This window comes from Labeo rohita, chromosome 14 (genome assembly GCF_022985175.1).
Source record: "Labeo rohita strain BAU-BD-2019 chromosome 14, IGBB_LRoh.1.0, whole genome shotgun sequence".
NCBI classification, from domain to species: Eukaryota; Metazoa; Chordata; class Actinopteri; order Cypriniformes; family Cyprinidae; genus Labeo; species Labeo rohita.
In genome coordinates, this window is record NC_066882.1 from 27293356 (window position 1) to 27437534 (window position 144179).

Consider the following 144179-nt stretch of genomic DNA (forward strand, 5'->3'; position numbering starts at 1 on the left):
TATATTATAGCCTATATTATTACTGTTATATATATATATATATTTATTTATTTATTTTTTGGCTAAAATAACACCCAGTCAACATCTGGTTGTATTTGTACACCAAAAAAACTATTATGTGCTATCAATGTACAAAAACACTTTTGAGCTGACAATATATTTATTAAAGTGTTAAAGTGTTTACTTGATTTTAGCTCTACAAAACATTGCATATTTGTGTAAACACAACAATTCACACAAATAGCTTTAAAGTCCCCATGAAACCAAATTTGAAGTTTATTGGCTTTTATTATGAATATGTTAGCCTTACAGTTGTCTATAAGCTAGTGCGCTCCAAAACAATGACAAAATTCGCATTTACAAGATATAAGCATTCAAAACTTACAGTCTCTAACTTTCGCCAATATGGATCAATGATTTTGATGACATCATCCTGCACCTCAGCTTCTCATCAAATTTTCTGTCCAATCAAATGCCCTATAGAATCCGAAGCATCCTGCCCCCTACACTATAAATAGACGCTGAAGCTGCGGCTAAAACTGGTCACTTGTTAACAGAATTAGTATTTTCTGTACAATGAATTGCACATATTGCACTATAGGGGATATGATTTAGACATTGTAAATATGCGTTTTGTTGGAGCGAATGAAGTCTGGATTCATGCTGTGGTCCACGCTGTGAAATAAAATTCTATTGGCTATTTCAAAAAGGGGGCGGGGCTGCTTGATATGTCCCACCCTGCCTTCCTGTTTAAATTGAAATTACATCAACACATGGAATAACGCTGCGTTTCAAAGCACTTCAGTGGACCTTTAAAGGTCAGCAGGCCTTACATAGTAAAATATAAAAGGGCCTTAAGACAAATACTTCTGAACTTACAAAATTTTGAGCTGCAAATGAAAACATTTGAAACTGATATGCCTACATGTGGTGCAAACTTTACATTAGTAACAATAAGTATGTGCAACAGTACTATTATGGACACCATGTCAAATATTTCTCAGGGCAGCAATGAAACAGAAATGAATGTTTGTTTTTAATAACAGGTGTAAAGATGTCACTGTCCCTTTAAGAGACGCGGGCTGACTGAGCGCATATGCAGCGGCTCCCCGTCATCCTCACTGCTACACTGAGACACAGACGCACAAGATCCGCTGGGATTCCTCCTGATATTCAGCATCACTCGTGCGGTCGGAATGGAGATGTTGAATACTCGACTTAAATAAGGAAAAGTCCTCGCAGAGATCAAGATGGTGTCGTGGATCATTTCGCGGATGGTGGTGTGAGTGTCTATGCGGCGGGCGCGTGTGTGTTTGTGTTGTGTTGCTGCGGATACATGACGCTTTTCAATGGAAATAGAAAATATATTTGCTTATTTTTAATTAAAATCCTTTAATATTATAATTTAAATGGATTTAAATTAATTCGACTACTCGTATAAATTACATAAAGGATCAAAGTAATAATACAAAGCGATGACTTCATCCAGACGAGGGTTCACCATTTGTGTTGCTTGTTGTGTGCATGATTTTTCACCTAGAGCAAAACGCCATATGTATGATATTGTGACTTAATGTACCAAACGTCTCAATAGAGGATAAAAAATGTAGAATAGCTGCTTGAAAGCATACAGGCATGCCAGCTGTTGTGTATATTACACTCATCACATCATCTCCTCCATATGCTGATGTCATCACACTTTCAAATGACCATTTTTAAATCATAAACTCTGGTCATAGACTTATAAGATGGGTTGATGAGGGTGTTTCTGTAAAAAGGCCTACCTGCCTAGCTGATTTGTCCCTGCTGGTAATGTTACGTAATGTAAAGGAGGCCAATCTGGTCCATATGACTCACACATTTCTTGTGTTTGGGTCTCAAATGGGTTCCTAGTGGGATTTACAGTCAGGTGACTTTGATTGGTATTGGATCATACCGGGTCTGCTGACTCGGATTGCTAACTTCCTGATTCATTGATTACGTCAAATACTCAGGCCTTTCTACACAATTCATGTGCAAGTCATATTCCAAAGACTGGGAGAGATTGAATTTGTTGCTGACTTTGGACCTAGGCCATTAGAAACAAACATCAGATATCATTATCATGGTTTTGCAGAATGTCATGGAATGCTCTTTGCTGTGGCTTTAACTTTGGCGAGCAGATGCATTATGGGAATCGGGCTAACAAATGGGACGGAGGGCATGTGGTCTGCCACGCGCCAGAGTGCCTCGCTGTCCTCATGCTTCATTATGCATTAAAAATGGTGCACAGTTTATATGAGCATATGCATTTACAGAATATAATGTACCATATGCATCATCTGTGCAATTATGTTTTAAAAGTGAGAAATGCCAGGTAATTAAAAAAAAAGAATTAAATGAGAAAAAAACTAATTTTGAGAAACTGGGCTTGCAATTGAAATCTACAGGTATAGATAGATAGATAGATAGATAGATAGATAGGTAGTGCAATAAATTTAGGAAAAATTTCGAAAAAAAAAAATTGAAGCATTTTGGATGTTTTTTCCTTCCACTGGTCTCAAACAATATTGTATGGAAAGCCAAATGGCCCTAAATCTCAAAATTTAGCATTGCATGAAAAAACTCTGGCTTTGCCTGTGGTGTCTTGCCTGAAGCCACAGATCACAGAGTGATCGGGACGCACTCATGCCCACTGTCTGCAGCGCATGCAGTGGGTAGGTGTGGTCACGTCCTGTGTCCTGACACATACTGGATCTGCCATTGCAGGACGTTCAGCTTTTGTCACATCAGCACAAAACGCCATGTTTGTGTGTGTGGGAGCATGAGTGAACGAGAGCACGTGTCTGAATGCATGCTGCACATGCGGGGCATCTGCATCTAATCTGGTCCCTTTGTGTGTACATCCGTCTCTGTGCGCTTTGACTCCTTTTCATAAATGATTCACATTTAATGGCTCTCTGATTTGGAGTGTTTGCTTTCAGTAACGTCATCAAGCATGATTGTGTTGGGCTAATGTTGACTGGGATAAGTTTTATGGGTTTGCTTTTCACTAAAGTACAGGTCTGGCTATTTTGACCAGCCACCATCAGTATATTGGATATGTGATTCATAAACTGGATTAAAATGAACCTGAGATATCTGTCCTACCTTTAACACTGTAAATAGGCAGCCGCTTAAGTGTCGTAATTGTGTGCTTTAACTTGAGGTGGTGGGGAAAGTGAAATTGTAGATGCTGAAGTGAGTTGGTGTAATGGTGTGATGAGCTTGTCTGTGTTTGCTGGTTTTGTGTTTAATAAAAGTCTTTCTCTCTGCAGCCTGGCCTTTGGGACCCTCTACCCAGCCTATTCCTCTTATAAGGCTGTGAAGACGAAAAACGTCAAGGAATATGTGAGTATTTCAGTATAGCTTCAGTTAGCTAGATTGAATATACTGTGCTTAATTAATATGTCTAGTTGATGGCAGTTAATAAACACAATGTTGAGGTCAAAAGAACATTCTTACAATGTTATTTTAAAAACATATTTATTAATATAGTGCATTTACTTTCCATGAAGAGAGTACAAAACAGTGCTAAAATGTTATTTTTTTATTTTTATTATTTAACTTATTTAACATATGTATGTAGTGTATACGGTGTGTGTGTGTGTGTGTGTGTGTATATATATATATATATATATATATATATATATATATATGTATATGTTAGAATTAGTGCTGTCAGTTGATTAAAAACATGAAGTAGATAATTGCACATTTTTTAAATTCTGAAATTAATCACGATTAATCGTGCAGTATTGACACATATGGTAAGACACACCAATTCGCAACTTCAAGCAGCAAAACATGCTGTTTTGTACAGCTAAAAATTAGAGATCGACCGATATATCGATTTACTGATACTTTTGCTGATATTTACGCATTTTACTATAATCGGTTATCGGTTTTGTAATATCGGATAACCGATTAACGTTTTGAGAATTACAGGCAGGATCGCCATTTCAGCGCGTCTGAGGGGAGACGAGACAAAAACAAGGGCATACATAGGTAAAGCACTTGCTTAGCTGTAATTAGTAAACTTTATTTAACATAACAGCCATTAATGCACATATTAGATGTGTTACGTAAATGCCTGATATGTAGCTAGTTTATGCAGCTTTGGATCTAAGAAATAGACAAACTCATGTAAGTCATGTAAGATAATCCGTCCTAATAAATACATAAAATTTGTCTGAATTAAATTATATACAGCCATGAATGAGCACATGTTGGAAATGAAAGTGCTTAATTTAATTATCTCTGTTGTGTATATCATTAATCTCATGAAAGTCGCTTTCATTTTGCTGTTCACTCACCGGGTTGATGCTCAGGAAATGTTCCAGCACAGTCACCGCATGTAACTTTTAACAAGATTCACTTGTTTAAAACACCCTAAATTATATTAACATTTACTATATAACCATTATTTCACTAATGCACATCTAAAAAATATTCAACTCTATGGAAATTAATTATTTATTATCTCCGGAAGCGATCTCAGTTTGAGTATAGTTCTGTGTAAACAGCGCTTTGTCAGAATCTAGAACGACAAAATATTAGTGATTCTGACATACCAGTTTAGAAATGCAATAAAATATGTTTTGTTTGTTATATTCCAATATTTTAGAGAATATTATTCAGTGAATTAACATTATCCAGTGAGCTATTCCTCACTCTTTATATTAAACGGCTCATAAACCTACTAAAACCGTAGTTTAAAATGAAGTTGATATGACTCCTGTCCTTTATTTATTTTTTCCATTTGAAAACATTAGACATTCTACATTTGTTTTGCTTAGTGTTGCAGCTGATGCATTTTATAAATAAAAAAATTATAAATAATTTTTTTTTTTTTATAGTTGTGTGTTACAACCACCTGGCTCTGGGTGAAGTAACATTACAAATAAGGGGAGGCCACACATGAAACTAAATTCAACAACTGAACATTTAATCAAAAATAGATCAAATTAATACAAAAATTAAGTATGAATAAACAACAAAAGAAAACAATCCGGGGCTGGAGAGGGAAGACGAATGGCACCAAAGTCCACAGCCACCACTGCTTGCTGAATCTCCTCTTTTTAGCCTAAACGCCAATCACAGGTGACAGTCCACACCTGTCCCCAACTCTCGCTCTATAAAAGACGAAACCACGGCACAACACCACCTAGTGGACAAATGCAAAATAAACACTCTGGCCGTAACATTGTGATATGAAGATTAAGGAGGAAAAATCAAAGTGATGTATGGACTTACTTCACTCAGTCATTTATTTACTTTATAACAGTAAATAAATATCGGTTCTGCATATCGGTTGTCGTCCGTTTGATGTGGTCGGAAAGATGTTCTGCGACTAAATAAATGCACTTGTCAAGAAAAAAAGCGACGGAAGCAGATCCGTACAACAATGTATATTACATACAGCTGACTGATGACAAATATGATGCAAGACAACAACTCCAGAAATGCAGTTATGCCTTAAAATTCAAGATATTTGTGCAAAAAAATGCCCCTGTCTGTGGTGTGTGTGCAACATGGCGGTGTTTACTTTCTGAATTAATCTACATTTTGAACGAATCGTGTGAATCAATGATTCAAAGGCCCGTTCATGAAGAGAGCCGTTTACTTCATTCCTCAATGAATCAGCCATTTGAATTAATCAAATCAAATTAGTGAATGACTCATAAAAACATTTACTTACCTGCTGGCAGATTTAGATTTCTGTTTAGAATATAATTTCATTCAAACAAACAAACAAACAAACAAATAAATAAAACATTAAAGGGATAGTTCACCCCAAAATTTTTTAATTCTGTCATCATTTACTCACCCTCATGTCGTTTCAAATCTTTCTTTTTTTATTTTGCAGTTAATTAGATTAATCAACATTTAATTAATTAATGCAATTGCAATTAATTAAATTCAAAACTTTAATGGACTGACAGCCCTAAATAAAATTAGACCTAACTTTGTTCTCTGTGTGTGTGTGTGTGTTTCTTCCCATTATTATATATTTTTTTTGCCCTCTGGCAATAAAAATGGATACTATATAAACATATTAAAGGGGTCATCGGATGCAAACGTCACTTTTACATGTTGTTTGAACATTAATGTGTGTTGGCAGTGTATGTACACATCTACCCTATAATGATAAAAATCCATGCAGTGGTTTTTAATTAATCTGTAAAAATAATATCCCCTTTTTCAAATCCCCGTTCTCAGATGCCTGTCGTTGTGGCGTCACACCCACAGAGGCCGCTCCCACGATAGTTGATTGACATGAGCGTCTTACCTCAGATCAGCTGTAACAGTCCAGTAACTTTTCATGTTTTGATGCCAAAGCTGGGATGTAAATTAGACAAGAATATCTCAGATTGAGCGATTGAGGTGTTGTGTTGCTGGATGTAATAATGAACATAGTGGTCGTCATTTACTCCCGACATCTGAGCCCCTGAAGATGCAGTGGATTAAGTTTGTTTGTGAAGGGAATGCGCCTCCCGATCTACATATATCCGTCTATGTTCGCACAAATCATTCATGATCCAGCTTCACTTATAGCAGAAGTTTTTTTATGAATCTCGTTTTTTTATGAATCTTTGCGATCGCCTTCCTTATAACGTGGTAGTTAGGAAGTTTAGTGGCTAAACGCGGCTAAAGTAAACAAGATCGTCACTCCACAGAGAGAAGAGAGGGGCGGGGTGAGCAGAGCTCATTTGCATTTAAAGGAACAACCCCTTAGAATGAGATGATTTTTGCAGAGCTGATTTTGACAAGGTAAAAAGGGTGTTGTTTTACAAAACCATTGAGAATTTTTAACCAAAGTATATTAGAGACTTTTCATTAAGATCCTAAAGAATCATATCAACTTGTGGAAAATGGGCATCCGATGACCCCTTTAATGAAAATCTAGGTTTAAGGTTCTAAAAAATATAATGTGCAGGTGGGTTGTAGATTCAGTGTTAACTAAACTAGTTTGGCACCTGATGATGGTTGTTGGTTATTTTTTTTTCTACATTTTATTTTTTTTCTTTTACAGTATCTTTGGTTACAAAGTTGACTGGATTCAAAATACATTTATCAAATGCATAAGTAAACTATTAACATAAGTCTTGAAAGAAATTTGTTGTGCCTTTTATCATTCATTGCTTCAAAGAACAAAACACCATTTTGCACCCTATACTATTGGGAATGGGAGATAATATTTTCTATAATAATATGTAATAAATAAATAAATAAATAGTTGATAGTGTGTGTATATAGTATAAAATAATTACATATATATATATTTTTTTATATAATTGGTTTTTTTTTTAGAAACAATATTTCTTTTGGAGTCTCAGGTTACTGGTTGCTATGGAAACCACCAAAGCAGTGGTTTGCCCCCTCAGACACCATTTTTAGCATCTTTCTCATCTGTATTACAAACAGCACTACCTTCCATTCACTTATAAATATTCAGTAAAACAGTTTGGATAGTTTATAACCTTTTATTCTTCTGTTGACTTGTGGTGCTGAATCAATAAATGCACAAGCAGTTTTGGATGACCATAGTGATGTCATATCCTAATTACCCAAATGGATATTAATCTTATTGGCAGTACAGATGAACACATAACTGTCTGTGTAGTGCAGTGGCAACTGTTATTTTTTCATAAGGCAGTCATGCATAACACACAAGGCTATATTCGGCAAGAACATGTGACCTGATGCCATGATGTCATGTACACACGTGCTTGAATCTAACATCTGTGTGTGTTTCTATCCTCAGGTGAAATGGATGATGTACTGGATAGTATTTGCGTTATTTACGACAGCAGAGACGATCACAGATATGCTTCTCTCTTGGTCAGTCAACTGTTAATACTATTTTTTTTTTTTTTTTTATAAACTATTTCGGATTTCATATCATGCTATATACTGTACATTTGATTTTTCACAAATTTAGAGATATTACTTTTTTATAGAAAATAAGCAACATATTTTTTTTTAAGTAATGTTGTCTTCATTATTATTATTAATGATCATTAAATTAATGAAACTTTTATTGGATTTATTTGTTAAATGTTGACCTCCCATTTTCCAGGTTTCCGTTTTATTTTGAGCTGAAGATTGCCTTTGTTATCTGGCTGTTGTCCCCATACACCAAGGGCTCCAGCGTGCTGTACCGCAAGTTTGTGCACCCCACGCTCTCCAATAAAGAGAAGGTACAAATGAACATGCTTCATTGAATATAATCGAACTCTTGTTAAAGGTTTTATTTTTGAAACAAAAAATGCATTTGCAAAAATTGTTTTTCATAAAAACTTTCCTGAACACTCCAGCAGAGTAATGGATTTGTGTTGCATGACGTATATATTTGTTACAGGAAATTGATGAGTACATAACCCAGGCTAAAGACCGCAGTTATGAGACCATGATGCGGTTTGGGAAGAGAGGACTCAACATTGCTGCCACTGCAGCAGTCACAGCCGCCACAAAGGTGAAATCACTTAGATGTTGTTTTAGATAAAGTATGTCTTTGTGGGTCCTGGGGCCAGTGAGAAAGTATTTTTATTTTTTTTATTTTTCTCAAAAAATAATTAATTTCTGTAATAATTATTTTACTGTATTTGTAAAAATACAGTAAAACTAGTGAGATGTAGTGTGAAAAATAATAAAATTTAAAAAAAAAAAAAATTGTAAAATTTTGTAAAAAATGTGTAACTTTTCTATTTAAATAAATTTTAAGATGTAATTTATTCCTGAGATGTAAAGCTGAATTTTCAGCATCATTACTCCAGTCTTCAGTGATTCTTCAGAAATCATTCTGAAATCCTAATTGGCTGCTTATTGTCAATTAAAACAAACAAGCAAACAAACAAACATGATACATTTTTTTTTCTTCAGGATTATTTGATGAATAGAAAGTTCAAAAGAACAATTTATTTAAAACTGTTTTTTTTTTTGTAATATTATAAATGTTTGTACTGACACTTTTGGTCATTTTAATGTGTCCTTAATTATTAAAAGTATTAATTTCTTTAAAAAAGTAAGTAAAAATTTCTAAGAATTTCTAAAAAATAAAATAAACCTTTTTTTTTGTGGTGGGGGCCAATGAAAATATATTGAGGGTAAGTAAAATTGTGACATGCTGGTCCAGCATAAAAATAAAAAAAATCTTATTATTGAGATGCTATTTTGAAGAGTAGATTCTTTCTTTCTTTCTTTCTTTCTTTCTTTCTTTCTATTATGTAAAGTTGAGAAAGAAACATATCTTCATGTATTTCCCATAGTGTAGGGCAGGGTCACTGTTCAATACACCTTTATCTTTTATTCAAGCTGTGCAAAGAACTTTATTGTCATATGTGCAAGTACACTATAATTGTTATGTGTATTGAATAAGATTATGCATTTGTAATATATGAGTCTTTTGTGTTATTGAACTGCAGGGTCAGGGTGTGTTATCAGAGAAGCTGCGTAGTTTCAGCATGCAGGATCTGACTCTGATTCAGAACGAGGACGAGCTGCAGCTGGACGGCACAGATGATACACACACTGCTGCCACGCTACCTCGGGCTAAAACAGCCACACGTACAGGTAACATACACACAGAATCTAACTTTATTGGCTAAACACACAGTTAGTGTTTGGTCGTAGCAACTGTATTTACTAACAGGTGTGACTCCTTAAATCGAATCCTGAACATACAGTTGCAGACAAGTGCGGATTGAAAAATAACCAAAGTAAAGTAACCGAAGTTAACTCTGCTTCTTTAATACCTGTAACTATAGTGACGGATAACTCTAGTTAATATCAGCCCATATTTATAACAGTCAGTCCTGTTCAAACACACACACATGCAGGTCAGTGAGGTGTGTGTGTGTTTGCTGACTCATTGAAAGCCGCTCTGCAGGCGGCCATTGTCTCGGCCTGTTTTTAATGCTGATGCTGATGTGACCAGCATGTGATTCAGCTGCCTACTGGCTGAGAGAGAGGAGGGGCCAATCTGCCAGAGTTTGTTCATATGCAACTGCACACTGTTTTCAGTTTGTTGGATGAGTTTCAGAGCGGTTCAGGACTGTGCAGAGCTTGGCCTCTTTAAATACCGAGACGTCATGAGACTTGCAGGTCGCCGAAGGTCGTGAACCCTGTGTGAGGCTTTACAGCAAACACAAAGAAAGTCTGTGGTAGAATCATTCAGAGTTCCTCCGAGGTGATCATTTCAATAATGAGACGTGTAGTGATTTTATTAGCCCTCGGAGCTCCTTCACTGAATTATAGAGCGTCAAAGCTACATTGTGAATGGACAAGCAAAAGGCTCTTCTAAAGAAGCCTTTGTGCTTCAGGCTTTGAATGAGGTTTGGCAAGCTTTAAATGTCAGGGAGAGTCCGTTCACACCGCTGTGTCAAAGAGCCAGTGATCACATTGCAAGACAGATTTTATGGTTGTGTTTGATTTGGTTGATTCATTTTAGTTCATGACCTCTTAAAGGGGTAGTTCACCCGCAAAAAAAAAAAAAAAAAAAGTCATTAATTACTCATCCTCGTGTCATTCCAAACCTGTAAGGCTTTTGTTAATCTTCAGAGCACAAACTATGTTCGTTTTGATGAAATCCAAGAGCTTTCTGACCCTGCGTAGACAAAAATGCGACTGGTTTGGAACGACATAAGGGTGAGTAATTAATTACAGAATTTTCCATTTTTGGGTGGACTATCCCTTTAAGGTGGCTCATATCAGACTCTGGTCTAAGCAGGAAAGTTCTAAACTGGACTTTTTATTGTATTGTAACAATTTCCTAATATCAATGAATGAATTTTTTGTAATGTAGTCAGTCGATTACAGTATTAACTAATAAATCACGCATTTTTCTGTAATTATATTGAGTTTAGCATTCAAATTTGTAATCAAAAAATGTATTTTCACATTGAACCTCCAAATTAATGCAGAAACATCATAAAGAAATCTTTTTTCTACACTCTAAAAATGCTGGGTTAAAAACAACCCAACTTGGGTTATTTGGCAACCCAGCGCTGTGGGTAAATATTGGACAGAACGCATGTTGGGTTATTTTGACCCAGCTGGTTGGGTTAAATGTTTTTACCAAACATGCTGGAAAATTTTAAGTCAACATGGACTGGAACTTGTAAAAAAAAGTATATATATACAATTTACAGCACAGTAAAGATATTATAAATGAAATAAAATGTGTACAAACCTTCATTTTACTGAAGAAGTACACCAAATCGGCGGCGCTGAGAACCGCTTTAAAAAAATAACCCAGCATTAAAAATGACCCAGCAATTCAGAAAAACTACCCAGCACCTGGGTAAAAATATTAAACCCAATCAAAAATGACCCAACAAGTTGAACCCAGCAATTGGGTTAAAAAATAACCCAGCACCTGGGTAAAAATGTTAAAAACAATCCCATACAATGACCCAACAGGCTGAACCCAGCATTTGGTTTACAAAAAATAACCCAACATTTTTTTCAGAGTGTAAGTACTGTAAAAAAAAAATAAAAAATTTTAATCAATTTCTGAGGATAAAATGAGTCAAGTTAACATTGCAGTAAAATTTGTGCCGTAATTTTAACAATTTCTTATTGTATTCTAATGTTCTCTAAACTGTTACAGAACACAAAAATATTCTAAAATCTAAATTTAGCTTTGCTTTTAATATGGTGTGCTGTATATTGTATATATATAGTAGTATAGTGATGCTTCTGTCTCTGTCAATATCAGCTTTATATGTTTGAAGATTTCCCCCCCAAGTTTATTTTGCTTAATTTTGGCAATAAATAAGAATTACTTCACAGAGGTTAGGGGCAGTGCACAGATAGCATGATCATGCTGTGATCATACATGCCAAGCAAAAGATGTGAACAAAAAAAATTAAAAATCTGACATTCATCTGTGGTGAGAATGTAGCTTTAAAGACCTACTCCAAATCTGGCTCTTCAAGTAATTTACCTCAGAATGATGAGAAGGAAAAAGAAAAAAAAAATGTGGTAAAGCACATGCTGCAGAGTTGAAAGTGATATAATGTCTAAACGGTGTCCATCTTTGTTATTTTCTTTAGTTCGTGCCACACCCATACCGGCTGACACTGAATCGCAGCTCAGCTCTCGCTCTGATGACCAGTCAGATAGCAGGACGGAGCATTCAGATGAAGATGCTGCAGATAAGGCCCCCAAACGCACCACAAGCGTCAGAGCAGCCAAGAAACCAGCCGCTGCCAAGACAGAGGTACACAATTCATTTGCTGTTTCTTTCATCACCCTTATTTTCTTGGACTCATGGATACACACTAATTATGCAAGAATGATGTATTCAGACTTTCAAGTGTACAGTTACAGTGTGGAAGTGTGAGGAAAAACAGACACATAATCTTGATGGTGTCCCGTAGTTTGTTTTCACTTAAAACAAACTGTATTATTTAAAGCACTTGGTTTTTTGTGACACTTGGGACTGTTTAGCATTTGTCGATTTTGTCTGGAAGATGCAGTATTCAGGAAAGCAGAAGTGTTTAAAACAACTAGAACGTCATCCATTATTTGCTTGTACTTTTCCCTATATCCCTTTTGTTTTTCTGAGGCGTTAACCTCAGAAAAATGAATTGGCAAGTTTTTTTCTTCCACTGAATGCAAAAGACATGCTTAGCAGATAAATATATCCACTATAAGCTGATGTGGAGAATTCTGAAACTGCTGAAATGAGATGGAGTAAAATATTGCGTTGATGTTTTATTTTATTAAAGTGTTAGTTCACTCAACAATGAAAATACTGTTGTTAATTACTCACCCTCTTGTTGTTCCAAACCCGTAAAACCTTTGTTTATCTGTGGAGCACAAATTAAGATATTTTTGATGAAATCCAAGAACTTTTTGACCCTGCAAAGACAGCAACACAACTGACACGTTCGAGGCCCAGAAAGGTAGTAAGGACATCAATAAAATAGTCCATGTGACATCAGTGGTTCAACTGTAATTTTACAAAGCTATGAAAATAATTTTTGTGCACAAAGAAAACAAAAATAACGACTTTATTCAACAATTCTTCGCCTCAGTGTCACCCTAGCACCATTATGGAGGTTATCATGAGACATCCGCATGGTGCTGCTGACATTGTTCTGTGCACACAAAATGTAATCTTGTAGCTTCGTAAAATTGCAGTTGAACCACTGATCTCACATGAACTATTTTATCGATGTCCTTACGACCTTTCTGGGCCTTGAACGTGTCAGTTGCGTTGCTGTCTATGCAGGGTCAAAACGTTCTTAAAGGAGAAGTCCACTTCCAGAACAACAATTTACAAATAATTTACTCACCCTCTTGTTATCCAAGATGTTCATGTCTTTCTGTCTTCAGTCGTAAAGAAATTATGGTTTTTAAGGAAAACATTTCAAAACATTTTCTCCATATAATAGACTTCACTGGTGCCCAGAATTTGAACTTCCAAAATGTAGTTTAAATGCAGCTTCAAATGGCTCTAAATGATCCCAGTCGAGGAAGAAGGGTCTTATCTAGTGGAACGATCGGTCATTGTTTTCAAAAAATAAAGATTTGTATACTTTTTAAGCACAAAAGCTTGCATAGCACAGGCTCTGGGATGCGTGTTCTTGAATGATCCGTTCATTTTGAACGAATCTTTAATGTGACTCGGGAAGAACGAGTCGTCTTGGGGATTGATTCGTTCAGTCGCGCATGCGCAACGTCCTTTTAGGTTCTGTATTGGAATTAGTTCACCTGTTTCGAGTTTTCGGGTTTTTCGAGTCGTTCAAATCGTTCATCTTATGGAGCTGTCACGTGATGCTGATTTTGCTAAAATGAATGAAATTACTTGAAAAAAGATTCCTTCATTTTACTAAAAAATGAGTCGGTAAAATGATCCGAACTTCCCATGACTAATATGAGTCACGTCTTCGAATCACCACAAGTTCAAAGTCTGTGTACTCTGGCTCAAACAGTTAGAGTATGTCGAAAAACTCCATGTTATTTCTCCTACAACTTCAGAATCGTCTAACATCGTTGTACCTTTTTGTTTGTAAACAGCGTTTGACTTACTTGCACTTTCTTAGTCTTTGCGTGTTCACCTTGTAAACACTGGGTCTGTAGTTCCGCCTACGTCCACTTGACCTTCCAACGTGATTCAATAGTATGTGAGCGCACATCCCAGAACCTGTGCTACACAAGCTTTTGTGCTTAAATTGGTGCTATCAGGGCACCAATGAAGTCCATTATATTGAGAAAAATCCTGAAATGTTTTCCTCAAAAAACATAATTTCTTCACGACTGAAGACAGAAAGACATGAACATCTTGGATGACAAGGGTGCGAGTACATTATTTGTAAATTGTTGTTCTGGAAGTGGACTTCTCCTTTAATGCGTTTTTGTACCTTGACCTTGGTAAGACCCTTGCTGTCAGAAAGCTCTCATATTTCATCAAAAATATCTTCATTTGGGCTCTGTAGATGAACAAAGGTCTTATGGGTTTGGAACAGCATGAGGGTGAGTAATTAATGACAGAATTTTAAACTATACCTTTAACTTATTTTGTCTCTAGTAGTTTGTGGTTTGTGTTTACCAATGTTAATGCAAGCAAATCAAGCAAACTCTTCATTTTATTTATTTATTTATTTATTTATTATTTTTCAGATTTTATGTTGCAGCCTTGTGGTAAATGATTTTTTTTTACTTTAGTCTACATGCCACATGCCATAATGACAAAGCAAAAATCAGATATGTGATAAGCATCCCATTTCTCCAGATCTTTGAGATGTTTCTACATTTTGATTGGAATAAAATAATAAAACAAGGCATTTATTTGGAATGATTTGGAAAGGCACAAACCTGTCTAGGTTTGCTGAGGCACAGATCTAGGTAAGGCTACAACAAATTCTGCTGCATTAAATGTTCCCAAGAGCCCAGTGGGTCCTTAATTCTTAAAGGTCAGAGGATTAGAACAACCAAACCGAGCCAATGGCTCATGAGGGTAAAAGAGGTCACCAAGAACCTGATGATCACTCTTGAGCTTCAGAGATCATGTGTGGAGATGGGAGGACAGCCTCGCTGTGACACGCCACCAATCTGAGCTTTATAGGAGAGTGGTCAAATGAAAGCCTTTCCTCAGTGCATGACACCAAGGCACCTAAAACGCCTAAAGGACTTCCATATTTAGAAAAACAAGATTAAATGCTCTGATAGACCTCTATCCCAAGCTTCATGTCTGGAGAAAACCAGCACAGTACTGTCTTAACAGAGGTGATAGCATCATATTGTGGAGGTAGGGAATGGAGGACTTGTCAAGTTGGAAGGAAAAATGAACACAGCAGAGATATCCTAATTGAAAACCTGGTCCTGAGCACTCAGAAACTCAGACAGGCCTGAAGTTTCACCTTCCAACATGACATCTTAAGCACACGTTGAAATGCAGGAGTGCCTTAAAGGGATAGTTCACTCAAAAATGAAAATTACCCAATGATTGAATCACCCTAAAGCCATCCTAGGTGAATATGACTTTCTTCTTTCAGACGAATATAATCAGGATTATATAAAAAAAAAAATGCCTTGGCTCTTCCAGACTTTATAATGGCAGTGAATAGGGTTTAAGATTTTTCATAAATCGATCATAAAAAGAACTCCACATGGCTCCAGGGGGGTTAATAAAGGCCTACTGAAGCGAATCAATGTGTTTGTGTAAGAAAAATATCCATATTTAAAATTTTATAGACTGTAAATCTCTAGCTTATGCTAACTGTTGAACGCACATTCACAAGAGAATGGCGTTCCAGTGGATGATGTCCCAGATAGCACATCTGCAAGATGTCTGTTAAAGATGGCTTGATCTGGAAAGCATCTGCTGTGTACGGACATCTGACAGACATCTGTAAGATGTCAGTTTTACATACATTCTAAATCACAAACATTTTAGAGACATCTAATAGACTTCTATTTGACATCTAATAGGAAGCGTCCCATAGACGTATTGCAGATGAGCAAACACTCTAAAAAATATGTCTTCCAGATGTAAATGCAGATGTCAAATAGACGTCTCCCAGATGTGTGTGCGCTATCAGGGGTAGGACGTTGTTAGCTCTGGTGAGAATATGCTAGTCGTGAGAACCAAGTTTTGTTTACAGCAAAGGAAAACCACGTGAGGAAGTAAATTGTTTTGGCTATACTCTACATTTTATTATTCTTAAAATGGTGCATTCGTGTGCATATCCGGGATGCTTTAACATAGCTAAAGTCATGTTCGTCACTTCTTGCCTTTATTAACCCTCAGAGATGGATAGACAGAATTTCTTGGGCTTCAAAATCTCAACCCCTATTCACTGCCATTTATAAAGAAGAAGAGCCAGGACAATTTTAGTTATAACTCTGATTGAATTCATTTGAATGAAGAAAGTCATATACACTTAGGATGACTTAAGGGTGAGTAAATCATGGGATATTTTTCATTTTTGGGTGAGCTATCCCTTTAAGGAGAATTCTGTCCCAGTCACAGGGCATTCAACCAAACATCCAATCAATCCAACCAAACATCTCTGGAGAAAATGGCTGTCCACAGATGGTCTCCAACCAACCTGACAGAGCTTGAGATGTGCATATCTTGTTGCATCATACCCAACAAAACTTGAGGGTATCATTAATAAATCAGGTTATTTCCCTGTAGTGATGTCAAAATATAATTATTTGCGTATCTGACTCCGAGTATTCCATACATTGTCAGTTCTGATTGTTAAATGAGAAGTTTGCTTCCAGAACAAAAATGTACAGATAATTTACTAACCCCCTTGTCATTCCAGGATGTTGTCTTTCTTGTTTTCAGTCGATTAAAAAATTGTTTCCTGAGAGAAAAAAAAATCAGGAATTTTCTCCATATAATGGACTTCAATGGTGCCCCCAAGTTTGAACTTACAAAATGCAGTTTAAATGCAGCTTCAAATGGTTGCAAACGATCCCAGCCGAGGAAGAAGGGTCTTATTTAGCAAAACGATGTCATTTTCGAAACAAATTGACAATTTATGTACTTTTTAACCTCAAACGCTCGACTTGTGTAAGTCTGCATGAACTCTTTTTTTTTCTGGTTCAATACGTTCAAGACAGTTAGGGTATGTTGTTAAACTCCCATCTTGTTTTCTTCCTCAACTTCAAAATCGTCCTACATCACTGCAGAAGTACCAACCCAGTGTTTACAAAGTGAACATGCAAAGATCGAACACCCTTAACAAAAAAATGGTAAAACAGTGATGTAGGATGAATTTGACATTGAAGAAGAAAACGAGACAAGAGTTTTTTGACATACCCTAACTGTATTGACCAAGATTACACAGACTAGGTGTGCACATCGTAGAGACGAGACAAGATGAGCATTTGAGGTTTAAAAAGTATATAAATTGTCAATTTGTTTCGAAAACGACCGATCGTTTTGCTAGATAAGACCCTTTTTCCTCGGCTGGGATAGTTTATAGCCCTTTGAAGCTGCATTTTGGAAGATCAAACTTCGAGGCACCATTGAAGTCCACCATATCAAGAAAATATCTGAAATGTTTTCCTGAAGTAACATAATTTCTTATTGACTGAAGAAAGAAAGACATGAACATTGTGGATGTCAAGAGGGTGAGTAAATTATCTGTAAATTTTTTCTGGAAGTGTTCTTCTCCTTTAAATCAAGCTTGCAACATGTCAGCGGGAAAGGGGTCATATATTATTCTCTCATGCAGTTATAATACAGCATTTTGACTAAACTCTACTTCTGCTGCATGAGATGAGAATATTTATTTATTGTGTTTACATGCCATGCAAAATCAGAGTAAGAGGCAAAAAATGACCTGTGTCGACCAGTTTATGCTTACGCCGTTTATGACCTTTCTCCGTTAAAAGAAAACGGGTTGCCACGTTTACATTACATTTTCGGCTTATTAAGCATAATCTGCTTAAAGTAGAAGTCCCATCTAGAACAAAAATTTACAGATAATGTACTCACCCCCTTGACATCAAAGATGTTCATGTCTGTCTGTCTTCAGTCAATAAGAAATGTTTCTTCAGGAAAACAATTCAGGCATTTTCTCGATATAGTGGACTTCAATGGTCTTTCTTCAGTCGTAAAGAAATTGTTTTTTGAGGAAAACATTTCAGCATTTTTTTCTCCATATAATGGACTGATATGGTGCCTCGAGTTTGCACTTCCAAAATACAGTTTAAATTAAACGATCCCAAATGCGGGTGTAAATGATCCCAGCCGAGGAAGAAGGGTCTTATCTAGCGAAACGATCATTATTATTTTTTTTTTAAATAATACAATTGATATACTTTTTAATGTCAAACGCTCGTCTTGTCTTACTCTGCCTGAGCTCTGTTTTTTTTCCGGTTCATGACAGTTAGGGTATGTCTCAAAACTCTCATCTCATGTTCTCCCTCAACTTCAAAATCGTCCTATATCGTTGTTTTTCCTTTTTTATTAAGGGTGTTTGATGATATTTGCATGTTCACTTGAATGATTTTTGAAGTTGAGGGAGAAAATACGATTAGAGTTTTACATACCCTAACTGTCTTGAGTCAGAATACACAGAGTTCAGGCAGAGCAAGACAAGACAAGCATTTGAGATTTAAAAAGTATTTAAATTGTTTTTTTTTTAAATAAAAATAACAGATCGTTTCACTAGATAAGACCCTTCTTCCTCAGCTGGGATCATTTGAAGCCGCATTTAAACTGCATTTTGGAAGTTCAAACTTGGGGCACCATAGAAGTCCATTATATGGAGAAAAATCCTGAATTGTTTTCCTCAAAAACATAATTTCTTTATGACTGAAGAAAGAAAGACATTAACATCTTGGATGACAAGGGGGTAAGTACATTATCTGTAAATATTTGTTCTGTAAGTGGACTTTTCCCTTTAAGAACATTCAAGTAAATGCACTCAATGTGATTTTGCTATACTAGTAAAATACTAATTTAGCATAAAGGTTCTGGTCACATTTATCATTTGATCTTGAAATTTTCCAGGTGAAATCCAGTCGTTTGTTATGTGTTTTGGAATGTAGCGTGAGGATGAAAGAATTCCACATGCATATTTTAGCATCAGGTTCAAGTTGGTCATTTGCTACGTCAACCAAAAGAAAGCTACATGGTTTGAAAGTGACTTATGTGTAAGCAGACACTATCGCTACACTGACAATAAACATCAGATGGTGAAATTTCGCTGTCGTTTCACTAGTGTGATACACCTTAAGTCTGCGACATAAAGCGAAGGGTCTGAATACTTTCTGAATGCACTTCGGTCTGTTACATCATCCCACACGAATGTAAACCAGAATGAGATATTTCTGTTTATTTTCTGTATACACATTTTTCCATGCCTTCGAGTGTGTGCTGTCAAGCACATGCCTTCACTGAATTGCGTTCATCCAGTTGCTCAGGAAGGCCTTGTTATAACCATAAAAGGTATTAATACTCTTATTTTTCTTTTTTTTCCTTTACCAACATATCCTGCTGTCATCCCCAGCAGACCACCAAGGCAGTGAAGAAACAGCCAAAGAAGAAAACCACCACCACCACGGCCAACAACAATGCTGAATCACCATGAGTCACATTACGTTTATCTATCTCTGGACAACACACACATTCACCTGCTTTCCCAGACTAACATTAGTGCTCTTCGCTTCTACAAATACATTCTTACAACTGCAGATACACACGTAAGATGCATCGCCTGAGGCTGTTTTTATCTAGTAGGTTTAATGCGGTGAAAAAGTTGCATTCATTTTGTGTTATCACTTCCGTAAGCCTGGATCTTGTCTTATTCTCTGTAGGCCTTAATAATAGAGGGCGTCTCTGTAAAGCATGAGATCGGAAAGCAGTGCCTGCACATCAACACTACTAAACCAACTCTCCCTTATAACCACAAAATCCATCCCAGAGCTTCATGTTTTCCATAATACAGGCCAATTCCTCTTTTTTTAGCATGTAGGACACACACTATGGGACGAACAAGAATCAGGAACAGAGAAATCGGCCTATTAAACGAACAGACTTGATTTCCACACAAGTACAGCGTCCATAGAGAGTTCTGGAGTTGCCCAGAGCACTTCTGTTCTCATTCCGGGTCACAAAACATCCCGAGATCTGTTGTGAATATTCATGATCAAAGAGGTCAGATGTCTACTGGAAGCTGCAGGCACTCAAACGCTCTTGCCGTTAATAGCGCTTTTGTCAGCTGGGGCTGGAGGCGTCCAGCACACATAAGCTACCCCTTGTGCTAATTTTACATTCGTGTAGTGTGATGTTACACACTCTGAATATTATAAAACCTTTGGCCAAGTGGTAGATAAGACAGCAGGTGTCATCTGGTGTTTTGCTAGTGTGCAAGATGAAAACAGAATCACATGTTGGCGAGTTAAAAGACAAGATTTCTCTGTCTTGAGTAATCGGTTTCTAAAGACTGTTGATTTTAAGTCAGCCAGGCTTTGTGTTGTTGTGGCTTGCTTAGCGAACTCAAATATTCCATATCAGTAAGTACTGAACAGACTAGGTTGGCACGGTGCGACGTTGAAAATCATCTTAAAAGGTGCTTTTAGAAAATATGCTGGCTTGAAACCTTCCGGTCCTTTTTTAAAAGGCATCTTTCTTTTTTAAATTGGATCCTGTGAACCAAGTTTATTCGAAACTGCATGTAGCCCTAAATCCAGATGTGGGCAGTTGTGTTTCCCAGCACAGCTGTTCAGAATTTAAAGATCTTAACTTCAACTGCAGTTTGAAGGACGGTGTTTTGCATTGCAACATGTAATATCACTGAGAGCTGGTAGGGGGCGCTACTGTATAGGAAAAGAGCACACTGCTCTCTCTCTGTGTGTTAGATTGAATGATTACACATGGGAAGCAGTTATGAATTATAATGCATTTAGATCTTGTGTTAATTAGCTGAAATTGACCTGAAACATGTTAATTTGTATAATAATATTGACTGTACAAAATGTCTGCCTTACTCTGATAGGCTTTTAAGTTAAACATTTTTCTTTTTTGAAGTTTACATTTAGTTTGTCACCTTACTAGGGTACGATGTACAGAAACATTTTTTTTGTAAAAAAGTGCTGTTTGTTTTGTGCATATTCGTGTGGTGTTTTAATTCACAAGTCTTCTCTCTGCCTTTTTTTTTTTTTTTGTTTGTTTGTTTTTTTGTATTAACATGATATGCTATTTGGTCTTAGGAAGAATAGGGGACGATTGCGTGTGAAGGACTGATGGTCATTTTACAGTTCATTTTAACATATGCCAGTCTTGCATTTAGTAGTTATTAGCAGATAGATGTTTCTGTAGAAACATGCGGTTTAGAAATAACATGCGGTGATGCTGTCATCGTGACGCATTGTTGTCTTAACTATCATCATGATCTTTAATTCAGTGTTGCTGATTGGCAACTTGACATTTTCTGTGTCTCAGTCTCCTGAGTAATTCGGTTTTTAAAAAGAATCTTTATTTGAGAGTTTTTTCCTTTTAATTAAATGCTAGTGTGGTTGATGTTCACCAACCCACACAAAAATGACAAGCCAGTCTCACTTCTCATTCTTTCTTTGTTCCATACTGTTTTTCCGCTTCTTTTCCCCCTTTGTTCTGTATTTCTTATTTGCATAAATAAAAATGACAATAACATTTTTTTTTTTTTAATTCACCAAGGCCCGCACTGAGAGAGACATGACAAATTGAACATATTTTTCTTTTATATTTTCTGTCATGTGTTGGAAATTGGTATTATTGCATATACAGATTTGAACTGTGAGAGAATAGTCAACATTAATATATTGTTTGTGCCAATTCTCAATGCTCTTAATATATTAAAAGAATGAAAAAGAACGAGATTGCTGCTAAGTGTGTACTAACTGACCTTGAATTATTATTCAATAAAATGCAATTACATCCCTAATGGATTATTCATTTAATTGCCATTTAGTTCCTAGGTTTAACTACTTCTGTTTTTCTTCCTTGTTTTTTTTTTTTTTTTTTTTTTTTTTGAAGGTGAAATGTACTAGGCAATTGTATCTGGCAAACCTCCAGCAGAGCTTCATTCTTTATTTATTTACTCCAGTGGGTTTGAGGGACATCATAAAGATGTTTCATTTTGCTGCTTATGTCTGCTTATAAAGTTATAGAATACCCATATCCCCTCTGTACAAGAGTAATAACTGTGCCACCTTTAGTTGCATTAACAGCAACCAAATTCAATTTCTGCCTTTAGTTTTTCACTGGAGGACAAAGATTTCCTCTTTCTCTTTTGTTTTAGTATGGGAGTTATAAATTCTCAATTTTAAACAGCTTTGGAATTTAAATATTTATATGTAGATATGAATTTGAAATGAAAGATGTGTTTGCTTCCAAAATGCTATAAATCCATTTTGATTAATTTGAGTAAAATTGTGTTTTCTTTACCAAGAAAGTGGCTATGAAAACCACTATTTTCTGTCACATAGCATCTTTTGGTAATATAATAATGTTAAAAATTCAAATACAGATTTTGATTTTCAAAGATTTTAGTCAAAATTTTAGGAGCATCTTCTAATCAATAATTAAAATATGATCAAAAATTAGGTGGTATTTGAGTAAATTATAGGGAAATTTGGTTTTTACCTTTGTAATGGCATTTTTTAAAACTTTATTAAAAAGAATGTCATCTTTTATGTCAAAAAAAAAAGTATTTTATAAGCTCTTTAAGAATAAGTTACCAATCAAATGAAATCAGTATTAACAAAATTAATTTGTACTACAGAGGTGGCACAGAAGAACACAAAAGTGGCTTGTAGGTGTATTTTCATTTGTTTAATGAGGCTCAGAGGTGGCATGCGTGCAATCAAATTCATAAATTCATGTTGAGATTAATTTTTTTAAATATAAAATTTTGAATATAGAAAATATTAAATGGTTTAAATAACTGAAAAGAAGATATTATAAAAATGAAACTAAAACTGCCAGTAGGTGCCGGCAAGACTGATTTAATTACTGAATTATATCATTCAATTCGTTCGAACGGCTGATTCATTCAGGAATAAAGCAAGTGATTGTCTTTATGATTGGGTAATTGAATCATTGACTCACTAGATCCGTTTAAAAACGCAGGTTCTTTCTGTTTACAACGTGTTTTTATTGTTTACAATGTGTGAAATGGTGCGCTGTGATTGGCTGAGTGGATGTATCACATTCTGCAGAGAGGGTTGGAAAAATAGGGAGAAAACGTGACAGATACACAGCGGATATTAACTAAAAATTAAAAATTGCCATTTCAGTTCCGACCAGGTACAATACTGTTTTTGGCAGGAAATCTTTTTTTTTTTTTTTTTTTTAATGGTGTTTATCGCGTTTTAGAACCAAACTCTTAATATATTTATGTAATATATGACCTGTTTATGATGCATCAATATTATTAAGGGAAATAAATAAAAAATCATTTGCTAATTTAGCTGTAAAATATGAAAAATACACAAATACAATCTTACCTCACTACCTAGGACAATAAGACTTTTAAAGGAGGAGTCCACTTCCAGAACAATAATTCACAAATAATTTACTCACCACCTTGTCATCCAAGATGTTCATGTCTTTCTTTCTTCAGTTGTTTTTGAGGAAAGCATTTCAGGATTTTTTCTCTATATAATGGACTTCAATTGTGCCCCTGATTTTGAACTTTCAAAATGTAGTTTAAATGCAGCTTCAAAGGGCTCTAAATGATCCCAGCCGAGGAAGAAGGGTCTTATCTAGCGAAACAATCGGTTAATTTTTTAGAAAATAAAAATTTGTTTACTTTTTAAGCACAAAAGCTTGTGTAGCACAGGCTCTGGGATGCGCATTCTTGAACGATTCTTTCATTTTGAACTAATCTTTAATGTGACTCGGGAAGAATGAGTCGTCTCGGGGAGTGATTCGTTCAGTCGCACATGCAACATCCTATTAGGTTCTGTACTAGAATTAGTTCACCTGTTTTGAGTCTTCGGGTTTTCTGAGTCGTTTGTTCAGCTTATGGGGCTGTCACGTGATGAACGAACGACTCAAACCCGAAAACTAGTCAGATAAGAGGTGAGGTGAACTAATCATAGACTAAAGACCCAGGTAAACAATGAATGAATCTTTTCTGTTTCTTATAGCATTATAGTTTTGTCTTGTTTGTAGTGTGATCAACGTTTGTGTAAGCAGTAGATGTGTTAGGGAAGTAACACGTAACAATTTAATTATATTTTGCTAAAATTATTGAAATGACTCTAAAAAAGATTCATTCATTTTGCTGAACGAGACTCAAAGGTCCGAGTTGGTAAAATGATCCGAACTTCCCATCACTACTACGAATCACGTGTAAGTTCATTGTTTCGCTAGATAAGACCCTTCTTCCTCGGCTGGGATCGTTTAGAGCCTTTTGAAGCTGCATTTAAACTACATTTCAATCCTGAAATGTTTTCCTCAAAAACCATAATTTCTTTACGACTGAAGACAGAAAGACATGAACATCTTGGATGACAAGGGGTTAGTCAATTATTTGTAAATTGTTGTTCTGGAAGTGGAGTTCTCCTTTCAAGAATGTATAAATGATTTGATATCATGCTTATTAATATATATGTTATAAAGCATCATTAATATAAAATGCTATACCTAGGTATGTTTTGATGCTGGTTTAAGCTGGCCCTTAGCTGGTTTATGCTGGTCCTTCGCTGGTTTAAGCTGGTCCTTGACCAGCAACATGACCAGCATCAACCAGCAAAGGACCAGCATCAAAAATATACCAGCATATGCTGTTTTTTTTTCCCCCAGGGAAACGTGTTATCTTTGAGGTGATCTGTATGCTAGTGTAAAAGTTGACAAAACTATATTTTGGCAGTCTAGCAGACAAACACTTTACAATTTTAGATTTCCAGAAGATAATCAGTTGACCTTGGTTTCGTGCAGTGGAAGTTTTAAGGCGCCTCTGCAATTTTGGCGAAATGCCAAGTTCTTAAAGACATTTTAAACAAAACGCTAAAGGTTTTTGTGAAATATTGGTAATGTGTAAATCTGTAATTATCTGATGACAGTTGGCTATTTATGAGTTGACAATTACCTTCAAATACTCGACGTGCTCCAGCGGCGTAATGTTGCTATGGCTACAGTACCTCCTCAGGCAAATGTGACTTTAATGTCTTTAGCTCACTTTAACTTGAAATCCTGTTGGAAAACCTTTTTAAAATGTACATTTTTGTTCTGACTTTTGGGGGGTGTAAGTTGCTTGATTTGTACACTGGACGTGTCCCTTGTCGATGTGCTGCGGTGTTACTACTCTAGAGAGTACTTGTTACTTTTGAGCATCCATGACTGTAACTGTAACTTTTATGAATTATATATATTAGTCATGGCTTTAGACGTTGTCTAATCAGACCCCTGAAAGAGTATATGTTAAAGGAAGTCATGTTTTTGTCACAGATTGAGGCTGTAGTGGTTATGTGAGAGTTTTAATAGTAATATTATCACATGCCAATACTAAGCAGTGTCACTAGGTGGAGCAAGTAATCCAATAATATCATTTTGTAAACAGAGGGAGTTAATAGATAGATAATGACATGCAGCAAGAGCTTTAGTGAGCAGTAATGAATGTTATTGATGGTGTGCATCTCAAATCTCTGTAATGAGAAAGCTAATTATCTTTACCAATTAAAACCAGTTTAACTGTGCAAATAAACAATGAAGCAGAATGAAAGTGAAATAATGAATAATGCTTTCAGTCAGCCACATTTCAAGTCGTGTTTTCTCCAGTCTGTCTCACAAGTGCACACATTAGCTTCACATGACACGTTACATGTTACGTTAATTATAGCACTTTTCTGTATGAAGGAACTGTATGCAGTTTATTTTACAGCTATAAACTTATAGTAATACCATCAAATGCCTTTGTGTTTTTACACTTAAAGGAGAAGTCCACTTCCAAAACAAAGATTTACATATAATGTACTCACCCCCTTGCCATCCAAGATGTTCATGTCTTTCTTTCTTCAGTCATTAAGAAATTATGTTTTTTGAGGAAAACATTTAATCATTTTTCTCCATATAATGGACTGATATGGTGCCCCGAGTTTAAACTTCCAAAATGCAGTTTAAATGTGGCTTCAAACGATCCCAAATGCGGTTGTAAACAATCCCAGCCGAGGAAGAAGGGTCTTATCTAGCGAAACAAATGGTTATTTTCGTTTAAAAATACAATTTAAGTACTTTTTAATCTCAAACGCTCGTCTTGTCTTGCTCTCTCTGAACCCTGCTTTCACCTGTGTATTCTGACTGAAGACCGTTAGGGTATGTCGAAAAACTCCAGTCGTATTTTTTGTCCCTTAACTTCAAAAATCATTTCAAAATCATCCTACATCGCTGCAGAAGTACCGACCCAGTCTTTAGAAAGTGAACATGAAAAGAAGCTCAAACACCCTTAACAAAAAATGTAAAACAGCGATATAGGATGATTTTGAGATTGAGGGAGAACATGAGATGGGAGTTTTTTGACATACCCTAACTGTAAAAAAACAACACTCCAGGCAGAGCAAGACAAGATGAGCATTTGACATTAAAAAGTATATAAATTGTATTATTTTTATGAAAATAACTGATCGTTTACAACCGCATTTGGGATCATTTGAAGCTGCATTTAAACTGCGTTTTGGAAGTTCAAAATTGGGGCACCATATCAGTCCATTATATGGAGAAAAATGCTGAAATGTTTTCCTCAAAAAACATAATTTCTTTTTGACTGAAGAAAGAAAGACATGAACATCTTGGATGACAATGGGGTGAGTACATTATATGTGAATCTTTGTTTTGGAAGTGGACTTCTCCTTTAAGATTATATCCATTAATTCTACTTTGAGCAAAAGTGCTTGTGTTTCACTGCGTTCGTCATGTGTTTACGTGACAGAATGTGTGTATCTCATGTAGGCACACTGGTTAAAGCATGTCCCTAGCTGGTTACATAAGGCTCCGCAGTAATTGAATCTCATTACTGCTGCAGTCCCACGGTATGTGGGGTGATTCCTGGGACGTGGGCTGGTGTGAACCCCAGATGAGGGGAATCCCTGAGTTTGCCCAGTGCTTGCATCATCTCCTCTCTCCTATAGGTTTGCCTCCTCTGCTCTCTGCTTACCTCTCCATGGCAGCAGGACGAGGGGTTGCTAGGTGGCCTGCTCTCGCTCTAGCCTCTCGCTATTTTTTGCTCTCTCTGTTTCCTTCCCTAGAGACTGCGGAGTTTACAGGGACTGTTCTGACGTCAGCAGGAGAAACCCTGTTACTCTGCCTCAGCTGGGCTCCGAAGAGGCCCACATAACGCCTCTCACCCACTGAAATGAAAAAGCACATTTCTCACTGTATTTTGAACAGCTCATAGTTACAATCTCTCTTTTCTATCTACCCTATACATTTGTTGAAATGAATTTCTTTTTTAGGAGGTGGGCGTACAGTTGAAGTCAAAAGTTTACATACACCTTGGCAGAACCTGGAAAATATTAATTATTTAACCAAAATAAGAGAGATCATTTAAAATGCATGTTATTTTTTATTAAGTACTGACCTGAATAAGATATTTCACATAAAAGACATTTATAGTCCACAAGAGAAAGTAATAGTTGAATTTATGAAAATGACTCGTTCAAAAGTTTACATACTGTGTTGTTACCTGAATGATCCACAGATGTGTTTGTTTGTTTAGTGATAGTTGTTCATGAGTCCCTTGTTTGTCCTGAACAGTTAAACTGCCCACTGTTCTTTTGAAAAATCCTTCAGGTCCCACAAAGTCTTCATTTTTTCAGCATTTTTGTATATTTGAACCCTTTCCAGCAATGACTGTATGATTTTAAGATCCATCTTTTCACACTGAGGACAACTGAGGGACTCATATGCAACTATTACAGAAGGTTCAAACACTCACTGATGCTCCAGAAGGAAACACAATGCATTAAGAGCCGGGGGTGAAAACTTTTGAACAGAATGAAGATGTGTAAATTTTTCTTATTTTGCCTAAATATCATTTTTTTCCCCTATTTAGTACTGCCTTTCAGAAGCTACAGAACATACTTACATGTTTCCCGGAGGGCAAAATAAGCTAAATTTAGCCTGATCTTCAAATTCATAAGTTTTAATGCATTGTGCTTCCTTTTCTGGTGAAAAAAACAGCATATGCTGGTAGGCATGTTTTGATGCTGGTTTAAGCTGGTCCTTAGCTGGTTTATGCTGGTCTGTGCTGGTCCTTTGCTGGTTTTTGCTGGTCCTTTGCTGGTTTATGCTGGTCATGTTGCTGGTAACGGGGTCATCTTTATAAATTCAACTATATTTAAATGTATTTCATGTGAAATATCGTATTCAGGTCAGTACTAAATAAAAAAATAACATGCATTTTATATGGTCCCTCTTTTTTTGGTAAAATAATTAACATTTTGCAAATTCTGCAAGGCGTATGCTAACTTTTGACTTTAGCCGTATACTGTTTAAAATAAAGACATTTGGAAACGTTTGGAAAAAGTTAGTATTAATATATTAATAGTTACATTCACTAATAGGACTTTTAATGACTTACGTTAGTTAGTTCCGTATGTTTTTGCAGTTGCCACTTGGTTTCCCAGGTGATAAAACCAGCATATGCTGGTAGGTATGTTTTGACTTCTGTATGTCCAGCAGAGGGCCTTGTTTGATCAGGAAAGACACTGAAGTCAGTCTCCGTACAGATAGCGAAACACTGTTCCTGCTTGAGAAGTTCTCCGCTTATTTATTTAGCAGCTTCTGTCATTTTTATCCTACAAAATCTTTAAGGATGAGGGTCAGGTACGAGAACAACCTGCATTATACATTCAAATATTTCCCTCCCACTGCTTTTTATATTTTGGTCTTCATATTTGTTTAGCATAATAAATGATATTTTACTGGTAATACTATTGATGCACTGAAAGTACATGACCGCTATAGTTTCTGTACAGTTTCACACACCAGTGTTTTTGTGTACTTATCAATTTTAGTAACGGGTTGATATAGTATAACGCAAAATGTTTATGTTTTACAGTGCTTGTAACGTCCACCAGTGTTTGCACACTTGATTTCCACAACATACTGAGTGACATAACAGCAATGCTGACTGCAAACAATATTTTGTTTTCACAGAACCAAAACCTAAAACCTAAATTTACCATAAACTATTCTGCTTCTGCTTTGCAAACAGTCATACTTCCTTCAGGAATCTTCTTTTGAGTTCTTACTAAGAAATTAAGCTCTATTCGAAGACGTGTCACCATAAGATGTGTCATTGTGTCATTTTTGAATAAGAAAATTATGTCAGAAGCATTTTAAAGCACCAGACACATCAAGCATCACTAAAGCGTTGAATTTACGGTGAGTTTATTTCATTGACTGGGTTTACTAGCCATTCATGCATGAGTGATTTTTATGTAATTTATCTTTAGTATCACGGTGGACTTTCTCACGAGAAAACAAATCTTCATCCGTGTGCCCACCGCATGCTGTTTTGTTTGGATCATGTCTAATGTTGGTGTTTCTCTCTCTCTTCCTCTCCTCTAGCTTTCTTTCCTCCGCCCCTCCATTCTTGTCCTCCGGTAGCCATAGCAACGTGTGCTGCGATGGTGCAGGGCCTCTGGCAGGTGACACAATGCGGCTAATTACTGGCACTTAGCTCAGCGCTAATTAAAGCGAGCTCAGCTAATCGGGGGGTCAAGTGGACCTGCTGATCCATCCATCCATCCATTGCTCCATCCATCCATCCTTACCTTTACCTTTAGCTTAAACTTCCCCAGCCCCTCCGAGCGAAGCTGTCTCTCTCTCTGTGTCTGTCTGTCTGTCTCGCTCTATCAGACAGCTGGCATCCACACAGGGGTTGAGGGTTTGACCTTCCTGCTCTCCAGGCTCTCTCAGCATCCGAGTAAACAGACAAATGAATCTCTACAAAGGTGAGGGTCAATTTATCTAATTTGGTCGAGGTTGGTCAGCCAAGATTACCTGGGAGGAACACTTCTCTCTCTCTCTCGTTCTCGCTTGTTTCGTTTCTCGGCCGTGACATTTCTCACATGTTTTTGGTCTCATGTTCTGCGTTTTCAGCATCACACCTTTATTCTGCTCTGCAGCACCACTGCTTACATTGCTTTCTCTACTATTCCCTTATAAGAAAGTCTTCTATATGTGCCATGGGACAGTGATGGTATACCATGCTGTCATGTCCCAAATATATATTGGATGATAAAAAAGCAGGTAAAGCCTCCTCTGAGCCTATTGAGTTTTAAGAGACCCTCTAAAGTGTGCCATGAGTTTGGTGGGGGGTAATTGAGAATGAATGGGGGAAAGTCACGTGAGAGGAGGCAATGCCGCCATCGCGATATGATTGGATATGACTGGTAATGATCGGCTGTGATTGGTTCATGTGATAAATGTGTTCATGTGTGTTCTGTGTCAAAAAAGTAAAAAAGTAAAAAGTTATTTATCACCACTTTGTTACATCAAAATAGGACTTAAAATGGCATGAAAAAATTATTTGTGGGAATTTTTAGTAAGTAATCTGCTTGGTGAAATTCAAAGTAAATCTCTGTTTGTGACCAGTGTTTACCGAGCTTTGATGACTGATGACGGAAAATTCAAAACCAGTTAAAAGTTAACAATTAAAAAGAACAGCTGAACAAAAGTATAAACTGTTACTGCTTTGAGTTATTTTGTAATAAATGTAAAATGCTTAAAAACACCAACTTGCTGAGGTTTAATAATTAAAATATTTGATTTAACCAAGAAAAAAATATATATATATATATATATATATATATATATGTATATATATATGTGTGTATATGTATATATATATATATATATATATATATATATATATATATATATATATATATATATATATATTTTTTTTTCTTGGTATATATATATATAATATATTCTTCTAATATATTCTATATATAATATATTCTTGGTATATATATATATATATATATATATTTCTTTTTTTTTTTCTTTATATATATATATATATATATATATATTTCTTTCTTTCTTTCTTTTATTCCTATATTTTTTCTTTATATATATATATATATATATATATATATATATATAATTAATGAAAAAATACAATTGAAATAGTGTAAGTAATGTTTAAGCAAGAAAATGTTTTTTTCTATATATATAAAGAGACATAGAAAGAAAAACAAATTATATTTTTTCTTTTTATATATATATATATTTTTTCTTTAAACATTTTTTTTTCTTTTTCCAATAGTGTAAGTAATGTTTATTTAAGTAAGAAAAAAAAATATGTCATTTTTTTCTATATATACAGAGAGAGGGAAAGAAAAACTAATTATTTTTGTTTTTTTGTTAATGAAAAATACAATTAAACATTTTTTTTACTTATAGTGTGAATAATAAATAATGTTTAACCAAGACAAAAGTCCAAATAATTATATAATATAAACCACAACATAATATAATATCTCTCTCTCTCTATATATATAAAGAAGAAAAAAATAGAGAGAGAGAGAGAGAGAGAGAGAGAGAGAAAGAAACTATTTATTTATTTATTTTTTGTTGAAAAATACAATTAAAGATTGTTTCTTTTACTTATAGTGGAAATAATGTTTATTTAACCAAGAAAAAGAAAAAAAGAAAAAGTCTAAATAATTATATAATGTAAACCATAACAAGAAAAAAAGAAAAAGTCTAAATAATTATATAATGTAAACCATAACATAATAATATCTCATATACTATATATATATATATATAGTAGGTTAAATTAAGTTTACTATAAAATATAATGTAGATGTATGTATTATGTGCTGATTTTTGTGCTGATTGCATTTGTTATAAATAATTTCTAGTATTTTTAAAACAGATTTCAGTTAAAAGATTATTAAAATAGACAATACATCATGAGTATGCTATATTTAAAACATTCTTTATTTCTTTCTTTCTTTCTGCTCACTCCATTTCATTTTACCTTTCATTCATTCATTTTGCTTCATCGTTTGTGTTTCTCATTCTGCCGTACACACACACACGTTTCCTCTGTTCTGCATAAAGGGTTCATCCTACCTTTGACAAATGAGGGCAGATGAATATTAGAGTTGCCCTGCTGAGGAGAGACAGCTGCGGAGCATACATGCATACAGGGAGACGGAGAGATGGAGAGATGGAGGGATGGAGTTTAGAGGAGTGGATAAGGTCAGAACTCGTCAGCAGGTTCGCTGTTTACTGATGTTTACCGTGGAGCCCCTGCTGAGGGGACACCTGGTGTGCTGTCATCGTCCACCACACACTCTCATACATGCATACACGCCGAGATACAAGCGCAAACTATAGGATGTACACTCTGTTATGCAGTGACACACATACAAAAGCAGGTGATAAAAGGCATGGCTGGAGACGTCCTCTCATAATCAGATGCCTCTCTCAGTGGATTGTGGCTGCTGGAGCTCTCCATGGTGCTGAAAGCTCTCTGCGTAATCCACGAGCACTTTTAAAAAGAGAGACAGACAGGAACGAAGTGCTATATTTAAAACAGGCTTCATTCTTTATTAATGAGTACTTGTTTAGACAGATCTGGAGTGGTATTCGATGTATGTTGACAAGTTGGGCATTTCAACATTTTTCTTCTAAATATATACAATTAAATGCATTTTCGGTGCTGTTCTCTGCTTTAATCTTCGAGTGATGCATATGCATTAGTAAGTAACTTGGACACACCTGTGGAATTTGCATGTGAATATTCAAAATACACACATTGTAAAAAAAAAAAAAAAAAGTTTCAACGTAAAATAATTGGTTGCCCCACTATTGTAAAAAATGTAGTTGTCAACTAAAATATCCAAGTTGTCACTTAAATTAACATTAAGTAACTTGACTAAACTTAAAATTTGAAGTCAGTGGGGTAACAGATTATTTTAAGTTGAAACATTTTTTTTATTATTTGTTATCTCACAGTATTAATTTGAACTATGCTAACAGGCCGTAAATGTGTGCAATGTAAATTGGGAGTATTAAAAATAACCGCAAAACCATTCTTAAGAAAAAAATAAACAATAAAATATAAGAATAAGAAAATAAAAATGGCAGATATTGACTGCAAGAACTTATGCACAAGCTATTGCTTATTTTGTTCATTTTTTGAAGAATGATTATGGAAATGATTTACAAATTCTGCTGTGTTTCATAACTGGGTTTGGTTAACTTTTGAAGTTTCATCAAATCTGTGTAATGTGTATTCATCTGAACTGTAAAAATGAGTTATTAATGCAGTGACACAATTAGAAGTTATACTATATACTGTATTTTTTGCTAACCCTACATGTTATTTCAGAGAATGCATGCTAACACTTACCAAATAACAATTTTTGGCATGTTTAGGTTTTATTTCCCTTTTTACAACTGTGATAAAAAATAAAAAGAATTATAAAAAATGTATAAAAAATACAAGAATTATAATTAAAATAGAAAAGCCAAATGAAACTAAATAAATATAGTCATGGCCAAAAATATCGGCAGCCTTGCAATTCTCTCAGAAAATTGTTCCAATTGCAAATGTTTTGGTATTCACATGCTCATCGTTTTTGTTTGCATTGCAACAACACACACACACACAAAACAAAGAAGAAAAGTCAAACTTGATCAAATTTCACACAGAACTCAAAAATGGACTGGACAAAATTATTGGCACCTTGTCAAAATTGTAAGAAATAATTGCTTTTCAAAGATGTGATGCTCCTGTAATTTGAATTTAGACACACCTGTGGCAAGTAACAGATGTGGGCAATATAGTAATTACACTTGCAACCAGTTAAAATGGAGAAAAGTTGACTCAACCTTTGTGTTGTGTGTCTCACTGAGCATGGAGAAAAGAAAGAAGTGTAAAGAGTTGTCTGTGGATTTGAGAGAAAAATTGTGGAAAAACATGGACAATCTCAAGGCTACAAGTCCATCTCCAGAGATCTTAATGTTCCTGTGTCCACTGTACGCAATATCATCAAGAAGTTTACAGCCCATGGCACTGTAGCTAACCTCCCTGAACGTGGATGGAAGAGCAAAATTAATGAAAAATTACAACGAAGGATTGTTTAAATGGTGGATAACGAACCCTGATTAACTTCCAAACAAATTCAAGCTGATCTGCAGACACAGGGTACAACAGTGTCAGCTCACACTATCCCTCGAAAAGGGACAGTATGGTAGGAGACCCAGGAGGACACCACTGCTGACACAAAGGCATAAAAAAGCAAGACTGAAGTTTGCCAAAACTTATATGACAAAACCACAATCCTTATTGGAGAACATACTGTAGACAGAAGAGACAAAAGTAGAGCTTTTTGGTAAAGGACATCATGGCACTGTTTACAGAAAAAATGAGGTCTTCAAAGAAAAGAAGACAGTCCCTACAGTCAAACATGGTGGAGGTTCAAAGATGTTTTGGGGTTGCTTTGTTGCTTCTGGCACTGGATGCCTTGATTGTGTGAACGGTATCATGAAATCTGATGATTACCAAAGAATTTTAGGCCAGTGTCAGAAAGCTGCGTCTCCACCAGAGGTCATAGATCTTCCAGCAGGACAATGACCCAAAACACACTTCAAAAAGCACTTAGAAATGGTTACAAACAAAGCACTGGAGGGTTCTAAAATGGCCAGCAATGAGTCCAGATCTGAATTCCACAGAACACCTGTGGAGAGATCTCAAAACAGCAGCTGGGAGAAGGCATCCTTCAAATCTGAATGACCTGGAACAGTTTGCAAAAGAAGAGTGGTCCAAAATTCCAGTGGAGAGGTGTAAGAAACTCATTCATGGCTACAGGAAGCGATTGATTTCAGTTATTTTTTCCAAAAGGGGTGCTACCAAATATTAAGTTAAGGGTGCCAATAATTTTGTCCCGTGCATTTTTTGGGTTCTGTGTGGAATTGTATCAGATTTGACTTTTCTTCTCTGTTTTTTGTGTTGTTCCAATGCAAACAAAAAATAAATGCGTGAGTACCAAAACATTTGCAACTGCAACAATTTTCTGAGAGAAGGGTTGCATTTTCTGACAGAATTGCAAGGGTGCCGATATATTTGGCCATGACTGTACATAATGTACTATAATTTAAATAAATAACAGGAATTATTTATCTATTTATTTATTTTTTATTTATATAATAAATAATAAAAAACGTTTTGAATTTATTTAAAAACAATTTTCACTCAGAAAATGCTAGTGAATTTCACAAATAATTAAAAAGAAATGGCAAATAACAGAATTAAACATGAAATTTTGATGTAGAACGATTAAAAAGTATTTTATTGTAAAAGGAGTTTTTTGCTTTATTTACAGCCTTGAGAAAAAAAGAATTCACCAAAGTATCCTGAAAAAGTATCACAGGTTTGAAAAAAAAAATTAACTTGATGATAAATCAGCATATTAGAATGATTTCTGAAAGACCATTTGACACTGAAGACTGGAGTAATGATGCTGAAAAATTATAAAAAAAAAAATAAAATTAATTTGCAATAATACTTATAATACTTCACAATATTACTGTTTTTTTATGTATTTTAAATCAAACGCAGACTTGATGAGCAGAAAAGACTTCTTTAAAAAACATTACAAAATCTTACTGATCCCAAACTTTTGAATTTTTTTGTTTAAATTAGTCTATTATTTCAAAAGACTTAATAGCTTGCTTATTTTACTTTTAGTCTAATATTCCTTACTGTAATTATGTACTATAATTATGTTCATTATGTTTGTTAAAAGGTTGAAGCATTGTTTAAAATCTCAGCAGTTACTTCAGTAAATAATTTAGGTCATATGGGTTCAGAAAAGGTTCAGCAGATGCTGGGAACTCCTGAATTCACTCCTGAAAAAACAAGCTTGTGTGTAAACGGCCCTAGATGACGTGATACTAGAGCGAGAGCGAGAAATGAATGAATAGGTGATGAGCGAGAAAGTTATTTCAAATGTTGTTTCTGAGAAGAAAATGAATGTCAGAGCAGTTTGGGTTCTGTGGTTGTACAGCGATGCAACATTTGTCTGTAACTCCCTGTGCAGCGCTGCTCGTTACGCCTCTAATTTCACTTACCAAACGCACATTCATCCATACAGAGACATGACAAAATTCATTGTCTCTCCCCGATGAACAATTCACACATGAGAACATGCACTTGGAAACATGTCAACACACACACACACACACACACACACACACACATGCGGCCGTGTGTTTGCTTAAGGGGGCATGAATGACACAGGAGTGTTCTGACAGTCGCCTGGAAGATCTCACAGGGCAGGAGGGAGATCAGTGAAAAAAAAAAAACTATTTGTTTCTCCATTCTAGATTGATGAGCGCACACATACACACACACACACACACACAGTGAGTCACCATGGCTCATTGAGGCCACGCTTTACCAAACTGACAGCAGCAGGTCTGTGGGCAAGCACAGGAAAGAAGGAGGAGAGGGGTATGCTAGAAAAACTAAAGAGAGAAAGAAGGCAGGGATGGAGGGAAAACAGGAAACAATGAGGAGGAGAGGAGAGAAGTAAACGTAGGAAAACACAGACAGCAGAAAAGAGAGAGAGAAGTCCCTGTGGCACATTGTTGTATGGCGTGTTGTGGTGTCACTACAATACAGCGGCAGTTCTCGTCTCCCCTCCAGCGATGTCATGATGGAACTAGAGCTGGATGGATGGACTTTATAAATATACAAATCCGCATCTGTATAAGCAGGCTTGATAGCAATGCCGAGGTCCTCGCCGGAAAGGGATCTGGAGAGGTTAGGAAGCTGTTGTGCAGGTGTCGTTCGTGTTCCTTTCGAATCTCATTATTTCAGGGGTCAGTTTCATGTGATTGAAACAAACAAAGAACATTCTGCATGGCAACAAAAGCATCTTAAAATCTATTGTTAAAAAAAGACTAAATAAAACTTGCATTTAGGATTATTATTATTTGTGTCTGTCTGACCCAAAGCACCTGCCAAGGGCAATTTAAAGGGATAGTTCACCCAAAAATGTTATTTACTGACCCTCATGTTGTTCCAAACCTGTAAGACCTTCGTCCATTGGAGCACAAATTAAAGGCGTCATCGGATGCCCATTTTCCACAATTTGATATGATTCTTTAATTTCTTAATGAGAAGTCTATAATATACTTTGGTTAAAAATTCTTAATGGTAGTGTAAAACAACACCCTTTTTACCTTGTCAAAATCAGCTCTGCAAAAATCATCTCATTCTGGTCGAGGCTGCTTTAAATGCAAATGAGCTCTGCTTGCCCCGCCTCTCTCTTATCTCTGTGGAGTGACGAGCCTGTTTACTTTAGCCGCATTTAGACGCTAAACTTGCTAACTAGCACATTATTAGGAAAAGCGATCGCAAAGATTCATAAAAAAACCCTTATACTCACTTCTGCTGTAAGTGAAGCTGGATCATGAATGATTCCACGAACATAGACGGATATATGTAGATCGGGAGGCACATTCCCTTCACAAACAAACGTAATCCACTGCATCTTCAGCAGCTCAGGTGTCGGTAGTAAATGACGACCACTATGATCAATATTACATCCAACAACACAACACCTCAATCGCTCAATCGGAGATATTCTTGACTAACTTACATCCCTGCTCCGGCATCGAAACAAAGAGGATGGACTGTGACAGCTGAGCTGAGGTAAAATGCTCATGTCAATCAACTATCGTGGGAGCATCTGAGAATGACTTGATTTGAAAAAGGGGATATTATTTTTACAGATTAATTAAAAACCACTACATGGATTTTTATCATTATAGGGTAGATTTGTACATACACTGCCAACACACATTAATGATCAAACAACATGTAAAAGTGAACTTTGCATCCGATGACCCCTTTAAGATATTTTTATTAAATCTGAGAGCTTTCTGACCCTGCATAGACAGCAACGCAACTGACACGTTGAAGACCCAGAAAGGTAGTAAGAACATTATGAAGCTACAAGAACACTTTTGTGTGCAAAGAAAACAAAAATAATGACTTTATTCAACAGTTTCTTCTCTTCCGTGTCACTGCACGTTCACGAGAGTATCACAACGCATGCTGTATGTGTAGTGCTGCTGACGCAGGAGCCAGCATTCTGATGTAGAACGTCCATCTCTCATATATATTTCGGTTCAAATAAGTAAGGCTGGGTAAAAGATTGCAAGTCATCCTCTCTGTCGAAATCTTCAGATATGTTTATGAAGACTGTTTTATGTACAGTGTATATCTTCCTCTGCTTGTAAACAAGGTGCAGGGCAGCCTACACCAGCATGCAGACTGATATGGAAGAGAAGCCATTGTTCTATGAGGTCGTTACTTTTTGTGTTCTCGTAGTTTTAGAACATTACGGTTGATGCACTGTCACATGGACTATTTTAACAATGTCCTTAGTACCTTTCTGGGCCTTGAATCGTAAGTTGTGTTGCTGTCTATGCAAGGTCAGAAAGCTATAAAATTATATCTTTCAACATTTCCTAAAACTTGTTTATGGCATGTTGAAATTAGACTAAACAGAATGTGACAGTCCCGTCGGTGTGTTGACGCTAATATACTAATCATTATAGTTATCGTTATTAACCCTTAAATACATGAATGTTTTGCCAATCACTATTACATATTTGGATCTTTTCGTGGCAGTTAATTAAAATGTGCATATGGTTCATGACTAGCATAGTTTATGTCACACATTATTTACTGAACTGTGCCATTTTGCACTTATTTTTACCTGACAAACCAACTTGTGCCCTCACAAGTTCTTATGTTCTGTATGAAAGCGTGGCTTGTGGGATTGACAGTGTATCAGCTTTGTCCCAAATGAAATCATAAGCCCTTGCCGTCTCCCTCAGACTCTACACTTTTGTGACCTAATGGCACTTTGACTGCTTGGGTAGTAGTCTACTGCGGAGCAAAGGTGGTGCTTGCAAACCTAAAATGACAAAAGAAATACCCTACACTATAGTAAGTCTGCAAATGCACATGAAGCGTGCCATTTGGGAAATGGCCTTCATCTAATTTTGAAGGCTGCACCTTTGTCAGCCACACACGTCATTGAAGCTGCAACATTTCAAAAATGTAACTGTTATATTACAAAGTATGAAAGAAATTAAAGTAATTTTGCCTCATGGGGAATATAGTCAGTTTTATAATGGTTTTCTGAAATGAGCCATCCTCAGTGACTCAGTGAGTTTACAAAAGTTTATACTTTTGGCATTCAGAAATGAAGTGTTCATCTTTTCAAGTCATGTGTATCCATATTGTTTTGCAATGTAAATGTGATCTTTTACTTTGAATGTGCAAGACTTCTGATTCATTAGCTGTTATAGGCAAATAACTAGAAGCAATAGCAAAGTACAGCTAAAAATAACTGGAACGAATGGTACCGTAAGTTCTTGCTTGTCTAAGTTACTGTACAGATAGTTGTTCACGAGTCCCTTGTTGGTCCTGAACAGTTAAAGTGCCAGCTGTTCTTCAGAAAAATCATTTACGTAGGTCCCACAAATTATTTGTGTGTTTTTTTTTTTCAGCATTTTTATGTATTTAAACCCTTTCCAACAATGACTGTATGATTTTGAGATCCCATCCAACTGAGGGACTCATATGCAACTAGCAACTATTACACAAGGTTTGAATGCTCACTGATGCTCCAGAAGGAAAAACAATACATTAAAAGGTGGGGGGGTGAAAACTTTTGATGAGAATGAAAATTAGTACATTTTTTGTATTAGGCGTAAATATCATACTTTTTTCATGTAGTACTGCCCTTCAGAAGCTACAGAAGATACTTACATGTTTCCCAGAAGACAAAATAAGTTAAATGTACCCTGATCTTCAAATTCAAAAGGTAACACTTTATTATGATAGTCCTCTTTAGACATTCTGCTAACAATAAGTAACTTGCAACTGCATGCAAGCTCGTCATTAGAGTATTAGAGACTGTCTGCTTAATATCTTCTAAACTTTGCAAGTATATGTCAACTTATTCTACTAACCCTAAACCTGACCTAACAGTCTGCTCTGAGAGCACGTAGACATGTAGTTGCAAATGAATGAGAACTGGTTGACATGTAGTTGCAAAGTTACTTATAGTTAGTAAAATGTCTAAAGTGGACTATCAAAATAAAGTATAACCCTTTTGACTTCAACTGTATGTTTATTATACTGGATCTGTCCTGAAAAAAACCTACATGTAACATTTGCTACAGACACACCCCAAAGTGGAGGCGTTGTAGTGTTTTGAGTGGCAAAAAAGCTGAGCACACACAAATGACAAGATTTTTGGTTTTCTCTGCTTGCATACTGCCAAAACGTGCCGCTTTCTGCATGAAAATGATTGCCACTGTATCAAAATCTGACTTCCTGTAAGATTATGGCTCTTCTGCTTTTTTCTACATCCCGTGTCAAATTGCCTTTAGGCATCTGGCTTTGACAGTACTAGAATGAACAGTAAAAAATTGAATATGAAGTAAAAGAGTGTGGATTGCTAGCATACAGAAAATATTTCCATGCCACACCCACATCCTCTAAACATCTCTGAGGCTACATCCACCCTCTCAAATCTCATGTTTGAATGTGTTAGGTTTATTAGAAAGAGGGCTTTTGTTGTAGTTTAAACTGTTTTGTAACTCAGCGTGTGTGTACGTGATGGCTTGGTCACATTGTAAATGTGAGAACGTGTGTGTGTGTTTATGTAAGCTGTGCGTCAGTAATACCGGGGAAGCCCTTTTCCACCCACCTGCAGCTTGCGCATGAGTCTTTTAACACCAGCCGTTTGTTTCCTCCTCCACTCCAAGCTCCCTCCATCGCTCTGAATAATGGAACAACAGCCTCCTGATATTACTTCATAAATATTACATCAATAATCTGACGCTAATGTTTTTCCCAAGTTATAGTTTCCTAAACGGCATGTGCATTCTCTCTCCAGTCGCCAAACACAATGTACCCTCTGAAACAAGTTTTAAACTAATGTTCTGTGCATGTGTGTTTACATATGCATGCAACCTCGCACTGATGTTCAAGCAATTAATCAAGATCTGTGATGAAAAGTGCAAAGTCATTGCAGTTGCATGGAATTTAATGTAATGTTTATGCGTTAAATAATTTATTAGATGCTTATTAATATATAAATAACTAAGAATTTCATTGTTATGCAATGTAACTATTATTGTAGATGAATGCATTTAAGCATTGAATAGACAAAAATATGTTTAGAAGTCAATGCATTGTTTTATTTACGCAAATTATTTTTTTTATATAGAATTACACACACTCAATTAATTTGTCCCCATCTGTATTAATACTAATACATCTAAATGGCCCATTTTCCATTGCAAATGCATAACTGTTTCTTTAAAAGGAACCTAACTTTCATGTGAAGGAGTGTGAAAGTCAGATTCATACACGTCTCCTGTAACTTTAAGGACTACCTTCATGTATTATGTTGTATTTTAGCATAAATAATAGATGTTCCTCCTCTGGTGTGTGTGTCCTCCATTGTGCATTTTGTTTTGAGAAGAATAGCATGCACAGTTGACTAGCGGGTGGAGGTGAGATGGAGGGTGGGTGTTTCATTTTGTGTTTGTTTGCTTTTTTTAATTGTGCCACCGGTTGCCGTGGAGAGCCTGAAGGCTATAACTCGTCCCACTCAGCGTTGTCATGGACGACGGCGCTACAGCACTCATGGAATTGTTTATACGCCTGTAGACTTCCATTACTTACAACGGGCCTGCAGTAGCTCAGTGGAACATGATTTAAACTCCAACTTTTCCAGATTCAAAGCATAACTGTTGCATCTAATACATACAAACCGCATTAAGGCTGAGGCAGTAAAACCCAGCCTGCGTTCTCCAAACATTTCTCTCATTGGAGTTTTTCAGATCAATGCCTGTGTCATATTTCCGTCTCCTTTCGACTCTTTGAAATCTCATAGCTCACAGCGGAGAAGGCCAGTGCAAATATGAGCTATATGTTCCTCTTAACACCATCGGAAAAATGAATCTCCATTACGTCTGAAAGCTTTTCTCCGGCAGTCAATATCTCTGATATGCACGGAGAGATTACAGAATGAATCATCCACGGGCTGAGCGCTTGCACAGCGATCCGGAGACTTTTAAACACGGGAGATTCAGAGTTGCAATGGCGCCCGAGAGTTATTCTCGGACGCGGGCTCTGTCACTATTGTGGCAGATTCAATATGTGGAGATGTTGTCCGAGTGCAGCGCGACGTCCTTGAGAAGCCGCTTGCGGAGTGTGTCATCAACACCTGGCTTTGAAATGACTTGTGAAATGTCTTCTAAGTAAAAGAGGCAGCAGAGATTGTAGCGGGCAGGTGGAAAAAAGACCATAATTCGCGCTGCGAGGGAGAAATGTGCCATAAACTGTGTTAATCTAGAAGCAAAGAAAGTTTGAGTCAAAGCTGACCTAACTTGATAATAATAACCATTGCTTTGTATCCAAGTTATATCCTCCTGAGTGGAACAATTCTATTGGAAACACTTTTAATGGAGTTCTTTTGCTACGTATGCCTACACAGAGGAAGAAAAGGGCACGCACTGTTTTTAAAATAAATGAAAAGAAGGTTAGAAAGTATCGATCTTCAAAGCTGAGCCAAAAGCATTCACTTTGAAAGGAGTAGCGCTGGTTAGTGTGTGCTTGTGTGTGTGTCAGTGGCGTAGGAGGCTGCTGGCTCTCCCGTTACAGCTCCGGAGCGCTGCTGAGGGGGCGATTTGGGATGGCCGCCGCTGGTGATGGAGTTTTCCGTCTCCCCAGCCTGTTGTCAGGAGAAAGTCCCCTCCACCTCCACCTCCGCCCCCGATCCCAGTCCAGGGACAACCTCTCCACCTGCCAATAAAGCCTCTGCTCTACAGGTCGAAACCTTGTGGAATAAATGCATGAAAGTGCTGCATGTTCCTCTGTGTTCCCAGTACCATTCATGTCATATGTGATGTGATCTTTCGTGACTAGGACAAATGTCTTAAAATGCTTCAGTTATTTCAGAGACATACATGTGCACATGGTTCCTGTTGCTGTCGTATAAAAAAGACTAAAATATGCTGAAATAATACTTTGGGTCATAAAGGTAAAGGTTCCAAATGGGGGTTTTCACAGCAGTGCCATAGAACTATTTTGGTTCTCCAAAGAACCTTTTGGTGAACAGTTCTTAAAATATGTGAAGAACATTTGAATGATTTGAAGAACCTTTTTCCACTCTAAAGAACTTTTTGTGGAATGGAAAAGTTCCATGAATGAAGGTGCTGTATGTAATTTCTGGACCTATAATTTGTTACAGATAGTTAGGAAACATGCTAAGTTCCCATATTTGTTTCTCTGAAAATCAAGAGATGGTCTTCACTGCAGAACACAAGATCCTGGGAGCAAGGTTGGATCCAGATCCAACTCCTTCCACCTTACATACTGTATACCTAAACTTACCTGTCTCCACCCCTTGATCCCTAAACCCACACATCTCCAGCCCTAAACCTACCATCTCCACACCCTAGATGTGGATCCAACCCCGCCCCATGGATCTTGTGTTCTGCAGTAAGGGGCTACTGGAAATCAATGCTATGGACAGTCATTCTACTTTGAAATATGCTTTTTGTGTCAGAATGTCTGTTTTTGTTTTGGTCTTTGTGATTCTGCCCACTGCCAGTTTAACCAATAGTATTTTAGTCTCAGCCTTAGATGTCATGCCCACTGACCACTGGCTGAACATCTGATGCATATGGCACACAAAAGTGGAAACACTTCATGAGTTTGAAGTCGTCATCAGTTTGAATTACACAAATTTCTGGGAGATGTGTGTGAGCGTTCTTTAATGTTCTGCCTGGAAACAAAGATGCTGTGATTAGGCACTTTTTTACTGTCACTTTTTTTTTGTTTTGCGATACATTGCCCTAGAAATAATTGTGCTAAGTGATATTATTGTCATTTTAATCATATTATAACAACATAATACTGCAAGAAGGCCTGCACACTTTCAAATGACAACCTTTTAATTTTTAAGAATATTTAGAGCAGGGGTCACCTGACCCAGTCCTGGAGGGCCCTGCAGAGTTTAGCTCCAACCCTAATCAAACACACCTGAAAAAGCTAATCGCATTCTTACTAGGTATACTTAAAACTTCCAGGCAGGAGTGTTGAGGAAAGTTGGAGGTAAACTCTGCAGGACCCTGGCCCTCCAGGAACAAGTTTGGTGACCCCTGATTTAGATCATGGAAATTAAGTATCAAAACCACCCCCTAATATAATGGCAGGGGAAACACTGTTGTGTGATAAGTTGATATAAAGATTATTTTTACAGCTGTGACAATAAGTGCTAATCAAGATCAACTAATTAACGGATTTTCAAAAGTAGCACAAAATCTTTAAAATACGTTCAAGAGTTTTGCACAAGTCTGTTTAGAGTATGTTATTGTGGGGAATTGTTTTACCTGTCAGTTACTGATTTGATTTACCTGTCAGTTATATGGCCTCTTGGGCTGGCCTTGGCCATTCAAAGCAGCCAAGGTCCCCAGACCTTCTGCCATTATTCTGAAGGTCTGGCTATGCAAGACTAATAGCATTTGAACTTCCTGCCCCTGGGTTGTCAATTGCAGCTGTGGAAGCAGGCAATTGAAAGAGGTCGCAGATTCTACCTGTCTCGAAAAAGCCTCGACATCCATCTTAAAAGCTCTATGACCTGAGGCATTTTCAAATTTGGATAAACCAACTCATCAACTTACAGTGTAAGGCCATTCGCCTTTCATTGTCAAATGCGGTCATTCCTGTTGTTTGTTTTCAATCTGGCAACTCAAGTGGCATAGTAATGTACATGACAGTGATAATGTATTTGGTCTTGGCAGAATAGTTCTGCTACGCTAACACATATAACATACATGAAATAACCCCCATATAGCATACATGAATCACCTCATAGCAGAATTATATGATAATGATGTCATTAGGTCAGATCGAGTTAGACCTATTGGACTGCGCCATCTAGAGTTTCATGCCAGATCTCTATATTTCACTAGTCTGGGACTAGTCTTATAGCAGTCATCGGATGCCCATTTTCCACAAGTTGATATGATTCTTTAGGGTCTTAATGAAAAGTTTATAATATACTTTGGCTAAAAAAAACACAATGGTAGTGTAAAACCACCCTTTTTACCTTGCCAAAATCAGCTCTGCTAAAATCATCCCATTCTGGTCAAGGCTGCTTTAATTGCAAATGAGCTCTGCTCGCCCCATAACCCCTGTCTTTATAACAGAAAAGCTGCAGCCACTGTAATTTCTTAAATATGTGGACATCAAAATGTGTAAACTCAGAGTGAATGTTTAAACTTTTATTTTGAAAATCATGATGAACAATTAGCATATTGAAAAAATAATGATGTATTCTCCTGTGTTTGCATAGGTTTATAAATAATACCTTACAAATCTGATGAAATAGTGCATGTTGCGTTCCCAGATGAATGTTACAATAAACCCAAACTCACAACAACATTCAGAGATGGAGTTTGAGACGCTCCACACATGCAAATGATAACTAGTTTGTGTAGCAGCATTTACTGTGAAGGGAGCCGCTCTGAGATGTACACGCATGTAAATAATTAAAGTGCATATATTAAACCTGCATTGCATATATTTATTTAATTGAATCATAGCATTTGTGAATTCTTAATAGGATCATGTTTTATTATGATTTTTAAATGGGTTTAATATGTGGAATGCACCATTTCTGGTATTTCGCCAATTACGACACAGGCAAAATGCAATCGAGGATTTTTTAAAATCAAATACTCAAATAGAATCAAGGAATCGTTGAACTCTAGTGCATTCTGTGTCAGAATGTCTGTTTTTGTTTTAGTCTTTGTGATTCCGCCCACTGACAGTTTATCCGATAGTATTTCTACTTCCCGGGTTGCCAGTTGCAGCCATGAAAGCAAGCAAACGAACTTGGTTAGAGGTCGCAGATTCTACCCAACCTAAAAGCCTCGGCATCCATCTAAAAAGCTCAATGACTTGAGGCATTTTAAACCTCAGATATATCAACTCATCATCTTAGAGTGTAAGGCTCGTCGCCTTTCATGCTCAGTTGCGATTATTCCTGTCGTGTGTTCTCTGGCAACCCATGTGAGCATCCAGTCTGAGGAGGAGGGGGAAGGAGAAACATCTCTCTCCAATATTTGGAATTTGGACTGCAGTAATTACTTCATCCGGTAGCTGTCAATATTACATAACCTTTAAAGGTTCCACATGGAACCACTGATGCCAATAATTTTAAGATGGTAAAGAAATTCTCAGTGAATGGTTATTTAAAGAAGCATGTTTTTCTTAGTGTGAAGCACAATCTAATAATCTGAAGAACCTTTTTTCCACCATAAAGAACATTTTGTTCAATGGAAAGGTTACATGGATGTTGAAAGTTCCTCATGAAACTATTTTTAAGGTTATATTGCTGTTGCATTTTTCTTTTCCTCTTTCAGCTTCATACGCAACTTGTATTTCTCTATGTTGCCCTTGATGACCTGACATAGAATAGCGTTACAGGCTGTAGATTCACAGAAAAAACTACACTAGCTGCAATGAATTTTTTTCTCTTTTTGCTGGAAAAGGTGTAAAAACCTCAAAGTTAAGTGAGTATGTGCTTTTTTATATATAAACGCGCTCTTTAACCTCTGTGCTTTGTGCCTGCCGCTCTGTGGTGAAAATCATATTAGCTGTAAATGGCATGAGAGTTGGACTCTCTCTCTCTTCCACCAGCTATATTAATATGAGTCTAGTTGGGCACTCAGAACAAGGCTGCAAACCTTTCCTTAGCAAGATATGGAACACACAGTTCAGGGAAGGCAAAAGTACAAAGAGCTAAATTTATTGGGCATTCGGTTTCCGTGTGATCTATGTCTGTTTGGAGTCATAAGGTCTGTTGCATAAAGCTTCAGTATAGAACTAGTAAACAGAAAAAACGTTTCTATATTTGAAAGAGATGTGAGTGGTGTTTGTGCATGTGAAAGTCACTGCTGTAATGATAGGCTGTTATGGCTGTTTGTTGCTGAGTGGTTTTTAGCATATTGCCAAGTTGTTTGCTATGGCGTTGCTCGAAGATGGCTAGGCTGCTTTGAACAGGTCTTAACACACGTCCATGTGGTTGCTAGGGTGTTCAGATTGCTAAGGTGTCTTGAGTGATTTACATTGCATTTCTTTGTGGATGCCAAGATGTTCAGAGTGGTTTCTAGGTAATTTTTAAAGTCTATGCAAAGGGAGAATTGTTTCTAAACACATTCTAAATGTTAGAAATGCATTGCTGAAACATGTTACAATGACTGTGAACTATGCAGTACTGAATTGTGGAGTTAGAGTTACTGAATAGTTTTATCCCATTTTTGAGTTCAGGATTTTTTGGGCAGGGTTAAAATCATGACTCAGTGACACAATGGAGCCACTGAGCATGGGCTCTCCCTTAACACTATAAGTGGTGTGTTCGACTTGAAGCAGCGCTGCGCAGACCAATCGTTGTATGACATCAAACTACAGTGAGAATTCAATTTGCGAGGTACTGTCATTGCTGTTAGCTGCTACAGCGTTTGCTAGCTAGCTATGCCTTTGTCATGTAAATGCATATTAATTTGTACCCCCCTTAAAAAATAAGGGTGCTTCATGATGTCATTGAAGAACCTTTCTGTCTAAATGATTCCATAAAGAACCTTTTACATCTGAAGAACCTTTCTGTTTCACAAAACTGTTCTTTGTGGTGAAAGAAGGTTCTTCAGATTATAAAAAGGTAAGAAAGAGATGGTTCTTTAAAGAAGCTTTGACTGAACGGATCTTTATGGAACCAAAAATGGTTCTTGAAAGAAGGACTGCAGCTTTTCTGTGAGTGGGTGTGGTTTCAGCACAAACAGTGGACACGCCCCTAACGTTTGAAAACAGAAAATACTGCTTATTTTTTCAAGATTTTGATTTTTTTTTTTTTTGCATTGCTATATGAATCTGTCTGGTTAGTGGCAAAGGTGTTTTGGTGGTTTCTCAGGTGCTCTGGGTAAATTTTGTGCATTATTACATTACCAAAACATTTGAATGTTGGGGAAAGTTAAACCACTGCTTGCATATTTGCTTAATTTACTTATTTTAGCCCTAGACAAAGAATGAAAAAGAACTTCACCATGGGTATATTGAGGCACACATGACAGTATTTTTTGTTTGTAGTTTTGGTAAATCTTTTCCATACTCTACTGGTTTGCCTTCAATGGCCCTTCCCCAAATGGCACGCTTCATGTGCACTTGCGCGCTTGTGGACTTACAATGGCCGCCGCATGCACATGTCCATTAAGTCCACGAGACCTAAGGGTCATTCATCATTTTAGCTTTCAGAAAGGTGCTTGCATAAGCCCCCTTTGCGGCCACTATGCACCATCAGTGCGCACTTCTGCTGAGCCCGCACTGAGGCGAGCTCCGTGAGAGACTTCTACCTGACAGTCAAAGCGGCATTACATCATAAAAGTGTGGACTTAGAAGGCCGCGAGGGTTTAGGGTGTGATTAAGGGGCAGGCTTTGAGACTTGCTTCCTGCCTCCATTAGCTCTTCTCATAAGCGTTAGTGATGGCCATTTTCGAAGTACTGCTACATGAAGCACGAAACTTTTGTGATTCAATAGTTTTGAAACAGTGGTTTGGAGTGCGTATCAAACTGCCAAAGTCATGTGATTTCAGTAAACGAGGTTTCATTACGAGGCTTCATTACTTCATAACTGTTTCGAAATGTTTCAAAATTTCAACAGTTTGCAATTAGGGGGCGATGATCTCTGTAAACCCGTGAATCATGCGAGTTCATTGAGATTGAGAACCACTGAACCAATGTCTATGGTTCTTACCTGATCTCGGATTAGTTTTATCCATTTGTAGACATTTTTAATGAGAATTAAATTAAAATGAAAAGAATAAGAAGTAGATAATAGTCTCTTACTGGACTTTATATAGAAGCTGTCTGTAAAACAAACAAAGCAGTCCCTGCTAATTAATATAAAATATAAAAAATAACACAAATTATTGAATATTGCATCACGTCTCAAAAGCGTGTGTCGAGACTCTTGCGTTCTACGCTGCGCTTTTTAAAAAAACATTCCTGAGTGCTGCGTCTTGCGTTTTTAGACGCAAAGATGCGTTCTGTGCGAATGTCCCCTGTAGTTTTAAGTAGCATAATTAGGGCCCTATGAAATCTGTTTTATTTTTTCCCAAATTCCATTTTATTTTTTTCCAAATTCCGTTTTTTCCCATTTTAATTTTTATCGGCTCTTTTTTAATGGTTAATTTCATTTAACTTTTAATAATTGAAAATTAAGCAAACTTTTTTTTTTTTGACAAAGGGGAATTTACTATTAAAATTAAAACATGGAAAAAATGTTGTTTGATTATACCCTAAAAAATAATGTTTGTTTCATTTTAGTAGTAGTAGTAGTAACAGTAGTAATATATATTTCTCTCACAATGTCTTGTTGTCAAGTTAAACTGGACTTTTTTTTGACAGGCTGCCGTGTCTACCTTTACATTTCTGTGTGTATATGATATAACGCTAGTTTTCCTAACATGGAACGGTCAGATGCTCATGAAGTGACTCTCATCAGATATTGTTCATGTATTTATGTCCTCATTTAGTAAGACGACAGATGCTGTAATCACTGCGAGCGTCCCGCGCTTCAGTGTGTGTAATAAACAAAACCGGTTGTCTGCTCCATTCATTAAAACAAAGACACACAGAACATGCAGGATTCACAGTTAAATGGTATTTTTGCGGCGTAATATTTACAGATACTAGTCCATATTGCGGTTTGATTTAAGTGTAATGACCTACTTTTGATTAATTAATTCAAACTTTGACAAATTCCGTGACATTCTGTGTTATTCTGTAAATTCCGTCTTTATGACTGGATTTCGCAATTCTGCGGAATTCATAGGGCCCTACATAATTTCACAAAGCTAAAGTCAGATTATTGTTTTTGCTTCAAATTTTGATATTATACAATCTAATTTAAATGAAAAACTGCTTTGTCTTTGTTTGAATTTTGATTAAAAAATGCAGTGGTTGCCTCTAATTTTTAATTGCTACTCAACAAATTGTGAGAAAATTGTATTATATCGTGAGTTAAATGAATTGTTACATGCCTAATGTCAACTAATCATTTCAGTCCTGCTCCTCAGTGTAAATCTATGAGATTTTTAGGCCATGTGTTTTTGCTCAAATTATCCTACTGGATTTTTCTTTTGGCTCAGAAATGTAAAAGCGCATCTCAACAAGCCACATGATTTGAGGTATCGTTCATGTCCATAGCACAAATGTGAGTTACAGACTAAAGTTTAACATTTATAAATAACATGCAGGTGTTTTGTTCAACACAAGTATAAAAACATTCAGGAATAAACAAACTCAAAATGGCCCAAGTGCTTTTCAGCAGCGGAGCGCGGCCCCGGAAACATAAGTGCAGAATATGAAAATGGTGAGAAATATTGAATGGTGGTAATCTACTGGCTCTTTAGGAGATTTTAAGCTTGCCTCTTAACACATTGGAGTGCTGCCCTGTGGTAACAATAGTGTTGGTACACAGGGATGATAATGATAATGTAAGCCCGGGTAAGGCGGGATAATACAGGCTTAACCACTGCTCTGGGATGAAGGAGCAGTGGAAGAAAATAAAGAGAGAGAGAGCAAAACCCTCAGGCGTCCGCCTACTTCTTACCATTCAGACATGATCAAATATCTACACAAACACCCACAAACACACTCGCACCAGTGAAGCACACACAGCTCAAAGGTGGAAGCTATAAATAAGTGATCCAAAATCGCTCTCTCTTTTGTAAGTTTAGGTTTTGTCCATGTAAATGAGGCTTGAGGATTAATCCAAGACTCCGACACGGCTCTTCCTGGATAACGTGTCATCTTCAAACCTTTGCCTGGCATTGTAAACTGATATTGTGCTCTATTTAAGAGTGCAGTTTAGGTCAGCAACGGTTTGGATTAAAACAGGCTAAACGTCATCGCTCCAGTGAATAAGTTTTGCCCACACAATACCTGTACAACAGAGATGTCTTGAGTGGCTCATAAGAGCTGTTGACTGCAGCGCTCTCTCCTGAGAGCTGTTTTTATTGTGCCCCTGACTGCATCGCTCAATATTATACATCTCCCGCATGTCCATCTCTCTCGCTCTCTCCTTTCTCTTTACCTTAATTTCATCCCTCTCTTTTCAGCTTTGCTGTTTATGATGAAAAGTTTGATTTGCCATAGCAACCACTTGTGTTCTCATTTTTCTCTCCCACTACAAAAAGCACTGCGGTGGTACCATGGTGCAGGAATGGTAATACCAAGGTTTGATCTTGATATACCATGCTATGCAGAAGGTACTGCAGGATGTCTATCTATCTATCTATCTATCTATCTATCTATCTATCTATCTATCTATCTATCTATCTATCTATCTGTCTATCTGTCTATCTATACATACAGACACACACACACACACTATCATTATTATTATTAATTTAGCTGAATCTTGTGGCACCCTTGCCTGTACATAATATATGTAAATAATTAATATATTACAGTATACATTTCTGTATTAATTTCTTTCAGAAAAAAAAAATGTTAGCCAGCCCAAACTTTTGAATAATAGTGTGTGTGTGTGTATATATATATATATATATATATATATATATATTATTTTTTTCCTTCATTTTCAAAACTGCTGATATCTGATTATGGAAAAGTTACCCACAGTTTTCAAAAATAATTAACTGGCAGTTTAAAATTAGCAGTTAAAGGGATAGCTTACCCAAAAATATCATAATTTTCTCACTTACAGTGTTGGTGACCATTAACATCAATTGTACACTACAAAAAGATTTACAATTTATTTTACAATTTTACAAATTTTACAATTTCAAAGTACAATTTACAACAAATACTGTTTTTCTTCTTTAGAGTTTCACATTTAATTTAAGGAAGCGGCTATTTTCAATTAGATGCTATTTACACTAAGTGAGAATAACATATTTTCTTAGCCATACCTAGACTTATTGAAAATACGTGCATCTATATACATATCTACAAAACTGAAAAAACATACCTATATGTACAAATCACCACAGTTTCCAGTTGAAATGAACACTACAGGCAGTAAAACTCTGACAAATTTTATTCCTTTTCACACAAAGTATGATTTACAGGTACAGAGTTTCGATGAGTTGAGAATAAAGCATAATTTTTACACAGTTACTTGCAGAATATTATGTAATAACTTTTTACATCCTGCGTGATTTGAACTAAACTGATACTTTTGAATGTTGTCGTCACATATACAGCTTCATATGCATGAGTTATCTAATTTATATATTTGCTTCATAGCTCGAGATACGGCCTCGCACTTGAGAGATGAAGTGCTCTGGTACGAACCCCGCGAAACTATGGTTCGACAAAACAGCTCAAATCTGCATAAGGAAGTTAAAATAGCATGGCTACATCAACAAATGCGTTTGTATATATCTTTAGCATTCGTTAACACTATTGGGTAGGTTTAGGTCTGGGTTTGGTGTAGGGGATATTTCTAACACGGTAGAGCATTAACCTTTAGCGACACTCACTGGATATTTCAATTCTGAACAGCTGGAATATGTACCTCAAGCAGCGTAATAAAAACACAGCTATACGTGCCTGTAGCAACGTAATAAAAATGTGCCACGGTCACTTATTGAACGTGTGTTTTAGCACCACTCTCTGGACTTTTCACTTAGAAACTGCTGCGAAAAGTGCAATAAGGTAAGTAATTACGGTGTTGCAGAAATGTATATAGAGGCGTGTATCTTCATGAGCATGGGTCGGATAAATACATTCCAATGCATTCTATTTGCACTAAGTGAAAATAGTGTATATTAGGGATGCAACAATACAGTTAGTCCATAGTTCAATACGTACCTCAGTTTTTAACCACAGTTTTCGGTGCGGTTCGGTTCTGTTATTGTGCTATTTCAGTGTGTTTTTTTTTTTTTTTTGGCAACAAATTAACTAAATACTCCCGTAAACCTCTGTACACTGGAAAAAGTGTGGTTTAGTATATGTCTGCATATTTTTTCTTTTGAGAGAGGAATTATTTTTTTGATTTTTAAGCAAAATAGAATAGGTTTCATTCATACTGGACGCCAGAGGGCACCCTCGTGCAAAAAATCCACAAAGAAGTATCACTGATGACGTTTCATTTCAGCTTCTCTAATATGGATAAAGGAATCGCTATTGCTGTAATTGAATAAAAACAAGATATAACGTTAAACGTTTTGAATGATGAAATGTAAGGACAATAAACACTCGTCTGCAATAGTGTATGGTTTATCTGTGTTCTTCAAGCCATCTTGTGTATTTTTATAAGCTGTTGCTAATCAACGTACATAGAATATGAGTATAGATTTTATTGTCTGCCTCATTCTGTGATAAGAATTCACATCAGATCACATAAGGAAGTTATTTCAAACACTCGACTGATGTTGTGAATTAAAAACAAGTTATAATGTTTTTTTTATAACTTTTGTTTTAATAACTTTTTTTGGACAACAGGTTTAGAAAGGCTTATCATTGCATTTCATTAGAATTGAAGATGCTCTGCGTGTGATGCTTTTTCAAATACAAACTGGGAAGCGTTTCCTCATTTCAGCACGTGAAATTGCAGGCACACATACAGCAAATTCTGAGAGAAATAAAACAAGGAAGTTATTTAAATGCAAAACTGAAAAACTGCACAATTCACAAGCACGTATTGAACTGTGGATGTCAGACCAAACGGTTTGTGTCATCCCTAGTATATATACTACTTATTGCAAGTAGCAGACATTTGCACCTCAGTATTGTAGTGCATTATAAAACAATATGCAATAATACCGTATTGAGTGTAAATGATCATTATTTAAATAGATGCCTTGGACAATACAGCCCTTTCTACACCTACCCCTAACCCTGACCAATAAACACCCTTGAGGCACTTTATGTTTTCACTTTTTGATTATTTCCTTTATTTTATTGAAAATAAATGCTTTTCTGATTTGATATGTGATGTGAAAAGGGAGAAAAACAAATTCGGCAAAAGGCTGATTGTCACTGCTAGACACTTTACCACCTAAGCCATTGGAGCTGTTGTTTAGCAGACGTCTTTTGTAATGTTGCGTCTTACCAAAGATCAGTTGTAACAGTCCAGTTAGTTAGACAAGAATTGAGCGATTGAGGTGTTGTGTTGCTGGATGTAATAATGAACATAGTGGTCGTCATTTACTCCCGACATCTGAGTTGCTGAAGATGCAGTGGATTATGTTTGTTTGTGAAAGGAATGTGCCTCTCAATCTACATATATCCCTCTATGTTCGCGCGAATCATTCGTGATCCAGCTTCACTTACAGCAGAAGTGAGTATAAGGGTTTTTAATGAATTTGCAGTCGCCTTTCCTAATAATGTGCTAGTTATCAAGTTTAGCGTCTAAACGCGGCTAAAGCAAACAGGCTCGTCACTCCACAGAGAGAAGAGAGGGGCGGGGTGAGCAGAGCTCATTTGCATTTAAAGGAACAACCCCTTAGAATGGGATGATTTTTGCAGAGCTGATTTTGGCAAGGTAAAAAGGGTGTTGTTTTACACAACCATTGAGAATTTTTAACCAAAGTATATTATAGACTTTTCATTAAGATCCTAAAGAATCATATCAACTTGTGGAAAATGGGAAATCTGATGACCGCTTTAATGAAAATCTAGGTTTAAGGTTCAGGTTTAGAACGACATTAGGGATTTTTTTGGGCTAACTAACCCTTTGATGAGTTAAAGTAAAACAATAGTTTGCAATAGTTTGTAACCAGCTCATTGCAACAAAGTTCGTAGGCCTGAACTTCAGCAAACTTTAATTTTATCCCATTTTGTGATTCTATACCTATCCCTGTCATTACAAAATAAGACACTGGCTTTTCAGCTCTTGCCTCAGTCACTAGTTATGAGCAAGATGTCAACATTATTGCGACAGCTCGCCGCTGATTACCTGTGGCCATTTCTTATTTTAGTTCCTTTGCTTCGCTTTCGCTCCTCATCTGTCTCTATGGCAACCACTGCAGCCCGAGCTTGAGCCGCCCGCGCTCCTCTCTCTCTCTCTCTCTCTCTCTCTCTCACACGCACGTGCTTCCCGCCTCCGGCCGTGTTGGGAGTCTTCCCGCTTCCAGGGTTAAAACGTCATATCCGGAGGCTGCAGCTGGAAGCGGACAGAGTGGCCATCGTTTCAATGTCAGCTCAATACAACTCTTGACAGCAACGTGCCGTCGTCGTGCGACGCGGGCATACGCTGACATTGATGCTAAAGCTAAAGGAATAGGTCAATGTGTCTGTAAATTTGTAAATCTTGCCAAGAACGGCATGCCGGCATTAACGCCGACGTGCCTGTGTCACCGCGTGCCAGACATGGGTTGACAATGAGACGAGATGTGTTGTGACGCGGGTCAGAGTGACAGATGTCCACTAGCGGAGTCGGCCCAAAGTCAGTATCGGGTGTCAGGATCACTTGAGGCTAGAGCAGGCAGGATAACAGAAGAGGAAATTACTGTCATTAAGATGACAAATGCCTGAGCCTCTGAACACACTCTATATACTTAAGAACCAAAGAGCACCATTATATACTGACATGTCTAATAAATGGGCTCACAGAGAGGCTGGGGGGGTTACATGATTCACAGATATACTTATCTAGATTATGTATTAGTTGAGTATAGTGTACCTGAGGATATCAAGAGCAATTTTGAACTCTAAAAGAAACAGTATTTTATATAGTGAACCTAAATCTTACTCGGCCAAACTAAATATTACCAGTGTTGGAGGTAACGCATTAAGTAACGCTAGTTATGTAATCAGATTACTTTTTTCAAGTAACTAGTTAAGTAACACATGCATTCTTAAATTTACAATGTACAAAGCAATCTGAGTTACTTTTTCATAATTAATACAAGTTACTTTTTTCCCGTATTTATTTATTGATAACTTTTCTGTACATGTTTTGAGAGAAATCAGGAGTGGCGCAGAGACATTTCCTTCAGCCTGAAGCTTATTAAGCACCTTTTTTAGAATGAAAGGATCTTTACAGTTGCCAACAAAAAAGTAACATAATGCACAACTTTCTATAAAAAGTAACTAAGTAACACAATTAGTTACTTTTTTAATGGAGTAACTCAATGTTGTAATGCAAAGTTATGCGTTACTTCTAAAAGTAACTTTCCTCAACACTAAGTACAGTATCGTACAATGTAACAACAATTTGCTTTACTTACATTTTGTATAGTTTTTCTGTAATTCTGTGGTGCTACATGAGCAATATCACGCTCATAGATGTGAGATATGGCTGTATATCAGCACGGCTGTGATTTTGGCCGTAGGTAATCACAGCGTGCCATTATACAGCCATATCTCACGTCTATGAGTATGACATTGCATTTATGCAACAGTTCCACGGCTTGAGTGTGTAAATACATAAGAAACAACAATGGAGTGTCTTTAAAAACCCTCTTTTGTGCAGAACTACTTCCTTCTGCCATGGATTGAAATCTATGTTTGACAGTTGAACAGCTGAGCCCAAGCCTCCGTTACTAATTGGAAAATGTCACTTTAGAGCTAGTAACAAAGGAACGTTGAGTTGCTTCATTGAAAGCTTATTGTATTACTACATAAACCCTTTAAGACCCAAGGGTAAAATAGGTATTTTTCACATATTTTGTTGTGAGAATGTGCAATTTTCAAGTGCAAGGTGTCATTTTTTTTCAGAAAACAAATGGCTTTCAAAAAAATACAGTTATTATCCATTAGTGTTGTGTGGTGAGTTTGTAAACAGAATTTAAATAGGCAAAAATAAAACAAACAGGAATAAATTTTCTGATTTTTATTTAGAAAAAAAGAGAGAGAAATCATGATCGAAATAATCCAACACTTCATACTTGAATATTCAACTATATTACATATATACAAGTGTTTTTGTGACACTGGATTCCTCAGTTTTTATTCAAGAGACTTTTTGTCCAGCATGCACACATATACACATACATATGCACATGCATTTACACGCAAGGACACATCATAGAGATGCACTTACCACATGTGAAAAAGTCTCACTCAGCCTGCTCTCATCAAAAATCACACAGCAGCTTTAAAAGGGTTAAAATCTCACTGTATTATGTAAAGTAGAGTATTATAAGAAAGAGATGGTCTGAGTGAGTTTGATTGCCTGCATCTGATACAGCATTCATTCTTCAGCTTAATCTCATATTCACAATAAAACATTAGTTTGAATGTCTGCTGAGGAAAGCGTGTTATCTTCGTCATAACGTTAATATCCTTTCATCTGTTAAAGGTGATTTCTGATAAGAGCGATGCTCAGTGCATTTGTTAGCTGTGTCAAGCTTCCGTTTATAACCATGTTTATTTTTCAATGTAAAAGTCTTTACTGCTGAGTCATAAAAACAGTCTCTTGCTGCCTATGGTGCAATAATGTAACTAAACTCACCATCACAAACACGCACACTGTTTCTCTGAACAGCTGCTGACGTGCTGAAGCTAACATCTCCGAAAACACTGATGCAAATTACCAAACAGACGTCATCTTTATTAACAAACTGCATTTGTACTATAAACAAGTACTTTTTTGTTTGAAAACAGTAATATTTTTAAAACTATAATGGATTTGAGTGTCTGCCATGACACTCACTGTGAGAACTACCGAAAGCAGAGTGATACAATTACAAACGTCTGTTGAAGTTCTGTTGGATTCTAATATCGCACTCAGCCTATCAGATTTGAGGACCAGAAAGAACTCTTGTATAATTATAAATATTTATAAATATTTAGGTCAGGTAAATCTAAGTACTTCTATCATTACTATAAATTCTGAAACATTGGGTTAGTACAGATAAGTTTTTGTACTAATTTTGCATGTTTTTTAAGTTAAATTTTTTTTTTTTTTTTTTTTGCAGGGATGAAAACATTGTACAAATTTCTGTAATATTTAGTAACATTCTAGTGCTTTCTGGAACATTGCAGAACATTGTGGGACTAGTTGTAAGAGACAAAAATCATCCAACATACACTTCTGAAGTCACTTAACTGTTTATGTTAACTTGTTAGCTCAGCATTATGCATGCACCTTGTAATTTTTCTGCATGAGTAATAACAGATTAGCTTGTGTAACTTGTCAACATATGTTTTTAGTTTTCATGAGCACTGATAATGATACACAAACACAGTAATGTGTTTCATATTCAGCACACTTCAACTTCAACATTCAACTTTGATAAAAATTTTGCAGTGTTACAGTGGATAACAGTATCAATCTAAGTGGCATCTGCACATAAAATGAACTAGACGTTTTCTTAAAACTAACCCAACTTTTCTTAGCCATTGCAGTGACTTTTAATCAGCTGGTGTCAAGGTTATTTGAGTGGATGTATAAAGTCAGTTCTCCTCAAGTTCACACAGGAGTCAAGCAGAGTAACCACAGGTGTTGAGAGTCACATTAACTGTAAACATGTTCCACAAACACAAACATGTTTGAAACTCCAAAACCTGCATTTGTAAGGCAGTATCCTAGCTGAAATGTCACCTTATGTGACTAATCTGGAGCGCTCATGATTGTTAGCAACATATCATAAAAGACCCTTCCTAGTGAAGTACAGGGTGACTCGAAATACTCAAACTGATTCCAGTACAGTTTGACATTTCCATGTTGTAAAGCTAATGATGTGATACTCTAATGAGCATGAAATACACGGCACACGCAAATATTGTCTAAAATAGTAAATACTGGGTGAAATATTTACGTGATTTGGCTTAGTGCAATTATTAAAGGTTGTGATTTCATAAAAAAATAAATGAACGTACCATGGGTTTCAGAGTGAAGTGCGGCACTGTGTTTATTTACACGCATCCATTAATGTTTTTGAGCAGCAAATCAGAATATTAAAATGATTTCTGAAGGATCATGTGACTGGAGTAATAATGCTAAAAATTCAGCTTGGAAATCACAGGAATCAATTACTTTTTAAAATATATTTAAATAGAAAACAGTTATTTTAAATAGTAAAAATATTTAATTGTTTTGCTGTACTTTGGATCAAATTAAGGCAGGCTTTGTGAGCAGAAGAGACTTCAAACTTAAAAAATATTAAAAATCTTACTGTTCAAAAACTTTTGACTGGTAGTTGACAATGAATCCCGGTTGGTTTCAAATTTAATTTAATGTATTATTGATGTGCCATTAATTTTTATTTGTGTGTGTGTGACATTAAAAGTGTATAAATACCAAATACTGCTGTTTGTAATATACTTTTTGGCCGCTACTAGAAATCTGTCTATTTATCCATGTTCTGGATCTAAAACTAAACTCGAGTCAAAAAACAGGTGCGTTATTCAGCCCGGGAATGAAAAGACAGTTATGGCAGCTACTTGGCAAGCCCTTGTAATTCATCATTTTATCTTGCAGTACATAATCACACAAGTCTTTTATCTTTCCGGTGATGGATCGCAAGTCTAGTTTTCACGCAGTTTTGACGAATAGTCTCTCAGCGCGGATCGTTTTTCTGCACTACACCAGGAATTGGTCTTAAGTATCAGAATGACAGCTGACATTTCCCTGCTGCCTATTTTTAGTTCAACACTATTGATTTCGGGTCACCTCCAATGTCTGCGCTCGGATCCGACCCCTCCTCATCGCGTTGAGATGATTGTGCGAGCGTGTTAATATGTGATGTGGCAGTGTGCCCCCTTCCTCGCTCACATTGTAATTCTCATAGTAGCTGTAGTATGATATGGGCCTCCTGTGGTGAAAGGGCTGCTGGGTAATGGTGTGAGAGCAGTATTCCCTGGCAGACGGCTTCATTAAAGGCAGTGGGATGGTTCCTGGATCAATCTTCTCGCACGGGGATCGATTGATCCTCCTCTGTGTGCTGGGGATTCCTCTGCGCTCGACCTGTTAACAGAGTAAAGAGGACCGAGGGGGGTGCGGTGTCTCGCTAATTATCCCAGAAGCCCCCGTCGCTGGCAAAGGCTGATGAATAACCGACATATACATACATAGCCTATATGACAATGCGGTCTGTCTTGTAGTTAAACTCGCTCTCTGATGTGTTTGTTAACCCTCGGCTTTGACATGAGCGTGTTTATGTGTGTGTGTTTGAATGTGTCGTGTCTGGCAGCGGCTCTCGATTCTCCAGCGGTCCACACTAGAATTAATAGCTCAGCTACTTTCCAAGCTCAGCAATTACGGTTATTAAGATTAGGTAATTGACCCAGAGGGTTCGAGAGTGCTGCTGTGGAGATATGTTTAAGCAAACATCAGCCTCTCAACATAATGAGCGAATACAGATGGAGAAAAACAAAGGCTTTTATAACAATGCTTTAAAAATTTTTGGAAACCAATTCTAGTGCATATATAGCTACCATTATTATTCAGCCAAATTTGGTGAAATTTTGTGAAAACGTAAAGCCTTTTATCCATATACACTAATCAGGTTAGATGCCACATTGGATTTAATGTGGATGAAAATGAGGCTATGGGGGAAAGACTTACAGATTTTATAATGGCAGTCACTGTATAAAGGTTCTAGGTCACATAATTGTCACAACTCACAGCTTTAAAACTTAAAGCTTTTTGTTTTTGTCATCTGATTTTTTTTTTCCTCCCTGAATTTTTTTTTTGTCAACTTAACAGTTGGTATGATCAAAATTAGGGCTGCCCATGACTAAAGATGTTTCTGGTCAACTAGTAGTCATTAATTTTAGTCATTTTAATTTTAAAATTTTATTAATTTTAATTTTAAATCACAATAATGAGTCTTTAATTGCCTACATAACCTAATAAGCACTCATGTGCATGCAAAAAAGTTTACCACAGCTCAACGGCAGATATAATAATTATGAATGTGTCAGGGAAAAACAGCAAGTTGACTGCATTAACATTTTAATAAAATATATGTTTTCTATTTGAATCAGTTCATTCAAAAGTAGACATTTCACTCTATATAGATTTTCTTTTTCATGTCTGTAAGGCAAATATACACAGAGTTTCGAAGTGGCGTGCTCAAGTTCATAGATACTGACACGGAAAGCACATCCTGTTTGCTTTATTTTACAAAAGCGCAATGTTTCGTTGTTATTGTGAGTGCACACAAATAAACAGAGTCTTTACAGATACAAAAGTTGTATTACTTTTATCTGTATGACCAAAAATATTTTAAAAACAAGTGACTGCACCGGCGCCTCCATCTGTCATGCAGTGAATTCGCTACGATTCAGCCTCCACACTTCGCACAGACACTTGAATAACACACATTTTTCTAGGTTAACATTAGATTGAGAAGTCATGTAAAGTTGCTACTACATGCATCTTTCAGATGAAAAGCCATATTTGAGGTCGATGAATGATAGGTGAGCATATGTATGTCCTGCCCAATGTACCATATTACCACACAGACCAGCCGCTAACAATCTGTCAGTCACGGACTGCGTGACTTTGCCACTTCATGGGGATTTTTTTTTCTGTGACTAAGCAACTAATAAAATTTTGGTTGACCAAATATCATGATATATTTGGATTTATATTTATTACATTGTACCTGTTGACCTTCTTGTTCTTCTTTCACTCTGGAAGTCTATGGCAACCCATATGACTGCTTGCCGAATAGTTATGAAATTTGACACACAGATAGAGGACAGTCTCAATATTAACCACAGCAAATTTGGAGTCTCTAACTAAACTCTCTAGTGCCACCAACACTTTGAAGTGGCACTTATGTTTATGCAAATAACTTTTGAACCGTAAAGTTTAGATGGAAAATTATTTTCCTTTGATTTGTTGACTCATTCTGAGTCCATTGCACACCAAAATTTAAAATTCTGCAGGTCAAGATTTTTTCTGACATTTTTAATTACTCGGAAAGCCTACTTTTTAAATTTTTTCCTAGACAGTTTGTCTGATTTTCACCAAATTTGGCTCCGATCATCTTCAGTCCCTGCTGGCAAAAAGTTATGGAATTCAGGTTGATTAGTCAAACTGTTCTCGAATAACGTGTGAACGAATTTGACAAAGAGCACGGAAAAATGGATGCGAGGCTATATTTCCACAGTGGTTTGGCGTATTGAGACCAAACTTGGTGTGTGTTATAATAACCATGATCTGAGGACACCTGCACCATTTTGGTTTCGTACTAAACTGTTGTCGAATTTGCTAGAAAGATGCCAAACTACATTTGAGGCTGTATCTCTGCAAAGCTTTGACATAGAGACACCAAACTTTGTATGTGCCATTGTCACCTCATACTGACCACACCACATCAGTTGGTAACAGCATCGCCTACTGGTCAAAAGTGATAAACCATTCACTACCCATTAGTAATGAAATTTTCAAAAATGCTAATAACTTTTGATTGCATTAGTCCATTATAATGTCATGCCGACAACATACAGTAGATACAAATTATGCACTAGTTGGCCAGACTTCTTTTCGAAATCCTTCTAGACCATTTGTGTGATGACATGACCCAGGACTAATACTAATAATTGGCCCTTCTCAAAGACCTGCATTACTGCTATATCCGACAAGCCACATGGCACTCTCAAGCCACACATCATGTTCAACACAGTGAGAAAACTGACAATGTGCCAAAAGTCAAGACAGAACAGGTTACTTTTGGTATGAAACAAAGTCTAACCTTTAAAATTTTGTAATTTTTTTTTTTTTTATAAATTCAAACAATAAATACCGTTTTGTGGCTTTTTATTGTGTCATGACAGATCACTGTAATGCCTCAGTTCAAGCAGCATATGAACCGATCATCTCTTCCTCTTTACTAGTTATAGCACAAAATAAACATGAATGAACATCAGAAGATATCTTGTTTCACCCGTGAAAAGATGTCGGTACACGCCATTTTTCAAGTTCAAGTCCACTGATGTTAACTTACTCTCACATGATCGACATTTTGCCATGATTGTGTGAGAACTTCAGTAAATGTGACCGCACCTTTTGTTTACATCATTATTTCACTATTATAGTTACAAAGACTAAAAAATATTTACTCATTTAAAAAAATTGGAAAATTTTTCATTCAGAAATTGCTAAAAAAAATGAGAAAGAAAGTTTCTCATTATTACAAGATTTATTTTTTTCTGAATATTATTACTTTTTAACTCATTATGAGAACGCTTCTCAATAAAATGAGATACTAAGTCATAATTATGAAACGTTTCTTATTATTATGACTTACAGAATCCTATTTTTTCTCAGCTTCCATAGGCTTCCATACAGTTCTGTGGAACGTTGAAGCAGTTGGACGTAAGATTTTCACACAAATGATGATAAAACTAAATACGAAATGCTGAGCCATATCTAAAGACAAAAATGTCATGGAGACTTGGGGCTGGGCTCTTTTGACTTACCTAGCAACATGCAAAAAAATAAATAAATAGATAAAAACACTTTTAAGAAGAAGAACACCATGCACAATACCGTAAAAGCCACATTTTCCACATCAAAAATTTCTTATAATTACTTTAATTATTTTGACTTAAAACGAATAACTCTTTCCAGAATACTTCCAATAATTTTACCTAAAAGTTTCAAACTAATTAGCTGGAAAAGAGTAGTTTAATTAGTCGTGCAAAAATACTACAGCATTTATTTTTCACAGCATATGCTACAAATGTGCCTTTTCAGAATGCTGCTTCACAGTATGTTTAACAGTGATACGGCTAATTCAACATGTTTTTTCATAAGCCCTTATGTACTAAACTATAATTTAGTGTAATTATAGAATAATTTACTCGAACTATTCAGTGCAGCACATTTAGACCTCAATATTCTCAATTGCCCTTTATGATAAATAATTAAGCATTCTTAATTTGGAAACTGAGACTGCACTCTGCGATCTTGTACTTTCATGCCATATCCGCTATTCCATCGCCTTAATTTAATAAATTAAATATCAACATTATGTTGATATTATGTTAGCGGTGTCCTCGGGGACTTCTCATTGTGAAGTGTCTTTTCAATTTCCTCTGCATCGTTTTCATAATGCGGATGCGCCGGAGCCAAACTGTTTTCCACATTCTGAGCGCGCTAACAATCGGCCACCTGTCAGGGCCGGATTTCATCCCTTCTTTGCTCCGGTTTGAGATTATAAGCCAGTGTGGAAACATTCGATTGCACCATTGTTTGATCAGAGAAGGACGAGCGTGCTAAATAATTAAGAGATCAGCACCCCTTTGAGAGAATACAGTGCTAAGCCCTACATGAGAGGCAACCCAGGATCCCGCTCGAGCTCAAAGCGTCCGCATTAAAACAAGTAATCATGCGCGCGACGCTGAAGTCAAATGAGAATTTTTCTTCTGCCTTACATGTATTTTTTCCTGCGTTTGCTCTGTCAATCTGTAGCATAAAGAGATTTGCTTTTCAAAACAAGGCATGCGGGAGCTTAAAAAGCGTGGTTTAATAAGCGCCGAGACACATCCATCTTTGTTTGCCGGAGATAAGTTAAAATGTGCACCGAGTGAGGCATTCTGGGTGCGCTGGAGGTCTGCCCATTGCCGTGCGTCGCTTCCTTATATTTATTTACATGCTCATGCACAAGCGCTTCGCCTTAAAGTCTTTTAATGGAGCTCAAAAAAAGAAACGGAAAAACAGGAAGGGAAAAAATGAGTCACACTTTCCTCTTTACAATTTGAAGGTGTTTGGCATGTTCGCTTTATGCCATCTCAGAGATTAGGGAATCCAACCAGCGTCTGTTCCCCAGCATGTCCTCTTTCAACTCCCCCCTCCTCGCCAGCAGCCCCCCGTGTCACAGAATTAAACACACTCCTTATTTATTTATTTTATTTTATTTTTATTATTATTCATCCGGCGGAAAAGAGGCACCTCAGATACCTGTGACTTATAACACGCTCCCAGCCGAGCCTTTGATTGATTTTTTTGACAGAAATGTCCTCATTAGGTCGCTACAAATGGCATGAAAAGACGCACGCCGCAGAGAAGGGAAGAGGAGAGGGAAAGTGGAGGAGAGAGGAGGGAAGAAAAAGTTTGCTTGCTTTTTGACACTTGCTGGCTTTTATCTGTGTGGCATTTCCAGAGTACGGTTCAAAGTTGCGAGCGTGCACGCGGGCGCACGCGTACGCGCTACCGCCGAGCGCCTCTATAATTATAATGCACGATTAATTAAAGAAAAGGAGTATAATAGATTCCAGATGAACCTCTGTGACTAATTATCATGTCTTTGATAGTGCAAGTGTGCAGACGGAGCGAGAGAATGAAAGAGAGTGAAGGGGGCTCAGGGCATGAGAGAAAGAAAGCGGTGAAAGAAAGAAAGAAAGAAAAAAAAAAAAACTACGTATGGAATGGGAAAGAGATGGAGTTTTGAATGTTCCCCAACATGGCATCCGGAGATGGGGTTGCACAGTCGAATTCAAAGCCTGTTTTCTTAATTAAAGGGTTTAATAGGAATGGGGTTGGGCTGCCTGAAGAGAGAACGAGAGGGAGAGAGAGGATTATGGGGGATAGACGATGGGGAAGATGAGACTTGTGATAAACAAAAGTTCTGTTTTTTGCTTTATCTTCGCCACGCTCAGATAAGTTTTGGAATATTTGCTGTGTTCATTTGTGCTACATTTTCAAGTCCGCCACTTATTTTTGGCGTGTGATTGAAATGATATTTTGGTGCTGCTTCAGATGGCAGCGGTATTAAGATAAGTAGCTTTGCTTTAAGTGTAACACCACAATAATCTCTCTCATATCGCCACCTTTTAACAGCTCTCCGGAGGAAAAAAAACAAAACAAAACAGCATTACTTTTCTTTTGTGAAATACAAGTTCTGAGTACGGCTCCGACCTGGTTTATACTATACACAACACTGACAAGCGTGCAGTGATGTGTATACAACAATAATAGACTCATTTAAACCACTGTAGGCATAACAGAGATTCAAAAATAAACAGATTAGGATTAATTATCTAGTGTGTGGAGTGTAAATTTCAGTTTGAAGATTTCTTTGGGTAGAGCTGTGTGTGTGGAGTTACGTGTACGTGTGTGAGTGTGTGAGTGTGTGCGGCTGCAGATGGAGTCCTTGGCGAAAACCTGTTGACACATTGAGACCATTAGTGCTGTTTTCCTTCTACTCTCACTGCCAGTCTGCCTCTGCCACCTCTCCTGCTGACGAGAGTAAAAATACTCCGTAATGCCTAATGCCAGCGCTTTCTGGTTTAAAACCCACGGTTCGCCCATCTGTAAGGCTCTCTAACGTTAGTTATGGAAATATGAGCGTGAATCTCACTAAAGATCAGATTTTGCATAAAGAAAATGTCTGTTTTAAAGGACAGTAAGATTTAAATGTTTGCTTTTTCACTTTTTTTGACAGTTAAGCAAATTTCTCATTACAGCAATGTGTCTAGATTTAATAATAACAAAATAATAGTAATACTTAATAACTAAATAATAAAATAATACTGTAATAAATGTTTTATTGTTTAGACCATTAGTATATTTTAGTTTTTATTATTTTATTACTTAAATAAAAGACATACAACAAATGCTACCCTTACACTTTATAATTTAAAAATAATATATTTTATAACAAATATATTTACACTTTACACAATAATTGTAATTGTCACAATACCAACTGATGCTTAAAATAGGCCTGATTTTCCCTAAGCAAAAATTTGTAAAGATGAATGTAGTCACTTTATTATTATTATTATTATTATTATTATCAGGGTTATTATAGTTAACTAAAACTAACACCATTTAAAAAGATAAAAGATAAAATCAATCATATATATATACACGCAGATAGATGTTAGATATTACAAATAGATTTTCAAGGTATTTTTTGATTGTCATGTAGTTTAACTTGTACTAAAATAAAAAAAATAAAAAATAAAAATTCAGACATATTGAAAAATCTTTAAAAAAAAAATTAAACAACAAAAGACAAAATTGCTAAAACTTCACCATAGAAGTTAAAGATAAAACTAAAAACTAAAAAAAAAAATATTAATAATTAATAACTTAAAATGGTTACCTTAATAATTATTAATATATTAAAAAATAATTAATTAATTAATTAATTAAAACTAATATAATATCTCAACGACACAAAACAACAACAACAACAACAATAATAATAATAATATAATGAAATAAATAGATAAGCAAATTCTCAACACAGCAATGTGTTTAGATTTAATAATAATACAATTATACTAATGCTAAAAAAAATACAATAATTAAATTAAAATATTACTGTAATAAAATTATTATTTTGATATATGTTTTAAAATATTGTTTTATTTTAATTTTCATTATTTTATTATTTAAATAAAAGGCAGTGCAACAAATGCTACTCTTACACTTTATAAAATAATTATTTAATAATAAATATTTTTATAATCTAATACTTTTTTATGACTAATACACACACACACACACACACACACACACACATATATATATATATATATATATATATCAATAATAATATGAATTGGCTGTATGTTGTCATGCATGTAGTCATTTACCAAATAATCATATAAATGGACATGAGTTAAAATGATTTTAACATTTGTGAGAAAAAAGAAACCATAGAGTGATGCAAGTGTAACACAGAGTGAAAGAGTGTTGGAGATCGGTTGCCAGGGACAACGGTCAATTATATGTTGTAGCATCATTCTTAAGAACTATTTGACTGCGGAATGCAGTAACCAATCAGAATTGAGAATTTCAGACAGATGTGTTTGATTTTGGAGTGCAATATGACTGGGACATGTTCTTGACAGTTTTTGTAAGATTCACCAATAAAAGTAAAACCACATCATGTGATCACCTCTAACCCTTCTTCACACTCTGGACGTGTTTCACCTCTTCCTGTTGGACCGGTGGACAAGGGATCATTTAGGGGCGGCTGAAATACAAGACCGTGCTCTGATGATATAGATATGAAAGCGTACGGCAGGCTCATTTGAAATGTTTGTGCGAAAAGGAAAAAGAAGGAGAGAGAGAGAGAGAGAGAGAGTGAGAGTGACAGAGAGCAAGAGAGAAGGGAAAGTCGGTGGCAGTGCTGAACCTGACACTAATGAGCCGCCTTTCTGATGGGACCTGACAGCGCAGAAGAAAGCTGAATCCCTCGACACTGACGCTACACAACACTCCCTCCTAATTGGAGCAGTGTGTATGTGTGCGTGGTGTGTGCAGGGAAACCTGGGCAGAAATAAGATCCGCTTTGTGCGAAACATGTTAATAACAATGATAATACACTCTTGAGTGTGACTGGGACCAAGGCTTATTTGTAGACGCACGTCGGTGCGTCTGAGGTTGACATTGTTCGCTACACCCAAACTCTCTTTTTCTTTCCTCCTTTCTCTCTCATTCACACTTTCTCTCCTTTATTTGCATGCATTTGAGGAAATTATTGTGGTGGGGCTGTTGATTTAAATTACTGTGCAAGTGCGACTGTCATCAACTTAATGCATTAATGATCAAAACAGGACTTTAAATATACACTAATTTAGTATTCACCCTGTGTGTGAGCGGAAAATGCTTTTAGATTTCATAACTGGACAGAGCAGCAAATTTCTTTAATTAAAAAATAAAGAGTTTATTATGCAAGAAATCCGTGTAAAGCAACAACAAATTGCTGTTGAAGTACATTTCATAAAAAATACATGTAGCTATTTTAGTCGCTGAATATTTTATCTGCTTACAAATTAATGACTGACACAAAAACAGTAAGAACAGACTAATACAAAAACAAAAAAAATGTAAATGTGATGATGAAATACAGATAAATTCAGTGATAACAAAAAGTGCTTAGACACATAAGCTGCATTTAGTTTTATTATATATCAAACTTTCAAACCATGAGGTATCTGCAAATAAATAATGTTGTAGCTTTTTCAAAAAGCTATTCAACCTTTCTCTTTAAATTCACACAGGTGCCCAGCAAAGTCACAACAGGTATACTGTAGTTTTGTATTTACAGTGCCTTGCAAAAGTATCCATACACCTTCATTTTTTCACATTTTGTTATGTTGCTGCTTTATGTTAAACTGCTTTAAATTACTTTTTTCCCTTATCAATCTACACTCCATACACCATAATGACAAAGAAAAAATGTTTTTTAACATATTTGCAAATTTATTACAAATTAATAAACTTAAATGATTCCATTGCATAAGTATTCATACCCTTTTCTGGGACAGTTGACGTTTAGCTCAGGCTCATTCATATTGCTTGTAGATGTTGCTACACTTTGAGTAAAGTTAACCTGTGGCAAATTCATTTGAATGGCTATGTTTTAGAAAGGCACATCAGAAAATGCATATCAGAGCAAAAACCAAGCCCTGAGGAAAAAACTACCCCTAGAGCTTAGAGACAGGATTGCGTTAAGGCACGCATCTGGGGTAGAAGTCAGAAAAAGATTCTGCTACATTGAAGGTTCACATAATCTTCCAAGAGCTTTTCCTAGAACTGGCCTCCTGGCCAAACTTAACAACTGATGGAGAAGGGCTTTGGTTAGACTGGTGACCAAGAACCCGATGGTCACTCTAGTTGAGCTCCATGATCATATATGGAGATGGGAGAAACCTACAAAGGACAAACATCACTGCAACACTCCACTGATCTGGGATTTTCTTCCTCTTTTCAGTGAAGACACATGAAAACCCACTTGGAATTAGCAAAAAAAAAAAAAAAGCACCTAAAAGACCCTAAGACTGTGAGAAACAAGATTCTCTGGTCAGGTGAGCCTCAATTCCTCAATTCTCATGTTTGGAGGAAACCAGGCACTGCTCATCACCTGGAGAGTACCATCCCAAAAGTAAAGTGTGCTGGGAGCAGCCTCATGCTGTGGGGCTGTTTTTTTAGCAACAGGGACTGAAGGACTTGTCAGAGTAGAAGGAAAGCTCAGCACAGATAGACTTAATAAAAACCCAGTATAGAGCATTCAGAACCACAGATGTAATGGAAGCTTAATGAAACCTCAGACTGGGCAGAAGGTTCACCTTTCAACAGGACATAGACCCTAAGTACACAGCAAGAGTGGCATAGACAACTCTGTGAATGTCCTTGGCTTGACCCCAATCAAACATTTTTGGAGAAATCTAAAAATATGCATCTGCCCCCATCTGAGCTCACAGAGCTTTAGAGATTAAATGCAGATGTGCAAAGCTTGCATACCCCAAAAGACTTGAGGCTGTAAAGGTTCTTCAGCTAAGCACTGAGTTAAGGGTATGAAAACTTTTGCAGTTTACTTATTTCAGTTTTTTTTTAAATAAATGTATGAAGTTGTGACAAATCTGTTTTTGATTTTTCATAACTGTGCATTGAGTGTAGATTAATGTGGAAAAAAAGTTTAACATAAGGCTGCATCATAACAAAATGTAAAAGAAATGAAGGGGTATGAATACTTTTGCAAGGCACTGTATATTAAATACATGCAATGTATAAATTGCTGCTATTAAGTGTTAAGGATTCAATTAATATTTTTGTTTTTAGTGTGCAAAAACGTTTGGGCCTGCTGCCAATTTCACTTGTCTAATTTAAAAAACTAAATTACAGATCTGTGATGTTGTGAGGTTTATACAGAACTTTATTTAACATTTTCAAGATTTAAAATTACATTTTGTCAAATAGGTTGCGTACAAGAGGGACAATATGATGATAAGACATCAAAAATATCACAACTAAGTAGAAGTGTTGAGACTTAATTTGTCCTAGTTTAATTTCTCAGGAAATTAAAGGTTTTATACAGGATTTTATAGCTGGTTGGAATAATTTGTAAAAACTGTCATTAGTATTTACTAACAGAGGACAGACAGAAAACATTGCAAAATAAACAACTTAAGACTTATTAAGATTTATTTAGCATACATCTTAATAAACTTTTGACTAGGTCAAATTTTACGATAATATTCAATAGTTTATGACTATTATGACTATCCGGGGATCCCATGTTTTCAATGTTATACTCTAGGGGGCGCTATTAGGTATCTCCTATATGAATTCCAAATCTCTCGTTCATAAAACAGAAGAAGAAGATGCAGAAATGAGCAATCTCATATGTAAGCAGATGCATATGAAAAATAATGTGATAATCAACAGTAAACAACATATGAATGATCAGTGTTGGACATGTTACTCTAAAATAATTAGTTATAGTTACTAGTTACTTCTAACAAATAGTAAGTGAGTTAGTAACTGAGTTACATTATTATAAATGTAACTAATTACCAGGAAAAGTAACTTTAAGTTAAAAGTAACTTAAAGTAAAAAAAAAAAAAAGTTCAAATATGTCAAATGTTAAATGTTAAATGAATGAAATTTAAATGAAATTTTTAGTTTACTATTTTTCTTTATCTAAATTTTTACCAGATATATAAAGCTTAATGGCACTTTTTTTTAAATATCTGAATGTACACTTAGCATCAGTCAGTCAAGCATTATAATATGACATTATGATAATTTAGCATTACACTTTAGTAATTAGAACTTTAGTAATTAGAATAACCATGTATGAATGCATATTTGTCATGTTGACTGAAAAAAAAAACTAAAAATAATACTGAAAAGATAACAAAACTACTATGAATTCTACTACTAATAACAATATAAAACGCACTAAGGATTAATGGGTTGTCGGGTTCATGAATATTAATCACGTTGTCTGCATTCGCTCAAACTGATTTGCTGAAATCAAAACAGGGGTGATAATAGATGAGCACCAGCCAATGAGATTGCCGCTTGTGCATATATTTCCGCCTACTACTGGAGAAACCGGCAGTTCTTAAAAGCTGAAGAATTTGAAAGGAACTACATTATTTTGACAGAAAAATACAGCAAAGAATATCGTTTACATGTATCATGTCAATTCTGTTTGGTATAAAAGACTCGCTCTGTATCTTTCTTTGCGTGTGTGTGAGACAAAAGCGACGGCTAGTTGTGTGCCTTTACACTAGAGTTTACAGTTCGTCAAATACAGGTACGCTGTGCATCCATTCAAATGAACTGAAAAATACATAATAATAATAATATTATAATAAATTATAGTAGCACTGCATTTTATTGTCAGTAACGGTAACGGCATTATAATGGGGGGAAACAGTAATTTGTTTGATTACTCATTACTGAAAAAATAACGCCGTTAGTAACGCTGTTTATTCATAACGCCGTTATTCCCATCACTATGAATGGCAATAAAAACTGGCTAATGTTACCAAGTGACATTGATCCAGGAAGTGGTAAACAACTGTGAAGCTTTGGGGGTGGTGATGGAAGTAGTTTACTAAATCTTTGCTTTGATCATCGTACTGAAAATGATCCAGATGTAGTATTTAATAAAAATGTGATTATCTCAGCTTTTTGCTCAAAACTGCTTTTTTAAAATGAAACTTATCTACATTCAAGTGCAAAAATAAAACTTCTAGATTCTAGGGGCCATGAAATTGTAGTGAAAATGATCAAAAATGCTGGTGGCTCACAACTATTTTTAAAAACGCTGGCAGGGGAAAGAGTTAAGGTGACAAACAGCATTAGGACACACACACAGACGATCCTGTCAGGAAAGTGATAAAATTAAAAATGTTCAAATACATGTATTTTTTTGTCGAAATGTACATCTCAACTATGAACATAATCCTCCTGGGAGCAATTCAGAGCCATGTTTTAAATGTAATACAGGATCGGTTTCCTTTGAGACTGAAAAGCCAGGGCGTACAGAGAATGGCCCATTAGCACAAGAAGTGACCGGGCTTATTTTATCACACTTGGTCAATATTATCCCTTTCATGCTGAAATTCAATACAAAATAAGGTTTTTGCATCAAGCTGATTCTAATTGACAAAGCGCTCTAAAAAGCGAGGCAGGTTAAAGCGAGGGGCGGACTGATTGCGGTATACTCACTCCTGAGGTGATTACAGGGCCTGACTCTCACGCTCAAATGAATGTGGACTCAATTATGTTTCCCTTTTTGTCCTCCGTTGCCAATAGATTCCTCCCCCCAACCCCTATGGTGCTGTTTCCTCCTCTGAATCAATCATTTTTAATTTATCGGGGGGATTTATGTGACAATGGCTGATGAGAGTTTCAATAAGGCAGGAGAGGAGAGGAGAAAAAAACAGAGATGAAAAAAAGCCCATGCAAATCTCTTGGATGATGCGATTAGTGTTGGAAACCAAATCAAGGCTGACTTGAATAGACACAGAACACAAAATCATATTAGGCTGAATTCGATGTGCATGGCTTTACATTCAGCACTGCATCCTCTCTCTCGTTCTATTTGTCTTTTAGATTTTACTGACCTGGAAATGCTTTTCCACATCACATATTCTCTGAATATTCCTGGCTCGTCCCATCCTGTGCCCCTCACACAGATGTTTCGGAGGTTTAAGTACTACCACAAGCTCACCGAATGAGACCAGAACAAAGTGCTGCCACTTATTCTGTTATCACATTTCACAGCACGCAACACATGTACGAGTTCCTAATGATTCCCCTCAGGTGATGTTTGACGCCCTAGCCGTGACAGAACTGCTTTTGTACATCAGAAATATATGTGATGTTAATTTGGTAGGTAAGAGCGGTGACCCGTGCATCAAAAAAGAATCACGTATCATTTTCCTCTGATCATTTCGGCACGGTTAGATGGAGAGTGGCATGAGGGTTGACAGTAGCTCTCAGTGCAAAGGCTGATAGCTGAAGTGTATGTTATGTGTGTGTGTGTTCGAGTCACAGGGCATGGCATGCACGGCCAGGTCCTCGGCGTGAGGTTCCCTAGCACAGATGGCCCTCTCTGTAGGGCAGAGCGGGGAACGGGGACTCCCCCCTCGGCCCCCCTCCGCCGCAGAAGGTCGAACTGTCCGAGCAGTCAGGGATGCCTCAGCCAGTCGCGTGCCTCACTTGTCTCCGAAAATGTGTAAACAAGGCCACAAACACACTAAAAAAATACATTTTACTGCCATATGCTAATATAAATGATTTTTCCATTCATTTCATACAGAAAGGAAGAGTACTTTGTTAAAAATATGTTTCAAATCATGAACTAACATACAAGACTGCAGTCTTACATGTAGCTTATTAAACATAGCTTAATAAAAGCCATTATATTAGTGGATCATCTCATGGGAACTGCCGTGACCAGTTGAGTCAGGGTTGCCAAGTCTGTGGTTTTCCCACAGAATTGGGATACTTTGATACAGTTGCCGTGTGTTGTTTTTTAGTCCGAACATAATTCTGACCAAGGTGAAATCCCCCTGGAAGAGGTTTTGATTAGGGATGCACAATATTATTGGACCGATATCGTAGTCAGACGATAATCGGCATTGGCCGATATGAAAAATTATGCTGATATGTCTTTCCGATAAGAGGAATAACTCACATATGCTCAGGGTGTGCTAGCATAATGCACGAAGAACATATAGACTGTGTTTCGATTAAATAAAGCAGTATTTGATGTCATAAAATCATGAGCATGTTTTGATTTAAAGGTCAGAAGCTGTAGCTAAATAAAAAAAAAAAAAAAATCACAGACATGACACTTGTAAATTAAATAATTCTATATATACTGATTTATTCATTAATGTACAATATGTTACATCTTTTAAACAAATTAGCTCTAATGCTTTAGACCATCTACAAATGTTAAATCTTAAAATAAAATGTTAAGGTTACCACTGCATTTTTCTGGGAAAAAAAAAGCAGCAGCGACTGATATATATTTATAGTTATTTTCAAAGCTACTGTCATTATAAAAGAACTTCACTATTGTTTAATAATTAAAAAAATATATAGGTTCTTATTAAAAACTAACCAAAATTAAAAATAATTTGCTTATAATTTTATGCACAGGAGAAACTTGGTGTTGTTTCCAAATATAAGGAAATATATCGGTATCGGCATCGGACAAAATGAGTTGAAAAATATCAGCATATCGGATATCGTCAAAAATCCAATATCATGCATCCCTAGTTCCCTGAACATGATTTTGAAGCAATTTTGATTTGAATCAATTTGCTCTGGAACGCAATTGGGCTAGTTTTGTCCGTGATTGGGCTAGTTTTAAGTAGCAAATGGGTCATTTTTGTTATGTAGACCTGGCAACCCTGAGTTATGATAATTACTTTTATCTCTTAAAAGCCCCCTTTTACAATGTGTAATAGTCTAAGATGTACCCAAAATGTGTCTGTGAAGTTTCAGCTCTAAATACTTCACAGATCATTTATTATATAATTTTGAAAATGGCCATTTTGAGTGAAAGCAGAAAGACGCTGTTTTCATGCATGTTGCTTTAAATGCAAATAAGCTGCTGCTCCCCGCCCCCTTTTCCAGTATAGAGCTGTGCCTTTACAGCTCATACCTTCTTGTCATGTCTGTCACGCTGAAATCATGCATTTGAATCCATATTAGTTTCAACTTTTGATATATGGTTTTCTGAGCACACACATCTGAAGCACACACAAAGAAAGCGGCTGTTACACGGCATGTGAGTACTAAACTAAATTCTCTTTCACGTCTCATTGCGCTTAAACTGTCAAATACACACAATCTTATGTTAAAACACACAGGAGTTACAAAACAGTCGGTTATGTTTGTGAAGGTAAACAGCTGGGAAAGAAATCACGTTTATGAGATCTGTGTGGCAGCAACGTAATATACAGTAAATAAATCAATAAATCCACTGCTCTCTTGTCTCCTCTGCGGCTGGGACTCTAAATTGCGTTCTGTGCCCGTCTATGCAGCCAACGACAGAACAGTTACCGTTGTCATCTGTGAAAACAAGCTGTGGGTGGAAATGTGCAGATTAAGGGTCGGTAATATTATAATAAGATCTCCTTACCACGTCACAGGGGGAGCGAAATCTGAGCAGTTTTTCACACGCTTGCAGAAAAAGGCTTACCAAAAACAAAATTACTGCGTTGTCCTTTTTCAAGTTTTCTGGGTTGGTAGATGCTCTGGGTCCAGATTATAGCACTTAAACATGAAAAAAGTTATATTTTCATAATATGTCACCTTTAATAGATTGCCTACACCTAATTATCATAAGCTCTGCTTGTTTGCATCCCTACGCTAATTTGCGCTGTTCTTGGTAGATTGCGTTAGTCATTATGGAAATGATCTGGCTGCATCTGTTCATTATTTTGCATATTGTCAGTAGATCACCTGCAGATCTTCCCACTTCCAACAGTGCTTTTATAGGACTCTGCTTTCACATTAATTTGCTCAGTTTAGTAAATCTGACCCTAGGTGTCAGTATTCAAAATGAATTTCAAAGTGAATGTCATATTGCTCAGTGCAATATTGGTGGGGAAAAAAGCCCCACTGCTTTCACCTTAAAGAAAAAGTGCATTTGTGTGAAAGGTCTTCCACAAACACAGAGATGGTCACATGAAACGAAAGACCCTACTGAGCTAACAACTTCCTGTTGTGGATTTCCGAAGAGATGTAACGTCCACGAGTCTAATGGGAGATGGATTTCCAGACATGCCTTTATGTTCCATAAGGCCACAGAACAGCACAAGCCAATCTGATGAATGGTGGCCGCTGAGCGGTGCAGTCTGGTGGCGGTGGGGGGGATTTTCCAGCCTTCCAGAATCTTCTCAGGGAAGCCAGATCAATAGAGAGGCACACAGATGGCTGGGGTTGTTCCTGCTCGGTGAGATTTGGAAAAAGTCTTGAGGAAGGATTAGAGTTGCTTTTGCTATTCCAGGGAAGGGCCAGACTAAAATCAGGTCAAAGGAGGTAAACAAGGAGATGGGATAGATTTGTCGAAGTCTGAGAGTGACCTGACCTGTCTAGTGGGCTTTTTGAGAAGTTCCTGGGGTGCCTGCAACTATCTAAACTTGAGGTTCAACTGGCATAGAGTACCTTGCCAGAATGTCTTACAGATAGTTGAACTACTGTATCTTACAGTTCAGTTGATTTTAGTTCACACTTTATAGAGCACAAAATCCAACTTGGTCTGCCTACTGCATTGTACCTATACATCGAATTCACTGCAGATGCAGCTGAAATGAACACTAGAGGCAATTAAACATCAACAACTACAGAGGCATGTTATCCAATTAATAAAGAGCTAGTTTTGCATGCTTACTTGCACAGTACTGTTATGTTAAGTTATGACCTCCGAATGCTTTTACCATAGTAGATGATTTGTAAACTAATACATTTTGATGTTTGCATCATGTAATTAGCTCCATATTTATAGCTTATCTAGAGTAGCTTCAGCAAATGCATTTTTATCTCACTTCCACGTTTAGATTTAGGTCAGCTTTATGTTATGTATAGTGTAGGTGGTATGTTATTTTTAAACACAAGAGCATTAAAGGGATAGTTCACCCAAAAATGAATATTACCCCATGATTTACTCACATTCAAGCCATCCGAGGTGTATACGACGTTCTTCTTTTAGACAAATACAGTCAGAGTTATATTAAAAATGTCTTGGCTCCTCCAAGCTTTATAATGGAACTGAATGGCTGTTGATATTTTGAAGCAAAATAAAGTGCATCCATCCATCATAAAAAGCACTCCACACAACTCTGGGGGGTTCATAAAGGCCTTCTGAAGTGAATCAATGCATTTGAGTAAGAAAAATATCCATATTTAAAACTTCATAAACCGTAATCTCTGGCTTCTGCTAACTGTCGTATGCGCTTTCACATGGTGACAGTGGTGTTCCAGTGGATGATGTAGGATGTAGGTGTAGTGATATTTTTGACATCGATTCACTTCAGAAGGCCTCTATTAACCCTCCAGAGCTGTACTTTTTGTGATGGATGGATGCACTTTATTGGACTTAAAAATCTCAACACCCATTCACTGCCATTATAAAGCTTGGAAGAGTCAGGACATTTTTTAATATCACTCCTACTGTATTCATCTAGAAATAAAAAGTCAAATACGCCTAGGATGGCTTGAGGGTGAGTAAATCATGGGGTCATTTTAATTTTTGGGTGAACTATCCCTTTAAGTTTTACTGCCACACACCCAACATTTTAATGTGTAGCAAAATGTACAGGAAGCAACTTCAACTTCAGGAAGCAATATCATTTTGCAGAAATATCGCCAGTGAGCCTGTCAACAAGTCTATCTGCCACCTGTGGAGTTTTGTTCTACCAGGAAAAATCGACACATTTTCCACAAAATCTCATAAATATTCCTTACAAATTATTATATTATATTATATTATATTATATTACATTATATTATATTATATTATATTATATTACCCTGGACCACAAAACCAGTCATAAAGGTCAGTTTTTTAATTTTTTTTAAATTAAGATATGTGACCCTGGACCACAAAACCAGTCATAAGTGTACATTTCTTGAAATTGAGATGTATACAAACTGAATGAATAAGCTTTCCGTTGATGTATGGTTTGTTAGGAAAGGACAATATTTGGCCGAGATACAACTATTTGAAAATCTGGAATCTGGAATCTGACATAAGACTGGTTTTGTGGCCCAGGGTCACATTTATACATCATCTGAAGCAAATTTTTTATTAATGTTTGGTTTGTTAGGATTGTTAGGATAGGACAATATTTGGCCAAGATACAACTATTTGAAAATCTGGAATTGAAAAAATCAAAATTTGGAGAAAATCACCTTTAAAGTTGTCCGAAAGAAGTTCTGAGAAATGTATATAACTAGTTTTGATATATTTAAATGTACAAAATATCTTCATGGAACATCTTTACTTAATATCCTAATGATTTTTGTCATAAAAGAAAAATCTATAATTTTAACTAAATGTATTGTTGGCTATTGCCACAAATATACCTGTGCCACTTATGACTGGTTTTGTAGTCCAGGGTCACATATTATATTATATTATATTATATTATATTATATATTAAATTAGTTGGAATATTTTTTTTCTCCATTATTTTATTTTTCATCAAGCTGAAGAAACAGCACATGGTCTTGTAAGAGTCGATGCAGCGCTGTTATTTTCCAGTGACATTAATGAAGTTGTAGGTCAAGTGCTCCAAAAATGAATGTTAAAAATTTAGATAGCTGGTTTCTTGGCAATTACAGCAAAACCTACTAGTGGAGCATAAACAACCACTATTTTCTAGGAAACTAGCATCCTTAGGAAGATGATTATTTCCTCACCTAAAGATGCTATAATAATATGTTTTTTACTGAAAGGAGAGCTTTTAAGAGCCTTCTTGGTGCTGCAACTCAAGTATAAGTCGATGTGCAAATGACTATCAAGAGGAGTATGATGAATATAACACATAGACTTTTTGTGAAAGGTGTTGTCTTGATGATGATCTTTTCAAGTCTTGAAGCAGATCAGTCTACATGAATATTGATGAGTAAACAAGACACACTGTGTACTGTGTTTTCCCCAGGAACCCTCTCATAGCAGGTCTAGTTTGCAATCATCCAATCCCTTCTCCCCAGTGCAATGTTTTGTAACCCAGACTGGTAGAGGTGAGATCAGGTCAAGTCTGTTCTGTCCAAATCAGTATGTTGTCCTGTGTGGAAGGCTGCGTCTGTTCAAGCATGCGGTGTGAGAGTCGCAGTTGGGGATGTGAACCCTGCTTAGCATCAAGTCTGACCCCTGGTTGAGAATGTCATTGTGTTTCAGAAGTGTTGTGGGTTAATGAGTCCTTTAGGCAGGTGGTTGAGTCTGTCTCTTGGATTATGCGCTCCGTTGAGCCTATCATTGACACGAGACCATGACACGACTGCAGGGTGTGGAGGTGACTTCAGGACAGGTGTGAAGATGAAGCTCAATGGGCTTATGAACATCAAAGGGTCAAAATTTAATGTAGACATAAACACTGGCCGACGTGCTGATATAAAACAAATATTTAAAAAAAAAATTAAGCCCAAGGTTCTTCATTGGCCACATGCAGTCATAGAAATTAACGTTCCAAAAGGCAATGCAATTTTTACCCAAAGAAGTTTTCAGTAAACAGTTCTTAAAAGAACTAATATTTTCTTAGTGTAAAGAACATTTTAATACTCTAATGAACCTGTGCAATGAAAGGTTTCTATGGATGTTAAAGGTTTAAAAATAATACCAAAAAATACATGTAATTTTTAAGAGTGTGTATATTATACACATTTGATGTAATATATTGAAATGTTATTTATTTTATTTTATTTTATTTTAATTTATTATTTTATTTTATTTTACTTTAATTTTACTTTAGTTATTTTTAGTTTCTCATCCTATAATGAAACAACAAACAGAACCAACAAAGAATTATGAACAAAATAAAATATAATGAATATAATGAACTATCAAGAAAAAATGAATGTAAAATATAATGGGGAAAAGAACAGAGCACATTTTTTCAATGAAAAATATACAAAACTATACACTCTGTACAGAACACAAATGATTGTTTTTGTGTTTTGAGAGATTTTTAATAATAAAATATTTTTTTATTATGTAAGGCTTTTAAAATTTCATAATTCATTAATTTATAATAATATTAAAACATTTTTTAAGTTTTTTTTATTGCACCATATGGATATCTCTAAAATAATGTTAAGGTATCTGTGCTCCTTACCTCTCCGTAATAAAATAAAAAATAAAATTATTTTATTATAGTTTTTGCTTTTAAAATATTTTTATGTAATATATAATTTTTATATAATATCTAAATTATTATAATTAATTTATTAATAATAAAATTAATAAAATTAAAATATGTTGTTATTGCACCATATACATGATTATATGTTATAATGTTAAATTATTTATGATTTTTTTGTTAACTATATCAGCACTAAGTCATAAAGACAGTAAATGGCACTGATTCCCAAGAATGAACTTCACTTCTCAATGTATGTGTGTGTGTGTGTGTGTGTGTGTATATATATATATATATATATATATATAATTTTGCTTTTAAAATAATTTATTATATTTTATTTATTTTTTATAAAATTAAAGTGTTTATTTTTGCACCATATACATGAATATATCTCAATATACATTTCAGTATCTGTGATTTTTCCTGTTAATTATATCGTCAGTAAGCCATTTAGACATGAATGGCAACACTTCCCAAAAATGAGCCTTACGCTAGTTGTCTCTAAACAGTTAGAATTAGTTGCTATATTTATAAGCAAAACTCTTCCATCTCTGCGGCTAAAAGGAAATGTTTGCTGAGCATCCAGGCCTGAACTTCCTCTCTTAAACCAGCGTTGTGTGTTTAGAGCAGCGGTGGTCAGTTAAGGTCAGCGGTGCAAAGGTCAACACCCACATCTCTGCTGTTCGCTCCGGAGCATGACAGTCACCTTTGAGGAGCTATCAAGGTGATGTTTGATGCACAAACATGACCACAAAACTAAGCTAAAGGTGTCGGTGAGTCAGAATCACTTGTTTGGAAACTATTTCTAAGAGCTCTTGGAATCTACCAGGTCATAACTGCAAACTCGTACAAATGTATGAAGTAAATGCATACAGAAAAGTGATTTTAGCCTCTTCTGAAGAGTGTGGGTTGATTCCTCTTGTTTGACACACAAACAGCAGTTTGAGGATTTAATATACCGACTGTTAGTGTCAAAGACAAACAACTGTTGTATACACAACTGAAGTGGCTTTTTAAATGCTAAATCCTTCGTTATTCCTTTTAAAGTTATGGTAACCTGTTAAAGTATGACATTTTGCATCAAGTCTTGGAATAACATTGTGTTCATGTTTATACTGTATGCTTTAGTGTCTCTGTGACTTTTTTTCCCAGGGTGATCAAACAGCTTGAGGAGAAACATGTTAGATATTTACCACTCATGACTGTATTTTAAAGCTAAATTTCTGATATGGCTTTCTCAGGAATGCTTACAGGGGTCAGTGAAAGACACAACCATTGCCTGAGGATTACACTGAAAGGTCAGAGGTCTGACATTTCTCTCTGTCCATCATTATCAGCAAATGAGTTTCACTATGTTGTCACTCAAATGAGTCACATGCCATCAGACCAGGAAAGTTCAAGAGATCCTTAAGCGACACGTGTCAGTTTGTAGCACACCTCTTAAAATCAGGTGAAGGTTATTTTTGTTTGTATTGATTCTCCTTAATCCCAGTTTTCAAATCAAGCTCTACATTTAAGTTTGACTGCTACTTGTAGTTGCTACTGCAGTATATTGGTTTAAATTAGATCTGAGGATACAGCATTCTGAGGATACAGCAATAATAAAGTACTTTTTATGTAATTATGTTTTTTTGTCCTTTTTCAAGAAATGGTGAAAAGAAAGGTTCTTAACCTTCAGAAGATAATGATTGTCCATCTCTGGGGGTCAAATTAAATGTTAAATGAGCTGTTTTAGTTTGCAACTTAGCTATCCAAATTGAAATTCAGTTTAAAAGCCTACTTTGTGCACTTTCCAGCATTATTTCCAGCATAATACATTTAAAAAACAAAAAAAAAAAACGCAAAATAATAAATAAAATAAAATAAAATAAAATATAGCTGCATGCAGCAATTACTGGGGTTCAAGCACTTTAAAGGGGTCATATGACGTTGCTAAAAAGAACATTATTTTGTGTATTCAGTGTAATGCAATGTGTTTATGCATTTAAGGTTAAAAAAGCACATTATTTTCCACATTACTGTTGCTCCTTTCTCCCTCGCCTTTCTGAAATGCATTGATTTTTAAAAAGTTCATCGTTCTGAAAAGCGCAGCGTGCTCAGATTGGCCAGCTCTCCAGTGTGTTGTGATTGGCCAGATACCTCAAGTGTGTGACAGAAATGTTACACCCCTTACCATATTTGGAATATCAACTTCTGAAGCAATACTGATAGTTGATAATGTTGTTACTTGCAAAACGCAAACAAAGCAGTTTTGCTTTCGCAAAGAAACACACAGCATCTTCAAGACATGGTGGCAGCGACAACAATACTACAGTGAGAATGAAAGTCACACTTTCTTTCTTTGCGTATACATTTGGGCGATGTTATACAAATCTTCCCACACAGTGATTTGTGGGGGTGTGAATGTGGCTTTTTAGGAAGGCTTGGCTGAGTCTTAACTTTTAGAAAGAATATCTCTTTGGGTTTGAGACTTTAGTCTTTGCGACTTTTTGGATCTTATGTATGCACGGACACTCCAAAGACAAAGAAAAATTTGCATCACATGACCCCTGTAAGGCATTTATGCAAATATGAAAAAAAAACAAAAAACAAACATTGGGTATTAATTAGCAAGCCTGTAACCACTTAAATCAATGATTTAAAAAAAGCATTTTTGGCAAATCCAGGTATTTTGCCATAGAAATGTGATGATTTTTAACATTTATGACTGGTATAGCCCCACGTATGTGTATTGGAAGAGTTCGCAAAAGTAATTTTTCATTTAACAAACGATTTGATTGACAACAGTGGTTCTAGAGGCAAAGCTGTTTAGAATGAGGAGGTCTGTCATATGATACAAATATTGTGTGTATGTGTGAAAAACGTGCAATATACAATCATTTACGCGCTCTAAAAATGTGATATTTAACGCCGTGAGTCAAACAGGCCCACTAACTTTTGCTACCTCCATTAACCTTGTCTAATATGTGCTCAAATTTCACTGGCTGATGGCAGCCATGTTTTTTGAGATACACAAATGTCCTTACAGATACCTGTGGCAAAAAAATTTAAATCTTTTTTTTTTTTTTTAACTAGTCAGCTTGAAAATGTAACTACAACGTGATACAATTAACTTTTTATTTATTAACCCTAGTTAAAGAAAATTTGATTCCAAGTGCATCACACATAAAGTTGTCAACATGATGTAAAATATCTTTGCAGAAAAGATGCATGATATGAGCATGTCACACGGGAGCGGTTAATCATTAATAATTAATAACAACATAAGAGCTGAGCCTGCGACGAACGGTTTAGGAGTTATGAGCGATTTCATACTTCTGATCGCTATAGCGCCCCCGTCAGGCCGATTGGGGCGAGTGATAGTGACATTGTAGATGGTGTGAGTACTGCCAACCTTCCAAGTTTCAAGTCTCTACGACTTACAGTTTGGTCTGTACGATCAGTTTTACATGGAGATTGCTTATTCTTGGCCATTTTAACAATTATAATAGAACCCCTAAAAACTACATCAGTATAGATAACTGGGTTGCTAATTAGGGTCTTGCTAACTGGGACCAAATGTTAGTTTTCAGTTGTTAATTATATATATTATCCAAGCAATTTAAAATTGTATTTTTATTTTGATCATTTAAAAAAAAAAAAAAAAAAAAAAAACTGGTATACTGGTATACTGGAATGAATGAATGATTGAACACTTGTATGTTAATCATTTGCACAATTTAACACAATTAACAATTAAATTTATTTGAGATAATTAGATATTGTTTTTCCCCCCTATAAAACAGATTTTTTCGTCCTAAAAGAAATGAATTGATTAATTATATGTTGCACATCTAAGCTATCTAATAGTTCTCACAGCTACAGCAACAACAAGTAAACATGATATTTGTGCCCCTAATGCTTGAAAATGACTTGTGGAAGATCAAAGTGTACTTTATTCATCTAAAGTGCCATCCAATGCGGCAAATGATAGGTCATCGCCTATGGGCATCTGACTGTTGCTACAAACATTTTTAGAGACTATTGAGGAACAAGTTTAGCACATGGCAGATTTTACATGTGTTGCTGCTGAAGATCATGTCTCAATAAGCTTTAGCAGTGAGTCACGTGTCAGTGTCTCTGTACGGTGTGACGGTTCTGGCCGTGTCTTCAGCGCTGCGGGGCAAGTACACATTCAGCTGGATTATTCACAAGCACTTCAAACGCCGCTCCATCGCTAAGCTCTCGCTTTGTTTAATAAGCTATCTCTGCACTAACAAAATGCTAATTATTTATGCTTTTTCGAAAGCAAGCATATTTTTTATCTTTTTTTTGGGTGGTGGAAGGGGGAGGGGGGATTACATAAATAAGCTATTTCCAAAAGGTTGACGAATTAGAATTAGTGTTTGGCAGAGCGAGTGAGGCGTACCAGCTTGCAGCGTGGACAGGGCTTTGTAGGTGGCCCATTTGAAGTAATGAATTCCAGCCGAGGAGATTTCGGGTGGCATTATGGTGGATCGAGGTTCGCGATAGTGCCTTCACCCAGCTGACCGTGAGAGATATAATACTGTGTGGCAGAAAATATTCAATTATGCCTCTGATGTTCACGAATGCTTATCAAATGATGTTTGTTTCAGGTCAAGAGGTGAACACTCAGAATAATTTGTACAACTCAGCCTGAATAATCAATACTGAATGATTACCATTTTACCAGCTAACAAAAATACATTTTATGCTAACATTCCCATTAAGTTGTAAAATTGTTCTTGGTTATAGGAATGTTAATGGAATTCTATCATTTTGCTAACATTATGGGAACATTGTTTTTTGGTGGTTCAACATTCTTATGATAGGAAAAAATGTTCAAAGAACAATGTGTAAAAAAATGTCTGTGAATGTACCCTGTTAGCTGGATTCTTGGTATTTACACGGTACTTCAGAGAATACCGTGGTACATTTTGGTACAGGTTTATTTGCGGAGTGTCTATTTATAAGTGCGAATAGCCCATACTGGCAAAGATTAGTTACACTAACACCACCCTACAATGTGTGTTAGGATTAGATAACATTTCAAAAGATGCCAGTTAAACAGCAGCTCCAGTGGCATAGCAATTATGTTTTGACACGATGGACCCGAGTTCGAATCCGCCTTTTGCAGAAGTCGTTCTTCTCCCTTTTCACATTACATATCACATTGGAAAGGCATTTATTTTTAATAAAAATGAAGGAAATAATCAAAAATTGGAAAATAATGTGGCTTATGGGTGTTAATCGGCTAAGGTTAGGGGTTAGGTGTACCAAATTTATTGTACCAAAGTGGCATCCATTTATTCATTTTAATAAAAATTATAATTTAAACTCAATATGTTATTAATGCATGCTATTTTGTAATTTACTACAGTACTGAGGTGCAGATATCTGCCACTATTTGCACTAAGTAGTATAACCGTCATGTAACTACTATAACTAAAAATACTGCTATTTTTACATAGAATGTAAATAGAATCTATCGCTATTTGCACTGTAAATAGCATCTATTGCTAAGAAAATATGCTATAACTACTTTATTCAATGATTTCTTCTCTTCTGTGTCAGTCTCCACTGCCATTCACAAGAGTACTATGACGCATAGGCTACATGTGTATTCCTCTGATTGAAAGCAAGGTGCAGCACATCCGGGTTTTATGTCAGAACGCCAGCTCCTGTGTCAGCAGCACCACATGCATATGACACGGAAGAGAAGAAATTGTTGAATGAAGTCATTATTTTTGTTTTCTTTGCACAGAAAAAATATTTTCCTAGCTTCATAAACTTTTGAACCACTGATGTCACATGGACTATTTTAACAATGTCCTTAATACCTTTGGCATTGAAGGTGATAGTTGCATTGCTGTCTATGCAGGGTCAGAAAGCTCTCAGATTTCATCAAAAATATCTTAATTTGTGTTTTGAAGATTAAGTTCTTACAGGTTTGGAAAGACACAAGGATGAGTAATTATTAACAGAATTTTCATTTTCGGGTGAACTAACCCTTTAACTAGAATGTTTGCCAAAGTTCTGGGAATGTATCCTGTTAGGTGATTTCTTGGTATTTACTTGGTACTTCAAAGAATACCATGGTTTATTTTGGTACAGTTTTATTTGTGTTACCTTTATTAAGTACACAACAAAAAAATCAATTTAAATGCAAATGAATAATTTTACAACATTTGAAAACTTTGTCCTTGGAAGTACTTTTGCACTTTTTGTATTTTAAAACTTCTAAAAGTCTTTAACATTGAAAACTTTTGACTGACAGACTAGCTATTTTTTAATTACCCTTCCTTCCCACTTGTTAGACCTTGTACTAAACATAATAAGCAAATAAGTAAATAATAATTAACTTTTAGGTTATAAATGCCTTTTAAAGGAGAAGTCCACTTCCAAAACAAAGATTCACATATAATGTACTCAACCCCTTGTCATCCAAGATGTTCATGTCTTTCTTTCTTCAGTCATAAAGAAATAAAGTTTTTTGAAAAAAACATTTCAGCATTTTTTCTCCATATAATGGACTATTATGATTTTAAACTTTCAAAATGCTGTTTAAATGCAGCTTCAAACGATCCCAAATGCGGTTGTAAACCCCAGCTGAGGAAGAAGGGTCTTCTCTAGCAAAATGATCGGTTATTTTCATACAAAAAAAAAAAAAAAAAAAAATACAATTTAAATACTTTTTAATCTTTTTCTGCCTGAACTCTGTGTATTCTGGCTCAAGACAGGGTATGTTGAAAAACTCCAATCATACCCTAATTGTCATGAACCGGAACAAAAACAGTCCAGGCAGAGTAAGACAAGATGAGCTTTTGACATTAAAAAAGTATATAAATTGTATTATTTTTATTAAAATAACCGTTCGTTATGATAAGACTCTTCCTCCTCAGCTAGGATCATTTACAACCGCATTTGGGATCGTTTGAAGCCGCATTTAAACTGCATTTTGGAAGTTCAAAATCGTGGCACCATATCAGTCCATTATATGGAGAAAAATCCTGAAATGTTTTTCTCAAAAAAACATAATTTCTTTACGACTGAGGAAAAAAAGACATGAACATCTTGGATGACAAGGGGGTGAGTAAATTATTTGTAAATTGTTGTTCTGGAAGTGGACTTCTCCTTTAAATGGAGTATTTCTACGACTATTTTTTTTTGTCAAGACTGAAATATCAAGTGAAATCACCAGATTTTGAGAATGACCCACTTATAGCCACTTACATGTCTCATACTTATGCACACTCAAAAATACTCATGCAAGGTCAGTACTTGAATTCATGGAGTCCAAGACAAAATGACATGTAGGGGTCCCAGCCCTCATACTTTAATCAACGTAAAAATGTAAAATAGGGCCCCCTCACAGGGCCTGGAACAACATTCCCAGTTTCGTCCTGCCTGATAGTGGCCTTGCACAGTGGTTCTTAGAGGGATAGTTCACCCAAAATTTAAAATTCTGTCATTACTCATTCTGATGTTGTTCCAAACTCATAAGACCTTAGAAAAATAGACAGCAACGCAACTGACACATTCAAGGTCCAGAAATGTAGTAAGGACATTGTTAAAGTAGTCCATGTGACATCAGTGGTTCAACCTATGCACTATGATACTCTTGTGAACACACGCTGAAGACTGACAGAGAAGAGAAGTTTTCCTTGTACACAAAAAATATTCTCATAGCTTCATAATATTAGGGTTGAGAGTTTTAGTTGACTATTTTAACAATGCTCTTACTACATTTCTGGGCCATGAAATGTTTCATTTGCATTGCTGTCTATGCAGGCTCAGAAAGCTCTTGGATTTCATCAAAAATATCTTAATTTGTTTTCTGAAGATGAACGAGGGTCTTACGGGCTTGGAACAACATGTGAGTAATTAATGACAGAATTTTCATTTTTGGGTGAACTATCCCTGTAAATAAGGAAAAACAAGCAGAGTAATTAAGAACCACTGGCCTTGCACCATAGCCTTCAGGTAGGAAGATCAGCCTCAAATAATCCACTACAAAGCAATATTATGCATAAAAGTCTGTCGTTCAAAGTACTAAAAGGTGCATTTTGCACCCTGTCCACATACACTCCAGCAGTTCATTGGGTGAATGGGACGTGTCTCATTCCGGGGCCCCTCAGATCTTCTTAGTGTCAGCGAGAGCACACGCTCAGTGAAATAAATGGGACAACTCGTGACGATTGCACTAATTCTGCGAGATTCCTTTCGCGCTAGGAGCCTCCATGTATCCCTTTGTAGATGAAAGGCTTCCACTTTTTCTGTCAATGGCCTCGAGCGATGTGAATTAAACATTGATTTTATCAGAAGTTTAGTGGCTGTGGCCGTGTGGAGCGCTGATTCACCCGTGCGCTGGAGCAGACGGAATCTGTTGGAGGAATAAGTGGAATGAGGAGACGAGCGTGGAGAGAATGAAGCATAGTACGGTATTAAAAAAAGGGCAATTAGGAGAGGAAGAGGGCAAAGTTGTAGTATTTTTCCTCTTATGTTTGTTCCTAGCAGTTCAGTCAGACAGCAGCAAAAGCATTTCCTCTCCCGGCTTCTGATATTCCTGCAAAACTGTAGTTGTATTTTTAGTAGTGCTGGATTGAGAAATTCCTGCCTCAAAGCATTTATTAGAAAGCCAATATGAACACTGTTTACAGTCATATGCAAAGCTGCAGAGAACAGCATGGAAATCTGACCTAGTTAATTACATTGGGAAATTCCTAGACTTCTTTATGTGTAATATAACAATAAAAGAATAAAGTCAAGGGGATAACAGCTTCTCTTTTGTCGCACCCCACTTTTTCTCCTTCTCTCTCGAGTTTGTTGTCTGCCCCGAGGAAATGACAGATGAAAGTTAAGGGGACTCTCTGGAGAATTTCACTGTATATGGAAATGCCTTCCACTTTCCCTCAATGTAACACTGTACAATTCACATACTCCCTATGCAGTGTACACTGCTCCCCACACACTGAGTAGTGTGTAGAAGTTCACTTATAAACATTTGTTTGCATGCAGCTTTGTCAAACAGACTTGAAACAGTTGGGTTGAGCAGATTTGAGCACAGAAATCTGCATCTGCATTTCTTTTGTATTTTATTTTCAATTTATACTATTTCAAAGACAGTTTAATTTTTTTTAGAATTACAGTGTTTTATTTTTACTTTTATTCAGCAAGAATGCATCAAATTTATTTATTTTTTTATTTTTAAAGTGAGAGTAAAGACATTTATATTGGTTAAAAAGATTTCCATTTTACATTTCAACATTGATAATAACAAAAAATGCTTTTTGAGCAGCACAACATATTATTATGATTTCTGAAGGATCTTGTGACACTGAAGATTGGCGTAATGATGCTGAAAATTCAGCTTTGTACCACAGGTATAAATATAAATTGCATTTTAAAATATATTCAAATATAAAACTGTTATTTCAATTTGTAATTATATTTACACTGCTTTTTATTTTATGATTAAATAAAACATATAGAAAAATGTGCAGCAAAAACATATATAGATTTTTTTTTTTTTTTAAATAATAACATAATAACCACTGGTTGATTTTATTTTATTTTATTTTATTTTATTTTATTTTATTTTATTTTATTTTATTTTATTTTTTCTCTCCCTAATTCATCAGAAAAAAAAAAACAATATTGGATTGATTGCTTGGTCAGAAGCTGTAATGTGTAAGTTGAAAGTTCTAATAAGCAAATCTGTTAAACCATTTTTTGTCAGTGTTCACTCAGTCAAAACTGGGAATTTAAAGCATAAGTAATGAAATGCGTTTGACTGATCATGAGATCAGTCTCATGGAAGATCGGGAAAGACAAGTGACTAAGAGCTCCTGCGCTTTCCATTTTTCTTATTTGCTTGTTTTCCGCATCCCTCATTCTCTCACTCACGATTTCCTCCCTCATATTACCCACTCATAATATTGGTTTTGGTGCCTCTGTTTCCCTGTCCCAGGGCAACCCCCCAGAAAGCATCATGCACCTCTGTCCTACGAACAGCACCAAAAGCCTCATCTGGGTCAGACTCACTCTCTAGAGGCTAAATAATTAAATCTATATTTTCTCTTTCACTTCTCTCTTTTTCCTCTTATTCTCGATCTTTCTCTCTTGCTTCTACCAGATCACCCCTCCCCACATCTTGTTCTCTTTGTCAAAGGGTAATAACTAAAATGAGTCATGTAATGGAAGAAAAAAACAGAAGCGTAACGTGCCGTTCAAATAGGAAGCTAAGTTTGGAGCTGTTACATAAGCTGTCACTGCTTGGTGTAGACAAATGAGAGAGGGGAGGTAAAGAGAAAGATGTTGAGACATGAGAGGAGGACAAGGAAGAGCAAAGGAAGCTGCTGAATGGTGATGGCTGCTGTGTACAAACTCAAAGTATACCAACTACATACTTCAGTAGTGTGGTCTGAGATATAATAACTTGATTAATGCTAAAAGCCACTTGTAGGAGATAGAACAATTGTACACATACAGTATGAATGGGAGAAATAGTAACACTCAGTGTGGTCGACTTTACAAATCTGCTATGCTTTCAAATTAAAAGAGCCTGGCCATTTGTTTACTCTAGAAAGTGAATGCACATTAACTGAACCATCCTGAAAAATAAAGTTTTTGCATCTGGCTCTTTAAAAAAATAAAAAAAGTACCTGTGGCGACATTTCTACAAAATGATATTATGCTACTATGCTCATTTCATGACACTTTCAAACTGAAACATGGTGAATGGCACAAATACTGCGTTCAGTTTTATCCAAAGCAGATGAATGTCAGTCAGGCTGTGTTTTATTTAATTGATTGTTGTGCTTATCACAGCAGTTAATGCTCTAGTGTGTTTGAAAATAACATCTAACGAGTGTTAACAAAAGCTAACATGACAATCTTGCCATTTTAGCTTGCTTCTATGACTCACGTTTCACAGGATTCGTACCCAGACGCTCCACATTGCAAGTGCAATGCTGTACTAGGTGCGCTACTGAGCAAGTTTACTATGATGGAAAAGCTATACATATGAAGCTGGTTATGTGTCACAGAAAACAAAATGAATTAGTTTACAAATCATGCACTGTGGTAGAAAGGTTTTGAGGTCATAACACTGTATTGTGCAGGGAATCACATGAAAATATATCTTTATTTATCAATAATTTATGTGAAAAGGAAATAAAGTTGCTGTTTTACTGCAACTAGTGTTAATTTCATTTGGAAACTCTAGTGAATTGCATGTTTAGCTATGTTTTTGGATTGGTTTTTGCAATAATTCAGACAGAGTCACATTTTTCCAATGAGCCTGTGTTGCATTTTGCGTAACAATATTTGAATGTAATAATTTCCAGCAGTTTCAGTGATTCTGTGTTTCCTGAAAATAGATGCCTGGGAGCATTAGTAATATTGCTGCTGAGTGAAGAGATCTGCATTTAAGGGACTTTGCCGTAAGTTCAACTGTTTTTCAAATATTGTTTCCTATGAATAGCAGTAAACTTCAAGCAATTACTACTTTGCCATTGTTAATGTCACTTTGCATTATGTATGCAGCTTTAGTGCCAAGTACATCAGTAACTTGCATTCAATCAAGAGTTCAACCTCAGTTCATGCATGCAGAACTAAGACAAGAGAAATTAATCAAACACACTCACCTCAGCCCTGCATGACATTTTAGGTCTTTTTTCATTGGATATTAGAGACATCCTATGTCAGCAATGCCACATGCATGTGTCATGGTACTCTCGTGAACATGCGTCGAAGACTGACACAGAAGAGAAGAAATAGTTGAATAAAGTCATTATTTTTGGAACTTTACAGTTGAACCATTGACGTCTCATGGAATATTTTAACAATTTCCTTACTACCTTTCTGGGCCTTGAACATGGTAGTTGCGATTCCTGCCTATGCAGGGTCCGAAAGCTCTCGGATTTCATCAAAAACATCCTAATTTGTCTTCTGAAGATGAACGAAAGACTTACAGGTTTGAAACGACATGAAGGTAAGTAATTAATGACATTAATTTCATTTTCGAGTGAACTATCCCTAACAATATATTCGTCCTTTCAGTCAGTTACTTTACAGAAGCTTGTAGTGTAGCAGATTTTTAAAAAGAGTAGCTTGACTGCAGTTCAACTACTTCAGATTATGAGTAGCTTGTAGCTTGACAAGCTACAGCTTTAAAGTAGCTTCCCCAATGCTGGATGGGTGGCAGAGAGAATCCACTTTGGAAGAGCTGAGTTTGAAAGGACAAATGGAAAAAGAAGAGGGGGGAGAGAGAGAAAGAAAGAGAAGGGGAAAGGCTTACCTTCTCACACAGGGAGGCTTTCATTAAACACAGTCATCTTTGGTAATAAGCACTTGAAGACTGATCTCTCCCATTGCTTCCCTCAGGTGCTGCATTACCATAATGGATTCTCACTGCAGCGCGGTATTAAAGCGTGGAGGCATATTCCAAACTCAACGCAAATGCAACTTGTAATGCACATTATCCCAGCTCAACACATTAGATGTCATTACTAGGGCTGGAGCAGACAGCATTTCGTCATTATCTGCTGAAGTGTTCCACGGGGAAGAGGAAAGTGAAGGAAACGCACAAATAATTCTGGAATCGGCTGTTTTTTTTCTATCAATGTCTGTTAATGAGTCTTTGTAAACAAGATGATTATTAATTAATGATAAAGATAAAACTATATTGCTTTTAAGCTCTGATTTTGAGAGCTTAATATTAATATTCATGTTTTGGTTCCCCAAAGAACGCTTCAGTGAACAGTTCGTAAAAAAAAAAAATTTTTTTCTTAGGGTAAAGAACATGTTTATTATCTGAAGATCGTTTTTGCACTGGAAAAAACCTTTTGTGAAATGGAAATATAACCTGGGTGTAAATGTTCATGGAGCCATCAATGCTAATAATGAGTTTTTATTTTTAAGAGTGTGTAAGTTTAGGCTGTAAGCTTTACTACAATTGCTTAGTCATATACAGTACTGTGCAAAAGTTTTAGGTCACTAGTATTTTCACCAGTTAAAAAATGGTTTAAAGTAAGTTATTTCTATCTTTTGCTGTAGTGTGTCAGTAAAAAACATCGGTTTACATTTCCAAACGTTCTGTTTGCCATTAATTGTAATAATCTAGTGAGATTTTTGTTTGCACAAGGAGTCTGACAACAGCCAGTGCTCCACACTGACATCTGATCTCACCATCATCCAGTCTGTCTCTGGAATGACATGAAGAAACAGAAAAACTGAGACAGACTAAATCCAGAAAAACTGTGGCAACATCTCCAAGATGTTTCAAGTAACCTACCTGCAAAGCTACCTGAAAAACTATGCACAAGTGCACATAGGGCAAAAGCTGCTTTAAACGCAAAGGATGGTCACATCAAATGCTTATTTTTTTTTAGTTAATAGAAATTCATTGATAAAGAAAATCTATTTACATTGTTTTTGACAGCATCCTCATTTTATGTGCCTAACTGCCTAAAAATTTTAACAGTACTGTAGCTTTGTAGGTGTAGTTAGTGTCTCTTAAAGCATCTTGGAGATGCTGCCACAGTTCTTCTGGATTTAGTCTGTTCGTAAAAGTTGGTTAAAATGTACAATTTTATATTACATAGTAAACGTATTTAGTATGGCAGGTAGATTTGACCAATGGCATATTTACATACAATACATTGATTTAAATATTCTATGTCTCAAATATTCAGCTGTAATTAAACTTTGTCATGTGACTTTTTGAATCAGTCATGTAAAAATGTTCACATGCAAAATGTGAAAATTCAGTCTTCAAATTCAGAGCTAAATTTTGTGACCAGTGACTTTAAATGCATTCATTTAATACCCATCAGTAGTTTTGCTACGTAGGCTCATTGGAAATATGTACCTCAATACACATTTCTGCAAAACTGCCAAAAAATGTACCTGTATGTATGAATCACTGCAATTTTCAGTTGAAATGAACACTAGAGGCAGTAAAACTCCAACAACGTTTATTTCTTTTCCCACAAAGTATAATTTACAGATACAGAGTTTTGATTAATAAAGCCTAATTTTCGCACAATATTATGACTTTTTAACAATTTCAACATTCCGCATGATTTGAAAACAGATACTTTTGAATGTTGTTGTCATATATAAGCTTCCTAAGCATGAGTTTTCTCACAGCTCACGCGATGCAATGTTGCACTAGAGTGATTAAGAGCTCTGGTACAAACCCAGTGAAACCACCGCTCGACAAAACAGCTCAAATCCGCATAAGGATTTAAAATAAAATAGGATTCTGTATCAGCAAATGTGCTTTTATGTCACTTTTGCATTTGTTAACACTATCAGGTGGGTTTAGGGTTGGGTTTGGTGTAGGGGACATTTTTAACACGATAGAGCATTAACTTTTAGCGACACTCCCTGGATATTAAATCTGAACACCTGCAATACGTACCTCAAGCAGCGCAATAAAAAAAACACAGCAATATGTGCATGTACCAATGTAATAAAAACATGCCACAGTCATGTATTGAAAGAGTGTTTTAATGCCACTTTCTGGACTTTTCACTTTGAAACTACCACAAAACATGCAGTAAGGTACGTAATTACAGTCTTGCAGAAATGTACGCAGAGGCACGTATAAGTGCAGCAGTTGCAATATGTTGTCAAAGGTCTTTGGTTTGTCTTCGCATTGATTTTAGAGCCTAGTCGTGTGAGGATGTGTGTGTATTCATGTATGAGAGTGAAAATGTTAAGGTTTGTGGAGTTAATTCCCAAGCAGAGCTTTTAAATGACTCATAATGCTGATATAAGGACACTTGCTGTGCTCTTCATGAATAAGAAAAACAATAAAGTGCAGAGAAATGTTCCAGCGTAAGAAAATAGAACAAAAAAGCACAAGCTAACTATGTATGGATATGAATATTTGATCATTTATCTAAGCATGCAAAAGAAGGCAATCTCTCTTATTTTAGCGAGGCAGACAGAGTTTCCTGAAGAGAGGAATGGATAATTCATCACATTTAAGAAAATACAGAAAAAGACTCGGAGCGGAGAACTAAGAGCAAAGAAGGGATATAAAAAGTCGTTTTTCAATATTAACTTGACACTGAAATTGTCATAACACTCTTATAGTGACTTGATGTAAAATGTTATTACAGCCAATCTCAATTAACACAACAGACTCGGAGCATCCACCTGCCTCAATAACACACTTTCTACTGGGACTGTGTCGGCACTGGGAATTATGGCTACATCGAGCGCTCCATCTTTCCTGTGACAGTTTTATGAAAGATTCATGACACCGGGTAACACAGCGTAAGCTCCTCTTTCAGGCCTTTAGTCCCGAGGCTCCAGCAGTGGGAAGAGGCAGAATTTGTTCTACAACACCAGCACAACCAGAACTGCACTGCTGGAGAAAAAAATAATGCATTGCACAAGTTATGTGCCTTATACTTACTGCAGTGGAATTATTTCAGCGATTTTTTACTTGTACTTTCTTTTTATACATTTTTATACATTTATATACAGCTGTGTAGCACTCTTAAAGCTGAAATTATATAGCAGTGTATGCTATAATGTGTAATTATGTGTGTGTGTGTGTGTGTGTGTGTGTGTGTGTGTGTGTATATATATATATATATGTACTTCTTAATATTCATATACATTTATTAAGTAGACCTATTAATACTTTTATTCAGCATTAAATTGCATTAAATTGATCAAAGGTGACAGTAAAAACATTTATATTCTAAAAAAGATTTCTATTTCAAATGAATGGTATTCTGTTTAATTTTCGATTGAATAAAGAATCCTGGTTTTCACATCATAATTTATATATACAGTATTCTAAAGGGTTCACAAACTTTCAAGCAGCATATATATATGCTGTGCTGCTTGAAAGTTTGTGAACCCTTTAGATTTTTCTATATTTCTGCATAAATATGAAATAGCAAAAAATCAGATTTTCACACAACTTTTGAAAATTGACAAAGAGAACCCAATTAAACAAATGAAATGAAAATATATACTTTGTCATTTATTTATTATGAAAAATTCTCCAGCGTTAAATATTTTTAAGTTGCAAAAGTATGTGAATCTCTAGGATTAGCAGTTAATTTGAAGGTGTCTTTTCAGAAGTGTTTTCAGTCAATAGGATGACAATTAGGTGTCAGTTTATGCCCTGTTTTATTTAAAGAACAGGGATCTATTAAAGTCTGATTGTGTTTGTGAAAGTAAATCATGGCATAAACAAAGGAGAACTCTGAGGATGTCAGAAAAAGAGTTGTTGTTGCTCATCAGGCTGGAAAAGGTTACAAAAGCATCTCTAAAGAGTTTGGACTTCACAAATCCACATTCAGACAGATTGTGTACAAAATTCTAGACCACAGTTACCCTCCCCAGAGGTGGTCGACCAACAAAGATCACTCCAAAGCAAGATGTATAATCGTTTTTGAGGTTGCAAAGAACCCCAGGATAACTTCTAAGCAACTAAAGGCCTTTCTCACATGGTTAATGTTGAAGTTCATGAATCCTTTATTAGGAGAACAATGAACAACCATGGTGTGCATGGCAGGGTTGCAAGGAGAAAGCCACAACTCTCCAAAAAACACTGCTGACTGTCCGCAGTTTGATAAAGATCATGTGGACAGAAGGCTATTGGAGAAATGTTTTGTGGACGGATGAGGCCAAAATATAATTTTTGGTTTAAATAAAAAGTGTTATGTTTGTAGAAAGAAAAACACTGCATTCCAGCATAAGAAGAACTTTATCCCATGTGTGAAACATGGTGGTGGTAGTATCATGGTTTGGGCCTGTTTTGCTGCATCTGGGCCAGGACGGCTTGCCATCATTGATGGAACAATAAATTCTGAATTATACCAGCAAATTCTAAAGAAAAATGTCAGGACATCTGTCCATGAACTAAAATCTAAAGAGAAAGTGGGTCATGCAGCAAGACAACGACCTCAAGCGCACAAGTCATTCTACCAAAAAATGGTTAAAGAAGAACAAAGGTAATGTTTTGGAATGGCCAAGTCAAAGTCCAGACCTTAATCCAATTAAAATGTTGTGGAAAGACCTGAAGCAAGCAGTTCTTTGGAAGAAACCCACCAACATCACAGGGTTCAAGTGTTTCTGTACTAAAGAATGGGCTAAAATTCCTACAAGTCGTTGTGCAGGACTGATCAGCAGTTACAAAAAACTTTACCTGCAGTTATTGCTTCAAAAGGGGAAGGGGTCACAACAGATACTGAAAGCAAAGATTCCCATACTTTTGCACCTTGCAAATATTTAACACTGGATCATTTTTCTCAATAACTAAATGACAAAGTATGCATCTTTGTCTTGTTTGTTTGATTGGATTCTCTTTGTCAGCTTTAAGGACTTATACTCTGATGATGTTTTGCGTTATATTTATGCAGAAATATAGAAACAATATAGTTAAAAACTTTCAAGCAGCACTGTATATGACCTTGGATGACAAAACAAGTCATAAGGCTCAATTTTTTGAAAATTTTGAGATTTATACATTATCTGAAAGCTGATAAATAAGCTTTCCATTGATTGTATGGTTTGTTATGATAGGACAGTATTTGGCCAAGATGCAACTATTTAAAAATCTGGAATGTGAGGGTGCAAAAAAAATCAAAATCTTGAAAAAATCGTCTTTAAAGTTGTCCAAATAAAGTTCTTAGCAATGCATATTACTAAGCAAAAATTAATTTTTGATCTATTTACAGTAGGAAATTTACAAAATATCTTCATGAAACATGATCTTAATATCCTAATGATTTTTGACATAAAAATCGATAATTTTGACTCATACAATGTATTTTTCGCTATTGCTACAAATATACTTGTGGTACTTAAGACTGGTTTTGTGGTCCAAGGTCACACACACATTTTTTTTAACTGCCCAAAATTACAAATTTTTATGAAATAGTTGTTAAATAATTTTAGATATGTTTTAGATAATATGGCATACTGAGGGACACCGCAGTCACTGCGGCCACAGGAAATGTCAGTTCATTAATTAAGCAATTCAAGGTAGAATTAAAATAGTCAAATCTGCAAGCCAAGCCTTTATCTCACTCAAGGATTACTAATATTCATGCTTTGTGTGTCTCCCCGTCCCCAAATGCACCTTTCAAATCGTTCCTCCGCTCCTGATATTAAGAATTCAGTACGAAATGACTTGGCACCTAAAGTTAAGTGCAGAGAAACGTGTGGAGACAGATGACACATTGAAAAGTTTAATAGAAATCTTTTGAGACATCTTGTTGTTGTTGTCATGCAAATGTGCGCCATGCTGCTAGTAAATAAAACAGACTGAAAAAGGCACAAAGCAGGAGAAAGTGTCTGCGTGCCCATGCTGATGTCCGTAGGCAAGACTCCAGGCAACATGCCCCGTTTGGCGTAATGCAGGAGTGCGGTGCCGAGACGGCGCCCCGTAAGACCTTCCCTTACTTTCTCAAATCTTCAAATTCCTTTCTTTGTTTTTCAATCAGTCACACCATCATCGCCGTACCTGGGAGAGGAGCCACGTTCCTACCTTCTATTGTACCTTTGTGCCTCATCTGTCAAAAAGTATCGCTCTTTCCTTGAGGTTTGAGGAAAGCTGAATCGTGATTTGACAACATAAACTATTGTTATGTTTATTTGTTTACTTGTGAAAGCAGCGAGCGTTTGCATATTCGTATTGCTGTTGTCTTTTCAGGTTTTTTTTGTTTATTTCATTTTCTTTTTTTGGTAACCCGCCTAGTTTTGGGTGGATCCGATGTCGAAGAACATTTGACAAGCATTATTCTGCGTGCCAAAGCACTTATATTTAAATAACGAACGTGTGAATGCATATGTCATCTCACGCGCTGCACAAATCCATATTGTTTTTGAAAGTTTTTTGACCGGCTCAAGCCGGCAGCATCTGAAACTAACGCTACACGCTAGTACGAGATATGAATGCATTATAATCTCAGGCCTGTAACAGGAAATGTGATGGTTAATTGTATATTTCAAAAGCCTTAATTGCTTTAATTCCCTGTAATTAATCAGTAATTGCAGCAGGAGTGCTTTTCACCGCTTAGCTTGAGATGCATAGACCTTTCCAATATGGAAAAGCATGAATATAGATGAGAAGCAGACCACGGGAGCTATATGACTAGTCTATATTTAGGAGTTTAAAAGCTGAATCTCGATATGCGCTCCTGTTTATCATTTATGTATTCATTTATGATGCAAACGCATAACTTAGTGCTTCAAACTGTGCTGGCCAGGCTGGGTGCCGTGCAGTTAATGTTTTATTGAGACTAAATGAACTTTTTCTCCATCGCCCCCTTGAGACATTCAGTGTGGGGAACACCTGGTAGGTTGGTCCCTGTCCGCCCTCCCATGCTGAAAACCCACAGCTCCTACCTACAGCCCCCTGCTGGGTTCCACGGTATAATTTGAGGTTCCATCACTGTGGCAGATGTTGAGTAATTGCTGTTCTATAAATGGCAGTCGCGCAGCCCATCTGCCCAGAGGAGACACCTGGAGAAGCGCGGCACGCTTAGCTCCTGAGTGGGAGACTTGAGGACTTGTTGTTGTGACGAGCGCTGTGTTGCTTTTCCAGATTGCCGGCTTTGCAACTTTATTTTCCACATGCCAGAAACTTGCTGTACTGAAGTACACATGCTGTTGCATTACATATATATGCCACATTGTCAATGTTTAAATGCTTCTATCCCAGTTTAATATTCAGTTACAAGTAAACCTTTTATAGGTTTATTCACATAAAAAAGCATAAATGCTGTTGAGGCCATCAGACCTTAATTTAAGATTTATCTATTTGAATTGCATATAAAATTTCCATCCAATTTCCCACTCCATCCAATTCAAAAAAATAAATATATAATAAGTTTGGAGGGAAACCTGTCTGCAAACAGCCATTATTACACACTTTATCTCACTGAGGTGATACATTTCAAATGTCTGTCAACACTGGCAATGCTTAATGCATGGCCTGTATTTGCACCCATATGCATATACACGACTGATAAAAGGTTAGGAATAATAATAATAATAATTAAAAGCAGTAATATTGCAAATTTAACATGTTTTATTTGAATACAGTATATTTTAAAATCTAATTTATTTTTGTGATAGCAAAGATTAAGTTTCACTGTAATATTCTGATTTGGACCTCAAGAGATGTTCTGTATTATTTAGCAATCAGAAGTGTTCAAAAGAGACAGTAAAGACATTTATAACGTTACAGATTAAGATAAATAAGATTTCTGTTTCAAATAAATGCATATCTTTGAGCTTTCCATTTATCAGGGAAAAAAAAGTATCACAGTTTACACAAAAATCTTAAACAGAGTAACTATTTTCAATACTGATAGTAGGATAATAAGTTTCTTGCACAGCAAATGAGCATAGAAGTAATGATGCTGGAAATTCAGCTTTGCGTTTGCAGGAGTAAATTACATTTTAAAATATATTCAAAAAATGTGCTTTTGATCAAATAAATGTGGCCATTTCAAAAACATTGCAAAGTCATAATCATTCCAGACTTTTGACAGGTAGTGTAGATCCTTCCATTTTCACCTATCCACATGAACCCGTTCACATGAATGGCAATCAGATGTTTTGACCTTTGAAACAAATGAGAGGTGGGAGCATAAAGCAAATAAATACAATGCCTTTCTTATTTAATATAAAGCTCTGTTCTGTGGGCATTTCATCAGCATCTGCGTTATGCAACACTTTAGTTTCTGATATAAATTCTCAGTATAAATAATGTGCATTTACATTTAGTCAGTTCCTGCTGCTCATACAGGGTAATATGCCATAGGTTGATAAATGTATGTATATTGCTCAAAGGCTCATGCATGCTTCTGATATCACATAAATATTCAACTACATGTGTAAAATTAGATTTTTGCATTAAGAAAACAAAATCAGGTGTTTTACCATACACAACCTGCTGCTACTGTGTTGCTGTGCAGTTACTAAGGTGTTCTGGGTGGTTGCTTTGAAATTGTTGGCAGTTGCTAGGGTGTTCTGGACAGTTGCTAGCTGTTCTTTGCAGTTTTTAAGGTGTTCTATGCGGTTGTTAAAGTGTTCTGTGCAGTTGTTAGGGTGTTCTTTGCAGTTGTTAGGGTGTTCTGTGCAGTTGTTAGGGTGTTATTTGCAGTTGTTAGGGTGTTCTGTGCAGTTGTTAGGGTGTTTCTAGCAGTTGTCAGGATGTTATGGGCAGTTGTTAGGGTGTTCTGTGCAGTTGTTAGGGTGTTCTGTGCAGTTGTTAGAGTGTTCTGTGCAGTTGTTAGGGTGTTTCTAGCAGTTGTCAGGATGTTATGGGCAGTTGTTAGGGTGTTCTGTGCAGTTGTTAGGGTGTTCTGTGCAGTTGTTAGGGTGTTCTTTACAGTTGTTAGGGTGTTATTTGCAGTTGTTAGGGTATTCTGTGCAGTTGTTAGGGTGCTCTGTGCAGTTGTTAGGGTGTTCTTTACAGTTGTTAGGGTGTTTCTAGCAGTTGTCAGGATGTTATGGGCAGTTGTTAGGGTGTTCTGTGCAGTTGTTAGGGTTAGGATTAGGTTGATAGGGTTTTCTTTGCAGTTTTTAAGGTGTTATGGGTAGTTGTTTGGGTGCTTTCCAGGCAGTTGTTAAGGTGTTCTTTGCAGTTTTTAGGGTGTTCTTTGCCGTTGTTAGGGTGTTCTGTGCAGTTGTCTATGCAGTTGTTAGGGTGTTCTGTGCAATTTTTAGGGTGTTCTTTGCAGTTGTTAGGGTGTTCTATCCAGTTGTTAGGGTGTTCTGTGCAGTTGTTAGGGTGTTCTATCCAGTTGTTAGGGTGTTCTGTGCAGTTGTTAGGGTGTTCTATCCAGTTGTTAGGGTGTTCTGTGCAGTTGTTAGGGTTAGGATTAGGTTGATAGGGGTTTCTTTGCAGTTCTTAATGTGTTATGGGTAGTTGTTTGGGTGCTTTCCGGGCAGTTGTTAAGGTGTTCTTTGCAGTTGTTAGGGTATTCTATGCAGTTTTTAGGGTGTTCTGTGCAGTTGTTAGGGTGTTCTATGCAGTTTTTAGGGTGTTCTTTGCAGTTGTTAGGGTATTCTATCCAGTTGTTAAGGTGTTATTTTCAGTTGTTAGCGTGTTCTTTACAGTTGTTAAGGTGTTCTTTGCAGTTGTTAGGGTGTCATTTGCAGTTGTTAGGGTATTCCGTGCAGTTGTTAGGGTGTTTCTAGCAGTTGTCAGGATGTTATGGGCAGTTGTTAGGGTTAGGATTAGGTTGATGGGGTTTTCTTTGCAGTTTTTAAGGTGTTATGGGTAGTTGTTTGGGTGCTTTCCGGGCAGTTTTTAGGGTGTTCTTTGCAGTTGTTAGGGTATTCTATGCAGTTTTTAGGGTGTTCTGTGCAGTTGTTAGGGTGTTCTATGCAGTTTTTAGGGTGTTCTGTGCAGTTGTTAGGGTGTTCTATCCAGTTGTTAAGGTGTTATTTGCAGTTGTTAGGGTATTCTATCCAGTTGTTAAGGTGTTATTTTCAGTTGTTAGCGTGTTCTTTACAGTTGTTAAGGTGTTCTTTGCAGTTGTTAGGGTGTCATTTGCAGTTGTTAGGGTATTCCGTGCAGTTGTTAGGGTGTTTCTAGCAGTTGTCAGGATGTTATGGGCAGTTGTTAGGGTTAGGATTAGGTTGATGGGGTTTTCTTTGCAGTTTTTAAGGTGTTATGGGTAGTTGTTTGGGTGCTTTCCGGGCAGTTTTTAGGGTGTTCTTTGCAGTTGTTAGGGTATTCTATGCAGTTTTTAGGGTGTTATTTTCAGTTGTTAGGGTGTTCTATGCAGTTTTTAGGGTGTTCTGTGCAGTTGTTAGGGTATTCTATCCAGTTGTTAAGGTGTTCTTTGCAGTTGTTAGGGTGTTCTATCCAGTTGTTAGGGTGTTCTGTGCAGTTGTTAGGGTGTTCTATGCAGTTTTTAGGGTGTTCTGTGCAGTTGTTAGGGTGTTCTATGCAGTTTTTAGGGTGTTCTTTGCAGTTGTTAGGGTATTCTATCCAGTTGTTAAGGTGTTATTTTCAGTTGTTAGCGTGTTCTTTACAGTTGTTAAGGTGTTCTTTGCAGTTGTTAGGGTGTCATTTGCAGTTGTTAGGGTATTCCGTGCAGTTGTTAGGGTGTTTCTAGCAGTTGTTAGGATGTTATGGGCAGTTGTTAGGGTTAGGATTAGGTTGATGGGGTTTTCTTTGCAGTTTTTAAGGTGTTATGGGTAGTTGTTTGGGTGCTTTCCGGGCAGTTTTTAGGGTGTTCTTTGCAGTTGTTAGGGTATTCTATGCAGTTTTTAGGGTGTTCTGTGCAGTTGTTAGGGTGTTCTATGCAGTTTTTAGGGTGTTCTGTGCAGTTGTTAGGGTGTTCTATGCAGTTTTTAGGGTGTTCTGTGCAGTTGTTAGGGTATTCTATCCAGTTGTTAAGGTGTTATTTTCAGTTGTTAGCGTGTTCTTTACAGTTGTTAAGGTGTTCTTTGCAGTTGTTAGGGTGTCATTTGCAGTTGTTAGGGTATTCCGTGCAGTTGTTAGGGTGTTTCTAGCAGTTGTCAGGATGTTATGGGCAGTTGTTAGGGTTAGGATTAGGTTGATAGGGTTTTCTTTGCAGTTTTTAAGGTGTTATGGGTAGTTGTTTGGGTGCTTTCCGGGCAGTTTTTAGGGTGTTCTTTGCAGTTGTTAGGGTATTCTATGCAGTTTTTAGGGTGTTCTGTGCAGTTGTTAGGGTGTTCTATGCAGTTTTTAGGGTGTTCTGTGCAGTTGTTAGGGTATTCTATCCAGTTGTTAAGGTGTTATTTGCAGTTGTTAGCGTGTTCTTTACAGTTGTTAAGGTGTTATTTACAGTTGTTAGGGTGTTCTTTACAGTTGTTAAGGTGTTATTTGCAGTTGTTAGGGTGTCATTTGCAGTTGTTAGGGTATTCCGTGCAGTTGTTAGGGTGTTTCTAGCAGTTGTCAGGATGTTATGGGCAGTTGTTAGGGTTAGGATTAGGTTGATGGGGTTTTCTTTGCAGTTTTTAAGGTGTTATGGGTAGTTGTTTGGGTGCTTTCCGGGCAGTTGTTAAGGTGTTCTTTGCAGTTGTTAGGGTGTTCTATGCAGTTTTTAGGGTGTTATTTTCAGTTGTTAGGGTGTTATCTTCAGTTGTTAGGGTGTTCTTCGCAACAGTTGGTTAATGGCCCAATCTAAGGAACCTGTAAGTCTCTAAAATATTCTACCTCTGATCCTTTAATGTGAACTTATTTTATTTTCAGCAGATGAAAACCATAAATCTGATCTTTTAGAAAAGTAATGGCATGTCAGGTATCATTCATGTCTGCAGTGTAAGATGAGTTAGTTTAACACTTTAACAAAACTCTCACCCTAAATGTAGGCACAACAGCTCTAGCGCTCCTGCTTGTCCAAAGCAGAACTGCATGTCTAAGGCATTGTGTGTGGCTATCTGTGTGTGGGCTCTAGTTTCCAGGGGGATCCCTATCCCATTACTTTTCTAACAGGAGAATCCCTCCCACATAAAACACCCCCACTCTCGGCTAATCCTGCATCTTTCCTCTGTAGCTCCATGTTCATCCCTTCATCCAGTGTGCTCTTCTCTCATTAATTCCCTATTAACACCCACCCCCGTCCACCCACACTCTACTTCACTACCGAGTTTCAAGAATACTCTTACTCTGGTTTTCTGTGTTCAGTGATTGTGTAAGATTCATTTTGTCGCATATTGTACTTCACATGAAAAGACACTCTTTCCGTGTCATTTTATCGCAGCTGTCTGTGGTGCGTTAAAAAGGATCCTCTTGTGTTAGGCCAGCGCCGTCTCTGTCTTTTGTTTCTGGGTTTCCCGTCGCAGCAGACGCCAAGCAGATTTATATCAAACAGTCACACATGTGGAAAGCCCTTCTCAAAGGAATGATCTTCCTCGGAATGATCAAATCTGATCCGATGAATTATTAAGCTTATAAAACATCCTGTAAATCTGTTGTAATGAGATCAAAAACGCAAGCTTCTGTAATCGTGCCTCAAGAACACAAAAGCATAATCCGCAACACATCGGGGTCATGTTTTTGAATGCATCGAGATACCGTTTAGCCGACGAGCTGGTTAAGAAGATGCGACGATCACGCTTTGCATGTTGTTATGCATGTGTGCATTGTTTGCAAATCTGTGTTCTAATGCTCACTCACACGCTAAAGAAATCTCCGGCAAATCAATACAGGGGCACAGCAGCTCCTAGACAGAGGAGAGCTTTAAGGATAATTATGGATTAAGCCTATGAGCCGCTTTCAATATCAAAACTTTTTTTTCCCTGCCCTACTTAGAGAATGGCTGTCAGTAATCGAAGTTAGTCATCCAGAGAGCCATTACCAATTCACAAGGGTTGGCGAGAATCGAATTATGCTGTTGAATTGATTCCGCAATCCAAGCAGTTTGACAATGTAACGACAACAAGGTCATATATTTACACCGTCTTTTAACATCCCATGACTCTTCGCTGGCTGTGCAGTCGGTTTGGGTCGGTATCATTATGAGAAACGGGCCCTGGTGGCTCGGTTCGGAGTTGGTGAGATGAAGTGGGTATGAAAATCAAGCTTTGTTTTATGCCTCAGCAGCATGAAATGAGCTGCTATTTATACCGCGGCTCAATTGTGCGTTCGCGCTTGCCTGAGACAGGTTGGAAAAGGTCAGATGTGGCAATTATGCAGGTGTGGTTTGAATAGAAGTGCGGGGCTGGTGATTGGGGGCTTGCGAGCTGTTGGGGAGGTTGAACGCGGAATTTGCAGGAACTGCGAGCGGACGGCGAAATGGCAAACATCTTGAGCGTGATGAACGCTCGTATTTTTACACTAGAGGGAGGAGACGTATAAGTGTTTCGTGATTAGGGAAGGGGACCGTATTGTTATGCAGAGAGCTCTGGCACAATGGTATCGATTAGCAAGCAGTAAACTCAGTTTAGAGAAACAAATCACAGATGCAATCCTCAAACACTACATGCACTCTCAAATTACCTTCCCGGCACACACTCGCACTACATTGAGCAGGTGATAATGAGGCATGGATTCCTGTGCATGAGTCCGAACACACACACTAAAAAGAAGGAAAGAAAGAAAGAAAGAAAGAAAGAAAGAAAGAAAAACACTGTAACAAATGAATTGTGTCCGACAGTAATGTTTTTTGTAGGTATGTTTTCTTTTTCTTTTAACATTATTTGAACTCACTATTATCGGCACCGTAAAATATCCTGTTAAAATTATAGTAAAAAAAAACAGCCACTGTGGTTGCCATAAATGCACTGTAAAAAATATGGTGACAGTATGTATGTATGTGTGTGTGTGTGTGTGTGTGTATGTGTGTGTGTTTTATTGTGTTAGTTAGTTGTGTTAGCTATTTTTGTTATTTTTACTTAATCAAAATAACCCAACTGTATATATATATATATATATATATATATATATATATGGGCAGTCAAACGATTAATCGCGATTGATCACATAAAAAATAAAAGTTTGAGTTTTACACTGTGTGTAATTATTATGTATATATCACTATATAAAAATTCTAATAAATATATACTTGTAAATATTTCTTAAATATATACATGAATGTGTTTGTATGTACACACAACACACACACATATATTAGGCAAATTATGCGATTAATCGCTATTAATCGTTTCACAGCCCTAATATATACATATTTATAGCGTCACCATACTTTTACGTTACATGTAGTTGTATGTATAGTCTTATTTGAAGTGTAAGTCAATAAACATTAACTAAATAACAGAAAGTAAGTAAATCAGTAAAAACCCCAGTGTACATTCCTGATAACAAAAATAAGAAGAAAGATAAAGATATTTATATTAAAAAATAATAATATGTGATCTGTCACACAAGAACTTCTGGGAATATCCTTTTACTTTTTTCACTCATATGTTAATTCATAGTTTTTATTCCCAAAGCCCATATATTTGACAGTATTTTAAAGTAAAATTACATATATTAATCCATTTACATTTTTAAGGTATTTTTGGTAAGGTAATTACACTTAACTAATTAACAGGTTTTTGCTGTAACATTTACATCATTTTCTGTATTTTTTTTGTTTTTTTTTTTTGTAGTGAACACAAAATAGACATAATTATCTTTAATTTAGAAATGCTTGAGATTTTGCTTGAGAGAAAATAAAAATAAAATATTACTTTGAGAAGATAAAAAGAACATATTTTGAAGAATGTGGTCAACCAAACACTTGCTGGTCCCCGTTTACCTCCGTAGTATGAAGTAAATAAATAAATAAATAAAAATAAATACTAGAAGTCAATGGGAACCAGAAACTATTTGTTAACCAACATTCATCAGAATATCTCATCTTGTGTTGTTGCTACATGTCTGGAACAACATGAGGTTCAAGGTAATTTTTGGGTGAACTATCCCTTGCAAAAGTTTTGTAAAAAAAAAGGCCATTCAAAGCTTTATTTATATGATCGAAGATGTATTTGTGCTGACAAAAAATGATTTAATACTTATACTGAAGTATTAATTCAGGGCTGTTTAAGTTGTTTAGAGAGTTGACAGCCACTACAAATGTGCAAAAATTGTACCTTTAGGGGTACAACAGCTTGTCACTGGGACAGAACCCTCAAAGAGACACTTTTGCACCTCCTTTACCCCTAAAGGGTGCATATTAGTACCTTAGAGTACCAGTATGCACTCTTTATGTACTATTCTGAACCCTTTAGGGGTAAAGAAGGTACAAAGGTGTCTCTTTAAGGGTGCTGCCCCAGTTGTAACCATACATACCGTACATTTTTTCTGAGAGTGCGTCAGCTCCCATGAGTCTTATCTTCTCTACGTGACACTTACATCCCATCCCCATCACTCCTCAAAAGTCCATACAGATCTCGATCTGTCTCGCTAAGCAGCGCTTGTCATCTGACCAGTGAACAAGACAGTCGCTCACTTCATTGTTCACTAATTACCGTTCCCCTTCTGTAACATGTCGCATATGTGCTGTACTATATATAAACTTGCTCACAAGGGGTTCAAGGCGAAATAACTACTTTCGACAGTGCTGAATGGCAGTACTGTGGCTTGTCATTCTGCTGTAATAATTCTGATTGTCGGAGTGTGGCACTGATCCACCCATTGTATAGAGGAGCCTGACACTCATAATCACATAGTCTCAGCTAGTATAAAGGCATGACAGGCCTGTGATGTCATTGTTTCCAAGGCAACACTTTATTTGAAGAGTCCTTAATAAGTTCTAGAAAATGTTAATTAGTCATGGTCATGAACTTGACATAAGATGTTGAAGGCTGATGACTGACTTAACATTGTTGTGAAGCACAGCATCAATCCTCTTGTGTGGTAGATCGTCTACAGTTACTTGACACTTGTATCCCAAATGTGTTACAGTAGACTTATTATAAGGGGCAACCTGGGGTTAATTGCCTTGCCACTTTCACATTGTTGATAGATCATCATTAAAAGACTTGAACCTGCAACCTTTCAGCAACCAGCCCAGATCTTTAACTAATAGCCTACACCAGTGTTTCCCAACCCTGTTCCTAGAGGCACACCGACAGTACACATTTTTGGAAGGCTTCCTTACCTGACCCGTCTATTTTAGGTTTTGGAGTCTCTACTCAAGACAAGAGCTGATGAGTTGATTCAGGTAGGTTTGATTTGGAAAAGTTTGAAAATGTGTGAAGTTGGTGTGCTTGCAGGACCAGACTTTGGAAACACCAAACGAAAATGTTTTTAGGAATAAAAATTAGCATTTTTTAAGCTAAACCAAGTTGTTTTTACTATTAACACCTGTTAATTAGCTTTAAAATGCAAAAAAGCCAGCACCATAAAGGTTAAAAAAAGACAACAAAAAGCAAACGCCTCAGCAAAGCTGTGGTTTTTATCTTGCATTTGCTTTTTTGCAGTCTTTTTGCACCCTCATAGTGTGTGGGCCTTTTTCAACTTGTCACCTACAGCTGTGGTCAAAAGTTTCCATACACCTTGCAGAATCTTACCAAAATAAGAGGAATCATACAAAATGCATGCTATTTTTTTTAGTACTGACCTGAATAAGATATTTCACATAAAAGATGTTTACATATAGTCCACAAGAGAAAATAATAGTTACATTTATAAAAATGAGCCCGTTCAAAAGTTTACTTGATTCTTGATACTGTGTTGTTACCTGAATGAGCCACATCTCTGTTATTTTATTTAGTGATAGTTGTTCATAAGTCCCTTGTTTGTCCTGAACAGTTAAACTGCCCGCTGTTCTTCAGAAAAATCCTCCAGGTCCTACAAATTGTGTTTTTTCAGCATTTGTGTGTATTTGAATGCTTTCCAACAACGACTGCATAATTTTGAGATTTATCTTTTCAAACTGAGGACAACTGAGGGACTCATATGCAACTATTTCAAAAGGTTCAAACACTCACTTGATGCTCCAGAAGAAAAAACAATGCATTAAGCACCAGGGGTGTAAACTTTTGAACAGAATGAAGATGTGTACATTTTTTCTTATTTTGCCTAAACAACATATTTTTTTCATTAAGTACTGCTCTTTAGAAGTTACAGAACATACTTGCATGTTTCCCAGAAGACAAAATGAGTTTAATTTACTTTCTTCAAATAGTTTTCACCCCCTCCTCTTAATGCATTGTGTTTCCTTCTGAAGCATTAGTGATCAGTGAGTGTTTGAACCTTGTGTAATAGTTGCATATTAGTTCCTCAGTTGTCCTCAGTGTGAAAAGATGGATCTCAAAATCATACAGTCATTGTTGGAAAGGGTTCAAATACACAAAAATGCAATTTTTTTTTGTATGATCCCTCTTATTTTGGTAAAAATAATTAACATTTTGCAGATTCTGCTAGGTGTATGTAAACTTTTGCCCTCAGTTGTATTTGGATTATTGTGAATTATGCACATAGACTTTTGGACTTTTTTTAGGTGCAGTGAGTTTTCGTAATTTCTTCATTAGCTTCAAGAGCCACAAAAGTTATCAGTAAAGGCAAAGAATTAGTCTTGATATACTGGTATCTAAATATGGGTTCCTTATTTACATTTATACAACAGTTCTTTCTGGTCCTCGAATCTGAATGGCTGAGAGGAGTGCAATATTCTAGTGATAACAGAACTCTAACCATTTTAGCATTTGTATCACTCCTCATGCATTTTTTCTCACAGCGAGTGCTATGGCGGACACCCAAATCCACTATAATTTTATAAATAGTACTGTTTTTGTGTACGGAATGTAGTTTTAAGAGTTTTATAGGCCAGAATGTACTTGTTTACACTTCAAATACACGGTTTGTACACAAATTTACAGACGTGGGGTAATAAGACTGTAACTGTAGTTTAGAAAACTCATCCCTCGCGAATAGGCCAAATGGCTATTTATAGTCATCTCTGCATATTAAACTGGGATAGAAGATGGTGTTTAAACATCGTAAAAAAAACCACACTTCAGCTTTAAGAATGTGTGAGAGTGATGGGTAATGAGTGATGACGATGGAAGTTTATGGATCTCAGGTGCACTCAATGCAATTAAGAGGAAAGTTATTGTGCTGCATAAACATTTTCATACCTGCATCCGGACTCCCTGAATGAGTCACACACACACAAACGATGAGACTGAGAGAAAAGTGGATGTGCATGAGGAAGACTGCCAGTTGACATCATTATGAGGGATTCCTAGACTACTAAACTTAAGTTGGTCAGACAAAGACAGGGTGTAAAGGAAAAAAATGCACTAAGAGAGGAACAGAAAGGTCAGACTGAGAGGACAGAAGACGGTGATGTCTATGATGACTGGCCTTGACTTTTAGAGAAGGTGGTAATAGTGCTGATGGAACACAGCCAAGACAAAATCACCATGACTGTTACTCTGTCATTATTTACTCACCCGCACCCCATCCTGAACCCGTATGGTTTTGTTTCTGAATCACAAAAAGGAGTTATTTTATTGAACATCCTGGCTGTTCTTTTCCATACAGTGAAAGTGAATAGGGACTTGTGAAGCTGAGCTTTAAAAATGTTATATTAGTTTTGATGTTAGCAGATACGTTTATAGCGCCCAGATAACTGTTTATAACTAGATGTGACTGTTTACATTGAAAAAAAAATCACACCCCAAAATAAATGCAAAAATGGCAATATTATTACCCAATACATAATTTAATCATGATGCTAAAATTCCCAGTGCCTTTTGTGTCAGCATTATGATGCCAAGGGTTTCTTATTTAAAGCAATGAAGGACCCTGCATGTTGAAAAATGACGCTAAAGGAGTGGGATTAGTGACTATAAAAATATATATATTTTTAATGCTGTATTGTTACTAATGGCTCATTTCCACTGAGCGGTATGGTTCAGTACAGTACAGTACAGTACACAATAATTGTCAGAAGTTGTAAAAGGTACCAAAACAGTGAACCATACCGCTTTTTTGGTACCCTTCCGTTGGGGTACCTAGCACAGCAAAAGGCACAAAAAGGGTGGAACAGTATATTTTATAATGTTATATTTTCAGACAGACAATAACCATTTCTCAATATGCATTCTTGCCTGTTCTTGTGCATTTCATTGCCCAAAAACAATTTTCAAAATATTACTGTTATTTTGTCATGAAATTTAGTTTTAAGAGTTTTCAGGCAAGAATGTAGTTGCTTAAAACTCAAATCTGCGGTTTATTTATACAGATAGTGCCTATTTGGAAATTTGCTATGCCGATTTCGGAGATGTAAGCTCCAGGTGATCATCAGGCACTCAGTGCTCATATATCCTGCCTAGAGCAGCCTTAGCTCGGCTAGTCCTTCTGACATTTGCCACTGACTCTGATGTCTCTGTAGTGATTAAACATGAGATACAATTAGTTTTGGATAAATCTAACAGGCAATCTTTACTCTCATGAACCAATTATTTGTTCCTGGTCATATCGTTTTGGCTGAGCACAAGTTACGTTTAACTTTATGTATTTCATTTTAAATTTTACTGTAGTACACCACTGACTTTGTAGCATACGTTTGACTGAATTGTTTGCTTTTGTCATTTCCTCTTATTTAAACCTCACTTTGTACTTGTACTTTTATAATGGCTATGTTCATTAAAATTGACATTTAACAAAAGGAGGCCCAGTTGTGCTTTATGTCAATATTAAGAAATGGCTATAGTTGCGTTTTATTGCCAATCGGTACTTTATCATGCCTATCAAGTAAGGGAACTATTGGCGATGAAAACGCAAGCTGGATCAAGGTGTTCTGCCCCGAATCATTCAGTACTGCATTGTACTGACCCGTACCTCTCAGTGGAAACGAGCCATAAAATGGTAATTTTCCTGCATATTTCAGCTTATTGTGTTTTATATCTTTATATTCGCTATAAAGTGGGTGGGTTTAGGTTTGGGGATAGGTTAAGGGGTCTACAAATCTAAATTGCTAAAATTGTAATAATGCATTGATTCAAATATCTTAATGGTATAAAAAATGTGTAAATATTTTCTTGCACATCTATACATCTACCTCATACACTGTATTCCTATTTATATACTGTACTATTGCTGGTAATGTTGGTCCTTATTATGTCCCTGTTTACATTCCTATGTATTCACACTTTATGAAATTGCACTGTCAATTGATGCTCTAATGTAATCTCGTTGTTTTATAGCAATGACAATGAATCATTCATTCATTCATTCATTCATTCATTCATTCATTCATTCAAATATTTTAAGCTGTTTTAAAAATATGTAGCAGGTTTTACATTTTACATGTAAATGTAGATACGTACAAATTGTGTGTTCATTATCAATAAAAACTTACAAAAATATATGTTTTTTGCTTGCAAACGTTATACATACTAATACCTACAGTATAAACAATGAGACCAGGCTGTTGCAATATATTAGATCCTCTATGAAAAGAACTATAATGTTAACAGTTTAAATTTTGTCCTTTTCCTGACAGGAACTTGGAAGACTTGGAACATACTGACTATATTAATGGTGCAATTTTTTTGTCATTTTTGGGGCTTGACAGTCTTAGTTCCCATTCACTTTCACTGAATGGAAAAGAAAAACTCCTTCTTCTGAGTTCCATAGAGAAAATTCCTGTGGCTCAAACAGTAGCGCTAGCAACTCCAAGGCCTTGGTTTGATTTCCAATACATGAGCTGATCCTCGAAGTTGCTTTGGATTAAAGCATCTGCCAAAAGTGTAAAGTTAGTATTATAGATTCAGAACAGCATCAGGGCAAATAAATAATTAATTTAATCTTTCATTTTCATTTTTTATTTAATAAGCTGCTTTTAAATCCATTACTTTTGAATGCGCTATCAAGTAGAATAATTTTAACATCCTCAAAGCTGAAACTGCAGAATAAATAAAGACGAAAGTCTTTGTAATGACATACAGCTGGACAAAAGTGTGATTCATGGTGGATTCACTGACCATATAAACGTTCCCAGCGAATGCTGGCCGTGTACCAGTTTCAGTGAGAGCTTGATGTTTTATTAAGAGAAGTCTGCTAGCTTTTCCCATGCAAACTACTAATCAACAACATAAGACCTCTCTCTGGCACATATGTCCTCTGCTCTCCCCTGTATGAAGCTGCTGAGGTAAGAAGATCGAGTTTTCCACTTAGTGGAGCACAAGGACTCCCACCCTTTTCCCACAGTCATCTCAGTGGTGTGTGTGTGTGTGTGAACATGGACATACCTCTGTGCACCTTTAAAGACGCAGGAGCTAAAAGCACAGTTTATAAACAGGTGTTTTATGTGTGTGAACGTGCAGCCAGCGGCAGCAGTACACATCTATGTTAACAAGTGGTCAGTGAGGAAATAATAAATAAATACTAATGTTATTTCCAACCAAATTATCAAATTTGCCTGGTGGGAAGCAGCAGGGGACGGTAAGATGAAGCGCAAATGGCCTTCGTTATTTCAAACCAGGCCGATTCTGCCTTGATTTTCAGACCCTGGTGTTTCGTTCTTCAGTAGGCCCTTTGTAAGGATGTCATTTATTTCATACTGCGTTCGGATGGAATAGTTATACGTTTGCTAGCGGCTACACCCTATTAGCATAATTTCTCTTGAAATGGTTCTGAAATTGCCGCGGCACTGACAAGTCGTTCGCTCCTTGCTCTTGTATTCGCATTGTGTCGGAAGAAAATATGTGTGTGTAACTAAAGGGTACTAATACAGTGAAAATGGTGATTTTGGAAGTGCGTTAATGACAGTACCGCGTCGCTCCGATGCCTTGCGCACCTAATTCCTTCACAGGACGCAGCGGTTTGCTCAGCCGCCCTGCTCATTATGAAATACCTCCTGGTGCTTCAAACCAGCTTCATACATTCACGCGCACACAGTGTCACTTCTCTGATTCTCTCGGTTTAACACAATACATCGTTAGATCCTTGCAGCGCTGTATTCGCTTTTGTCTGTGCGGCCTGAATCAGGTCTTTTTGACAGTGAAAAATGGAAGAGGTTTGTCTCTCACTGCTGTTGTCTAGTTAGACTAAATGCAAACTTCCTCTCCTTCTTGTCTTCGGGTTGTCTGAGATAGGAAACATGTTTTAGACTGCATGCATCTCTTTTCTTTTCTTTGCTTTCATCAGGTAAGACACTTCCAGCACATCTGACGTGAAGCCTGAAGTACTTTTGAATAACTAGAAGAACTCACTTCCTCACTTAAGGATGTTGACAAAGAGGAATCACTTCGACGACGACCGCTAAAGTAGTGCCACGCAGTCAGACTTCACTATCTGCATGAAGTCTGGTCCACGTTCAAGTCAAGTTGAGGCAAGTTTTGTTTGTAGAGTGCCTGCTTTGCTAGGTCGTAGAAGATGCAGTGGACTCTCCCTTACCAAAAGAAGTGTAGTTCACATTTTTTTCTGAAGTATAATTAAGTAAAGTTCAAGTATATTTTTAAGTATACTTTATGCAGTAAGTATACAAATATCAGTGTACTAGTAGTATATTTGTAAGTGTACTATTTAAATACTCCTTGGGACTAAATTGGGACTTTAAGTATAACAGCAGTAAACTTTGAGTACACAACTACTTTACATCTATGTTTTTAGTTTGCACTGCAACTATACTAAAAGTGAACTTACAGATATACTAGTTTTTCTAATTAAATACTTGCAGCATTTTAATACACATTGAAGTATAAAATGCTAGGGTTTTATTCTAGCTTCATGCATTCTTTTTTTTTCTAAACACTTAAATATGGATAAGTTTGATTAATTAAAAACAACAACAACATTTTGAACCAAAAGCTGAAAAAAGATTAGGAATTGGATTCAGATTGATAATCAAAATGTATATGGAGTCAAACAACTCCCCTGTCTCTTAATGGATAGACATTTTATTCCATAACATTACACAGTTTTGATGCTGTTTTATGTCTGATGATGATGTTAGATTGCATGTGGAAGCATCTGTAGTTTCGGTTTCTTCTTCGCTTGTGTTTTGGAAATTCTGTCCTCAAGATGTGTAATAGCGCCGTCTTCCATATAACAATGAAAACAGGGAGTCTCAGAGCACAAGCATAGCTTAAATATATTTAGACATTTACACTTAAATGTCATTTAAAATATATTTCTGAGAAGTACATAAAACGTAGACTGAAAGTATGTTTTCTTATTTTAGTTTAAAAAAAGTATACTAATAGCACATTTGAATAAACTTCTTTTTCGTAAGGGCTGTGACACTGAGTGATTAGCAGGGCTCATTTTAATCTGTTTTTGTCTGCTGACGAAAATATATGAAAATGTATCCAATAAAATATGAAAACTAGAAGAGAACTACCGTCCCATTAAGTGAATGTCATAATCAAATAAAAAATGGTGGTAAAATATAAAACTATTAATGTACAGTTGTTTATTGTATCTACAGAAACAGTACATTTTAATTTTATTGCAAAATATCCACACAAATTAAGTATTGTGAGAGCGTAGGGAGACTTGATTATGTCATTTGTGAATGGGCAAAGCCAAAAAGCTTGTTTGGCATGCTTTGAATCTCTAATTGGTGCAATTTTTGTACTGCCTCATGGGTAATGTAGTTTTTCCACCAAGAATATTGCTATTAAAGAAGTAGTTTACTTCCAGAACAAAAATTTACAGAAAACGTACTCACCCCATTGTCATCCATGTTCATGTCTTTCTTTCTTCAGTCGTAAAGAAATTATGTTTTTTGAGGAAAACATTTCAGGATTTCTATCCGTATAGTTGACTTTTATGGTGCCCACGAGTTTGAACTTCCAAAATGCAGTTTAAATGCAGCTTCAAAGGGCTCTAAACAATCCAAGCCGAGGAATAAGGTTCCTAATTATCAAAGCGAAATGATCGGTCATTTTCTAAAAAATAAAAATTTATATACTTTTTAACCTCAAATGCTCAAAAGACAGTTAGGGTATGTCGAAAAACTCCCATCTTATTTTCTCCTCCAACTTCTCTTCGTCCTACACCGCTGTTTTACCTTTCTTTGTAAAGGGTGTTTGATCTTCTTTGCATGTTCACTTTGTAAACACTGGGTCGGTACTTCTGCAGCGATGTAGGATGATTCTAAACTTGGAGGAGAAAATGAGATGGGAGTTTTTCAACATACCCTAACTGTATTGAACCGGAATGCACAGCGTACACGCAGAGCTAGACAAGATGAGCATTTGAGGTTAAAAATTATAGAATTTTTATATTTAAAAAAAAATGATTGATCGTTAGATAAGAACCTTAATCCTTGGCTGGGATCATTTAGAGCCCTTTGCATTTAAGCTACATTTTGGAAGTTCAAACTCAGGGGCACCATAGAAGTCCACTATATGGAGAGAAATCCTGAAATGTTTTCCTTAAAAAACATAATTTTTTACGACTGAAGAAAGACATGAGCATCTTGGATGACAATGGGGTGAGTACATCGTCTGTATATTTTTGTTCTAGAAGTGAACTACTTCTTTTCAGATTAGTTAAAAAAATAATAAAGAATAGCGCTAACAGATGGCTTCAACAGAAGCACATACAATCGATTAACGTCTCTGAGCTCACAAAGGTCTGTATTTAAAGGTTTACCAGTTATTGTTAAAAATCAATTTCCCTGCGGAGAATATTAATTGAGTTTTCACTTCTGGAATTCAGTTGTTGTGCTCCATAATCATGACATCTAGAAAAGGAAATAAGTTCTTTTTGTAAGCTTTTGTATATGTGCAGTACAAGCTTTCTCCTGACCTCCCTACACTTGTATTTCGAGTGTGATTCATTGTTAAAAAGAGAGAGAAAAAGTTACACACACTTTGTTGTGTGTTTATCCAAATAATAAAGTTAAAGATTAGTTTGATTATCATGGCCAAAGTAATTCTCAATAACAATATTATTGCGGTAGGTAGTGATGAAGGATTTTATTTATTAAATAGAAAACAATTATTTTGTACATTTGTGAAAGCTGTTTTGCCTCATATGTGAGCTGTGTGAATTTTGAAGGCCTCAAGGCCAAACTAACTGACTGAGTAGGCCTTATGGTCTGCGTGACTGCGCTCATGAATGGAGAATACAGAAAGAGATGACAGATGCTCCAGGATGAGATAGTACAGAAATGGATAATGTGTGTAAAAATCTTTAAAATCCTAAAATGCACATGTCTCTGCAACCTTGGGCACCTGGAAAGAGGTAGATAAGACAAGATATCTTGTGAAAACACAGACTGCCAGTTGATTTTCTACAGTGAAAACAAGTGTTATGAAAACTAATAAACAATAATAAAATTTACCAGGAATGACATATCAAAGAATGGTCTATACCAGGGGTGGCGAACATCGGTCCTGGAGAGCCGCAGCCCTGCATAGTTTTGCTTCAACCCTAATCAAACGCACCTGAACAAGCTAATCAAGGTCTGAAGGGTTACTAGAAAGCAACAGGCAGGTGAGTTTTAATTAGGGTTGGAGCTGAACTCTGCAGGGCTGCGGCTCTCCAGGACCGGAGTTCGCCACCCCTGGTCTATACGTTCATTGGACTGTAACCAGTAATGGAACTGTATAAAGATGGCAGTCTGGACAAAAGTAGTGCTGTGGATCAGGATGATAATGCACCAATACACACAACAAGACTGGTGACAGAGTGGTTTGATGAACATGAAAGTGAAGATGAACATCTCCCATGGCCTGCACAGTCACCAGATCTGAATATTATTGAGGGATGTTTTGGAAGAGCAAGTTAGGAAACGTTTTCCTACGCCAGCATCACGTAGTGACCTGGCCACTTTTCTGCAAGAGGAGAATGGCTCAAAATCCTTCTGGCTACTCTGCAGGACTTATATTTGTCATTCCCAAGACGAAATGATGCTGCATTGGGCACAAAAAAGGCTCAACACCGTACTAATTGTTTTTTAAAACCAGGTGTTTCAGTTATATTGTCCAACCCCTGTATGTAAGTACATAAGTAAGTAAGTAAGTAAATAAATGAATAAATGAATAAATGCAACTTTTAAAAATATATATTTTGGCCATTATTTTGGTTAATTGAGTAGTACAAATCTGATATTGTGACAGTTATACTCACAGTCATATTTTAGTTAACAAAATTAAAGAGATAGTTCACCCAAAATGAATCATTAATTACTCATCCTCATGTTATTCCAAACCTGTAAGACCTTTGTTCATCTTCAAAACACAAATTAATATATTTTTTATAAAATCCAAGAGATTTCTGCCACTGCATAGACAGCAAAGCAACTGACACATTCAAGGCCCAGAAAGGTACTAAGAACATTGTTAAAAGAGTCCATGTGGCATCAGTGGTTCAACTGTAATTTAATTAAGTTACAAGAGTACTTTTTGTGCACTAAGAAAACAAAAATAACGACTTTTTCTTCTCCTCCATGCCAGTCTTCGATGCAAGTTTATGAGAGTGTCACGACGCATCTAGCTACCTAAAATTAAGGTTGAACCACTGATGTCACATGGACTATGTCTTACTACCTTTCTGAGCCTTGAACGTGGTAGCTGTGTTATGCAGGGTCAAAAAGTTCTGTTTTCATTAAAAAAAATCTTAATTTGTGTTTCAAAGATAAACGAAAGGTCTTGCAAGTTGACATAAGGGTGAATGATTTATGAAGGGTGAACTATCACTTCAACATTTTAGTTGACGAGAATGATACTATATTCAAACATTTCCTGTTTCAACTGAAATGCAGTAGAAAACTATTTGTTTATAACCAGACTGATGGCTCATTTGGACTGAAAAGGCTTCATGTAAACACTGCAATCAATCCGATTGAGTTTGGTCTGAATTATTTTCGATCTGATTAGAAGGGTTGGTACAGACTGGAAATAATCAGATCAACAAGATAAAATTAAGCATGTAAACACTTGAATCTGACTATTTTCCCAATCGGATTCAAAAATGCCTTGTGCACATGTGCAGTGCTGTGTATCATACGAACGTAAAAAAAAAAAAAAAAAAAAAAAACTCCATGGGTCATTCTATGGAAATGTTCATGTTTCTGTCCCTAGCCTTTACAGAAACACTACACTTGAAAAACACTTTAGGATTACAATTTCTTTATATTTTAAAATGAAACAATATGTTATTTGAGCAATTACACCTTCTTGAGCCATTAATGTGTCAGTAGTTGTTTTTTAATTAATTATATAGAATTCCAAGCACCACAAAACTGCTCGTCCCCCCAGGCATGTACAGAGTGCTTTATTTGGAGGTCAAAAACAGGTTTTTCTACCATTTAAAATACAATAATATATTCATAACTATCAAATGTTGTAAATGGCATAAAAAACTAAATGCTGAATAAATATTATAAAATACATGAAAGTAGTGGTTCCCTGGAGTTGTGTCACTGGTGTTACCATTTAACAAACAATTGTTTATTTTGAAATGACATCACTTGACTTCTTTATTCCTGTTTCCTAAATATCTATGAAAAAAGGTCCATTCTAAGTCCACTGTCTCTTTTTAGTTATCAGAAATTTTCCCATTTATTGATGTCACTGGTTTGACCTGCTGTATTGTTAGGGAATTGTGGACAAAAAAAAAAAAAAAAAAAAAGAATAAAAGTGGATTAAACTACACTGTAAAAAATAAAAAACACAATTTGTTGAGTTAGCTTAAAATAATTTGTTACCCTGCTGCCTTAAAAATTTAAGTTGAGTCAACTAAAATAAGTTTATTCAACTTGAAATGTTAAGTTGTACTAAGTAACAACTTAGATATTTGTGTTTGCTAAACTTAACAGATGGGTAAGTAACCCAGCTGGCTTAAAATCTGAAGTTGATTCAACTCAAATATCTAAGTTGTCACTTAGTATAATTTAACATTTCAAGTTGAATAAACTTTTGAGTTGACTGAACTTAAAATTTTAAGGCAGCCAGGTTTCAAATTATTTTAAGTTGACTCAACAAATTGTTTTTTACAGTGTACCTAATTTAGTGAGTATATTATGATTGACAACATGTGGTTTGATACCTTACAGCAGTCATTTTGTAAAATGCATTTTTCATGAAAATTGTCACTGGTGTTACTGTTACTGGTGTTACCTTCCTTATGGGTAACAACAGTGAAGATCAGTATATTAGATCTTATGTATGTCACTGGTGATTCAGTGTGTCACTGGTGTTACTGTGTTTTTTTCTGTCACATTAAAAACATAATCTCCTCATTTCTTGCATTTACATTATTTTTTGTAACTCTGATGGCATGTGCTGAAAAAAAGAGAAATAATATTTTATAAAAACCCTTAATATTAACAAAGAAGGTAACACCAGTGACAAAAAAAGGACATGTGGTCTTTAAACAATTGCACAAAGATTAATTAAGCTGTCATTTATGTGCATCCATTAAGTCAAAAGGTAATGAATTAATGTGCATGGTCTAACTGTTAGAAAAATAAATAAATTTTAAGACATCTTGCCATACCAAAAGTGGACATTTCAGAATGACCCACATACATGAATGTCTATGCCACAAACATATGTTTGCCTTGCAAAATCATGGATCAAAATCAGGATTGGGAAAGGACCTTGAGCTGGGAGTTAAACTCCATTTGCCCAGACTGTTAATGTGCTGTACGTTAAACAACTGTCCTCCTGAATGTCATCAGAACTATTTAGTCTAGAAGTAGAAGAGAAATCAAGAAGTTACTAAAAGTCACAGATGTTCAGCTGTCCACCAAAACGTTGTACTGTAGAGCGATGACACTGACTGGCTGGTGCAGATGTGTGGATAATGTCGCATGTTATCACCATTTCTGCCACAGTGTCATCCATACTATTGCATTGTTCTCACATCCCTCTATATTTAGGGCAGAGTGATCATTTTGGACAACATCTCAAAATGAGTCACTGCAAATTGAGTCTTTATTTATTTATTTATTTTTATGTCTTTATTTTTTTTTGTTCCCCCACCCCCTGTCCTCATTATTTCTGCAGACTTTGCACTATCAAAGCAGAACAAAAGAACGCATGCTTCAGTAATCACTTGTCACCCTTTCATTTCCTATCATTCTGTGTCAAGAGTGAGATTTTGCACAAATAAAGAAGTTGGTTTAATCTTCGGGGACCGAGAGAAAACTTTCATTATAGATATGAGCGCAAAGACTTCTTTTCGCTTTTCATTCTTCCCAAACATTAAAGCAGCCAGACATTATAATCCAATTAACCAAAAGGATGGAAGAAAAAAGGCAACATTAGATTCATTAAAGAAAATAAAATCAACTCTAATCGCTGCAGAGCCGTTCCTAACTGATGGCACGCTCGCAGTTTCACAGATCCAATGCAAAAAAACCTTGCATTTGCCGTAATTAATTTGGAAGCTTTTTGATAAGTGGCATTGACAGGGAGATTACTGGTTCAAATGAGAACAATTTCTGCTCGTCTTCAAGATGCTGCCGCAAAGTTGATGAGGAGGCAAGGGAAATACAGTCTTATTTTCAGACTCCCTTGGGAAATGAAATATTGTTTTTTAGCCAACAATAAAGATCATCAGATGAGAGGATAAAGTAATTACTGCTGTTTTAATTCTCCTTTAAATTAAACGGCATTTTCATAACAGACTGCCTCAAAGGAGATATTTTTTATAGGTGCCGAAGGAAAGGGAAATTAAACGATTCGTAATTAAAGTTAAGATGTTTATTTTGCGTGAACAAAACTTCGTCTTTATAACTCGCTTGATATTTATTTAGTCGGCCAGAAAGACATGCTTTAATCATTCTGAGCCTTGCAATCAAAAATGTCAAGTACTGACCTTCGTAACGTGACTTTGTACATTTGCAATGTGCCGAAATAATTCATGACGATACGCTTACGTTAGTTTCGGAGTGACTGAATCGTGTCTATTATTGTGAAGTGTGGAGCGCTCAAGGTCTGTTTAAGCTCTCCAAATGACTCTCCTTCTCTGCAGCATTAGTGCCATTATTTATAATACTCTTAAACAACTTTAGGCATTGGTGATTTTTTTCATAGTGGCCGTAATTTGATTATTTTAATGATCTCATTCCACACTGGGGACTCTTGGTGCCTCGAGGGAAAGTCATGCTCCAATGAGTCGCTCAAATGTTTTATCAGGCCAAAGATAGTCGTGTGCTTGATGGTGATGAGTGGCTCTCTGTGGACGTTGCCTTATTGTACCCCTTCTCAAAGTGTCTTATAATAACACATTTAAGTTAATTTAATATATTGGCATGAAAACACTTTGTCATCTTGCAAAGCTGCATTACGGTGTCTTATAAGTCAAGTGCCAAAGGGATGGAAACTTCTTATATTGTTTGGATTTAGGTTTCTTGTGATCTTAGAAAGGCTTTCGCTTAGAATTTGCTTTGGAGACGAACATAAATTCTGCCTTTATGAATGTCCTACAAACTCATTTCATTTATTTATTTATTTATTTATTATTACTAAAAAGGAGGAGAAAAATCAGTCAAACATACATATGAACTTGGGTTGTTAGAGTGAACTAAAACTAAACCATAAAAACAGATTTGTTACTTGAAATGAAATAAATGTTAACTTGAACCAAATAAAATGTACTAAGATGTACTAAAAACCCAAATAAAAATAAACTAGAAAATAAACTAATAAACTAATGCAAAATTACTACAATATTAATTAAAATGAAAACAGAAAATATTAAACTAATTCAAAATATTAATAAAAACTATAATAGTTGTGATATAAACACACTGTTTAAAAATCAATCCAAGGTTGTGCCTTCCTTTTATTTTATTTCATAGGTGCTTTCATTCTACAACATGGAAAATAGTTATACAAAAAGTAGATTTGTGTGTTTTCAATGGCAGTGTATATTTGGGTTTCAGTAATTAATTTGTCATTATTACACAACGTTGGTGTGAAGTTACAAACTGCAATAATGCTAAAATTAAAACAATAATTTGTCCAGGGACCCTAACCTTACAATATATTATTAAATAAATGTATAATAAAAAGCGAAACTAAATTAGTAATGCGTGAATAATGACGAATCCAGAAGGAAATTGCCTTGTGCTTGGTCTGTGATCCTCAGAGAGAGGTTAATGAGGGTGTGAGAGGATGGATTTGTTCCAAATAACTAACATGTTTCACTTTTACAAATTGGCTTTGTTTGAAAGCAGGCAATATGTCTCATGATTTCACCTTTCTTCTTCTCCATTTTTTGAGATGTGGTTGTCTTTACCTTCTTATAGACGTTTGACTTCTATTTGACTTGTGCACTAAGATGTTCAGAATCAAATGTGACTGCTGTTTTGCTAAGTTAGCCAATTAATTAGACCGTCTTTTCAAGCACACCAACATTAAAGCTGCATTAAACTTGTTGTCATGACATTCAGCATGTCACGTTCAAGCATGCAATACACTGTTTAGTACAATTGTGATTCACTGGAGTTTTTGGGTGTGTCCACACTTGTCGTGTTTGGTTCCATTAAAACAAACTCTGGTGTGATTGCTCTGTTAGTGCGGTTCGTTTGAGTAAGTGTGAACGCTGCCATCCGAACCCTGGTGCGCATCAAACAAGCAGAACGAGACCACTAAAAAGACCTTGAAAGACCAAATGAACTCCAGTGTGGTTAGAATGAAATATGAACGCAATATGGACCCAATACTTATAAACGAACTGAAAACAGGAAGTAATGACAACATTCAATGCTATGCAACATGATTTCATGAAGGGAACAAGCGGTCTCCAAAACAATATGAGCCGAAGGCAAACGTGGAGCAACGAGGAGGTAAAGTGCCTTTTATGAGCTCTTTGTGAGTTTGCAGGTGCTGAAAATAAAATCATATACACAACAATGAACACATTTCGTCCAGCAGACGGGATTAGGTGTATTCGACTTAAATCGACACTCAGCAGACAGATTGGTGAACGGGTACAGCAGCAGTTTAAGTCGAACACATTTGTTCGGTGTGTTCCGTCATGAAACATATGTCATTCAACCCAACCAATCAGCTTGTGTATGTATCACTATGCCTTTAGGTTCAGTATCTTTAGGTTCACTTTCAAAAATACCACTGTGAATGCTAAGCGGACTAGGACCAAATGTATCATTTTTCTCTGGTCCAAACCAAATGAACCGAACTACAAGTGTGAACACACCCTTATATGCTTCTGTGACCCATTTAGACTGCCTCGACCAAAGATTTTCCTAGTCGACCATTAGTCGTTCATTTAAGCCATTAGTCGACTATAGTCACGTTTATGATACTAATTTAATCTGTTGTCATATTTACAGTTCTGCACTGTCAGAGACTTTTTTCTTGTCTAATATCTTAATTTCTTCTCCTGAAATTCCAAAACAACTGACACTTGTTGTAAGGGAGCAAACTTTAACTTCCACAAGTCCATCGTTGCATCCGAAATCCTGTACTGTCTGAGTAGGTGCACGCATTTGGTGGGTTGCTTTTTCCAGTGCTGGGTAGTTTTTGTGTTACCCAGCAGTTGGGTTAGTCACTGGGTCAGTCTCACTGACAGCTGAAACTATACACCTCTCCACCTTAGTCCGATAAAACAACCCAGTTGATTTAAAGTCAGATCACATGCTTTTTGCGTCCTCTTCAGGAGAGAGCGGTTCTCAGTGCCGCCTAATCGGTGCACATGTCAGTCAGCTAAATGCGTCAGCAGCAGGCATTTCGCATGATGGAAACGCCTTTTGCCTTGCCTAACATAAAGTGATTTTATTCATTATAATGCTAAATTTTTAATTTATTATGATTTTATGTTCTGTAATCTCAGTACTGTTTGTTTATGGGCAGATTATGGAGTAAGTCATAGCATCTTTCAGCTAAAAGTGAAATGTGAGATGCCGATCTGAGGTTTGCAGTTTCCCCAGTGAATAGCAGCCCATCAGCTGGCTCAGATTTTGGCGATACATTGGCACTAGAATATGTTCTATAGGCTATAGTATGAATATGCACTCTAAAAAATACTGGGTTATTTTTTTTACCCAATTGCTGTTCAGCCTGCTGGGTCATTTTATTGTGTTTTTAATATTTTTACCCAGGTGCAGAGTAGTTGAAGAGTTCAGATGCAAAACCAGCTAAAGGCCATCTCAGCCAAAAATGAGATAATGACACTGAGTAAATGATCCTGACACATATTATACATCCATCAAATTCTTTTTGTACTCGCTAAATTCCAGCCTCAGCCCAATCAGAAGCACCAGTACTTACATAGAAACCTATACAAAGTAGCCAGAAAGAACTGCTCATTTTAAAGAAATACGTCAGATTGATTTAGCTGGTTTTGCATCTGAACTCTTCAGTTGTTCTGCACTCTAAAAAATGCTGGGTTGTTTTTTTTAACCTAAATGCTGGGTTCAGCTTGTTGGATCATTTTATTGGGTTATTTTTAGTATTTTTTTTACCCAGGTGCTGGGTAGTTTTTCTGTAACTAAGCTGCTGGGTCATTTTTAACGCTGGGTTTTTTCTACCCAACATGGGTTGAGCCTGTCTAAGACGAAACAACCAAGCTGCTGAGTTACAGTCAGTGCAGGCTCCGGCAGACTGAGGTTCATAGTTCCAACTGCGAATAGCAGATCATCACTGGCTCAGATTCTGGTGATACACCAGCACAAGAATTAGCACTATTTCGGTGAAAAGTGATTACAGAGAACGGTTGAATACACTTAAATTAAAATGCTACTTTTAAATGTTACATTTTTAATTTCTAAAATGATTGTTAAACAAGCTTAAATGTGTGTACAATTGTAAGCTATGCCGTATTCCTCAGATAAATTCAGTTTGTCTTACATTTTTGTCCATGGGTGTCCATTTTGTCCGACATTTAATAATAAATGTTAATTTTTTGATTATTGGTGTTGTCCCTATAACACTGTGTGTGAGATTTTTATTTTCCAGCCCATTTTAAGCCAGCAATATAATAATTTTTCAACAATAGTTGCCTTAAATATAACAACCCAGCATGTTGGGTAGAAACATTTAACTTAACCAACTGGGTCAAAATAACCCAGCATATGTTCTGTCTAATATTTACCCAGCGCTGGGTTGGCACATAATCCAAGTTGGGTTGTTTTTAACCCATCGTTTTTTTTAGAGTGTGGGTAGTATAAATTAAATTTTGGATGTATTATGTCCACCATGTTGTTGTTTCTATTGCATGACCTGTCAGCATCAGTTGCGTTGCTTCACTGCCGGTCGTAAACCCTCTCTTGTAGCCTCATGTACATCGGATGTGCACTTCAGAATAAGGGCAGAAGTAGTTGGTCATCTGGGTACTTTTTGCCAACTGTTTTTCAAATACTTGAATTCATACCACTCTTTTGGCGTACTGTTTTTTGCATACTGTACAGTAGGGAATAGTATATATTTGATACAGATATTTCTGGCTTTTGTAAAATGCGCTATCCAGTTAAACTTGACATGCTTTACCAAAGTCTAACAGCAGGAATGCTAAATGTAAAAACAAGAAGACCAGATTGCAAAACAGAATACAAAGCCGACATATGGCTTAAATTTGTGGGCTCATGTACTGCTTTCATTCAGCTCAAATTAAAATGTTTACATGATGTAACGTTATTGCTAACCTATTATTATTATTATTATTATTAATAAACAAAGCTTTGTACTAAACTTGTATTGTAATATTTATCTACAACAGCATTCACATATAAAAAAAAACGTATTGCCATAGATCAGCACTGCAAATTTATAAATATATACCAGCTTAATGATGACTTCATGACCATCCATCCAATTAAAATTGGGTCAACCAGTCACTTCTCATCGATTAATGTTTAGTCGACTATTAGGCCTCTTTCGAAAATTAATTTTCATAAGTGGGAGCAGTCTGGGACCCATTAAGCACTATTTTATAGTATATTCCAATTTAGATGCAGCTTCTGTGCCACCTTTGCAGTGTGGATACAGCTTTGGAAAGAAAGCAAGTGTTTTCATATTCAGCTGGAATGCTAGTTAATGTGTCCAAACCAGCAGCGTGAAGCAATTCTTCGAAACACAGCATCCAGCCCGAGGCTTTCCACACTCAACACAGCGCTAATGTTTCCTTTCATCCTCATGTCCTCACTTAACACATTCACCCCAATATCTCAGCTCACCTGATGATTCATGGGTTTCACAGCCATCGGGCCTTTAAGTCATTTATGAAAACAACATCTTCTGCATTCAGGGTTGGAAAGGTCTCGTACGGCACTCCAAAATCATCACAAAATCACTTTCAAGCCCCGTATTCCTTCTGAGATGATGACAAGGCAGTCGATAAACAAACATTTTCCCCTCCAGACCTTTACCTTCATAATCTCATCCATTTACAATGTAATTTACAGCTAAATCTAGTCAGTGAAACAGTAATTGTTTTGTATTGGATTTTAATGAGTGTGAGGTGAACCCAGACACCTCTGTACGCTGTAACCGTCTCTTATGACAGACGACTAAAAGAGAGTTATCAGCGCGGTTTCCATTTCGCCGCCGATTCAAAGAGCACTATAAAGGGCACGAGCCGTGGCTGACGATACCCGTGTTCATGTCACTGTGTTATTAACTAGTTATCAAAGGCTTTTGCCTCACCTTTCCCGTGGATCAATGACGGTGCAATTAAAAGGTACTTTCCATGAAGCGATCTTAATTATAAGTGCTGCAGCTGAAGTCATAAACTCGCTCTTTGTAACTTTCCCTCCTGTTCTGCTGTCACTCCAGGGTGAGCTCTCCTCCTTAAATTATTCATGAGTAGTAGCATGTTAGGATTATACTCGTTAAAAAGTAATGAGGTACCGCGATAATAAAAGGTTGTCTTGTATTGTTTTACTAAGTGTCTCTCACCAGCGGAGGTACTGTAGTTGCTCGCCTGCGGCTCTTATGAAAGGGATTTTGACTCTTGGCAGGGAAAGAAAGGAAAACCAAAAGAGCAGCGTGAAAACCCGAAACGTGCATCCTAACAGATGCAGAGGCACACAGCTGTTGAAACAGAGAGGCTAAAAGCTGTCTTGAGCCGTGTGCTTTTTTTTCTCTTTGAACTGAGAGATGATCTGAGGGGCTTATGCAAAGGCCCGGGAAACTGATGGAAGCGCAGAACGCCTTTGCTTTCGCGATGAAGCGATTTGAGCTCCAATCGCACGTGAAGCTGCCTCTCATGTGACCCGTCTTTCAGTGTGCTGAGTTATTGTGGTGTCAAAAGCAGGAACTTTAAATGTACCTGGAAGTGTTAGGAGTATCTTTTTCATTCCTACCCATGGCACAGGCTTCCCAGCTTCCTGTAATTAAATTTTTTGTTTCTGTATGGTTTCTAACTTTAAATCTTGCATTACATCACTTAGCATTACATCACTTGCTCACCAGTGGATCCTTTGCAGTGAATGGGTGCCGTCAGATAAAAAAGCTGATAAAAAACATCACAACAATCTGCGTTGTTATGGATTATGAACTTGCCCTTTAAAGTTAAAATGTCTTAATAATGGATTTGTTTATTACAAACATGCTGATTTTTACTTCACAAGACCATTGAACATTGAAGACTGGAGTCATGTGCATTAATAATGTTTTTATTAGCTGTTTGGTCTATCATTCTGATGGCACCCATTCACTGTAGAGGATCCATCGGTAAATATTAAATATTGCAAATTTTGAACAGTAGTGTTAAACATTCTCGAATTTTGTTAATTTTAAAATTTAGACTTTCACTCTAATTGTTATGCTGATTATGTCATTTATAATGAACTGAATCATTTTTAACACATCGTTTCTTTTATTGGCTTTTTGCCTTTATTATGGACAGCTGACAAGAAAAAGTAAACACACACACACAGGGTCCTGATTAGACTTAAAACTGGTTTTAACAGCTCTTTACATAACATGAGCAAAATGCTTCGCTGTGCCACTGCTCCAACACACTTTGTTTTTATGTTGACACCAGCGACAAGTCAAATTACTCATACTTTTTAAATTGGTGAATAAAGTCTACAAAACAGACCCTTTAAAATCAAATATTCTCAGAAGTTTTGAATTTATATCATTAAAATAATAATAATAATAATAAACTAACAGTTTCCAGACATGCTGTGACTCATCTGTGTTGTCTATTATGAACACGTGAACATTTAATTTGACTCATCAGATGCTTTGCACGTGTAAAATTGGGCACTGAGGAGTGTAGGTAATGAATAGTAAATCTAGAGATGCTTTAATTTATGAAATTGAAAAAAGCAAACAGCTTTGTAATCATGTTTGTTTGATGAAACCGAATACCATCTGAGGTGCTGAAACAAATGATTCAGTTTTCTTGTGGACACTTCACGTGTTTAAATGTCAACGAGAGGCTCCGAGGCTGTTTGCGCATAGTCAGTTTTGGCAGAACACAGGATATTTTTAGGAGACGGAAGGTGCTCCCAAATGTCCCCCCTAACGAGTATTCAACACCTCACACACTAATTAAGTATTAATTACTCCCAGATGGTACACTTAACCCCCGCTCTATTTCTGGGTTTCTGTGGATGACTAGGGAATACTGTGACGTAGGGGAATTTTCTCGTAATGCTAACCTCTTACTGTGAAGGGATAACTATAGCAATCAAAAATAGATCACTCCATTATCTCGCCTGATTAAATCCTGTGGCTGATTGCAAGCCTTTCCATTGTTGTGATATTAGACATGTTCTAGCGTATATAAATTTGATTGTATGCAGGCATGACTCTGATAATAATTTACTGATAATATTATAGCAGTAATATTACTATGATAATATTATTATCGCAATGTGATACCATTTTGCAATGATTTCATATTCTTTTTGCCATTATTCTTTATGAACCTGAAAATTACATTACAATAAATTTTACTAGTAGTTTAATTCATAATGTTCACCAAAAAAGAATATGTATATGTATATGTATATGTATATGTATATAAAATAAATAAAATAAATAAAATAAATGTGTGTCCAAAAATACCTCAATTACAGCTGACCTTTTGTAATTTAGAATGGCATAAAGGGTGTGGGAAGAGATATTGATAAAGTTATGGTTAATACTACTACTACTTTATAGTATCTAGGAAGAGTTTACCTAAAAATGAAAATCTGCTAAAAATTCACCCTCAGGCCATCCAAGATGTAGGTGAGTTTGTTTCTTCATGGGAACAGATTTGGAGAAATCTAGCATTACATCAGTTGCTCTCCAATGGGTCCTCTGCTGTGAATGGGTGCTGTCAGACTAAGAGTCCAAACAGCTGATAAAAACATTACAATAATCCACACAACTTCAGTTCATCAATTTACATCTTTTAATGCGAAAAGCTGAATGTTTGTAATAAACAAATACTTCATTATGATGTAACTCTTGCTTAAATATGAGTCTTCTATCCATAATATTTCTTTCTCTAGTGAAAAAGTCATCTTGTATTAATCAGGAGAGAAATATGTACAGATCAATTGTTTACAAGCAAAAACAGCTCTAAACAAGTATGAATTTTGATGTGAGAGGACAACAGGGGATGGGCTTTTTCAATGGAGAAAGCATTATTATGAAATACAGACTGGTATGTTGGCCAGAAGTGACATTAAAATGCTTCAATTATGGATTTGTTTCTTACAAACACAAAGCTTTTCACTTCACAAGAGGTTAATTGATGGACTGGAGTTGTGTGGATTACTTGTGGATTTGATGAAGGAACAAACTCATTTACATCACGGATGGCCTGGGAGAGAGCCATTTTGCGAATCATTCCTTTAAGCAATAATAGAGATCCTTTCCTTTGGAAACATACCATCAAAATGATGAAAACATGAAATAAAAAATAAAACAACTGAATTAAAAAGCTGTGAAGCATAAATAATAACAGATAATCATCATTCATGTCTCAACATCAAGGTTGTCCTTTCGTTCTGAGTGTCTGATCAATGTTTTTGCCGAAAATAGATTCATCAAAACACTCTTAATTAAGATCTTGCAAGCGATGCTAGTTCTTACTCACTGGCTCTTACTGTTTGTGCTTATTCAAATTTGTAATTAAAATTATACTGTGAGGCTAATTGGCAGGGGATGAATTTATAGATAGCATGCACATTTAAAGCGCTGATGTACACTCTTTTGAAAGGTGTCTGTTAAGCTGCTTTGATTCTTGAACTTGTGATGTGAAGGCCACACAGAGAATAGCACTGGAATAGAGGTTTAAGGTTTAATTCTGCATTCATATTCCTGTATTCATCGACCTTCAGGAATACTGATATAGATTTTTTTTTAACTGCTAGGAAATGAAACTACACATTGTAAAAAAATAAGAATGTGGTCCAGCACCACATTTCTGGATTTCTGGATTTACCAACATTATCACTTGTGAGTCTTCCAAGCATCTAAGAGCATTCCAAATGAGTCACTTGACAGTTTCGAAGCCTTCTTGGAAAGTAGCTGCCTATATTGGAAGTCGACCACATTCCCTGTCCATAAACAAACCCACACATGCGGGCAAACACATATGCAAACGCCAACATCTATACATGCACTGCAAACTCCCTATGCTTCAGGCCTGTCAGCAGGGAGAGTGGAAACTGTTAGACAAGGTCCAATACAAGAAACAACAGGTTTAAACTGAGAAAGTGAAAGAGAGAGAGGGGAAACAGAGATCCCATAGCAGCACAGGCAGACTGGACACACAGTAATTGCCTTTGAGTGTCAGTAATGGTGTGTATCAGGTATAGCTCAGACTGCAGTGCAGAGGAAATGGCTGGTACAATGCCATATATGATAGAAAGAGGAGGAATAAAATTACTAAAATTAAATATATGTTAAATGCATATAATTTATTAGAAGTTTATTTCCTAACGTTTCAAAGTATCAAGCATGGACTCAATACTTGAAGACATTGAAGTAAGCAACAAGCTTTCATATTTCAAATGAGTTTTAAATAGTGTGCAGTAATGGATATTTTAATTAGTAATATATATAAAAAAAACATGTTTAATTAATTATGACTAACATTTTAATTACATTAAGCTTTCAAACTTTTCAAAGCATAATTTTATTTTAATTTTGGTGTTTTTGCCATTATTTAATCAGTACAGCAGATAAAGATGAACATAATCAGAACTGTTCCATACTGAATTTGAGCTCACATCATCCAGATGAGCACCATGACTCACTCTTTTGGAACATGTGGACTAACTGCCAGGGTATGAACTCTCTCAGCAAGGATCATCATCATCATCATCATCATCATCCTCATCACTGTCATCACCATCATAATCACCACCGCTTTTATTACCAACATCATCACATTGTCACCATCATGATCGCTACCACTGTTCATTAATGTCATCATCAGTATCATCATCACCACCACTATAATCACCAACATAAACATAAAAACTGTCATAAACCATAGTCGCAGTTATCATCAGCATTGTTATCAAAATCATCACTTTTATCATCATCATAAACACTGTTTATGGTCGTCACAACACTGTTCATGATCATCACAATTATTATCAGCATTATCACCATCATCATCATAATTATTGTACTATTTCTACAGTCATTATCATCACTTTTATTATCATCATAATGGCCACCAATGTTGTCACCATCATAATCACAATTATTACCAGCATTAATGTCATCATAATAATCACTGTCATCACCATCATAATCATCATTGTAATCATCATCACAATTATTGTACTTTTGCTACAAATCATAATCACCACCACTGTTATTACCGTTGTGATCATCGCTTTCATTATCATCATAATGACCACCAATGTTATCACTGTCACAATCACAATCATTATCAGCATCATTATCATAATCATCACTGTCATCACAATCATAATCACCATCATAATCATCATCATCATCACAATTATTGTGCTTCTACTACAAATCATAATCACCACCACTGTTATAATCATCATCGTAATCATTGCTTTCATTATTATCATAATGACCACTGATTTTATTGACCATCGTAATCACAATTATTATTCACCCTGTCGTCATAATCATCACTGTCATCGCCATTGTAATCACTATCATGATCATCACATCATCATCACAATTGTTGTACTTTTACTACAATCATATACACCACCACTGTTATTACCATCATCATAATCAAAACTTTTATCATCGTAATGACCACTAATGTTATCACCATCATAATCACAATTATTATCAGCATCATTGTCATCATAATCATCACTGTTATCACCATCGTAGTCACCATCACCATCACCATCACCATCATCATCATCACCACAATTATTATACTCTTACTACAATCTTAATCATCACCACTGTTATTACTACCATCATAATCATTACTTTTATTATCATCATGATGACCACCAATGCTATTACCATATCTCACAATTATTATCAGCATTATTGTCATCATAATCATCAGTGTCATCACCATCGTAATCACCATCTTGTCATCATAGATAGATAGATAGATAGATATAACTTTATTCTCAAACTTTTAAGTCTGAAATTTATCTCGCATTACATGTTTACACTCTGCACACTCTTTACAAACACAATGCACAAACATAAACACAATAAATAAAATCCTGCTGTTTTCATTTCATATGGACCTTGTTCAGCTCTAGGACAGCCTGAATGTTTTAATTTCACTCGAATAAATCTTGGGACTTTAAATCAACGATTAGATCGACAATACATGACTAGGATTAGAAACAATATTCTTAGCCAGCCTTAAGAGGTTCTTACGATAAGAAAGTTCATATAACTTTTCAAGAGGCTGTCCTACTCTCTTTGAACAGATTTGAATTTGGTTCCTCTACTTTGTCTTTAGCCTCACAGACAAACTCATGTACCAAACAGAATTGCAATACCGTAAGACACTTATAATTACAGACATAAAGAATAGTGCAAGAATCTGCTTTCATCATTATCACATCATCACAATTATTGCACTTTTACTATAATTATAATCATCATCATCATAATCACCACTTTTGTCACCATCGTAATCACCATCACCACCATCATCATCATCATCACAATTAGTATACTTTTACTACAGTCATAATCATCACCACTGTTATTACTACCATCATAATCATTACTTAATCATCACTTTTATTATCATCATGATGATATTATCAGCATTATTGTCACCATAATCATCAGTGTCATCACCATCGTAATCACCATCATTGTCATCATCATCACAATTATTGCACTTTTACTATAATTATAACCACCATCACCGTTATTACCATCATCATAATCATCACTTTTACAGTCATAGACCACCAATGTTATCATCATCATAATCACAATTATTATTAGAATCGATGTCATCATAACTATCACTGTCATCACCATTGCAATCACTTCAACATCCTTATCACAATTATTGTATTTTTGTTACAATCACTGTTCTTACCATCATGATATTATCACCATCATGCTCATGAAAACACTACTGCTTTGACCAGCTTCATCTTCATCATTACCACTGTTATCATTATCATCATCAAATCACCACCACCTCATCATTATCACAACCACTGTGGTCACCACTATCATCATTGTCATTACTGCTTCTGTCAACACCATCATAATCAGCTCCAATTTTGGTCTATTTATCTACTCAAAAACATCAGAAATGTTGCACTGCACATTTTGAACTAATGCTGTCCAACTGAGCACCACGACTCAATTTGTTAAAGCATGTGGATTAACATCTAGGCTTGTAACTCTGTTTTGAAATGTGAGCTTTTTATTACTTTATTTCCCAGCTATCACACTGAAAAACTCTGCAGTGCCAACAAAGGCTTTTACTTAGGCCTTTCTGCAAAGCGATGTTGCTTGTTCTTGCTGGTTTTCTCTCTCCCTTGCCTCCCCTTTCCCTCTTCTCACTGCACCAGGAATGAACTCTCTCCGTGAGGAAAAGCAGCAGGTTAAGCTGGAGGCTTGCCTTGGGAAAGTGAAAGTATCCTCTCTTTGATGTGAAATTCCCACCTAGTCTCTTTCTCTCTTTTACCCCTGCCTTCCCTTTTGTATATTCCCCATATTCCATTTGTGATTTACTGCAATGTTATTCTTGAGATTTCTGCTCCAAGGTAATACTTGACGAATTATTGTTTTATACATCACATGCCACAGTTTTGAGACAAAACTCATGATGCCATGAAATGCGATGAAGATAAGATGCCTTTTTTAAAATTAGCTGCTGGAATGTTGCTCCTCCATTATTCCAGTTCTGTCTGCTGTCTGTGGCCGTCCACCTCTTTCACAGACTGAAGGCAGCCAGCTGTCTCGGAGAAATAGACAGTGTTCAATGTGTCAGTGAGATTTCACTGTCTGGTTTTTAAAGGCTTCAGTTGATGGGATATGGATGAGGCTATTGCAAAGGAGCCAGAAAGTGTTTTGTGCCTGGATCAGCACTGGGTAATTATAATATCTCTATTTTATTAAAGCCTTGTTAAAAATCTAGTGTTGTTTAATATGGACAGCTCAGTATGTGTAGAATGTATAATACAGCATTGTAATGTATAATGTACTACAGCAGTAGCTGTAGCGACTGATGTGGTAATGTGGGTTTCAGTGGTGTAGAACAGCCTTGGGCCAGTTGTAGTAGGATAGTCGATTCATACCTTATGGCCAATGACATCTTGGCTTTATTTGTGGATCTAGATGGATTTTTTCTCAACTTTCCTCTTCAAAGAGTGGTAGAGATACTTTATAGTGTGTGTAGTGTTGTAAACCAAAGTGAAGTGGAAATATAACTCACAACAACAAACTTTGGAACATTGTTACTGTTTTCACCATCATAATCACACTGTATCATCACATTATGAGAACTATATAATCATCATCACCAACATCATACCCGTCGCTGTCGTCACATCAGTATCACAGACATCATCAGCATGATTGTCATTATTTCCACTGTTATCAAATCATAATGACCACCCATGATCACAAATATCATTACATTGTCACTGTCATAATCACCACTGCTGTTCATCACTATCATCATCACAATTACCACAAAGAATGCTATGATCACCATCATTATCACAATAATCATCATCATCCACTGTTATCACCAACATTGTCACTATCAAGATCACTAACATGGTCCATCACCATCATCACTCTATCATACACATCATCACTATCATCATCACCACTATAATCACCACCAACATAAAAACACTGCTGATTTAGAGGACATCAATACCACCACTGTTATTGCCTTCATCATCATCATCATCATCTTCACCATCATTATCATCATCATCATCAGTATTATCATCATCATCATCATCATCACCATCATCACATCATTGTCATCATGCTCACCACTATCATGAAATCCCACTGCTTTGACCAGTTTTATCTTCATCATCGTCATTGTTATCATTACCATCACTACTGTAACCGCAATCACTACCACGTTTAATTACCATCACAATCACCACCGCTGTTATTACCAACATCTCCTTTAACACCATCATAGGCACCACCACTATTGCCACCATCATAACATTATCACCATCATGCTCACCACTGCTTTGACCAGCTTTATCTTCATCATTGGCACTGTTATCATCACCATCCCTACTGCAATCATCATTGCCACTTTTTATCACCATCACAATCAACACCACTGTTATTACCAGCTTCATTTTCATCATCACCATTGCATTATCATCATCATCACTGACACTATAATGGTCATTACCATAATCTTAATCACCACAGCTATTACCAACATTATTACATTGTCACCATTATAATCACTACCACTGTCCATCACCATCATCGCTGTATCATCACTATCATAATCATTACAATTATCATCAGTATCATCATCATCATCTTTAACACCATCCTAAACGCCACTACTGTTATCAGCATCATCACATTATCACCATCATGCTCACCACTATCATGAAACCCCACTGCTTTGACCAGCTTTATCTTCATTACCGCCACTGTTATCATCACCATCACTACTGTAATCATCATTGCTACTTTATATCACCATCACAATCACCACCACTGTTGTCATGACTTTATTTTTATCACTACCATTGCGTTATCATCACTGTTAATCAGTAACTTAATCCTAATCACCACCACTGTTATTACCAACATTGTCACCATCATGATCACTACCACTGTTCATCACTATATCATCACTATCACTATAATCACCATAATGGACATTAAAGCACTGTTGATGTACAATCAGTGTTATCACTAACATCATCAACACAGTTATGATCAGCATAATTGTCATCATCATCCTCACTTAAATTACCATCATAATAACGACCACTGTTATCACCATCATCAAATCATGGTCACCACCATCAGCAGCAGCAGTAGTAATTCTGTTTTCACCACCACTTTTATCACTAGCTCATTCTTCATCATCACCTCCAATCACTATCATCATTACTATCATCACCATCACCATCAAAATCATCGCCATTTTTATTTTCACCATCTTCATCTTCAGCCATGGCACACAGCAAGAAAAACACAACTCAAGTAGAAACTTATGAAGAAGAATTGCTCAAAAGCAGGGAGACAGAAAACATTTCCCCCAGCAGGCTAAACCAATGCAGTGGCTGAGGAAGGCATCTTGGCCTCAGTATGAGCATGCCGCCGCTCTCTCCACTCTCATTTGGATAAACATCTCCGCGGGGTAGAGGACAGCAGCGCCGGCGCTCATCCCCATCCCTCACGCTCCTCCTGCTGCAATCAGGTTGCATGAGTATCAAACCCCCCTCAGCTTACAGCCATGTTAATGTAATTCCTTCCACCAATCCTCTCCATGGACAGCTCTGTGTGTGTGTTTATATGTGTGAGTGATGGGGTGGGGGCAAGCATGTGTGTTTGGTTTTAAGTAATGTGTCGTATGCTATCAGACCCTACTTTCTCTCTCTCTTTCTCTCTTACATATAATTAAATTATGAACCCTGGGGTCTCAGCATCTCCCATGACTCCAGTAACTGGAGGCCCATGGGACACTGGCAGGGCCATGTCGCGGCAAAGTGTATATGTGGAGGGGGGCATAAATTCTCGCTCACTTGCCGTCGTGCTGGGCTGTCACCTCAGATCACTCACTGGCATCTCCCGTGAGTCCATGTGCAACCAGCAACCTGACAACAAGCGCAAAATGTGCAGCTCTAGAGGTAAAGCTTGCTGAAACAGAAACAAGGCTGAAGACATTCTGCTGGAAGAAGATGGGGTAAAAGAGGTGAAACATGGGTCCTGGATATTGTTCTTTCTCTACAGCAGGATATAAGGGATGGGTTATTGATTAAAAACCACCATATACCATCACATTTTTAGAGCTTGATCCTCTTTCAGTATAAGCTTTTACAGACAAACATGTCATTCACAAACTACTTAATCTTATTGATTTTAGTTGGCCAAAAAGTGTTTTACGTCCTACAATTATATATCTAAGGAACTCATTCTAATAAAAACTTTGACAAGATAGTTTCGTTTGGGGACCAGTTCTCACTATTAACTATGCCTTTTGTCTCAGTACCCTCCTACAGTCTAAAAAATGCTGGGTTAAGCCTTCTGGGTTATTTTATTGGGCTGTTTTTTAATATTTTTACCCAGGTTTTTTCCTGCACTCTAATAAATGCTGCGTTATTTTTTTTTAAACCGAAATGCTGGGTTCACCTTGTTGGGTCATTTTATTGAGTTATTTTAATTTTTTTACCCTGGTGCTGGGTAGTTTTTCTGTAACTAAGCTGCTGGGTCATTTTTTAATGGTTTATTAAATATTGGGTTATTTTTTCTACCCAACCACTGAGTTAAGTCTGTCTCCAAATAAACAACCCAGCTTCTGAGCTACAGTCAGAGCGTATTCTTTTTGAGTTCTCTCTACAGGAGACAGCGGTTCTCAGCGCCACCGATTTGGTGCACTTCTTCAGTGAAATTAAGGTTTGCATACTTTTTATTTAAGTTATAAAGTCTTTACTGTGCTGTAAATTACATTATTTATGCAAAGCAATATACAAGAACGATAAGTCAGTCAGCTAAATTGTTGCAGTTCGTTGCACATGATGGAAACGCCTTTTGCTATGCATAACAAAAATGGATTTTATTCGTTATAATATAGAATTCAATCTATTTTGATGTTAAAATATGGTCTCTAATCTCAGTACTGTTTGTTTATGGGCTGGCTACGGAATCAGTCATGGCATCTTTCAGCTATGAGTGAAATGTGAGGCGGCGGTCTAAAGTTCATGGTTCCTCAGCGAACAGAAGCCCATTATCCGGGCTTAGATTTTGATGACACGCCGACATGAGAATTAGCATTATTTCAGTGAAAAGTGAATACAGGGAACGGTTGAATACACTTAAATTAAAATGCTACTTTTAAATGCTCCATTTTTTATTTCTAAAATGCTTGTTAAATGAGTTTAATATTGTAAACTATGCTGTATTCACCCAAATAAATTCAATTTGTCTTATAATTTTTGTCTGTGAGTGTTCTTACTTAATAATAAATGTTCATCTTTTGGTTATCATTTTTTTCCAATTCTGTGTGTGATTTTTAATTTCCAGCCCATTTTTAGCCAGCAATATAATAATTTCTAAACAATAGCTGATTTTACAACCCAATATTTAAACCAACCAGTAGGTCAATTAACCCAGCATGTATTCTGTCCAATATTTATCCAGTGCTGGGTTGCCATATAACCCAAGTTGGGTTGTTTTTAACCCAGCATTTTTAGAGTGTATTTGCAGCTTATTAATAGAAATTATTAATATGGTGGTTATAAGTATAGGTATGGAGTAGGATTAAGGAATCTAAAATATGATCATGCAGAATAAGAATTATTAATAAGCAGCCAACATCCTAGTAATATGCATGCTAATAAGCATCTAGTTAAAAGTATTACAGATAGTGGCACTAGCGTTGTTAAAGTCATGGGTTTGATTCCCAAGAAATTGAGACTGTTGCAGTGTATTTTAAATTAAATAACTTAAAATTAACTTTTAAAAACTTTAAATTAAAGTCACCTTGGATAATAGATATGAAATATGAAAATATTATTTTAAATATTACATATTTTTGCATCAAATATCCTAAGAGATATACTCATAAAATTCAAAATATCAAAAATTCCTTTGGATGTGTATTACTTACATCCAGATGATATAAAAACTGACACAAGATGATTTTTTGGCTAATCACATTCCACTCATGTCTGTTTAGGGTTTAAACACACATTTTTCAGCAGCATTTGATCTACAGTACTAACTAGCCTTTTTGCAATGAAATACAGAAAAAATCGTATTACATTTTCGTGGTGTAGTTCAAAGAATGCAGACAACAGTAGACATATAAACAGATGCAGAACTAGAGTGCATGATGTAAGATGCCATAATTAATACTCGTCAAAAATACATGCATATTTTAAACCTTAAAGCCGGCATCGGCATAATACTCTGCATGACAAATGAGCACATGCAACATAATGAAGCAACGTTTAAGAACATAACAGTCCATATCAGTAAGACCCGACAGCTTCTCCAGCAGGTGAAAAGAAAGTCTTATTGTGTCCGTATAAAGCAGACATGAGCAGGAGAACAAAAGTACAGAAAAAAAAAAGTAGTGCACTCTGTAATTTCTCCTGACATTGTTCCCTCACAAACATGAATAAGGCAATTGAACTCGGGCCTCTAATCTCATACATATTGAGTAACAAGCGCTCTCCGCAGATGCATGTAATTGATGCAGCGATTACGGTAGTTCAGCTGCCCTCGCCTGCACTGCTGAAGCGGAACCGACAGTAGGCTGGGCGAGAGGTTCTGGACGCCTCATAAACACGAGTCTTTCTGTGATGGCATGGTAGAGGACAAGTTACTATGAAGCTCATGCATGTGTGTTTTTGCGTTAAATCAATAAAACATGTGCGTCTTCCCCTCAAGCTCTGCAGAGCAGGTCCTGGAAAGAATGAACGTTCAGGGTTTCCATTTCCTTCAGTCAGACTGAACATTGTGCTGCCAGAACCCGGAGCTTTTCACGTGAAAAATACCAGTTGGTGACTTATTTCAAGCAAGCCGTGTGCTTTGAAGAGCGAAAGAATAATGGAGCCCATTGAGTTTGTGTTTGGAGGAATGTGATGTGACTGATGATCTTGTGTAGAGCATTCCGACACCAAGTCAATATCGCGCTCCTGTTTCCGAGCCTCGGAGTAGTTACCTCTGGGTTTCCACGGCAACTAAGCGCAAAGGACAGGGAGATGAGACGGGCTTTAGTGAGTCAGTCCCTCAGGACAAAAGGTTCACACAAGAAATGTCTTCATTCCACCCTGACTGCTTTCCATTCACTCAGTCAAGGAATGGAGAGAGAGCTGCAGTGTCAGAATGTAATTTCGCCAGCCGTTCGTAGATCGCTTTCTCGATCGTCGTCTAACAGAGGTTAAAGTTAGCACCATGCTTTAAAGTCAAATCAAGTCACTAATGATAAAAGACATCGGCACCCTAGCGTACTTCCTCTGGCTAGAAAACGCAGAGCTGTCAAAGAATAAAGGCTCAATGGCAACTTTTTAACAAACAACATAATTAATTCCTACAAAGGCATGGTTTGTGTGTTCCTAGCGATGAAGTTATGGTGATTTTTCTAGAGAGGCCGTTGCCCTTGAGGTCCAAGCATAATTGGGTTATCCTTTGGGTCATTTCAGTGCAGAGCATCATTAACGTGCCTGAGAAGAAGAGGAGCTGTAAGCTAAGATAAACATTAACCCCAGTCGCTGGCCCAGCACTAAACAAGATACTACTCTTTACTAATTAAACCGTCACAATATATGAAAGCAAAGCAAGACAGTGGTAAGAATGAAAGTTTGATGGCATTGACAGGTTTTGGCCTATACTTGAAGGCAATGTTCACACAGCAAAAGAATATGGCTGTCAGTCCTGTATTTGAGTCATTAAAGAGATAGTTCACCCAAAAATGAGAATTCTGTCATTAATTACTCACCCTTATGTTGTTCTAAACCCGTAAGATCTTTGTTCATCTTTGGAACATAAATTAAGATATTTTTGATGAAATCCAAAATCTTTCTGACCCCGCATAGACTGCAGTGCAACTATGTTCAAGGCCCAGAATGGTAGTAAGGACATTGTTAAAATAGTCCATGTGACATCAGTGGTTCAACTGTAATGTTATGATGTGCTACGGTTTGTTTACAAGCAGCAGAAGACACACACATGCATCGTAGTACTGTTGTGAACGTGCGTTGAACACTGACATGGAAGAAAAGAAAGCATTTAATAAAGTTGTTATTTTTGTTTCCTTTGTGCATGCAAAATATTCGTATAGCTTTATAACATTACAGTTGAACCACTGATGTTACATGGGCTATTTTAAATAATGGAGTGTCTATTTAAGTGCAAATAGCCCGCCTTGTTGGCAGAGGCTAACAGTATCTCCGCCCACGAACGTGTGATTGGAATAGGATTGGAACACTACAAAAGATGCCTGCTATACAACAGCTCCAGTAGTGCAGTTGGTAAAGTGCATACTGAAGTCTTTTCAATGCAATGGATCAGGGTTCAAATCTGCCTTTTGGCAAACTTTTTTTTCTCTCTTTTCAAATTTCATATCATATCAGAAAGGCATTTATTTTTAGTAGAAAATGAAGGAAATAATCGAAAAGTTGAAAATAAAGTATCAGTTAGGTTTAGGGTAGGTGTAGGGAGGGCTTTATTGTCCTAATAAGGTGGCATCCATTTATTTATTTGAATTAAAACTAGAATTTAAACTCAATACGTTATTACTGTTTTATAATGTACTACAATACTGAGGCCCAGATAATTGCTTTTTTTTGCAAATAAGTACTTTTTTTTTGCAATAAGTACTATAAATATCAAAAAATCCTGCTATTTTAACATAGTGTAATATCGCTGTTTTCACTTAGTGCAAATAGCCGCTGCCTTTTAATGTTCTTACTGCTTTTATGGACTTTAAACACGGTACTTGTATTATTGTCTATGCAGAATCAGAAAGCTCTCAGATTTTATCAAAAATATCTTAATTTGTGTTCAGAAGATGAACAAAATTTTTATGGGTTTGGAACGACATGAGGGTGAGTAATTAATGACAAAATTTTA

The 144179-nt window shown here is 36.4% G+C and overlaps 1 protein-coding gene and 1 long non-coding RNA gene across 3 annotated transcripts; both read left to right on the forward strand.

Annotated features, from left to right (window-relative positions):
* Nucleotides 1-1092: 1092 nt before the first annotated feature.
* On the forward strand, nucleotides 1093-20957 carry reep2 (receptor accessory protein 2). Of its 2 annotated transcripts, none has more exons than XM_051127286.1 (8): nucleotides 1093-1282; nucleotides 3297-3369; nucleotides 7787-7863; nucleotides 8102-8222; nucleotides 8384-8497; nucleotides 9447-9594; nucleotides 12078-12244; nucleotides 19506-20957. In XM_051127286.1, exons 1-8 carry the CDS (start codon nucleotides 1251-1253, stop codon nucleotides 19584-19586), a joined length of 813 nt encoding a protein of 270 aa, XP_050983243.1. In that variant the 5' UTR covers nucleotides 1093-1250; the 3' UTR covers nucleotides 19587-20957. The 2 variants fall into 2 exon arrangements, with proteins under 2 accessions (XP_050983243.1, XP_050983244.1); XM_051127287.1 differs by having other exon boundaries at nucleotides 19509-20957.
* Nucleotides 20958-46515: 25558 nt separating this feature from the next.
* On the forward strand, nucleotides 46516-93564 carry LOC127175951 (uncharacterized). The gene is made up of 3 exons (XR_007829046.1): nucleotides 46516-46633; nucleotides 92012-92625; nucleotides 93018-93564. It is a non-coding gene; the product is annotated as an uncharacterized LOC127175951 (long non-coding RNA).
* Nucleotides 93565-144179: the final 50615 nt, after the last annotated feature.

Bases quoted from the DNA above. Each gene is read 5' to 3' on its own strand.
- reep2 (XM_051127286.1), top strand. From the start codon at position 1,251: ATGGTGTCGTGGATCATTTCGCGGATGGTGGT. The intron at 3,370-7,786 runs GTGAGTATTTCA...TTCTATCCTCAG, and splicing joins CGAAAAACGTCAAGGAATAT to GTGAAATGGATGATGTACTG. The intron at 9,595-12,077 runs GTAACATACACA...TATTTTCTTTAG, and splicing joins TAAAACAGCCACACGTACAG to TTCGTGCCACACCCATACCG.